Below are 104,508 nucleotides of genomic sequence, written 5' to 3' on the forward strand. Positions count from 1 at the left end.
TTGATGGCTTCATTAATATTCCGCGGACGTATCATTAAGCTTTACGTAATCATTATTGCAAATTACACAAAATATGTTTTTGTATTCAGCTATATTTAATTTGCTTTTAAAGCTTAAAGCTCTTTTTACAACTATTCCTTGACTGTCATTCGCTACGCGCGTCTCGTCTTAACACGCCCGAAACCCACATCAAGCAGCAAGATGTGTCGGGAGGCAAGTCTCGACCGACCCCCACATCTCGAGGTTCAGCTCACGGCTCTCTCCTTGCTTGTGAATTTAATTCCAGGTTCAGGCCTCAGTTACACGCGCCTCGCGCTTCGGCCGCGAACTCCTTTGACAATGTTTTTAAAAAACGTTCGATTTCTCAACAGGAGCACTATCACAAGACGAGTTCGTAATCGTTACACTGGAATCCCGCCTCACGGCTCTGGTCGCCGCGCGTTTGTAAATCCGGTATAAGAATATTCAGTAGGCAACTCTAAGTACTTAGGTAAACAGATCTCCGGAGTGTTTGAATACTCTGAATTTAATGTTCATGATAAAAGTTTAGAAATTAGGTTGAAGTTAATAAGATTTTCAACGAGAAAGTTTGCGCCATTAGAGTACCTAATAACAGAAAATCATGTTATTCAAATTAATGTTTTTGAGTAAATGTTACTTTAATTAGAGTATTTTATAACATTTTTCGTTTTATGTAAGGATCCACTTACCTAAGTGTGCAGTTTGAGAGGTTATTAAAATAGGTTATTGTCTAATAACATTTCTCGTTAAATAGGTCATGGTAGCAAGCATGTATTTCAATACCAATACCGTTTGTAACTCATAAAACGTAATAGGTACGTCGTTTTTCCTCTTACTTTTTGATAAAGGGCAAATACTTGTGAATCCCATCAGATCAAAGGTAAACAAAAGGCACTTCGGCAAAGCGGACGTGCCGCCGAAAACACTCAAGTCAATTTTGTTTTATAGAGTCCGCTAATAGACTTATATCTGAGAAAATAAATTTCATTCGTTTTTAGGAGCATTTCTTCGTTGGGTAGGTTTTTATTGTAAGTTTCACTTGGTATTTTTAGGTTTAAAATTAAGAAAGAGTATCACGGCGCGGTGTTATGAATAGCCACGCCTACGTTTTCAGGTTTTTGTACAAAAAGGCTAAAAACGGAACCCTATTACTGAGGCTCTGCTACGCTGTCCGTCTGTCTATCAGTCTCTCTTTTTGTCACTATGCTCATGGTACGGTATCACATATGAACTTCTCATGAAAAAAAAAATACTGTCAAAAAATTGCTGACATGGGAGGGTAGAAATTGGATAGGCACAAGTTTATAATTCACCCAACCGATTCGCACTTGACCGGTCTTATTACTTACAGTTTTGGAACTTGGACAGTAACAAAGGCTACGTCTCTGAATTTCCATCATTCATCAAACGGGAATCATAATGATAATCTGTATTGCCTCTACACCCGTAAATACCTAGCGTCTTTTGTTTTACATTTATTCAATGTTAAGAAAGAGATTTTCCTATTAATAAAAGAATTGAGTCATACTTTATAAATAACAACGTTATTTTCGATTCAGTATAACAGCATGTTTCTAAACAATCGATATCGGTGAATATATAAGGCATTCCATAAGGTATAGGCTCGTTAATATGTTTATACTTGCAGAATCGCTTACGTGGAAGCCTATATAATGAAATATTGGTCTCGCGAGACCCGCGGAATGAAGTATGAAAGCAGTAATTCGGATGATTTACCACACGTTAACAAGAATTATAGGTGTAGCATGTAACAACGGATATTCGATAATATGAGTTTTGTAGCTGCAAAGAAAAAAAAAAAGTAAGGTGACAGCCATGTCACATGAGATTACATAATTAGATTCGAATTTCGAATAGCACGTTAAGATGTTTTTCTGACCTGACATTTATGATCAATGAAGTTCATACATGGCGTTAAATATATTATGGTATTGACTGAATTCCAAAAGACAAAGCCAAGCTTAATTCGTATCGGTATAGGGTAGGTACGTAGGAACTTCATACTAAATAATATACTGTTATAATGCTGTTAAGATCGTCATCATACATTCAAGTTCTTCTTTAATATCTTATGTTTAATTCTCTTTATGTTCGTTAAATGGGAACTTTATGGTAAACAAATTACCCACATAGAAAATTACTTCGTTTCGTACGTTCTGGATTCTCTCAGGGGCCATTTGAGCTCTCGAAGCACTCAAGGGGGTATAACAATGAAGATAACATCAAAATCTGCCAGTAATCGTATCCTCGCACTGTTTACGTACAATCTCAGGCTATTTTATCCGATAGTCTTTCACTTTTAGCTTAATGTGCAAAGATTATGTTAGCAAGATAGTGAAACTTGAAGAAATAATAAAATGAAAGTGGGTGAAGAAAGCGAAAGCAAAAGCGAGGTATTATAGTGATCCTGTAAAATTCGGTTATTTTGTGCGGTAAGTATCTTGGTAATTATGATTAGTTTCTATAGGAAATAGACAAATCGAAGTTAAAGGTATGTATATTATGTATATAAGCATGACTAGGCAAGTACCTACTTACTGAAAGCCAGTATCAAGTCATTATCAACAATGAAATATCTCTGACATCAATCAAATAATAATCCATCCTACAACCTCGTTACCAACACAAAAAATGAATTTATCAACGGACTGATCTAGTAAATGCAAGTCCGAACTTTGCGGAGATACAGGCCGCGCAGTCACTCGACAAAAATGTAATTTATGTCGTAACGAACCGAGGCTGACGTAGTTAATACTCCCGTGCGGCTACAAACGAATACAAAACGAGGCCCCGTTTAATCTGTGATAGGATTCTGTCGTATTCATCTACAATCAAGATGTCAGTCTAGCAACGTTATTACATGTAATGATTATGAGTAGTTCATGACAAATATTATAATAATTGAGTGCGCCTGACGACCTTTACACAGGTAACAGTTTCACTATGCTTTTACTCTAAATACTTTATTCAGTTTTTTTTGAGAATTGAGGACTTTAGTGTTCAAGAAGTATTAATTCCGCAGAGCCTCTTATCATGATCTTTACTATAACAAAGTAGCATTAGGTAAATCTGTCTCTCTCTAGATTGAAAGAGTTATAGTACCTATACTGTATAGCTAATATTAATACGTATCTTGTGGGGTAGATTTTCTTGTGATACCATTATTATTAAAAAGAGTCCAAAAGAAATTATTGTAAGAGAGCCTCATTTAATACTTATTCTTTTAGTATTTGTTGTAGTAGGAACAATAATAAATAACCTGTTAAGGGTTTACGAGAAAGTGTATGGTTGAACGAAAACGGCGAGGTGTTAGCAATAAGGTCCCTATTTTCCTTTTATACGAAACCCAAAAAATTATAAGTAAGTGTGCACAATACATAGAAATGAGTTATGCTAAGCAGGCTGCGAAGCTGTTTTAATCAGGAAATCGAGGACTTAAAGGATTGTATACAATCTCAAAGCGTGTGCGGCAACGAATAAGACAAAAATCCCAGTGAATGAAATCGTTGAACCTTCTCGGAGATATGGAATCTGAAAAACTCGACTCAAAAAAGTGGTATAGGTATGTTCCTAATGAGCAATAGTTGCCATCAAAAAGGACTGCAAAAGGATGTTTTTAAATGATGATATATGTATACCTAATTATCTACGTAATTAAAAAACAGAAACTAAGCTTATCTCATTAAAAAAAATGTACAAAACCTTGGTAGTTACAATTTTGTCACTGTTGAGCGAAGACAACTTTTGGTATAAATATAATTCAGAAATATTATGTCTCATTAGCGCTATCCATGGGAAACAACAGTCTTCGATACAAAACCTAGAAAATCAAACTTAGAAAAGGCGCATTTGTAATTGTTTTTTTAGACTAGCAATACAATTAAACTTCTTTATTCTGGAAAGTTTTCTTTGCACGTATCGTACTAAAACAAAGGATCTTGCATACAAATTCAAACGTGATTCTCATCATTTGTTGCTAAGAATCTAAGAACTGCTACGAGATTATTTAGTATTCTTGGCCCGAAGAGCAAAGCAAACCTTGTAGACTTTATCACTTGTACAACCCAATAAGAGCTTTAGCTGATTCTTGTAGACACGACTTTAGAATAAAGGTTTATTTTTCATTACGTGACACTCGAAGATGGTGAAAATAGTGTAGTTTAGGTGTGATGAAATTTAGATCAAGAATTACTAAGATGATCCTGTGTCGCGGGGTATTTTACAAACATTCAAGTCGCATGCACAAAGAAACCCAGGGATCGATCCCGCGACATGTCGCGAACAGGGGGTTTGGCAAGCCCTCAACCATTCGGTATCCAACCTTAAATTAAGAAGAGATTTCCACGAAGATATTTCGATCATTCGAAATCGTGCCACCTCGTGCCCTAGAGATTTTAATCAACGGAATATAAGTGATTACAATTCTGGCAAGCATGAAAAAAACGTTTTTAAAATGTGTTTATTGAAAATGTATCGATATAGGTACTAGGTAGGTAGGTTCCAGTGGATAAGCCTTTTTTTGCCGCAATTTTTTCTAAATACAATTCTTATGCAACGAATGCAATGTGGATTAAAAAACATAATTCGCTCTACTTACGAACAAAAATGTAACCCAGCCTTTTGTGCTACAATCTCACTTGAGCTGCGGGTTCAAACAAATCCTGTTTTACATATGAGCGCCTATTTAGTTACGCTTGTGGGTGCAATAACAGAGGCACTCTATCACTAGAGTTTGTCGAGAAAGGTCGTATGCCCGACATATGTAGCCGGCGATGTATCTTCCGCTCCAACGCCACTGTAGACCCATTACACACCGTATGAAAAGTGAACTGTAATACCGTTATACAAACCTTGACGGTCGTTTTTCCGTGGGGAAGCGACATAACTAACTTTGAACCAGTGTCGGAACTTTTTATATTGCTTTAAGTCCCCGTGCTTCGTCAGAATTGATTTATTGAGCTTTCAGGCTTAAGGTAGAGTTACGAGCGACGTGATTCGCGGCTTTTTGTGTTGATCAGTTTTACGACTTTTCCAATCCACCAATAAAATGCTAGGGCTAACGTTGTAAAGTTTAATTTTTACTAACTTTTATTTAGTTTCGCCTGTCTTGTTGTCTGTTTTTCTGTAGGTCTGTAATTAAATATTGCAAGTTAATTTGATCAAATTCCCTGATTTCAGTTTTTTTTAACAAAAAAATTGTCAGCTTATGTTTATTACATGGTAATGCAGTATTATGGCATGACAGAGCTGGCGTTGGAGCTGGAAGATGGCCATAAAACCGCCGCAAAAAAACATCATCCAGTTAAGATTAATTTGAATTTTATTTTCTAATCGTTTTTTTATATTAGCTTGTAAAAGGTTTTTAAGAAGGTCTTAATAGCTTATTTGTCTTAAATTCCGATAAAACAGCAGCTGGTAACTAAGCATAGGACCTATATATTTCTAGGCATCGGTAGGTAGTGTAGGTACTATTTCATCCCGTAACAATGTTCACACTAGACCTAACTTGGCAAGAGAATTAAAAGTTGTGTGGTGGTGTGCTAAAGTTAAATTGCTTTCACTTTCATTTCGCGGTTGCAGCTCATTACTTGTCATGGCTATGTTGACATTGTTAGTTTAATACCGAAGTGAGTCCAAATAAGATAGCTGAAGGGTAAAAATATATCCACGGAACCACAGAAAACGAGCTTATGCAGCGAAGTCGTATATCCCTCGAGTAACCCCGCTCGTCGCCTGGTAAGTCCATTATTACCCTACATCCCACACTTATTGCAAATAGAAGATGTACCCACAATAAAAATAACTCATCTGGCCTCGATACACAATCTACCTACTCTATTCCCACCCTTACTATCTTTTTTTAAACTCTACGTGTAATAAACAGGAGGTTTTATTTTTATTGAGCAACGGAATTTTCCTACTCAGTGAATATATTGCAAAATTTATCTGAACACCCAACGGCTGCCTAATCAATGGAATGTAGTGAGCCGGGAAAATCCAGGGGTTTTGTTTTACTGGAATACCCAATGGTGTTAGGGAATAGAATATCTAATGCATAGAAATGTATGGAAATAAATTCTATTCTATACCGAACATGGAAAGAAAATTTAATTTTCATTATGGTCACCTGAATTTGACTGGAATTTAGAATACAGAGATTTTTGCTAGTAGTTTAAAGAGAGAATAATTTTATTACTTTCCTACTAAAAGTATTAAAGATGATGTAACGACACCTATCAAGGCAAAGAGGAAACTGATATCCACATTATTTTTTATCCACAAACGCGACAATTCTTTTATCCAAAAAGAAAAACCCGTTAGGTGTCTCGTACAAATAGGCTAAAAAAAATGTATTATTTGTATATTTGTACAGAACAATTTCTACTAGTGTTCAATGACAGTATACTCGTCAGTAGTACTTCGTGACATAATTTTGTTATTCGCAATCGTTGCCCGCTTAATAAAATGCAAGAAAAAGTAAATGACCCTTGGTAATTTTAACTAGACAAGCTTAAAATTAAAATGTTTTGTTTGGAAATCTTTTTCATATCGTATTCCGTTGGGAACTACAGCTACAGACTTCTAGAATTGGATTTACTTTTACTATGTAGTATTATTTTCATAGTACAATAACAGCTTTTTAAAGTTTCATATTTCACTCGGAATTAATTATGGAGTAGATAGCGGATAAGAGATAGGTAGAAAATGTGTTTTCTACTGCCTAATTCTAAAGTCGTCATTACATTACAAGCAAGTAAATTTTTAATGATTACTAAATAGTACGAAAACCTCTTTACGATACTGCCCTTTCCAACTTAATGTACTTGCAGCTTCTTGTTCGTAAAAAACGTGATAAAACAGTCCCATTCATTTTCTAAGATAGTTTAGACAGAAACGCTGTAATTTATACCCCAAAGTTCGGGTCTTGATATTATCATGAGATCGAATGGAATGATTGCATTTTAAACTCCAGAAAAGGAATCCGAAGGGATGTTTGAGTAACAGTACAGAAGATATTTTTGCGAAAGACAATTCAAGCCACACACAATTCATACATGAAGAGAACAGTAGATGATTCTTCACAGAATAGAAGACTATCCTAGACGTTACTCAATATTGGGTACGTTTAGTAACATTCGATAAAAGAAGGAAGATATCTCCGTTAAAGATAGTTTGTGATCTGTTATCATAAAAGGTAGAGCTGAAAACAGTTCAGGTCACATACAAAATCAAGAATGTTTCACGTAGGTGCTTAAGTGTAAGTACCTTTTTACTGACGTGCAGGAAACGGCTAACGGGAATTCAGGTCTTTCAAATGTGGCGGAGGTATAATTAGCATCTTACACTGAAGCGTGACTACAAAAGGTAACGTTCGTAGAGTGCTTTTGTCACCCTTTTTGCATTGTTTCGACCGATTAACGTAAGGGGGCTCTTGAGGCTCGCGAGGTTTAATCCGAGAAGTAGAGAGCAGCATTAGCTGTTCTTCTTCATTTCCAGACACCTCTAACTAAAGTATTCAGTGTCTAGATAGTTAGTGCTAAAATAACGTCGGTTAAGATAAGGAAATGGGTAATGTCCGACTAAACCTGAATTCATTACAAACCGAACACGGCATGTGTTAGGTACATAGGTACCTATTACCTGTTTCATCTTAATAAAAAACTTCCAAACCAAACTGTAGATAAACACTGAATTAAAAACTTACAGATGCTAAAAATACAGTGAGTATCATAATCTAAAGGCTTACAATTAAAAAAATACACAATAGTCTATCTTCCCAAGGTTTGTTTATAGGTTTAACAGAGCTTCTCATAAACAATGTTGTACCTACGTCTTGCTCTCGTCATAACGATGTTACAACGTAATGGCGGCTTTAAATCACTTTCTAACAGTCCGACCGTTACAAAGGACTGGCAGCTTTATTAAAGAAACTTAGATCATAAAGATGGGTTTAAGATGTTTCAAAAGCAACTTATTAAGTTTTTGACCCTTTTTAACTTACATTGTGTGAGCGCGCTGGAAGTGACACGGTTCTTGTGACCTTATATAAGGTCTTATAAATTTTCTCTCTAAATTCCTTTTCTTTGTAAATAGTACATTGTTCCTTATTGTTTCTTTTCTTACTTTTATGTTTAGGTACAATTCTTTGTACATGGGTAGGTGCGTAATAAAAAAATAATTTTAAACTTAAGTTTTTATACTAACCAGTACCTATTGTATTCCTACATTTTCTTTTAATCCTGTCAAACCTTTTTCGCTCTTGCCTCCCTGAAATGCGTTTCCAGTGAGGCAGGAGAAACGATACATTGTCAATAGCGGTACGAACCAAACTTACCCCTAGATCTAATACAGATTAAGTTATTCGCTACCGTACTTTGCGATAGCTCGGGTAGATTGCGGGATATATGGGGCCAGATAAATGTTCGTACTTCAATTGCCTTTACTGTTTAATCGACAGTAACTCAAGGAATGTTTATCGTTTAGGCACTTACAGCTATGCTTAATACCCTTTGAACTAATGCGTAATTAAACTAACTTATGTTCATTACTTTAGTTGCTCACTTCAAAGCTCTCAATCTATACTAATATTATAAAGAGGAAAGATTTGTTTGTTTGTTTGACACGAATAGGCTTCGAAACTACTGGACCGATGTGAGAAATTATTTCACTGTTGAGAAGCTGTGATATCCCCGCTGAACATAGGCTATAATTTATTTTGAAAAATATTTGGGTTCCGTAAAATCCTAACTTTACTTATCTTTTTATCACGCAGACGAAATCGCGGGTAACTCCTAGCATCTAATAAAAAAAAAAAATCCCCAACACTCTTTCTATGGTTTAGTGTCATTATTTTGAGGAATTAGATACATGTCAACTGTTATTTGTTCTTTTGTGAATATCGATGAACCTCTATCATAACAACAACAACTTGCACAGCAACTTTTTTATTCTACTCATCCCAAGTACTTAAAAGGTACGAAAAATAAACTCCGATTTAATGATTATAAATATCTATATTTGTAAATTAAACTGTTAAATAAAAAAATATAAGTAAATAATTTAGTTGTCATTTGCCTAATGACATTGCTCAGATCCAAGTTGAATAATTACTATTAGTTATGATCTAAACAAAATCAATGTTAACATAAATTAATAGGTAAGTGGTTCAAAAATATTCTCTAATTTAGAGAAGATATTTCAACAGTTAAGTACTCTTTAAAATAGTGGTTATACAATACAAAATTGCGTTTACATTTTCACTATATAGTTATAATTGCACGATTTGCTTCGACATATCCGAGTCCCGGCTCTGTCTCTTAGAACTCCACTTTATCATATTTCAAAGTCAGGTTAGGTCTAGAAAAAAAAGTTCGTATGAACCATGACATAAAAAAAACACTTTGTTCAAAAATGGAGCGTATTAAAATTTACTTACAGTGTCAACTCCACAGTCTGTTGTTGCCTTAGATTATATACCTATAGATGTAACCATTAAAATGACTTTCCTTGATAGAGCGAGATCGTTAATTGTCAAACTTATGCAAAGAAACAGGACACAATATATATTTTTTGTCTTTGTCAACATGGCCGGTCTTGTTGTTTGGCAAGATCTGAGTTTGACAGATTGTGACAAACAAACTTGGCGTCTTGCGGATTTTTCTGTGATTGTGCGAATTTACAGTGTTTAGTGCGTATAAAAATTGGATGATAAAGAATATTTAGTGTAAGTGCGATGGTGGGTTGCAGTGTTTTGGGCTGTAAAAGCCGGAGTGAGCGAAAAATTGAAGGAATAACATTTCACACGTAAGTAGGCGAAATTATCATTTCTTTCGTTAATACAACGCCCTACAAGGCCAGATGATCATTGATTATGATGTTTTGTAATGAATTCAGTGACGTGAGCCAAGAATATTGAGTTGTGATACGTGTTTTCAATATCACAAAATAAAATAACCTAAAACTATGAACGGTTCAGGGTTGCCATAATAGCTACTTGAATTTACCCAAATAAATCATATTTCATTTTTGTCAGTACATACGATTGTTGGGTTGGCTCAGGTACTCATCGTAGTTATGTTATAAATTCGAGGGTTTGTATTGTTGAATGTTTGTTTGTTACTCAATCACGCAATAACGTCTGGATGGATTTCAATGATATTTTGCACACGAGTAGTTTATTACCTAGATTAACACATAGGATACTTTTCACGCGGATGAAGTCGCGGGTAAAAGCTAGTAGTTTAATATTTTTATTGAGAGGAAATTAATTCTTCTGTATGTAAATTTACATTTACTTAGATTTATTTAAGTACTTTATTGTAGTTTATTTAACTTATTACTCAATAAAGATAAACTTTCGTAGCATGTGAATAAAATGTTCTTTAAATTTCAGGTTTCCATCCAATCTTTATAAAAAGAAATGGCTGGATGCCACTGGACGAGAAAATTGGCAGCCAACAAAGTATTCAAAAATTTGTTCGATTCATTTTGATGATGATTCATTACTATATAAAAATAAACGAGTACAAGTAAAACCTCACTCAGTACCAACGAAATATATACATGTTAGTATTTAGTATTTATTATTCTATAAGTATTTAGTATTCATTCTAATAATGCAATATTGAGTCTTTCTTTTAATCATTATTTGCTTGTTTACGTATTTATTTTTAAATGTTACAGAGTCCAGCCTCAACGTATCCGTGTCCACAACAGGATAATACTCCATTACCATCTACGAGCCAGGAGAGCAAAGAGAATTTTAATTCATCTTTATCACCTCCTAATAAACGAAGAAAGTTGGTTATTTTACGAGAAGTGCAAAATATTCAACCAGAGAAGTTAACTGTGGTAAGCATACCTGCGCAAAATGAAACAATATTTACCTGACGTACTGATTCTCTGTAAAACTTACAAATATTTGATAGAAGAACTATAAAATCTACTTAATTTCATTTTAGGCCGGTCCCAGCTATGAAGTTGATGTAGAACCTGTTGTCCAGCCAGCGACTCTTAAGAAGGAAAAACGACTAGAAAATCTGCTGCAGAAAGAGAAGACAAAATCTAATAATTGTCGCAAAAAATTGCGTGCTGTACGTGAATCTAAACGACGATTAGTTAAAAAGACAGCACATTTACAAGATATTATAACAGAATTAAAATGCAAACTACAAATGCAATCTGAAGAATTAGATTTACTGTCAAATGTTGAATCTGAAAATGCAGATTTTCTTAAAAGATACCTCGATAAAACGAACTGTCCGCGAAAATATTCGCCATCGTTACGAAAATTTGCATTGTGTTTGCATTTTTTAAGCCCTGAGGCCTATGCATTTGTGAGAAAGCAATTTAACACATGCTTGCCCCATCCTAAAACATTATATAGGTGGTATAAATGTGTGGATTGTGAACCTGGATTCACAAGTGAAGCTTTTGAAGCTATCAAATTATTAGTTAGTAAGTCTAATGAAAAAATATTATGCTGCGTTAGTCTTGACGAAATGTCAATCCGACAACACCTACAGTGGGATGGCAAACGCACCGTCGGATACGTGAATGTAGGACATAATCTAGACACCGATAGTATGCCGCTAGCTAAGGATGCTTTGGTCTTTATGGTTACGGCGTTAAACTCCAGTTGGAAAATACCAGTTGGGTACTTTCTGACAAATGGTGTCAACGGGGACCAACGTAGTGAATTATTAAAAAATTGTGTACATTTGTTAATAGAATGTGGGGTACAAATAGTATCGGTGACATTTGACGGATGTCCTGCAAATTTCGCCATGACAAAAAATCTAGGCGCTCAATTTAATGACATTAACAATATCAATCCAACAATAACTATTGAAGGTCAAATCATAGTAATAATACCAGATGCATGTCACATGTTAAAACTTGTTAGAAATACACTAGCCGACAAAAAAGAGATTTTGAATGCTAATGGCGAAATAATATCCTGGAATTATATTGAAAAATTGCATAATTTACAAAAACTGGAAGAACTGCATTTAGGGAATAAGCTCAGAGCTGCTCATATTAATTACAAGAAACAAATAATGAAAGTTAGACTCGCTGCGCAAACTTTCAGCAAATCTGTCGCCGAGGCTCTTATATTATGCAAGGGTTATCTAGCCATAGAAGACTTTGTACATTCAGGAGCTACTATTGAATTTATCACAAACTTTAATGATTTGTTTGATATTCTAAATAGCCGAAGTTTATATTCATATGGTTTTAAAAAACCTATCAGTAAAGAAAATATGATGAATGCAAAATTAGAAGAGTTAGAAACTTATCTCAAAACGCTCAGGTTCATTGAAGGTGATTTAGTCATTAATTCGGGAAGAAAAACAGGGTTTCTGGGGTTTTTAATTTCTATTAAGGCGCTAAGAATTATTTTTTACAAGTACATACATATTGGAAATGCTCCTCTTCGATATTTATGTACTTATAAAATGAGCCAAGACCATTTGGAGGTTTTCTTTAGTGCCATTCGCTCTAAAGGTGGGTTTAACAATAACCCTACTGCTCTGCAGTTCGTATCGGCGTATAAGCGACTGCTGATCCATGGTGAATTAAAAAATATTACCACAGGTAATTGCATACCATTAGATAATATTAATATTTTGACGTGCAATTCAAATTCCATTTGTCGTAAAATAAACAGTAGAAGAGAAAGAATATTGGCTATGAATGACGAAAGTCTCGATGAAGATTCAATTGTTGATTTGCCCGAGGGTCATGACTATATAGGAAACTTAGAATTATCAGAATTTTCAAAGGAAGCCATAACTTATATTTCTGGATATGTAGTGCGCAATTTGAAAAAAAAAATAAAATGTGATGAATGTTTAGGAGCAATATTTGCAATTGAAAAGTTTCCGAGTTTTATTGCTGTAAAGGATGTTGGCGGATTACATTATCCATCACAAGATGTTATCAAAATTTGTGTGTTTGCCGAAAAAATTCTAAGACAAACCACATCAATACACGGGAATTCCTATTTTTCACAAAAAGGCACTTTACCAAAAATGACTTGCAGTGTTTTGAAAAAAATTATTGGTACAGAAGTCTTTGCAGAAATAAAGAATCATATTAATGAACAAAGTCCTTTTGAAAATCATTTTGTATTATTAATTAAAGCTATCGCTTTTAGATATTTTGAAGTCAGGATTCATTATATAATGACGTCATTATCTCATCGAGATGAAAGAATCAGAAATATGCACACTAAGTTAATATTGTTTAAGGGTCAATAATTATGAATGTAGGTATTTCCTTATGGTTTGTAATAAATATTTTTATGATAAAGACTGGTTTTATTTCATCATTGAACGTGTCGTGTGTGTTTTATGTCGTGTCGGTCGATGGATGTCCATACGATTCTCCTTACCGCCCTTGTAAAAACGAAATATTAGACCAAGGAGGTTTTATTAAAGTATTTCGTACGACTACGACATAAGAGTTACATTATTGAAGCTAGCATATAAAATGTGCTAATTCAGAATTTTTAGTTTGCGAAGTACTTACAGGTACTTATAATGTCTGTTCGCGATCAAGTAGAATTCATAATATTTTTTACCTAATATGTGGGAATTGCCAACTTATTAGGCAACACCATAAAAATCTATTTCTGTTTCAAGTGCGGTCACGCCATGGTTACATCTATAGGTATATAATCTAAGGTTGTTGCACTGAAAAAAAGACAATACAAGGTTGAAACGTAAATGAGTTCGCATTTCGCAAGGAATTTTTTTTCTGCTAAATTGGTTTTCCAATAATGTTCCTACTAGGTGCTACCTAGTGGACGAACTATTGTGAATACTAAGGAGTCCGACATTGGCCTTATTTAATAAGAGGTCTGACATAAATAAATGGGAACTAGTTGCTTTGGTAGGTATTAACAGATACGGTCAATCTTATTATAATTAGTAAAATAAAAATACAATTGAAATATTAGATGAGGTTTATGATAAAAAGACACGATTTAGGCCCGATTTTTCAATCGTCAGATAACTTTTATCTGAGGAATAAATGTGGTCGTTTGACATTTTGCTATACAAAAGCTGTCAAAACGTCAAAGATATATGTCGAATAAAAGTTATCTGGCGATTGAAAAATTGGCCCTTAATGTATTAATTTCGTCCATAACTCATAAAACAGTGTTTTATTCAGATCCGTCTTCAAAACTCCACTTCAGAATAACATTAAACAAAAATAGTTTATAAAGCTTCAGTTTGGAAGAAAACTAGGAAATAAATCAATTAAATTCTCTAAATCGTGGTAAACGAATTTCATAATTATATTACTGAGTTATGATAGAAAATAATGAAAATAAATTCGAAGATACTGGTTAACTCACCTCAGGGGGTACCGTGATGTTCATTAAAATTCATATATAGTAGTTTAACGTCGTTAGTAGCGGGCTCTTTGGGGTGGTCTAAAGAGGTTGGTGTAACGGGCACGGCCTCCGTGGTCGTCAGCTCCTGATCGCGCCATTTATCTATTGCCTCCTTTTCCTGTATTTTTTTTCTTTCCAAAAGCTTGTAAGTTGGTTCGCAGCCTATAGAGTCACGTTTCACCCGATTGTGGTTCCGCCTTTCGTGTTTGCGTAGGTCCGACCTAAGTACATAGTTACATTATTAGTTTTTTTTTGTTCTTATAGCTTTTGATATACGTGACAAAGTTTGTTCATATAATTTCCTTACTTGTCTAATATTCTGAACATCTGACATATTTTATAATTGCTGAATTACTATCTACAACATTTTTAGGAATATCAGTGCAACTTTTAGCTAAAAATTCGCTATTGATATATATTATGGGTCCTATAGGACAGCACGTCAATTTCCACTTATCGCAAATTGTTGCGAATGCCGAATACTCCAATACTCAAAAAAATAAGCGATTTGACATATCGACCTCGCGTGCTACTAGCGCCTCAAGCGGCAAATTTATACGCGTCAGACAAGAAGTTTATTCCGAAACTGGTGAACAAATTAAACAAGTATCTTACTTGTAACAGAATTCACGTCCGCAGTGGTTACACGTGTGCTTGATGTTCATGTGAGCTGCCTCGTGGTGTTCCCGTAAGGCCGTGTTCGTTCGGAACGTTTTCTCACACAACATGCACTGGGGACATAAAAGGTGTCTTACATCTAATAAATACATCACATACATCCTTATAAAATAACTAGCTGTACCAACAAATTTAGTTTTGCCATACACATTAGTTCAAGGTATTAAAAAAAAATGGTTATGAAAAATAGATTATGTCCGATTCTCAGACCTACTGAATGTGTAGTTTTTCACTACACATTCGGTTCTTTCACAAAGTTTCATAAGAATCGGTCGAGACGTTTCGGAGGAGTTCAATTACGTTCACCGTGTCGAGAATTTTATATATTAGATTTCGTATAGAAACACCTTTGAGTGAAAAATACACAAACTTTAAGGAAAAGTCTCTTGGTAAATTTTCCAGTTAGAGTATAAAAACGAATTATACTGATGTTGGTTGACCATCTAAACACTTACTTTGAACTGTTTTTCCTGATGAGTGAGCTTGTGTTTGTTCAAGTTTGACAAGTTGACAAAGGTAGCTGGGCACTGAGCACACATATAAGGTTTCTCGCCTGTGTGTGTGCGCATATGTAAGACTAGGTAGTTCTTGTGTTTACACTTGTAAGGGCACAGATCACAGAAGAAGTTAAACGTGTCTGTATGAACCAGCCTGTAAATAAACAGATTCTGTATACTACGTAAGTCCTTGTTCAAGCTAGCTTACATTTCAAACACATGAAGCTTGTGCAACAGACTGTGACGTTTACGAATTAGGTGTGATCCCAGAATACTCAACTCACATATGATTTTTAAGCCTGGCTATGACTGGGAACTCTTTACCGCAGGTGGGACACTTGTGTGGCATGACCTCTTTGTGTACATGTCGCATATGCTGTGCGATGCTGAGCACCAGCTGGCCGCAGATGTCACACGCACGCCGCACACACCGGCGCTCGCGGCGATGAGACATGAGCTTCTCCTAAACAAACATTTTTATCTTATAAACATATAAGGCTTTTACCCCGTAGCCGAAGCTAGAACTGGCCTTCAATGCAGAAAGAAACGAAAAATATTCATCATTTATTATTTGGGAAGAAAAAAAACCTTTTTTCTCTCGCATTAAGGAGATAGTCCTTGCGACGCGGGGTGTTTCACAAACATTCAATTCACGTGCACAAATACACCAAAACGCAGGACAAGCATTTGTAGATCACATAAATGCGTATCCAACACGGGGATCGAACCCAGCACTCATCACGATGTAGGTGTGGCGAGGTTCCCTCAACCACTTGGCTATCCATGCAATCAAGATAGATATATATAAGAATAACATTAACCTGATTTGTGAATGTAAGATCACAAGGTGGACATTTAAACTGTTTTGTTTTTGGTGTTTTCTTTTGCAGCGGTTTTTCTTCTTTCTCTATATGTTTGACTTTCTTCTGTTCTGCTTTCTCTTCTTGTTTTATCCTCTTCTGTTTGATTATGTTCAGTATATGTTGCATATCATGTTTGGAATTTGGATATGATGATGTAGAATTGCCTGTTGGAAGGATATACTTACACATTCATTTAAAACCCAAAAAGGACTTATTTTAATGGGCTTTACATAAAATTTAGCTATTTTTATACCATTATGACTTTGTTTCTGTAGCATATGTGTGTATAATGTTTATATCTTAATTAAGTAAATGTTACAAATATCTACAACATGTAATGAGTACATATGTGTGTATATAAATAATGGCCTGCTTTTATACTCTTGTAAGGAAATATATTTTAGAGTTTATAGTCACCTGCAGGGAGCAATATCTTCCTAAACTTTTTATCAGATGCTTCACATGTCCTTTTAAATTTCAATATTAATTCAAGAGTCTCCACACAATTGGTGCATATATATTTGGGTAAGAAATCATTATCTTCTATCTGAAAAATTCAAAGCTTAAATAACAACCCTGGTCCTTTTATTTCACTCTCTGTTGAAACTGGCTGACTGATTGTTTTGGTCAGGTATACTCCAAGTTATAAAATCTTAGAACTGATCTTTGTGCAAAATGTTAGTTTTTTAATAAATTCAATTTTTCTGTTGACTGTGTGCAGGATCTATCTGCTGTTTAGGAAAACTAGATAATTAATAGAACACTTCAAAGTAACATCCTTTCAAATTACTTATAATCTGATTGAAGATCTCTACACTCAACTTTGCACTTATATACTTTTGATCCTTAACAATGAACTTAGTTTAAACAATACGTACAGATATATTTGTTAGGCTCCGAATAGTGGTCATAATCTCATAGCCCTCAATTTTATTACTGAGAGGAATACACCCGCTTCTGGCACACACTCTGCATATCAGATCTTTACCTAGCTGAACCAGTTTCTTTCTGTAAATTAAACATTCTATGAACAAGATATTTAGTAATGTATTTTTGATGATTACTTGTGCTACATACTTTGTTTCAGACATCAACTTTTGCCAGTGATCATTTTGATCACCACTACTGCCCTCCTCATCTTCAATAGGCACATTATACGGATATTTTAAAATATTCATCTTTGAGAGCACTTTCTTTGTTAAATACACTGTCATAGTTTTGGTATAAAAGTAACGGGTATTATCAAACTATTTTATTTCCTTTGTTTATCTTATAAACAATTCAAAAACCATTTACACCACTATAAAAACGAGTTTATTGTATATTTTTAAGCATACCAAACATTATGTACTAAAGTGACATAATGTATGACATGTTATTATTATGTCAATGTCTTCGTCGTTATTTGTTCGGCTTATTGATCGGCTACAAGTCTTTTGAGATTAACGGTCGTTAATTCGAATGTTTTAATGTATTTATACTGGAAAAACAATTAAACTATTGTTAAAGCAGAAAATTCAAAAGGCAAATGATGTCATGTGATCTGCCATTGGAAGGCAATATGGACCAAGTTTCATACTTTATTGGTATTTGTCCTTTCTCCAGAAAGCGATAAATGCAAGAGTAAAACATGTAATAACTGCTCTGTTGGCAACCGGGAGCATATATGTATATGTTTAAGTAACGTGTCGGGGCCTGACCATATTGGAGCCGGAAAACAATACCCACCTACGATTCTGCGTCACGTCCACGTAGTACACGGCCGAGCCACGGTCAGGAATATATCACTTCGTACAAAATGTATTATAATATTTGAACGACCCAATTGCAATACAGTGTCTCAATCATCCTTAATTAAGCCGATTATGTCAATTTTACCAGTGGTACCGTACAACTACAAAGCTACAAGCGTACAAAGCAAAAACGACTGCACGGATAGCTGAGTGGTTGAGGTCACCACGCCAAATCCACTGAGCGCGACATGTCACGGGTTCGATCCCCACGTAGGACAAGCATTTGTGTGTTTCACGAACGCTTGTCCCGAGTCTGGGTGATTTGTGCATGTGATTTGAATGTTTGTGAAACCCCCCGCGACACAAGTATTAAATTACTTAGTCCGGAGGTCGGTTTAAAAAAAAAAAAAAAAGCTACGTCTTTTGAGAGCGTCATATTTAGGTCTAGGTAATATGAAATAAAACTCATGTATGGAGATAATCAATATCTATATTTACCTTATTATTTACTTAATGGGTACATTAAACTACACTGGATTAAAATACCTAAGTAAGTATTTAGCTTAATTGTCATTAATTGGGTGTGCATTGTCCTAACGGAAAAAGTTCGAATTTCATCATTTGAGTAAATTAAAAATTGGAACATTTTACGGGAGGACAAAGCACAAATTGTTGCGTAAATAATATAGTTCGATCTAAGGTTACGTTGAATAATATTTCATATCTTATTGATATTACCTAAAAAAATGCATACAGTTATAATTGCTCAGTTTGCCTTAAAAATATCCGATTCCCGGCTGGGATTTGTATAACTCCACTTCATCTTTCTTCAGAGCCAGTTCGGGTCTAGAAAAGAAAAAACAAGGTTAAAACCACGGCACAAAACATCGAGTTATTAATGGGTACGGGCTTAGGTACGTGCGTACAACAAAAAAAAACTTGCGGAAGAATATCGCAATTCCGTCAACTACATACATGAACTTAAATCCGCGCACTTAAAATAATCTGAAGGTTTACGTTTTAAATTTTATTAAATTTCGTAGCGCGCACATAGCTGATTGTTTTGACAATACGTCGTAGAAAAATGAACTTACAGATTCAACTCCACAGTCTGCTGCTGAACTGAAAAAACACAAAATGAAATCATGAATACGATATATACTCTTTCTTTTTTTAAATACATTGTAGCAGAAAATTAAATTAAATAATTTAAAAGCTAAGTTAATTCAATAACATTACTCTATAGCATAATCACACTGTTTTTTTTTATTTTGCATGCAGTTTTGGAGTCTGTCTTCACTTAGAAACTAGATACTGATTGGGTTAATACACACTTAACTTACCCATTTGTTGCTGCTGCTGTATCATGCTAACATCAGGGAAGTACAGGGCGTGGTTGGTTATAAACTCCTTCGGCTGATCTATGTAAGTGGGTTGAACGACAGGCACAGACTGCGTAACCGTCATCTCTTGAGAGCGCCATTTGTCAATCGCCTCAGTTTCCTGTATTTTCTGCAGTCTCTCCACTTGTTTGTAAGTCGGCTCGCCGCCGACGTAATCGCGTTTCACTCTGTTATGGCTCCGTATTTCGTGTTTACGTAGGTCCGACCTAAACACATTGTAACATTTACATTTTAAATCTTTATACACTCCTTAGCAAAGACTCCTTTAAAAACAGAGTGAACACATGCTACAGATGAATACATGTGCATCTATCTGCTTCATGTAAAACTTACTTGTAGCAGAATTCACGGCCGCAATAGTTACAGGTGTGCTTAATGTTCATGTGAGCCGCTTCCTGATGTTCTCGTAATGCGGTGTTCGTACGGAACGCTTTATCGCATAGCATACACTGAGGACAATAGCATCGCGTTGTTAAAACTCGTACTGCTCCAAGTTTTCACATTGAAGATGCATGCAAACATATGACTTACAAGTTTATATTAATTTAAAAATCAATCCTTAGCAATACTGACAAAGAAGCCGTTTTTTTTTCGAGTGTGTGGGCAAACAAGCTGTCTCTGATGTTAAGCGATTACCGCCGACCATAGACACCCGCATCACCAGAGGAGTAACAAGTATGTTGCCGGCCTTTAAAATAGAATACACTTTTTTCTTGAAGGGTTTATTTGTTTGTTTTGATTAAAACACTCACCTTGAATTGTTTGGCTTGATGAGTGAGCTTGTGTTTGTTCAAGTTAGAAGGGTTGACAAAGGTCGCAGGGCACTGAGCACACTTGTAAGGCTTCTCGCCTGTGTGTGTACGCATGTGCATCACCAGATAGTACTTGTGTTTGCACTTGTAAGGACACAAATCACAGAAGAAGTTGAAAGTGTTTGTGTGAACAAGCCTGTAAAAAAGCATATATAAAACCTGAGAATAACCTAACATAATAGTATACATTTAATAGTATAAGTTACATTTTCAGGAGCACTATGCATACATAAACAAAACTTACATATGGTTTTTGAGTCTGGCAATGAGGGGGAACTCTTTGCCACAGGTAAGACATTTGTGTGGGGAGCTCTGCTTGTGAATGTGTCGCATGTGCTGGGTGATGCTGAGCACCAGTTGGCCGCAGATGTCGCATGCCCGCCGCATACACTGGCGCTCACGACGATGAGACATGAGCTTCTCCTGAACATTTCATATTACTGATATTTAAAATATAAGGACAGGGAATTATATTGAGTACCATAATTTCCAAACTTCTTTTATTTTTCAATACTTATTTATGGCACCCTGTCTAATTATGAAAATTTTGATTGTGTGTGATTGAAAACAGCTCTAGCGATTGTTCAGCTTACAACTGATTGGGCTAACACTGGGAGTCAGTGTAACACACAACTTGGTGAAACAGGGAAGCAGATAAATATTTAGGTATGTTTTCTTATAAGGTGAATATGGTAATATATCTTAAGTGTTCTTGATGGTTGATGGAAACAATGAGAATGTTAAAAGATGTAAAGTCATATAAAATTGATCTAAATGTAACCTTATTCGGGAATATCAAGTCACAAGGTGAACATTTGAACTGTTTGATTCTTGGTGATTTCTTCTCAAGCATCCTTTCAATCCTCATTTGTTCCTTAGCTTCTCTCTCCTCTCGTCTCATCCTCTTTTGCTTGATCTGGTGCAGGATAAGTTGGAAGTCATGTTTGGAATACGGATATGATGGTTCAGGCACACCTGGATTCAGAAATTTGATGTTTATGTATTAATTTTGAAACTGTTACCTGTAAAAGGTGTTATAATAAAAGTGTTTTGTTTCATTACCAATATGAGAAGAAAAGTTTTAGTGCTTAATAAAGATTTTTTTCATTTAAATACATATTTGGAACATACATGTTAACAACATGTCGATTGCTTGCACTGTCATAGGAATTAATTAAAACATCAGAAGTTCACCTGTAGGATGTAATATCTTCCTAAACTTCTTATCAGAGGCTTCACATGTTTTTTTAAAGTTCATTGCAAATTTAAGTGATTCCAAACAATTGGTGCATATATATTTGGGCAAAGAATCATCAGCCTCAATCTGAAAATTACAAACATTGGCATAACAACTTTGATATCTTATGTAAGAAGTCTGTAGGTCAAGTAAAAGTAATCTGGTATTCATATGGCTTACCTCAATTGTTTTTCTTGAATTTATTATTATGTTAGTATTACTATAAAGGTACTTAGAAGAAAGTAAACACACTTTACAACTTGCAAATAATATTTACTGATTGATGAATGATTTTTTTAATATTTATTGTTTTATTATTTCCATAATGAAATTTATTTAATTAATATTTAGTTAGCTGAAGCCACAAAACACAGCAGCAACTAAATTATACTTACAGATACATTAGTCAGACTCCGAATTGTGCACATAATTTCGCAGCCATCAATTTTATCACTGAGTGGAGTACACCCACTTCGAGCACACACCCTGCATATCATATCTTTGGCTAACTGAACCGTTTTCTTACTGTAAATAACACAAATCATAAATATACAGGAGTTTAAACTACGTAAAATTGCATATATACAAACATCATGAAACAAGTCGAACAATGCAACAAAGTAGGTTTAAGAATCGTTAGTTGCACGTAATACATACTTGGTCTCAGACATCAACTTTTGCCAATGATCAGCACTACTACTGCTGCTGCTTCCTTCATCTACCGCCTCGATGGGCACATTATAGGGATACTTCAATCTATTCATCTTCGAGAGCATTTTCTTTGTTAAATAGACTGCCATATTGTCGGTTTTAAGTAACACAGTTTGTGGTGAATAATTTTATTTCTTTTATTTAGCAAAACACTAAAAGCTTTTTAAGCCACTAAAAATGTTTTTTGCATGTTTTGATTTTTCAATATTTCAAAGATTCGGCGATAAAATGACATGATAAACTGTCTAATTTCATGTAAAGTTGTTGACAGTCAAGAACCAGAACCACTGAACTGGCTAGCGAGCTAGCTAGCGCCTTTCCTTTTGAGTCTATCAATGATATTCTCAAAAGAGTATAGATATATGGCCATTTCACGCTACCACAGATTATAAGTAAAATCTAAGTAAACTGTTAAACGCTTTAAATATTTATAATGCATCCAAAACCAGTATTATAGAACAATTGAAGATCATCAAGCATCATCATCATTTTAGCTTCATAATATTCTAACTTTTTTTATCCGTACTCGTAATCCAGTTAAACACAACTGTCTAGTCTGTCAGATGTTCTGTCGATCAATGTCACTGTCAAATACAAGCGCTGTCATAATTGTGTCCTATGAATCGCTAATCGCTTAAGCTCGACGAATAGCCTCGATTGCCCAAACTCTAACTGGTTTGAATGAAACAATTATCAGTACTACTTATTTCAATACGCATGTGTGTAATTAGGCATAAGTTCAATCAACGTAATACATTTATGCAGGAAGTGTAACACAATCAGGATTCTTGGTACCGTTTGTTACTCAACACTAACTATCAACAGAAACAATAATATATCACAACATAATATTGTTGTTGCCAACAACTGGAGATTTAGAACTATTTGATATATACACAAAATGACTTCTCTTCTGTTGCTCAAATCAATGTTATTTGCTAATGCACTGCAGAAAACAAAAAAGAAGAAGAAAACCAAAAATAAAAATATGTAAGTATTGAATCAAACCAATTGTGTTAACATACCTAGTTTGAATGACCTGTACATCATTTTATAGTATATTTGCAGTGTTTTACATAACTATCTCCATTTCAGGAGTAAAATAAAGAAAGGAACATTTACTATGTGCAGAATATGCAATGATGAAAAAGGAAACATTCCAATATTTAACAACATTGTAACTCCTGACTTGCCTGAGGAAATAAAGAATTTTTCTGGTGTGATAGTAAGTTAATTTATTAAATATTTTAAAATAGATTTTCTTTCCTCATAAAAGCCATAAGTAATTCGTCCTTAAGTTCGTATTATCTAAGATCACATCACACATGTAAATGTGGCTGTTCCTTTGTCCTACCCCTATACTCCGTCAGTAGACATCCTAGCAGATCTTATGCTTCCAAAATGTATTCAAAAACCTAGTAGTATTAACCTGGAATATTGTAAAATGCTATGAAACCACATTATTTACTTTCTAACTGTTGATCATTCCAGGTCAGTAAAACAGACAATCTTTCAAAAACTATGTGCCAGAACTGTTTGGACTTGCTGAATGGATGCATCATGTTCAGAGATATTTGTAGAAGCACTAATGAGAAACTAATACAACTATCAATACAAAAAGGTATGAAAAAACAATTGTACATTTTCAGTTTTTAATTGTAATGAGATTTAAACAGACCAAAACAAATATATTTAAAAAAGTATTGAATTGTAATGGGCAGATATACACCATGATTTTTTGTCTTACAAAAGCAGCCCAGTTTATGTATCCAATGACTAGAAGAAAAAAATAGGTATTTATGATTTGAATACATTTAAAATGCAATTTTTATTCAATATTATGATGCAATTCGCAGTATTTTAGAAACACAGCTCTGTTGCGAGCGCGGTCCGAGCCTTGTAACAATGAGGGGCGCGGGCGGCGGCGTTTTTATCATTTTTAAGAGTATATTTCAGATTTCTCTTGTTTAATTTTTCTTCGTACTATTATCTTAGTTGATGATAAAATAATAATCAACGCGCCTAGGAGTATTTTACGTCGGATACATGAACTGGGCCACTTTTGTAAGACGACAAAAAAGTCACCGTGTATATATAATATATATTTTAAATAAAGTTCATTATAAAATTGAGCTAAAAGAATCAAATGCTTTAAGTGTATGGATTGATTACACCAATTAATCAATTTTTTCATGAACATATTCTATAGTTTCAGAAATCAGTATCAAGCCTAAAAACTGCAAAACAGCTGAGTGTGCTGAAGGATCCGAAACTGTTTGGGTAGGGCCTCCCAAGGGTAGGTTGTGAACACTTCGCTACTATACTACTTAAGTCGGCTTCAAATAAGACACCCAGACTCAGAACAAGCATTAGTGGATCACACAAACGCTTGTCCTACGCGGGGATCGAACCCGAGATACGTCGCGCGCAGTGGGTTCGGCGTGATGACCTCAGCCACTCGGCTATCCGTGCAGTAACAGTGGCGAAAGGAACCGCTTCAGTGTCGCCGTAACACAGCCTTGTTTTACGCAGCGCTCTTGACGTGACAGTGGCGCAAATGGAGCTCTTCTAAAATGAATGAAAACAACATAGGCTCCGCAAACGCACCACTAAGGTGACGCTGCAGCGCTTCTTTCCATCACTAATTTGAAGGCGTATTTTGAAGTAGGTTAAACAGTAATGCACAAAGAAACACCAGGACAGGGGCTCAAAAAATTTACTCTCTAAATTGTTGAATACGTATTCAAATGCTGTTAGATTTTTTACACGGATAACCTACTCTAGTATAGTCAAAAGTACTATGCAAAAATTCGCAGAGCTAAAAATTGGCGGTTGAGAGAAAAGAGGTTATTAAATAATTATTAACGAAATATCACAACCGCACAGATCCGACTTATATAGAAAAATATATTCAAGATAGAATATCGATATCATCGGCTATTGGATTTTTTTTTTGTAAATGGTAAAATGGTAATGATGTTATCCCAAAATTAGAGTAAACAAAGTTGTAATTATATATTTTTTTACATGTATATATCGCGAGTTTGTCCGTGTATTAGTTTGTACGTTGGAACTTTTTGACGCTCAAACGAACAACTCAAAACATTACATACACATTTATTATTATTTAGATTTAGATACCGTTTAAAAATTTGCATAACAATTTCACACAAAGCGATCGATTTCCATGATGCTCCCTATTCGATATTATTATTTTTTTTTACCTACATTTAGTTACTTTTCTTTTGAGACCAGCCTGTGTATTTTTCATACAAGCATTGTCCTATACCAACTTATTTATTCACTTTAAGTTGAGCCGACGAAAGACTTGGACACTACTGAGGGTGACTCCAGCTACTTAGCACCCCCTGAGCCTCCTGATCCACCAAATGCTGAAAGTGAAGACGACTACAACATTCCATCACCAGTATTCTCTGAAGATACAGACCAATCTATCTGGACCTGTATGGCTTGCCATCAGGGATTTAATGACATGGTTAGTGTGTAGTGTAAGGTCTAACTCTAATTTGTAGCGACATTCGACAGGTCTATTATTTTCTGGTTATGTTTTTAACAAGTTTAGCCTGCTACGGATTCTCCGCATTGCAGCTTTATAAGCCGGAATCTAGAATGAAAACAAAGATAAAACCCGCAACGAAATTAAACCCACTTTACTATAATAAATCCACTGCCTTGCAAGTAGGAGACAAAAAAAATATATTGCAGTAGCACGTACGAAACTTTGAATGAACTTGTTGCAACTACATGCCAAAACGAAAATGTTACTAATACTTAAAAAATACATTTTCTTTTAGGAGTCATACAGCCATCACCTGAAAATATGTAATTCACAAACAGCAGAAGAGCGCAAGCCACCTGAGGAAGTCACTAAACGGAAGTTCCTGTGTGATATTTGTGGGAAGACAACTTCAGCCAATGCTAGTCTGCAAATTCATATGTAAGTATGTTAAGAAAATCAGCCAATATAAAGGGATAAAACGCGTGACTTCATGCTTTGCATATAATATTTAACTTAATTGCACTTATGATCGTTCTTATACTATTACTTATACATTTTTTTCAGGGGTACTCACGAAAATGTTTTCCCTTTCAAATGCGATGTTTGTCCATATCAAGGCCGAACTGTAGATCTTCTGAGGGTTCATAAGAGATCGCATTTAGCCGAGAAACCGTATAAATGTCCGCAATGCCCTAAGGCAACAACCACAGCTAGCAATCTCGCTAAACATACGCGGCAGGTTCACAGCTCTGCTCGGCCATATAAGGTAAAGTGTAATTTACATTGTACAAGTACTTAAAATTTTGAAGATTTTTATTATGATAAAAGTGACGCACTTATTCACTTTCCCAGAATATAAATGAGAATAGGGTATTTGACTAAATATGTCTGTTATGTCTATGTAATATATCTGTTTAGTCCACGTCAGACAATTTTTCTAAAAATACATTTTTTTTTTAATATTATTACGTCGTTAAAAAAGAAGGAAGACTTCTTCTTATTCTTCATTAGGAGTAGTCCGCAGTAAGGAATTAAATCTTTGTGTCACGGGGGGTTTGACAAACGTACAGATCACATGCACGAAGACACCCAGACGTAGCATTCGTGGATCGCACAAATGCTTGTCCTACGCGGGAATCGAATCCGCGACGCGACGCGCACTGTGGGTTTGGCGTGGGGACCACAACCACTTTAATTACATTTTATGTTTATTTTGTTTCAGTGTACTTATTGTGATAAGGCATTCTCCTATCAACATGACATGAAAAGGCATGTCAAGGATATACACCTGCGACAAGGCACAGTAGAATGCGAAATCTGTTATAAGAAGTTTAACACTAAGTAAGTAAACCAAGAACAATTCATAGCAGTGGAATATATTTCAGAAAAAAAAGGATATTAAGAAATAATGAAACCCTGGCCTCTGTGAACCATTTACTGGGATAAATGGAAGGGCTATAGTGGCCAATAACAATAATAATTATCTTTGTGTTTTAGGAAAATATTACAAGGACATAGATGGAAAGTCCATAAGATCAAAGGAATAAGACAGGGCCGTCTCCCGTCGTACTTGCAGTATCAAATGGTCGAACAAGAAAATGAAAATAATGAGGTCATCAACGACGGTAGCAATGAGTGTGAAGCTGAAGTAGAAAGATGTCAGAAATATGATAATGAGGAAAAACAATAGCCAAACTTTATTTTGTAAACAGCATATTATGCTGGCCATGTGGCCTAAGTATTATTTACTTTATAAAGGTGTAGGTTTCATAACGTTGCCCAAGTTGCACCCGTATTCATGAACAGTATTATAACGTCATGCTGTTATTTTCATTCTGCTGGACACTGACAGACAACATGATGTGATATCAAAGTGTCGTTTTTGTAAACTTGTTTCACACAGATTTCGATTCACACAATTATTTCTTTCTTAGATATTTATGTACTTAACGGGGTTTTATATTATTTATGGAATGTGTGAAGAGGCTACCTACCTACTTTTGTGTTGGTACTTTTTTAGCTAAAAATCCATAATGTTAGAAGATTTATGTAATACTTAGATCACTCCCTTGCTTTACCTTGAAAACAGATAGTTTTTTCTAGTTATACCTGTTGTCGATATAGATATACACCGTGATTTTTTAGTCGTCTTACAAAAGCAGCTCAGTTTATGTATCCAATGACTAGAACACGTTCATGAAAAAAAAAATAGGTATTTATGAGATTTGAATAAATTAAAAATGTAATTTTTATTTAATATTATGATGCAATTCGTAGTTTTTTTAGAAACACAACTCTGTTGCGAGCGCGGTCCGAGCCTTGTAACAATGAGGGGCGCGGGCGGCGGCGTTTTTATCATTTTTAAGAGTATATTTCAGATTTCTCTTGTTTAATATTTCTTCGTACGTAATTATCTTAGTTGATGATAAAAAAATAATAATCTCGCCTAGGGGTATTTTACGTCGGATACATGAACTGGGCTACTTTTGTAAGACGACTAAAAAATCACCGTGTATATCTCCGCAATTCCTTATAAAAAAATGATAATAAACGAACCAACCGTTTTTCCTTTAAATATTCTTTATTATTACAGATTAAATAAAAGAGAAAGATGGTGAATTATTAATAAGAAATAATGATGACTGATATATTTGTATATTGCTAGAGTGTTCTATGGAAAAATCTTCTAATCTATTGATTGAGATTATTGTTGCTTATCTTCGGAATAGTAGTAGTACTTAATATTTTTTGTAACATAAAAATAGAATATAAAAAACAATAAGTCTTATATAGATTGCCAATATATATTTGACACTTAACAAAAAAATACACTAGGCCAATGCGTTTCATCGTATGTACCTAAAGAGTTGGAGGCTAGCAAAATAGCCTTTGAATAATGCACCTATCTGACGTCATACGAGAATTGAACTCAATATATTATTATCATGTATTGTTTTTACTCCAAAAAGGAAATTGTATCAAATTTGTTTTGAAAATATATCTGACGGAGTAGTTAGATTTAATTAGACAGACACCCTGATCTTTTCTAGACGCAATTATTGATTATTAAATTGTTGAAGTAGATACTACACACTGTAGCTAATGTAATAAATTATGATAAAACAGTTTTATTTATGAACATAATTATTTCTTTAAAAAATAATATATTCCTTCTTTATCACCACCTATTTTATTTTATTTGTGCCATTGTACCTTATTACTGATAATTAAATGCTTCTCATAGGACATTAATACAATCAAACCGATTCTGAATAAAAATGTTTTGTTCTGAATCCTTATAATTGACACAGCCAGCAAAAGAAACAGACCTGTTTCAAATTCCAAGCAAAGATATTACTTTCATAAAAAATGTATACTTGTGGACTTTTAGCAGCATTATTTTGTTTAAATCAGAGTTTTGCTTTCGATCTGCCCAGAGATTTGTGTAGTTCAGAGTTGAAAATTAGTAATAATCATTATAATGTGAGTGATATTTACGACGTCGGTGACGCCTACCCTACCCATGCTCACTACGACGTCTACGGCAACTTGTTCTATGTGGAGTCGGGACGTAATGAGAAAGGTTTTTATTTTAATGCCAACGTTATCAAGTTTAAAACAACCACGCCCACGAAAATACCAGGTACGAGTTTTCCAAGTTATACCATTATATTTCTCAGATTTGTATATTTTTGCTAGGTAAATGTAATTTTTATTGAGTTCCTATACCAAGATGTAAAAGTAAAAACCAGTCAAATGCCAAAAATTAATGCTTAACTGTAACAAACGTTGCCTAACCTTGATCTTTACTTTGTAGTATTTGTTGTTATCGCGGATACAGAAATACATAATTTGTGAATTTTTTAACATCTAGATATCACCGTTCATGAGACACAGCCTGGTGACGGACGGATGAACAGACAGCGGACCGTCAAAATTGGCGTTCCGTTTTTGCCTTTTCTAGTTTTTATGATACCATGTTAATTTTAGAACCTATGGTTTTCTAGGTCTACCTGCGGACATCACTTATTCAGTTGCCGTCGACAAAAATGAGAAGAGCGTATATTTTGGTACAGGAAAGGGTATTTTCAAATACAATTACGAAAGTCATCATGCAACGCCCATTACTAGCAGTACTTTGAAGCTGGATATGATATTTGTGGACAAAGACAGTAATAAATATGTTACACAAAGCAACGACGGAGTAGAAGAGTTGTACCTATTGGATAGAGAAATGATGACAAAAGTTCGTTTCAGCACCCTCGAAGCACTCAACGAACTGGCTATTGATGACAAAAACAACTTCTATTACATAAAAGGTGATAGATTGTTCGTGTTGAAGCAAACTTTGTCATCGCCCATATGTATTGGAAACGTCACTTATGACGGTATGGCGCAAATTGCTACACACGAAAGCAACATATTCATCGCCAGTGACGACTTCATGTATTTCCACGAAAATGATACTGGAAATATAAAATTAGTGGACGAAGCTCCAGAAAACGTAAAAGCCGTTGCTTTTGAGTCTACTGGAGACTTTGTTCTAGGAGTTCATGGCAAACTCATTAAATATAAGAAAAACAAATGTCCCTTCAGGAACTCACAAGTTATTGTAGGAAATGATGATGATGATACACAGTAATTTTTTGCAACAATAAAGAACAGATATTTTAATTATCTTTTTTATTATTCAAAATAAATTACATACCTAATATCTTACATCCCACAATAGCCAAACTGATAATATAATTACCCATTGTTACATTTATAACAACTCAATTCTCTTTATAGACTGTTGAAATTGTTTTCATACCAACTAAAATTATACATTATTAAAATGTAGGCACAATACACCAAAAAATTCTGGTATCGTTCATGAAAGCCATGATACAGACCAAGAAAATGTGAATATTTCAATTAAATTCTAACTATCTTTCTATCATGTAAAAATGTGTGTGAATCAAGTACAATTAAATATATTAATATAAAACAGAGCATTTAACTTAGCACAATGCATATCTGAAAAGCTTTAACACTGTCTAACCACAATGTTATTATTGCTCTGTTTTCTTTCATTTGTTAATTATCTTTTCAAATGAATTATGTCATACTTCTTGATTTATATTAATTACAAAAGAGGTGCACAGGTGGGTATCATACATGTTCATTTGGGATGTGGTTGCTAATCACAACTACAATAATTATATCATAAAATACTGCTTGGAGCTTCAAAGCTTTACAAGTCATTCTTAAAGTGTATTAGTTTATCAGTTAACAGTATTTCAAAATCAAAGTAATGCTTGAAACTATTTTAACTAGATTTGCCTACATTATTGCTCACTTACATTTATAAAAACTTACCTTCCTAGCATAATGAGTAAAAGATGATCACAAAACCAGACTAATTAAAATAGTACCTTCATAAAGTATGACTTATGTCAATGTGGTAGTATACTTTGAGATATCATAGGGAATGTAATAGGCTGAGCCTGTGAGTTAGGCAATGCCATGGGTTGACTAGTGCTGGAGATTGTTATCTGCTGAGTGGATGTTTGATGCACAAGTTGTTGGGCAGATGGCACTAACTGCTGCTGGGCTGATTGTTGGGCAGCTAGTTGCTGAGCTGACTGTTGTGCTACCATCTGTTGAGCAGACTGCTGGGCCGCAGCAGCCAATTGTTGCGCTGACTGCTGTGCAGCAGCTGCTAAATGTTGGGCGGATTGTTGCGCTGCTAGATGTTGTGCAGATTGCTGGGCAGCCAAGTGCTGTGCTGACTGTTGAGCTGCCAAATGTTGAGCAGATTGTTGTGCAGCTAGATGCTGTGCAGATTGCTGTGCTGCTAAGTGTTGTGCTGACTGTTGAGCAGCCATATGCTGTGCTGACTGTTGGGCAGCTAAATGTTGAGCAGTTTGTTGTACTGCTAAATGCTGGGCAGATTGTTGGGCGGCTAAACGTTGAGCTGAATGTTGAGCAAGGTGCTGGGCTGACTGTTGAGCAGCAGCTAGATGCTGTACGGACTGCTGGGTGGCATACTGCGTGGCTTGATGTTGAGGTGCCAGTTGAGGTTGCAGTGCTGATTGTTGTACAAGCTGCTGGACCGCTGTTTGTGAGGCATTGCTCATCAATTGTTGAGCAGGCTGTGCTATAGTTAACTGAGCTGGGACTGCTACAACGGTTTGTCCTCCGCCCATAAGCGTTCCGGAATCACTAACTTGCATAAGTTGCTGAGCTCCAGCACTAGTTACTATTAGAGCCCCAGAGTTACCCATCAGCTGTTGAGTTGTGCTCACTGTTAGGATTTGTGGGGCAGGAGTCAATAATTGTGCTCGAGAAGCAGCTGGGGCTAAAGCTAGATTTGGTGTTGCTGTTGCTGGAACTAATGCTGGCAGAGCTCCGGCAAGACTCACCACAGGAGTCACACTCACAGTTGCCAGAGACACCGGTGCTGAAGTGCCATGGCGTGAAGTTATGACACAGGGTTGACCAGACCTTACTGCAGCAGTTTGTTCTAATAAAAATTCATTCATAGATGTCAACTGAACATTCTTCTCTGTCAGGTCTCCAACTTTCTTTAGTAACACACTTATATTATCATGAAGTAATTTTATTTTATGGTCTAAGGTTTCACAATTGGGGCAGAAATTTGATTGAGCTAATACCTGTTTCTCTATCCCATTATCTTCAAAGGCAAATCTTCTTAGCTTAGCTTCTGGAGGAGAGTCATCATCTCTGATAGGTGGAGGTGGCCGATTATATTGTGGTGGAGGAATGTTGAGCACTGAAACAACTTCACTGGCAGCTACATCAGGTGGATGAATAAATTTACAGTCTTGATTAGAACAGGCTCCATGTATGTAAGCTTGGCAAAATGGTGAGTTTCGAGTGTTCCGTGGGAACGTGCCAGTAATGTAAAAATTATCTTCCTCTTCTACAGTGCTGTGTATGAATTTACAGTTTACTCTGTAACAACCTTTGTTTTGAAAGTCATGACAAAACCGAAACAGTTCCTTTAAATAGGCTTTGGGAGGTATCTCATGAATGAATCTGCAGTTTTCTCGGGTACAACAACCGCGTATATAATCTCTGCAGTAACAATTCGCAGCTGGAACTGACTTATCACCAGTATCTGAGGCGCTCATTGCACCTTCTGAATTCAAAGTTATGACCATCATTGATGCAGTTTCCCGCTAATATCAAGATCACCACATTGTTGTGGTTAAAATTCGGATCTTTGTGTACCACAGGCAGGTATGGCTTGCTGTTATTCGTGAGAACTATTGTTAATTACATAAACATTCCTTAAGCTATTCCAGTATCGTTCTTGGAAACGTTACTAAAACGTTAATTCATGTTTTCACTATTATTTCATTTACAACACAGCACTTATCTCATGACAATTTATTATTTGACCTCATCCCATTGAAACACCAACGTTGTAAAAGAGAATAATTCAATGGACGGTTTGTTTTGACAAAACTAGTAGAAGTACATGAGAAGTACCATAATCTGTTTGTTGACTCCAGTCTGCAAAATGCTTTAATCGAGATATCACGCCGAGTATCCAAGACAACATCGTAGGCGAAAATTTTAGGCGATTTCTTTTATCCTATGAGATTTGATTTTTATCACAGTCTGTGGTCAGTAATAAACACGAAATACAAAACATGGCGGCGTCAATCCGTGATAAACACTGTATTCGTCTTGTGTGTATTGTAAATTAAATTAGTTTGTTTTTAACATATTATGAATGTTTAACGTGTTTGAAATTAAGTGAAACTACTTTATATGATAGAAAAGTAAGCTTTCAATACATAATGAGGTAAGATTCTGTATAACAAACATTATGCTAAAAAAAATATTCCATTATTTCCATCCCACGTTGTATTATTGTTTGCTTATTTTCTGACTGGACTATTTTATTTTTAGGTAACAGTAAAAATAAATATGTTTAAGCAACAATTATCACCTCGTACGGTGCATCCATACCAAACTACGGTGGTGCCTAGGAGTGAACAGCAATTTGCATCTGCTGCGCAACAAAGGGCGAAGTACCCGTGGGCGGACGATATTAACACTCCGGTTTATCAGGTTACAGGCACAGACAGCTCCGCATCAGACAATGCGTACCATGTATGTTTAAAATAATTGTTATAATTTCTAATTTCTGTTTACTTTTTGGTCATCTACACATAGGTAGATGGTCTCTCTCATTTTTAGTTATGTTTTGGGTTTTACTATCAATCAATATATACTGTAGACTTTTTTTTATACAGTATCATTTATATTTCTAGTAGTAGTTTCTAGTACCTTTAACAAAAGACGTTTTACTTGCAATTCTTTATAGATGCCTCATTATTACAATGGCACGGTGAGAGAATATGGGCCACCCTCTCCAGTGTATCAGTCACCTTATGGTGCTGGCACTTGGCGCAACTATAAGAAGATTGAAAAAATTCCTACTCATCATGCACCGCCAACAGATACTTACACATTTCCACAATGTGCCTCAGCATTTTCCCTCCCATTGTGTGATGTGGAGACACATCCACAAGCTGTAAACCGGTCCCCTGTACCACCCATACCCTCCGTGAGTCCTGAAGTACCTATCATAGGTGCTTGTGGGGGACATTGCCCAGGATTTGAATATGTTTGCTATTACATTTTACAGGTAAGAAATATGTTGCATATATTCAGCAGAACACCCATCTGATAATCTTATTTGTTTTAATGTAAAATTGTACAAAGCGTGCTTGACTTGTGTAAGATGGTTCCTAAATAAATCTGACTAATGTATAGAAAAGAAGCCTGTTACAGGATAAACCTTTGTGTCCTAGAAATAGTTAATAATGCACTTTTCAAGGCAGGCAAGCAAAAATAAAGGTTTGCGTAGAATATTTAATTTCACTTAGCATTCAAAAGCTGCAGCATTGAGTCATCTGATCTTAATTTAACATTGCTCTGCAGCATGATTCACATACTTTACTGCATGTTTATCTCAGTAGGTACTATGATTAATATGAATTATTGTTCTTATATTTCAGGTTATTTTTGTAGTAGGTATACTAACTGGTATATCTTTATGTATTGCTGGCATTGTATTAAGGCGCACAAATCGTAATGGAGATCTGGGCGTATTAGTGTATATAGGTAAGATTATCAATGTTCAGTTTATTATACCAGCCATATATTAACACTTATTGTAAGGAGTATTTTATCAATTTTGAATGCAATCCAATTTAAATAAATGGTTATTATTCCTTTATTATTGCAGGGTGCTTATCGTCATGCGTTTGCGGCGTATTGCTTGGTGTTCAGTGCTGCGTCCGTCGCGAGATTAGACAGAGAAAACAGCGTGCCAACATGCATATACCTATGCAATCTATTCAGGTACACTCAATTAACTGTGTTACAATTACCTTAAAGTTTATAATCACTTAAAATTGATTACACAAGTGCAGAGCAAAAGATCAGCTGTCTGTTTTGATTAATTTCAGGAGCCTCCTGCCCAAGCTTGCCCATTACTGACGTCTACATTACCTCATAGTCAAGTATATAGGTAAGTTTTCGCGCATTGATACGAGATATTTTGTTAATATCCACTTGATGAAAAAAAATATCGAGAAGTTTGGACTATTAATTTCATAATTTCATATAATTGTAGCTGAAAGTTGCAAATAATCTAGTATTATTATTGTTATATATATATTTTGTGTTTCAGACCGACAGTGAATATTTGTGCAGAAGAAGACGTAACTGGAGTTCCTTGGTGGCGTCGGAATAACAGAGACTGATTAGTTATAAGTTTATATACACTTGTATGTAATTGTAATATTGTTGTGTAAGGATACAAATAATACCATAATCTTGTTATTTTTACATAAAAATTATGGATTGATATACGATTTCTTTCGTTTTATTGACTACTTTTGTTGGGCGAGATGAGAAACCTTGACCGATTTGAAGTGAATGAAGTATGTCGGCTCATTTATGTATTAATTTGTGTTCCTATAACGATTGCAGCTAAGTACATACAAGTATGTCACAATTAAACAACCATTTTCAATTATAACTTTATTATCTGCATCATTCAATCAAACATTTGACATTGAAAAGAACATCATTAAAAATATAAAATATGATATAAGTACGAAAACCTCTGCAAATTAACGCCTGCGCAAGCTAAATCTTATATCAATTGATATTTAAATTATAAAACATTTAAATGATTAATTTACTGAATACTAGGAGCAGAGCGCTAATTAAAATCCTCTATAAACAGGAATAACCTATACCATCTGGGTAAATAATATACTATTTGCACCTTTTAATTAAAAAAAAACAATACCGGTAAATAAAATCATGTCCAAAATATAAGTAACAAAATACATCAAATCACCAATATAATTAAAGAATCTCTGAAACATGAATGTAAATAATAGCAAACCAAATAAATAGGTGGGGTGTCTTTCACTATCCATTTGCGATATATTTCAATTTGGATTAACTTTACTTGCAGTTGTATCAAAATAAACTTGGAAAATAGATAGTGAAAGACGACAAAATTAGTCTTAATACTAAGTACTTAACATACTAACTTCAATACATTTTATACATAAATATAGCGAAAATGTGAAGTTATACATTGCAATGTTATTGATTTTTTTTTCTCAATTAGAGAGAGAGCTCAAAATAAATTAATATATTTTGTAAAAGAAAGACAAATTAAATGCTATGCATTTCGTCCTTTCCGACAATGCATTCTAGGATAATCTTAAACCTATCTCAGGATGGCCCACACGCTTATATCTAAAAAGGACGGTTAAAAAAATAAACTATGGCGGATTGGCCTGTGATGATATTATAGTAGTTATGTGGTGGTACGGAGTCAGTGTACAATACGAACTAAACGATTTTCTGGCCTACGACCAGCTCGTTGAGAGTGACACATGATTACTACCAATCAAGACATTGCTTACCACTTACCCATGCACTAGACATCTTGCACAGATATTTACTAATCAAAACAAAAAAGTACTAAAGAAAATCAACGTACGCTCTAGTACGCTTTAAAACACACTGAAAAAATAAAAGTGAATCGTTTTACGCCATGGATATTGTATTGTGCAACTATTTTCCTACGCATTTAATATTATGTAAACATGTCATGGAAGAAAACATGTTAGTCAAATAAATTGCATGTTACATAGTGAATCTAATTAATTTAATCGTGGCAGGACTTGAAATCAATTCATATTACATTAGAAAACTAACTTCGAATAACTTTAAGGTTCGTAAGTTCTAATGTTCCTAAAAAAAGAGATTCATAGACTGCAATTGAAATTGGAATCGAAAAAGTAGAATTTTACACAAACTTGCGGTAAACACAGATAAGTGTCTTGCGGATAAGATATATTTAGACTTAAATTAATATAGCATAGATCTGGCACCTTAACATTATAAAACTCAATCGTAAGCGGCCATTATCGTTCATCTTTCATTAAAGCAAGTTAAGTACATAAAGATATTACAAAATGTAATTATTATACCAAAAAACTGAAAAACGAATTTCATAAATAGTTGCCTACCTTAAAAAACAAATGGTACTTAGCAAGTGTCGTAACTATTTATCCTAAAAGAGCTCCATGCAACAAAAACATTTCGATCCAATTACTACAAATTAGCATAAAACTAAGTGTCTTTTTGAAGTTACACTATGTATAAGGAATTTATTAAATTTAAAATTTATTTCGAATGTTTTAATACTTGAGACTAAGTCGAATGAGATTAAGATATCTTAAATGTTACAAATACATATTCCATATTACACTACATTATAACCTGGACAATAATTTGGCCGCTTGTCTTTTACTAATTAGTCGTAACAGTTAGGTCAACTTTTACCAAAGTCATACAATATTGCAAACCAGTGTCACACACCTTTATACGAATAAACTTGTCTCGAGATTGAACTAAATTATTGTTTAATGTCGATAAATGCATAATGATAATGTGAGTTTATAATGAACACTTTAAAAAATACTTTAAACATATCTTAAGTATTCAAAAGATTATATAAATAAGGGTTAATATTCACATACATTGTATATAACTATTGCTAATAGTATTTACTTGTAATGCTTGTCTTGATGCAGCTCTTGTGGTCATGGCTGTTACTCTATGTGATTAGTCGTATTCGTGTTAGTTGCACAGGGGTCATATGAAAACTATCAAACATTACAAGTAAATGTTTGGACAAACACACTCACAGTAATAGAATGAAGATAATACTTCAATTACTTGAAAATATAATAATTCTTGTCATGGGTTTCTGACAATATTTTCAAATGTAAAAAATATGTCTAAGTGTCGAAGTTCAGTGCACCATAATTATAAAACAGAGATATCACAAAAACAAACACACATTATTTGCGAATAACAGATAAGTACTATTCGCGCAAGTGTTTTATTGTAAAGTACTTGTTTACTTTGTACCAAAATGCAACCTTAACATACGGACACGAGACACAAATTAAGTGGAGCGGCGTTGAAGATACATTACTGTATTTATGGTTACAAGCCTTAAAATGCGATGAAATATCATAAAAATAAATTCTATGTTACTTATGCTTAGCTACGTATTTTGTATTGTATCTCTAACACCGATCATTACATAAGTAGGGGGACATTAGGACTAGCCTAAGCTCGTACGAACAATCTCGTTTCATGAAAAAAAATCGTATTTACGCAACTGACGGCCTGCCATCCAGCATCTTATCGCTTTCCTCTGCACTGCTGAGACTGAAAATATATACCATGTTAGATAACAATCAAGCGGAAAGTTCTACTTATCGTTTGGATACGCATAAGTTAGTATGTTCTAGATACTAGGTACAAGCATTGTTGGTGTGATCACAGACTCGGCCTAGGAATCGTGAGGTAAACAAGCGGAGACAATGGCGCGAACTTTAACATCGTACCGTCAACGCGTACCGGTAACAATAGACACGTGAGGCGCTGATATTATTTTAGTAAACATTTATAATGTTCTGTAGGAAAATGTAGCAGAACCCCAGACGAGATTTCAACCCATTGTTACTGCTTAGAAGTGATTTAGATGAAAAATGTAAATGACCCGTAATGAGTCACAATTTTAAAATACAAAGGATACTGATTTAACGCGAAATACAGACAAAAGAAGTTCGGTGTCGTTGTTTCAATAGTGGCCATTATTGTTGCATTAGCATCGCGACCCCAACAGCGAGCAGTGAAGGGATGACTCACTCAATGCTTTGTGTACTGTGTGTTCACCATAGGATGAAGTACTTTCAAGAGTTGCACAACACTTGATTGTTTAATGAAAATGCTACTACATTTCGCGGTTAAGAAAACATAGTTTTAAATCTTAATCAATCCTGACTATATTAGTCCTGTGCTTAATTACGTGCCTACGTTTATGTCTGCCACCAAATACCTTTACTTGTCGCCTGTTCTAAGAAGTCCTACTCTACACTGCGAAATTCATGTTTTCTAAGTTACAACATACAATCTCTCCCTATCTTGGCCAGGTTGTCCAATAGTGAGCAAATTCAAAAGCCTTGGTGTCACATAGTTGCCCGCGGTACTGGGGTTGGATAACCTTGGCCTAAGCTGTTTTCTTAAGGAGCCAAGGTATAGCTTACCAATCCTTATTGTCCATGAGGTTGCGCATCTCGTCGTCGGGAGCAGGCGGGGCGTCGCGCACGGGCGCGTATTGCGCGGCCACCAGCGGGTCGGTCGAGGGGTTGAGCGCGGTGAGTGCGGCCGCACCGCTCGCCGGCGCTTCCTTGCCGTTGCTCCACCGAGATGCCCAAGACGAAATGCCTAGCACTGAGACAAACGAGTTAGTTATCTTTGACTTTCATGTATTTTTAACGTAAATATAGAAATTAGAAACCCACCCGACAAAACAAATAGTGAGTTATTTCGCTGAATAACCAGGTTTAAACAGTTGAAGTTTTACATCAATAATACAGGCACTTGAGAATTATACCAGCTCATGCTTATTTAAAGTGACTAAAATGTGTGATAAGACATTAAATATTCAGACAAAGGAAAACCTCTTTGTAAGATATTCATTGAAGCGAGTGTTGTGAAAAATATTCTAGGTTCATCAGTGTCACACAACACAAAAAGGATCTCACTTTAGCAACACAATGCTTAGTTTGAGCGTCTACGGAAACTTATCGTTATTATGTAAATTGCCATTTTCACATTAATCTATTTAGTCGTTTTGTGTGCTTAATATGAATGTTCCTTTCGCGGTATCAGAAACAATAGATTGACAGTTAAATAACAAAGATAAATAATATTTACATGCCGATATTTACAGCTCCAAAAATAAAGTCATATTTTAAAATCCCTGATCAATCTGTAGTTCCCTACAGACATTGAAAGAAGACTTCATAAAGGCGAGTTTAGCACATACAATATACATAGTCGATGTAATCGACTTGACCATCTTTTAATGGATCTTATCTGTTCTACGGTAAACGGTAAAGGTCAGGTCAGGCATGGCAGCTTTGTGGATATTGCGACTTACGGCGGATGTCGATAGCTCACTGGCTATTACGGCATTTGTAAATAAAAAACACAAGGACAGGGCTAGTGGATATTAAAATTAAGACACAAAAATAACTTCGATTTTTCAGGACAAATAAGAATGTATAGGTTTCTTTTCCCGTGGCATAACAAAAAGACGTCTGACTACCCAAAAATTAACAGAGAATGGCATATTAAGTCAACAACAGGTATTTACGGGAATGCATTACTGTACTTTCCCCTCGTTGGCATTATGTGAAATAGCAAGTCAAGAGGAGGACCATAGCAGAAAAGTCCCTTAATAAGATTTCTGACTTACTCGTAAAAACCAATTCTGATAAGTATAGAATTAAATAAAAAAACATTATACTTACGGCCCAAAAGCATTCCTATGGTTAGCAACACGCTGCCTGCGACGAGTTCGCCTAAACCATTCTCAATGCGTTGTGTGTCTGGATTAGGCGTATTTCCGAATCTGACTGCGCCCACAATTACCAGCACCGTACCTGAAAATAAAGAAAAAAACATTTAGCCATGAGATGTTCTCAAATCATTTATCAAATTAAGTTATTACATAATATGTTACGAATTATCCGCGTAGCATGATAAGTCCCGCAAATAGCGCCTGTCTGACGGTAATAAAAATGTTGTACCACTTTTTTTAAATTGAACGCTGCCCGCCCAATTTATTGCCTTTACTTCAGCAGACAATGAATTACAGAAAAGTTGGTAGCAAAGCTAAATAGGACAATTTAAGAACCTAGAGCAAAGCAAAGGGCGCCGTTGGCCGAATTTGCAACAGTCTCCGCGCTGGCTTAATCCGGCGCCGATCTTGGGAATCCTCGTTAATTATCTCTTCGAAGAGATCAATAATTAGCCATTCAGTTTTAAAATAACAAGTTTATATCGTACTTAATACACTTTGATATATGCATTCATCAGTAATGTATTTAATCCAATTCAGATTAACCACAAAGTAAACCGCAGTTCTTGGGTTACTACCTGCTTCGATTACACCGAGAATTGGTTGAAAAAGAGATATTGAATATTATTCCAATAGAATAATATATGTCGGCCCGTAACTGGGCCAAACCACTTACGCAGGGCAAAGGCCTCTTCTCGAACAGAGAAGGAAGGAATATTGATTAACATGTTTTAAAACAAACCTACGCTCGAGGTAATGCCCATTTTGCACTTTAAAAATTCCATAGCAGAATTTGTAGTAAGTTACGTAGAATTTCGTTCATATATTCATACCAAAACAAACGCTATATTATTCACTAAGCTTTGCGTGTCTTGTGGTAGACATAACAAAGCGGCATGGAATATTAAAGTTTAGGCCGTGGCGCCGCCGAAAAAACATAATTTTGTGTGTAACGCATAAAGCTGTGTAATTTTAGGGGTGAAGCAAAAAAAATGTTGGACCTAGAATAGCAGTTGTTCGCACACAATGTTTATTAACGGAAAAACGAGATAAATGGAGTTTCAAGGGATGTATGGAGGAAAGGATTATTTTTTGTGGCGTCGCGTTGCCTGTCGTTAAAACTGCTTTAATATGATTATTTTATTATATTACATGCTTGAGAATCTCCATATAATTATATTTGCAAATCTTTCACCCCCGTTTTACTATGTTTTCTACAAGTTGTTTAAGATCATATATTGTTTTTAGAGAAACACACCTAGAAGTATTTCTAGTAGTGTGTGTAGATCATCGTAAGGCACTCGTTTTATGGAATATAATAGGATTGGATTTGATGAGATGGCATTGTCCTCCAAAAGGATCATTAATGATCTGTGTGGGTGGTCTCCCTTCACAATTGACGTACGTCATAAGCACAATACTCATAAGTCGCCAAGCTATTTTAAGACCAAAAAGTAGAGATTTTCTTTATTAATCTAGAGATACACACAAGATATACAGTTTCCCGTATCCACGAGAATCGATCTTTAGGTCAATGTACTGATATATAACAATGCAAAAATATGAATCACTGTAGTCTATATTCATAGAATACTGGAGGCCAGAGGCAACCCGTTATTTGATCGGTGGCTAATTGTTTTATCGGTTAACAGATGTCTTATATGAACGAGCATTTGTATGTAAATCGTACAATCGTTAAGTTAGTCACGTAAAGGCCGATTTTATTGCGATTTACATACTACAGATGTCCAATGTAGTGGGTTTATGTAATTCATTCAATGGCACTTTGGCACGTTCCTACTTCAGTCCAAAAAAAGGGACAAAATGAATTTGAGTTGAAGTCGGTATATGCATATTCATACCTACTATCTTTTATAGAACTAATACAGTCATACGTATGAACATGATACGAGTTACGACCGCATCTCGTGGCTGCAATTGCACCTGAGCACGGTAATACTATGAGTCTTGCGCAAAACGAGAAACACGATTCCACAAAACTAGATGTAATTGCAACATTACACAAGATTTGTTCGCATATCAAAGGAATATCATCAACGACCAAACATGGCTAATATTTTAAGTAGAAGACTTTATGTTAGCATACGTAGAAATACCTATGAAATATATTTTAATTAACTTTTTTTTCTATTGTTAATATTGTTGCTATCAGTTTTTATCTTATCAACGACGCAAATAACTGTTTTCAATACAATAAATGTACATAAATATGAATGTAGGACGTGGAATATGTTTTAACTGAAATAAACAAGCTCTTCCTAAGCTAACATTTACTCATATCAATTAGTACCAGGTTTTTAACACACTTTTAATAATACATTGAATTTTACATCGGTTTTTTATAACCTACAGTTAGAAGTCAAATTAAACTTAAGACATTATAACAAGGAACAGGTGGCTTTATGACATAACTAAGCCACGTCAAATAATTGAATCATGTATAAAACATTATGCCAATAAATTGTGTTTAATTCAGCTGTGTTAAAAGTATAATGATATTATAATATATTTCATAAAGAACCGACTTGCCTTGACGACATGGTTCACCGGACGCGAAACATTTACTTGTATCAATATAATCATAGACCTGACAGAACCTAGTTCCAAACTCAACTAGTTTTGAGCAATGTATCTCAATATCATTAACATGAGTCTAGAGTTACAGCGTTTTATGATGTCATAACTATTAAGAACCACTTATTTCTGATGTGTGGGACTTGTCTTAAACTTTGATTTTAACACTCAGTTTCCTGTGAATCTGACTATTCGATTTCACCCCATTTCCTAGCTTTTTATTGAAAGCAAAGGCCGCGTATCTCGTACATAACGTACGTAATAACTTATTGGAATCTACGAAGACTGCACCCCATTTTAGTTAGTTTTGTTCTAATAAATTGAGAGGAAAGTTTTTATGTTAGTAAAGCATTTATTTTCACTTCAAGGTAAATTAATGAATATCTTGGAACGTGACTATACTTTGTAAAGTATCAATAGTCACGCATGATCGAAATTAGTCGTAAACTAAAAAAATATCAAGATTAATATATTTCAAACGAGTATGTGATGTTCGTACGAGTTTTTATATGTTTACGTTATTGTTAATAGGCAAAAACTGCAAGTGTTCAGCATAGTTTTTTTAATTAAGTTATTGACACAAATGCCTTGTTATAATAACAATGCATGCATAATTTATTTTCTTTTATAACGAAGTTTCATTTTGATACTTATATTATACTAATTTTAGTTAACCAACAGTCCTCATGTCATTTGTCCCCACATTCATTATTAAAATTAAAAAAAAATGCTTGTTTTAATTACCAGAATAGTTAATTAAATAGAGATAACGATCGTTTACGATGCAGAATTAATCTTTAATGATATAATATTGTAATATCTAAGATAATCTTAGAGTCAGCTGAATCAGATTAAAGATGATTAACACGCGGTAGGTCAAGGTTGCTACACTCTAGATAACTTAGTCTAGCCAGGTTAAGCGAAGCAGCAATTAATAATATATTATTTAATTTAATAAAAGTCTTAGATAGCAGGGAGAAAGAGTTTTTTCTCAAGAACTCAATTTCGGGAGGGTCGTATTAATCCTCGATTTTTAATTAAAAGAAAAGTACTAAAAGAATGGTAAACACAAGACAGACTAAGTTGTAGATACATGCTAATGTATGCCACAAAGTCTACGCACGTAATTTGCAATACAACGTAAATATTAACAATCAATTAGGTTTCATTTCCTTAGTTAATAATACGTTTCCTGTAATTATAGTAATTGGAATCATTATCTTAAATGGTTATAAGGCTCGTCTCCTAAACTCCTATCAATAATTGACACAAAAGCATATTTTAAGTATGACCACAAGTGTTCATTCAACTTTAAAGCGGTTCAGAAATGTTTCGTTTCGAAGGATCTTTTTGTTGCTCGAGACTGGGTCGATGACATTTACTTTTACAGTTTTCTGAAAACGTCAGCTACCTTGACCAAAGGTTATCTCGGCCTGGTAAACGCAGTTAGCGAGCGAACCTTCAACACTTCCGTAGAATAATCGTTCTTTAACTACTACTTGGTATAATGTGGAGATCGTGGGTGCGAGCCAATTGCTTTAGCAACGGCTGTCAATTGCTATCAGAATACAGGATTGACCAATCAAATTGAGCACTGAGTGACTTTTAAAACTACTACGGACGTACTAAAATAGAAGATATCAAAACTTGTAAAAATACGTTCATTCACATTAATAAATGCAAATCCAAGATTAATAATAATTTAAATTATATACGATTATAATATGAATGTCGTAATAGATTAGATTACATAGTTATATTACACTTAATTAAAATAAATTTTAATATTAGAATTAACTTTATTATTGTAAATGTTATGACCGACTTGTTGAATAATTATGTGGGAGTAGTTAGGAGATTAGTAATGTGGGCCGACTGCCCACGGTGTAAAACAGATGGGCAATCCATTCGAATTTGTATGGGAACATATAAATAAGGGCAACGGAGGCGGTGGACAGCCGGTAAATTTGTTGATAAACATTGCATCTAAATAAATGTCTATATATGGACTGAAGACGTTGGTCCTCTACATAATAGATACACGAAGAAACGTGTGATTTTCGTGTAAAAAAAATGCAAAGAACGTGTTTGGTGACATTTGGTTGCGTCCTCGCTTGCTTGTGTGACTATTATTTCAGAGTAAGTTATGTCGTTTCTTGGAGTTAATTTCACACGATTTATTTCCAATATCTGCATGTTGGCCTTACATAGCCGACAGAACTTAAAAGGGACTGATTCGATTAATAGTGAATATCGAATCTATTCTGGAACATTTTTAATCGACTAAGGGCCGATTTTTCAATCACCAGATAACTTTTATTCGACGACTATGTTTGACGTTTTGACAGCTTTTGTATAGAAAATATGTCAAACGGCCATATTTATTCCTCAAATAAAAGTTATCTGACGATTGAAAAATCGGGCCTAAGTCAAAATTCGTATTTTTTTAACATTATTAGTTTAAATTGTATTTTTTTGGAGTAGTATGGACATCTGTCAAAATGTTAATTTACTGCAGACAGAGTTTAAGACTTCTGTCGGCTATCAGGGTTCTTAGAAGATTCTCATCGTAGTTATGTCATGATACGGATCAATATAAGCAACATAGCATTTATTTGGTAGAAAATAGTTCTTTGAAGCAGCACACAACCAGTTTCCATCGAGACGTTCTTACGTCGACGTCGGGAGTTGCGAAAACAGGTCACTGCAGCGGAAACAGTAGGTTAAGGCAGTGGGCAGCAAACGCATTAGTGATTCATTAGAACACGGCTTTCACCCGCTAAGGAGGAGTGGAACTAGAACAATATCACTAATCTATACCTACTTACAGGCTATTTCATATTCCATTTGCATTAGGTATGTACCCACTGACACAGTCCAGTTTACGATGGATGGCAACGGTTTATAACAATCCTTTATAGAGGTGTGTACACATTTTTATTAGCATTTGGTTTTACTGTTAACTATATTACGCCTTTTTTTTAAGAATTTGTCATTGGCTAGTGGATGACTCATACACGTGAATAGAAATAAAAGCAGGTTTTTACCTCAGAAAATCAGAATATCGTATTTCAAAGGTCATCACCTTATACCCAAGGTAGAAGATTTAATTTTAGTTATTAATTTTTACTATCTATAATTTATTTTAACACACTCTTTATGGAAATATTGTCTACACTAGGAAGAGGTTGATCCGATTTTGACACGATAAATAACCCTTAAGCTAAAATTGTATTTTTTCATAAATTCTACTTCTGCTCTAATCAATACTCAAATAAACATCTTATAGACTTGGATCATTTAAAAGGTACAACGGTAGATCTTATGTAGTAGTACTTTTATTCTGCAGTACAAATGGCCACCTCTACTCTGTAGTCTACTCTCCTGTTACCTGTTAACAATAAAGCTTGAAACGAGGCTATTAAAAAGTTTTATTGCCAGATCTTCGATGTCGAGGTATAACAACGGCGATCAGTCTCGTGTTCGCCCACGGGCGAGGAAAGCAATAACTTTCCTCGGTTTAACTTACGAATGTTGCAGCACTCGTTGCTCAAACCTTTTTATTCGACAATATTGAAACTTTTTGTTGGAATACTTTACGCAACGACCACTTTCTTTTGAGGCCTCGGTGCACAGTACTTTTATATATTAAAAAGTTAAGTGAGATTTACTGAAGACATCAAAGACATGGCAATGATAGAAATCCGTTTTTGTCTTCAGATGCTCAAGAATCCGAAAGAAGAAATCCTGCATTAAATGAAATATATAAATAATAAACCATTGGTAAACCAACCTAGCTAGAGCATTTTATAAAGTGTCAAATTCGTTTCGTTTTCGAGAAGGCCAACGACACGGAATCTTTGACTTTATAGTTAAACGAAAGCTTCCATGCAAGTAGTAACCTATGTACTTGGATGTATTGACCATATTCGGTGTGGCGTGCTCAAGGACTAAAGTGGAAGTGAATAAAGCACCTATTACGGAAACGTCATGGCGTTCAAGCCTCGGTGGAGTTTGTCGACCTTCGTTCGCAATGCCTGTTCCATTAAACAGCTCAGACAACTGATTCTATTAGACCCGGAGGGCCGGAACTGTTTGTAGTATACGCTTTTTTGAATTGACGGTAGATTAATATTGACATTAGAATGTTAATTGATTTTAAATTGCGTTTGATTTAATGATGACAATGATGATATATTAGCAAAAAGTTCGGATGACTGGCATGATTTCGAAGTGGTATAATGTAGGATTTACACGTAAATTGTTGCACGTTGTACAATCAACCGCCACTTCACTATTCTCAATCGTAAATTGTAAGCACTTGTATTTTTGTTTCTTTTTTAACGAGCTTACATAAATAAATAAATGTATCGTCATCGTTTGATTCGGAAGTCATTGCCCCGAGAGAGCAGACAAAATAAATAATTCAAAGTGCTGTCTGTAAGATTTCGCTTTCTATGGTCGGTCGTGATCTGATCACAGCGCACGCAGCCACCGGATGAGTCACCGCGAGCGGCAAGCGCCGCACACCGGACATTCGATACCTTTTACGACTACCACCGCTCATTGTGTACGAGTACGTAATCGACGACAGCTTATCGATGCTACTGAACGCGCCACCAGAATTATAAAAACTCTGCCTCACACGATGTTCAATCACATTTTGGAACGCGTAGAGCTCTTTCAAGCCCAGTGTCGCGATCTATCAAGGAGTTTGAGCTGTTGGGATACTCTTCAATAGTTACTGGCACTGCCTTTTGAATATGTTTGAGAATCTATAATAAGATATTTGAATAGAATTTTATACTATAACAGTGTAGATTACTTTTATTGAAATTGCCAATAGGAAGATTGAACATTTCAAGAAAACTGACCAAACTGAGAAATGACCTGCGATTAACTTGGCTGGCGAACAGGTTCCTGGCGTGTTCACCTGAACTTGTTCACACGACATCCTGTTTGTAAGGACGAGTGAGGGAAGCCTGGGAAAGCTATATAGGCGACTACTGTTTTGTACATGCGATTAAAAAAATAATTCAGACAGCAAAAAAATAATATTTGCAAAATGGTAAACGAAACGCGAAAGAAATAAGAAGTGCCAGACAGATTGCTGACCTAAAACTAATTACGAGTAAAAAGAAACTGGCTTAGAAGTCAGGTTATTCTAGAAAACTAGCTAGAGCTCTATGACGTCATCCTTTACTTCGGTAAAGGCTATCCTACCTACTAGTCGTGAGCACTCGTGACACACAATAGCAGTTTGCGGTAATCAAGAAGTAAAAATGTAAATTATACGTAAGCTTTCATGCCTCATAAAAAGTTTATCGTTTGTCTAAGCTCGAGGAAAAGAATATACAATACAAATACATGTTTACCGTCTAGCAAGCATCTCCCAGTAACATTATCGGGAAAAATAAAAATTCAAAATACTGATGATGCCATTCAGCGTGTATTAATAAATATTTGATGATAACGTTATAGCTCCGATACCGAACAAAATTAAATTAACTAGCCACGTAATAAACAAAACAATGCAATTTAAAAAGCATTGTAAATATACGTATTACGAGGTAACAATTCATTGTACCGTTTACGTACAATGCAGTACAATAACTGTAATAATATACGGAAATTGTCTGTCACTCATAATAGTAGAGAGGAAATAAAAGCTGTTGGAGTAATAGCGAACGTGACAATACATAATAATTGGGTACCAACTACGAAATACAAACTACATACAGAGAAACAGTTATAGCTATCTAAGCGCGCTCGGGCTAAAGGAAGTCGATATTACGTATGGTACTCAATTAACTAGCTACGGAATGAGAAGGGCATCGTATTTTCTATGAGTTATGATGTGCTAAAGAAACAATAGTAATTTTCGTCGTAATTATTTACGAAGATAATGTATTTATAATACATTGTCTGTCGGTTAAATAAATTACATTATAGAATGATTCACTAGCAACATTATGTCAAGCAATAGAAAACATTACATTACATTATAATTTGGTAATGTGATGATTAAGTAATTGTTCTTCCATGGAACAATTTGTGGATAATTATGTGAATCCTAGAATAGAGTACAATTATGGAGTGATTAAAAATCATTGTTTGTAGCTGTGTCTTCATGTTATAGAATAATTTGAATTATCAGGAAAAGCAGTTTACCTAAGTATATTTAATATAAAATACGAAATTGTTTTCTAATATATAGTATACTCCGAGTATGAGTGTTCAATTAAGATAATTATGGAAACAAATCCCAATGCAACAGATAAATGTCAAGTTTAGGACAGAATTTTTAACTTTAAATTAAAATTAGCCATGTATGTTAGACTCATGCATGAAGGCATTCCACTAGGTATCTATAAAATCGGCTAAGATATTACATAGGTCACGTATCTCTACATCAAATATTTATATTTTTCAGTATTTGATGTTTTAAAAGCAGTAGTAATGTGTCAACTCTCTGTCAAACATATTGAATGAAATGCTACTGACTGGTGGACTAACAAAGTCCTCGTAATAGCATCCTGTTTAGGTCCATGCCATATCTATGGCACCCTAAAAATGTTTGTTCTTTTTTGTTTTTGAAATAATAGGATTTTACTATATTTTGCATTTAAATATTAGGTATAATAGATTTTAAATTTATGATTTAAATAAATGGTATGGCAAAATGGTCTATTAATTAAATGAAGTGTGACAATCTTGAGTCATGCAACATATCATGACAATCAACTAAAGCAATTGTAACAAATTCTATAATTATATAGGTTTCTAGACTAACTCTAAGCAATGAAAATCTACATTAAAATCATTTTTTAATCTCTAATGGAACTGTTAAACACGAATAAAACAATTTCTTATAAGTTGTCAACCTGTGATATGTCTTAATAGAATGAGATAGACATTATGGGGTATTAAATTATTTATACATATAGTAATTAGTATTTCATTTCCAATTAGGCTCTATAATACTACATTTTTAAAAGGTAGAAAGTAAACATAGAAGAGGCATTTAGTATTAGTCATTTGCAAAAAGAATATCTTATCAATTTCATCCCAAAAAAAAGTTGTTTTTTAACTTTCTTCATAGCTTGTAAACCAAAAAAATGTAGCCATTGTCTTCAATATCTTGTATTTTGAATCGACCTAAAAGCTCTACCTTACAAGATCATGAACACTAGAGATTGGATAAATAAACCATCATTTTATTTTAATAATTATAGGTCAGCAGCTTTGTCATAATATTAACTGAATAAAATAATATTTTATTGGATTCTAACTGGACCAATATATACAAAAAGGTGTTGCTTTTTAAAGTTCATGATCAAATCTTGAATGAGTAAATCATAACAGATTGATAATATAGCACAAAGTCAATGAAACATTTTACTCTCAATGTTGCATTCATAACATTATAATATTGTGACAAATGTTTTGGAACATATGAACATTGCAATAATTGTTTTATTTTATGCAATCTGATTCACATTGCTTACGTTTAGTTCATCAACAAGTATATAAAAATACTACTTCTTTACGCAGGAGTCACTAATTGATTTTAATCTTACCGATTATAAAGAAGATGCTGCCCACCAAACACATTGATACTCTAGTGCAAACAGTGCGGTTCCAGCTGCTGGCCATGCGTCGAGAGAAGTAGCTGATGGGGCAGTTCCATCGTTGATCTGTAGGCTGTTGTTCGTAGGTCACTGTTGTGGGTTGATACACCGCACTCGTAGGCATTTTGAACGGTAAAGTTACAACGCGAACAAAGACTTCGTTACTATAATAACTATAGAAGCACTTCACTGTTCACAGGCCGTTACGCAGATCTGCTGCAGGTAAACACAACCGAACACAACAGCACAGAAGAAGCGTGATGCATGCGTGAGCAACGATTTATTTATGTGGATTAGTGTTGTAGCCTATCTGTATTCTGTAGGTAGCTGATGCATAATGGCGTCCAAGTGAAGTTGTTAATCGATTAGTCGATTTTAGTACAAAATTAATAAATTAAATTGTCTTAATTACTTAATTTTTAGGTTCAGCATAAATAAATAAATATGGTTATTAGAAATAAAAGTTTTGAATAGGAAGTTAAAGGTTTCATACTTTCACCCTCGTTGGTGAAAAATAACTATTAAAAAAGCAATTCAATTACTGGCTTATACACATGGTTTATTGAGACGTTGGATGGATAAAAAAAGAGCGATATTTATTTTATTCATGCAGTTTATAAATCACTTTACCTTATTTTTCACAATTACATGATGATTTGATTTCCTAGCCTCAAAAATAATTCACATGCCCTTTGAACCCTTGAACCTAGCCTATGACCTTTCTGAGGCTCTTGACTAACTTAGTACTAAATTTTTCACAATCCGTTCAGTAGTTTTGGCGAGAAAGCGACAGACAGAGATTTGCATTTCTAATAATATCAAGTATAAATTAAGAATGAACGGATTGAAATTTATTGCGATTTAGAAAGTTTACATTGACCGGCGGTGCTTAAAGTAAAATTATTTAGGGAGATATACATAGAGGCAAGTAGCTAATAGCATTGTAGCATTGTTGTAAAGTTCACTTTTCGTAATTTAATTAACAAATACACAAGAGAAGTGTCGTTTATGGGCAGTGTGAAATAGTACCATATTATGATTCTACTACTTCCTTTGGTACTTAAGTGGGGAGCGATTTCAGATAGGTGCTGTAAAAAAAGACTAGTAAGGATGATAGATTAAATAATTGAAACAACATAGTATTTTGCAAAAATAATGTAATAGTTATAATTTTAAATATTCATTATCACTAATAAATAGTTTTATATCACTAGACAGTCGCTGCTTTATAATTAGTCATTTATTTTAACAGGTAAAGGCACTGATCCTCTTTATAAACACTATAATATTAAATCTAAGTATCATTGAGCAGCAGTCAATTGATTTGCGACCGCATACTCAATAATACTGTTTTAAAATATAATAATTATGGAATTGAGTGTCTATTTTCAGCAAAAGACTTCAATAGTGGAGATATGACTCCCACTCGTAATATCATATTTGATCGAAACAATAAACACAATGTAAATGTTTGTTAAAACATAAATAATACACGATTACAATAATTACTTTTTTGAGTTATTATCCTTACAACTTAAATTATTATCATAAATCGGAAGTAACATTGTTTTAAATCGAGTAAACGGAATATTAAGTCATAAATAATAAAATCACCCCTATATTTGTTATATCGAAAATACAATTCTTATGTTTATATAACATAATAAGGCACCAAAGCGTGAGCGTTTGCCTTAAACATAATTTCGAATAATGAGAGAAATCACAATGCTTAAATACATATGTAAAATCTCAGCATACTTTCCATTTGTACTGAATTATTTTAAATTATATACAAATATATTCTACAAAAATATTTCAAATACCTAATTCATTATTATCTATTTTGTACATGCAAAATAGACCTTATGTTATTATGCCATTATATTTATATTTCGACTTAGATACAAAAAATAATGTTGTAACTTTGCTATTGATTTATTTAACTTGAATTAAAGGAAGCCCAATATTGCTTCGCTGGAAATTACGTAACTAAATTAGAAAAAGTATAAACAAGAAGTTTTTGAGCGTTACTATAGCAAGCCACTAAGCAATTATGTGTGCATATTACTTTTCTGTGCAAACCTTACAAGGTCCATACTTTCGTTAATATTCGTTTCGTAGAATTATATAGTAGAATAGATTAATAAATGTACAAAAAAAACATGTTGGAGGCATTTTTCAATATTGATCCGTCTGTAGCCTGGATATAAAATATTTGATATCACCTTAATAATTTCGTTAGTATACACATTCAATTGTCATCATTGAATGCTATACTCTAGGCAAATCAAATTTGTCATGAATTTGTATCTGTTATCAGAAATTGCTCAGTCTCATTAAAGCTGTCTTTCTTTCCAATCAACCCAGACTTACCCTACTACACACAATCTTTAGCAATATTTACATTTGTATAAACACGATCGCTCAAATTATTTTTTTCTGAATTGCGACATTTTTGTTATGAACACATTTAAAATTGTTTTTTCCTTACCAGTAATTTTAGATTTTATATTTAGCAAGACCCAACTTTATCGAGTCATTCGACAGCAAAGCCGGCTGTTTCGAGAACCGCTTGTTTGAGTTTATCGTGGAGTTTCTCCTTATTTGGGTAAGGAGGTAGATCGAGACGATTGAAACAAGTGTGCGCTTTAGGAAGCGAGTCAGGAGAGGCGTCGGCCACGAGGTGCAGCGTGAAGAGGCGCGGCGCGGCGGCGCCCGTGGAGCCCTGCAGCGCGCGGAAGCCCGCCAGCGGCACGCGCCGCGACCCCGTCACGAACTGCAGCAGGCGCGCGCGCATCTCCGCGTCGAAGGCCTCCACGATCTCCCAGAACCAGGCCACGAGCGGCGCGTCGGGCGCCACGTGCTTCAGGCGCGTGTGGCGGCGCCAGTCCGCCGGGTCCAGGTCGGCGCGGCCCGCCAGCAGCGGCTGCAGGTCGCGCGGCGACAGCGGCCGCAGCAGCTGCGGCGGGATGATGTCGGCCAGGCCGCGCTGCAGCGCCAGCCACTGGCGCTCGGCGCCGCGCGTGAAGCGGTGCGCCACGTACAGACGCACGTACTCGCGCTTGTTGGCGTCGGTCACGGTCTCGGCGGCGCCGCCCGCGCGCAGCTCCACGCTGCGCACGGCGCCGAACGACGAGCACTCCACTGAGAATGTCGTGTCTATTACGCCCGCGATGCTGTTCTCTCTACAAATAAAGACATCAGTTATAGCCAATGTATATATAAATAGAAATTCTATTGCGATTATTATTGTATCAGTAAACATACAGCATCCAGGATAGTGATCGATGCAGTTCCGGGTCCACATCACGAATGTCACGGAGCGTTATCGGCCTTCCGAGAAGTTGCTTGTAGAAGGGAGCAGTAAAAGCTGCATCAAGCTGGTGTCCGTGGAATAGTGCAACTCCGAGGATACGACCAGCAAAGTGAAAATACGAAAGGTGTTCTGGGTTGACCTAAAGGAAAACAACATGTAGTGATTAGTTAATCACAGCCATAAGTGATCAATAAAATTTTTAGATACACCAGAATTATGGATTAAGAATGCGTACCCCAGAATCAGCGTTAATCTGCAACGCATATCGATCATCACCAGCGTTTGCGTATTGGAATAGACCATAGTGTGGATTGAATAGTTCTCTTCCTAACAAGTGGAGCCACTCTCGCGCCACTCCACCATAGTCTAAACCCTCTTCACCGCGGAATTTCACTAACAGACGTTTGCGCAGTTCCTTTCCGCGTAACTTCATAACCAGTCGATAAGATTCCTCTAAAATTTCGTTACGTGATACCTGGAAATTTAAGAAAAACCTTTTAATGTTTCCCATACGTTTTGAGACTGCCAGAATCAATCAGTGTTAGTCAACCCTTTAAGTTTAAGTACTTGGCATGTTTGAGTTTTAACTAAAACACCTTGAAGGAATAGTTTAGACCATAACATTCATGGTTACCTCTATCCTGCAGTGTCCAGTTTGTGGCTGCAGTGCTTGCAGTTCAGCTCGCAGTACTCTGGCCTTGGCTGCCAAGTCTCGTTTGTATTTAGGTAGCGCATCAGAGTCCAGCGGCTCGGGCCCGGGCGGCGCGGCGGGCGCGGCGGCCGGCGGCGGGGAGCTCGGGTCGCCTTGTGGCTGTGGGGGACGACAATCATTAATACGATGCCTTCACAACATACATTTTTTTTCATAGTGTATCTAACATATAGTCACCAAACTAAGGAAGCTATCGGAATAAAGTTCGGAATACACAATTTAATCATTCACTGTACGGAATAATTCTTATTCAAACACATTCTTGTTCACAGATCAACGCTTTTTCGGATCGAATCAGAAATAGTATTGTAAGTTGATGAATTGTGGTAGACTCACGAGCCTGGCGGAGAGCGCGAGGCGGGGGTCGGTGAACTGCGTGGTGCGGTTGTTGTGGTCGACGAAGTAGGGGCGGCCGGAGGGCGCGTGGCGCATCTCCCAGCCGGGCGGCAGCGGGCCCGCCGCCGCCGCGCAGTGGCGCAGGTGCTGCGGCACGCGCGGGTCGTGCCACGTGGACGCGCCCGTGCCAGAGTTGTAGAAGTACACCTGGCCTTGCGCCGTCGTGCGCATCTCTGGAACACATGACACATCATATTGTTAAATGGGAGAAAATATTATAAAAACAATTGTCGACCGGAATGCCTAATGCTCATAGATTACAGTTTAGATTTGAAGAAATCTGTTCTATCTTGTATGCTTAGCTGCACAATATAAATCTTCGTCACAAGCAACACATACATACAAATTAATATTTATCTTGTTCATAAAGTTTTATACCTATTGTTAAACCTTACAATAAGGACATACAATAGCAGAAACAGGAACTTCGGTGTACACATTTTCTGTTGGATAAGGTACGGTAAACCTAAACATTCTTTACGTTCAAATATTTTCTGGGTATGTATCATGTAACCACTTCAAGGTACTAACAATTACAGTGAAACCAATCTAAGAATGGACTCCAGCACATACCGAGTTCCAAGTATTGTCGCGGCGTAGTGTCTATTAGATTAATAAAGTGACAACAATGTGTCGTTACTCTATTAATGTTTGGAGGTCGTCTTATACGCTGCATATAAAACAGTCTTAGTATGTATACAGATAGTATTACAAAATGTGAGAACAAAAAGACTCGATGTAACCTAAGAAAAGAAAATTGCTGCTTTTAGTTAAAGTTTTTAATGCTAAATATACTTAGATGATTGTGAGGCTATAAGAATAGAAAGATGAAATAAATACCAATAAATGCAAAATTTTAATTCTGAATATAATAATAATTGAATAATATAGTCAAAGGCACCTTGTTTGTGGTGTTTGTTAAGATAACAGCATGTCAGTTGGTTACTCAATACAATAACATCTACTGAATCATGCAAAAAGAATGTAAAAACAGAGTCTGTATTTATGAACTAGTCTGATCATTACAAATAACAATGATGTATGGTAGTTCTACTGAATGGCAGAATTTATTATGCTATAATCTCAATTCTGTATTTAAGTAAGATTTTGTTGCTTATCATAGTAAATAATATTGCCACTTTATGTTTGGCAAAGACAGCCCTGGAATTTTCTTGGAGCCTACCGAATGTACTTTTTACTTATTGCCAGTTAGATGGTGCAAAATTTTACGTATCACAAAAAATGCTTGTTACTTCGTAAATCTGACGTGGTACATCATAAAACTTCATGACGTCACTTCAGAGCCAGTAAAATTTTCAGTGCTTTTTAAATTAAATTTTTAATCTACATAAAACACTATCTTAGACTTTAATTAACTAAAATGGATATATTTTAGCAAGAAATACTCAACTTTTGGGCCTAATTTGGTTCGATTCAAGTTGCTATTGTAATTTTTCGACAGTCCATCATTTGTTCATCGACTTTCTTAGCTAAACATAGAAAAACAAATAACTATTTACCATATCCAGGCGGCAGGTCAGTGGCAGCTATAGGTGTGGTGGGTGTTGTTGGTGTGGCAGGGTTGCAGGCTGACGAGCTTGTTGGCGACGCAGTGGGATTGCGCGATCGCACGGCGGTCTGAGGCTGTGGTTCAGGTCTAAAACAATTATTGTAAGTCAATTTTGTTACTTTTATTTCTATCAGATATACATAATTACGAGCTCTATAGAAGTGAAAAGCTAAATTTTTCCTTCTTCTTTGTGAAATGAAATAATATTTATGAGCTTCTGAATCTCGTTATGTTTGTAAGAATACGATAAAGACGTTTTGTATCCGTTGATAAATACGCACATGAATCAATATAGATTAGGCTTTAATTGCTTCACTCATTATAATCAAGGGAAAACATCTATTATCTGCGTATTAACCTGACGAATCTGGGGTACTAATTTGTTGAATGCCTAATATTATCATAAAATATTAACTATCAGTTAACACAGGATTTCTCAATCGATTGCTGTTATAAGATCTTGGACATCCAATGACGTTTAATGTCAATTTGCTAGATTGAACAGCTTGCGCAAACAGAAGGTATGGTTGCCATAATACATACCGAAGAGATATGGAAGTAGCATGATTAACATCGGTATCGGAAGCCGGCGAGCCTGGGGAGCTGGGTGAGACCGGTGTGGCGGGTGAGGCGGGTGAGGCGGGGCATGAGGACGCGGGCGGAGAAGCGGGCGCGGCGCCGGGAGGGGGGGACGCGCCCCCCACCCCGCCCGCGCCCTCACCCGCCGGCCTCTCCCACTGAGTGCGCCGCGACAGGTGGTTCACGTAGTAGGGCCTGTGACGTAAGGTTTGAATTAACGTAACATTGCTAAAGTATGACCTACAGGCGGATAATTTACGTGAACGTATTTAATTTTACGTACCTTAACGTAAATAAAGCTGTTGGGTTTCAGTTACAATTAATTGAAATAATACTTTATTTCAAATAAAATGATAATCATAAAATCATTCAATAGAATTTACAATGTACAATTTACATTAAGATTAGTCTATAAAATTCAATGTCATTCACAATGCGGTGTTTAAATAATGTTAAGTTGCACTGACCGTCCATTAGATGTAACTCGTTCCTCCCAGTGTTGCGGAAGTGGGTTCCTGGCCGCGTGGTGCTGGGCTGGCGGGTCTCTCGGGGCTCTGACGTCACCAGCAGGGCCCACGACTGCCAGCGGCGACCCTTCACCCGCAGCTGTCGCCGGCTCGCCTCTTGCTGCATCTCGAGACACGAGTGACACTATCACTTGTCCTCGCACCCCGCATGTCTCGCCTGACCCTTCTTCACATAGCTCCAGACATTGGTCTATCAATAACATCATCATTGAAATACCTAAATATGCATCCTTTTTAGAGGCCAAACATTCTTATCTCCCACAATCTAATCAGTTAAGTTAAATCGAGAATTTAAAAAATTGTTTTTCAAGGTTTTAAGTAGGAGGTATTTTTGCAAATAAGTTGGATAGTTTTCTATACATTTGTAAAATAAAACCTTGATGATTCCAGTTTTTTTTTGTTGTAGAATGTAATAATTTGATTCTTTTTTATATACTTACAACCCGTATCTTTCAATTTATTTACAGTGGATGGCTGTATGCGAACACATCCCAAGAATCCGGAACCCTGTCTTTTATGAACTTTTCTTTGATTCCACACACTGAAAAATTAAATATCATTACATATACATAGATATATTTTCTTATCCTTGAGACACAAAGCCGACCTTACGCTATTTTTAAATCGTTTATGTTCTTTGTGTTGTTGAACAGATAATAAATGTTCTTCAACAAAAATTCTGAAGAACTAGTTCTTAGCAGCTTAATTTCATCAGATCCGGTACCAGAAATGATTCATACTCTAAAGCACTAAAAATATGTTTAAAATTATCTGATACACAATAATCAATTGGTTGCCGTTTCTTATATGAATACTACACGGAGTTTCCATTGGATTTTCCTTACATTAAAAAGAATCAGTGTGACGGGCATTAGACTTGTTTACTAGTAATTTGTAAATACTGGTGCGTTATTAATCCTCATTAACCATTATTTCAGCTTCTTGCGTACAAAGAGAAATATCCTTAAATTTATTGACGTCAAGTTATTTCTGTACCTAGAATCACTCGTAATGTAATAAACAAAATTAAAATCACTTAAGAATTAAGCGGCAGTAGTCTCCAAGGGCGTGTGACTCACAACGACCTTCATTAAATTTCTGCAGTTTAAAACTGCGCAGATGATTAACATTTAGGAATAGAACATGCGCTGACCGGTTAAGGGTTATGCCATTTAGACTCCGAGAATATGCAAATCATTCAACAAGTATTGAATAATATTTGTAAATGACTGCTATTTTTTTGGTGGCTTTCTTTCAAAGCAATACTTTCCTCGTAAAGCGATTTGAAAAAGGTATAGTTCTTTTTTGTAAGAATTATCAGGAAAATTATGCATAACTTTTATTGACACGTTATCAAAAATATACGATGATAGATTTTTGGAGTACCTACCTAAACAAATAGAGTATAGAAAGTTTAGTATACCATAATTTCTATCCTTTCAAATGCAAAGTTTTGTATACGTGCATATGTAGGCTAAGGTATACTTTTTACACTCATAATATTGGTCGAACGGGCAACGTCCGTCAGCAGGGTACTTCACAACAGACTCACGATCGCGTTATGTTAAGTAATAGGCTAGATCAAAAGGCTAATAGCATTCTGTGCATGCTCCTTTTAATAGGAATGTTGGCTAATAATAGCGGTGGTATGTATGCTGCGCCCTTGTTGAAATAATTTACTAACGGTGCTTATTTAGAACATTTGTAAACATGTGGGGGTTGCTTAACCGATCGCGTTTTCAGTTCGAAAGTACATTTTGACGAACCGAAAGGGCTCCCAATACTTATAATAAGCCTGACTACTGAAATGTTAACATGTTTGCTTAGTCACCAACGCTTTTCCCTTCTTTGACTGAGGCTTTTGCTCGATGGTAAAACAATTTACATTATTATAAATCGTCACGGCAATAATGCAATCTACGGCAGCGATAGCTATAACAATTATATCAGCGCGGCAAAGCGTGCGTTAAGTTCTGGTTGTAAACTTTTAGTGTTATCGCGGAGTTCGAATCACCACGTGGAGATTAGTTCTGATATTCATTATTGAATTTTAATTACACGGCGAAGACTACTGTCTCAAGGTGTCGCGAAGACCTATTAGTACCTATCTAATAGTAATATGAACCTGATCCTTGTTTATCTAGAAGCCTACAATTTTGCTGCTAATAAAATATTGTCTAACATTTGAAAACCCTAATTTTTTCTTCTTCACTAAGGTATTAGACAATTTAATGAACTACATATCCAACAAGGCATGGAAAGGCAAGTGTACCCAAATACAGACTATATACTCAATAGGCAGATGGCAGAACATTTTGCCCAGAAATGTGTATTAACAAGTATATAAGAGGACACTACCCTACATTTTAATACTGAAAGTGACAGTAAAAAAATTGGTTTTAGGCCATTTATGAACCCCATTGAAGGACCCCATGAAATGTATAATATGTAAATTGTAGAAAGGTATGTTGTGTATATCGGACCATACAAATGCATCTACTTCTTGTCATCTCTACATCACTCTATGGTTACTGGTAGAAAAATGAAGCCCCCTAAGTGTATATTTTCATTTATTAAAATTATAAATAAATAAAGGCACAAATACTTGAATATTAAATAATTACATCTACTTGCAAGAGCTGAGTAGTGTTATGATAATTATGAAAGTTGTTTTATTTTAAATACCTGAAGGCCAGCTAGTGTTTTTTTATAACATATTTGTTTAACTAACAAAACAACCTACCCTTGAACTTAGTCTATGCTAATTTAGAAGATTCAGTAATTAAATACATACATTAGTTCACAAATTACAATCTTTACTAATTCATTTTCAAATACAAAACCAAAATTGATTTCATGTATAAAGAAATACCTAGTTACAATTACGGACACTAGAATTTCTAATACACAAATTTAAGTGCTTTAGAAACATTAAGATAACCAGTTTTCAAATTAAAGTAATAAATATATTCTTTTACTTATATACTTGTTAATTAATTAACACATTAATTCCAACTTTTTCAGCCTAGTACAATAAATTTTAGAATGCCCGCTCACTTCCTCAATACCGATGTTAATGACTGCTGAAGTCAATAAAGTGGTGAAAGTATGATTTAGCATGAAAATTATAATACGCTTGTCATTTGTTTCTGCATTCTTGTAAACTGAGATTCACTGTGGCAGTTTGCATTGATACTTTCACTAGGCTTACATTATCTGACATGCAATGTTAGTTGTTCAATGTTCACAGATAAGAATCAGTCAAGATAGGCAAGAGATATATAGGTCAAATTAAATCTTGTGGGTTTTATGTGTATGAATAAGAGATAGATACTTCTGAATGCAATAAAGTATTATTTGATTAATTGATGATATTTGATGATATTTAATGATATAGGATGTATTTATAATACTCACAAACCAAAAATACTAAGCAAGGAATGTGTGTCAATTTAACACCAGCTAAAGAAGCTAAATAAAGACACATTTCATGCCTAATAATTAAGGACAGCACGAAGCTCTTAATTGCTTGGAGACATGTGCAAAGATACAATAATTATTACAGTCTGACTACATGGGAACAAAAATCTTACCTAATTGTTATGCCATCTCCCTTGGTTAGGTACAGGTCGTAGTGTGTAGTCCATTTGGGATCGAGGGTAGCTTTGACAGTGTTTGTTGAATACACCTGTCCACTTCCATCTACGGAGATTTTAGCAAAAGGGTCTGGTAAACCTGCAACAAACCGATTATCACTGATATTGTGTTTCAATTGACAACAACATACTTTTACAAAAAGGTCGTGCATCCGAACGTTGATTTGTTTTATATTTCCGAAGCAAGTCGCGTATTCTCTCATCTCAAGGTGAGTTTTATTGGATGCGTTATATTCCGAAAATGAACCAACGATTTTGTATCAAATATATACTTACGGAATAGATCCCTCCTGACCAAATTCCTTGCGCACAAAACTAAAAACAAAATAATAAGTTAATTACAAAGAATGTCATACATTACATTCGAAGCAAAATAGTCACACCAAGTAGCGGAAATGATTGAATAACATGGCACTCACTAGTTAAACGTATTTTTTGGGCTCCATATTTTCTGTTGGACACTGGAGTGGACATCTTTTACTACTACGGAATAACCATCGGGATGAAGTAGTTTTTAAAATGATTTCATAGGATTTTCACATAAACTTATAACCACCATTTTTATTTCATTGAAATGAGTTTTTTTTAAGATTATTTTTGGTTTGGATACCAGACTGGTTTGAGTTGCATGACAAAAGACAGATTAAAAAATATGTTGTAAGGATAGTCATCTATTGACAAAAATATATTAGAAATCTAGATAAACGTTTGATTATTTGTAAATTTTAATTACCATTACACATCTATCGTCATTACCATGGTATAAATCCGAGTCAAGTTGTTGTGGCAATTGGCACTGTTCTCAAGCCAGAAACTATTCGAGGAAAAAAAACAAAACTGTTTGTACCGTGTCTATGCCGTCTGACAAAATAACAACAACAAAATAATTTTGACAAAGTCAACAAACAAAGTTTTTGTAAGTACTTTTTATGATGAACTTAAAATTGTAATAACTATATTTAAAAAAAAATGGCTTTAAATCGCATGGGTTCTTCACATCCTATTTATAAATTCGCTCTTAAATTGAAGTTAATTGCAAATAAAAATACACTTCCGCAAGTTCCTTTCTACATTCCCTGGAGAGCAATAACCTTGCGCGGCAATTTCAAAGCGCTATATTTTAATTTTATTTCATTAATGTAAGTAAAATGTGAGAAGTTCAATAAGTTTATTGGGCTATAGGAAGACGCCAAATAAATAACAAATCTCAAACTCAAACCTCAACACCTGTTCATTTTTCCATCAGTCCGTCACCACACCGTATCTCATGAACCGTCTTAGGTAATGTTGGAATATTCACAGGTGATGTATTTATGTTGCCGTTATAAAAACAAAGAAACTAAGTTGAGGTTGATATTTTCATGTATTTGATGAAAGACCATAATTCGGTTACTGTCGGTTAATAGGTTACTGAAATTTGATTTTCGTTACCCTATTTGTACGGTACATTTTCAATTATTATTCGTTTTCGTAAATCAATATTACGCTTTTGGCTACATACTCCGTAATCGGTAAATTTATTGTGTACCTAATCGGTTATCTTGCCAAATTAAATATCAATACAGTTACCTAATAAATAAAATAACAACTGAATAGTCCATAATAAGCCCATCCTCAATCAATTGTTATGCATGTTATTTTATATTATATTAGCTCAAGTACATACACTGAACCTATTTCAAATAGATAATGTTGGTTGATTGTAGCAAGTAGGTGCAGTAACAACTTAACGTGTTCCATTTTAGTGTTTATCAAGCAAACGTAACGGACGCACGCTCTTCCTGCAACTCGACGAGTAAATATCAGGATAATCAGTGTTCGAAAATGCAGCCCATTATCATCGTGCATGGTGGCGCCGGCGACATTCCTCAAAGTCGGGTTAAGGGCAAGTTGGACGGGGTTAAGGCGGCCGTGACGGCGGGACACGAGTGCCTTATGAGCGGGGGAAGTGCCTTGGATGCTGTTGAGGCAGCCGTCGTTTATATGGAGAAAGACGAGAACTTTAACGCTGGTAACTTCTTAAGAATCTATCTTCTTTTAAAATTCTTGATCATGAAATTCATCCAACTATCGAGATATAGATCGTAATACATTTTTATAGCAGATGCTGTGCAGATAAGCATCGGTATGCACAATGCATGTTTATAATGTACATTGTTCTAAATATATCTACATATTATTATGTTTATCTAAATGTAAATATAACCGATAATGTCACCTACTTTGATATTTATTCTATGTAGCAGCCGTAAGTTTAGTAATTGGATAAAGGTCTTATTTTGATAAAAATTGCGTTTTGAAGATGGTGCATATTAACTCCTTTCACGAACCTGTAATAGAGCACAACCTACGATGCGCTATTCATTGGTTTTCAGGTTACGGATCAGTTTTAAACCTCCGGGGTGAAGTGGCGATGGAAGCCAGTATAATGCGTGGAGAGGATCTGAACGCGGGAGCTGTCACGCTGATCAAGGAATTCCTGCACCCCATCAGCATTGCCTACAAAGTTCTCACCGACTCGCCGCATTCCTTCTTAGGAGGCGAAGGCGCTAAACTTTTTGCATTAGAAAAGGTAATTCAATTAAAATATAACAATAAAAAAGCCCCAACATAAACGCCCCACCACCAATTTTCTTATCAAATATTGCTTCGAACTCCTTGATTAAGTCATCAAATCCTATTTTCTCTTCTCAACCGATATTTATGGAACATAGTCAAGAACACTCGCACATAATTCTTCTTTAAATACGAAACAAACTAAATTGATATCGCTCAATTCGTTCAAAAGCTATGATGTCACAGCGTTTAGATGGATTGACGGACACTTGAAACGTAAAACCCCCTTCTTTCGTCGGGTTTGATAAACCTCTTGACAATAATCTTTCTAGAAAAGTTTGGTATATCGAATATTCATATTAGATATAAGTGTTTTTTTGCAGGGTTTTAAAACGGTACCGCCTGAATCCTTAATCAGCGAAAATGCAAAAAAAGCTTTAGAAAATTTCTTAAAACATGGAGATTTCGGTAGAACCGAAATTGGACCACAAGAGGTATTTTTTCCTATTACATATGTAAACATTATTTACATTTATTTTATTTAAAAAAATCTAGACATAAATTTAGACATATAGCAATAAAATTTATTTTCAGGGTGGAGTGGGAACTGTAGGTGCTGTGGCAATAGATTCTAAAGGTCATGTGGCAGTAGCCACCAGCACTGGGGGCATGAGTGGAAAGGCAGTGGGTAGGATAGGCGACACTCCTCAAATCGGCAGCGGCACCTATGCCGACGACAACGTTGGAGGCGTTTCTACCACGGGTACGACCAAAACTTAGTTTATTACCTTGAGGGGCCGTTTGCGCGGTGATAAGTATTGAATGGAAAGTTTCATAATGATACTCGGTGTTGTTACAGGGCATGGAGAGTCCATTCTTAAGTACTGTTTGGCTCATAGTATTATAAAGCTTATGGAAGGTGGGATGGATGCGAACAAGGCTACAACTGATGCCGTAAATGGTAATTACAATTTTGAAGAATGTTTACACTAAATTAATGGTATTAAATTGTTAGTTACGATACTGCTCTGAAACGGATTGAACGATATGATGAAATGATTTTTTTAGTTTTAAGAATAGACTACTTTCTCTTTTTGATTAGTACTATGTTTATTTTATTTAAAGTTTTTAAACATCAAAAATCCCTAGAAATGGCAAAAAAAAACACTTTTCGGGTCAGCTAGTATGATAAAAATATTATGTGTTCATGTATTCATTTCATATTTCTAGGAATGACTGCTCGGCTTCTGAACACCGCTGGTGCGATTACTCTATCAAAAGATGGCGATGTGGGTATTCATTTCAGTTCGAAAAGAATGTCTTGGGCGTACGTAAAGGATGATCAAATTTATTACGGCATCGAACAAGGGGAGACGCTTAAAGAACCGTACTGTCCTAAGAATAATTAATACGGTCATGTTTAAGCAGAGGCGCTCGTACACGTATCAAACATCGCATAATTACTTAAGATATATATAGACATGTACTATCAAATGTATGTCAAATATGGGATCAATTATGATTGATTTTGGATTTGTGAAGCATTTTGTATAGATATTTAAAGTTATGAGATTTCTTGGTATTGAGATAAAATGTAAAAATTAGGGAATTATTTATTTCTATACAGTGTTGATAATTGTTAAGGTGCTTAATTAAAAAAAAATACTACCTTGTCTCGTTTTATTTTATCTAAAAAGCCTTTATATACGAGCCCGATATTAAAAGTATGGCCTTTTTGTAAGAATGTCAGAATGACACCTGTCACATGCCAATTGTGAGAATCCAAAAACTCGAATTCGCATGTAGTCTTCGTTCGATCTTCAGTTTGTAATAGATGACTGTGATTTTGAAATAGTAAACATAAATTAAAATGTTGTTTAATGGTAATATACCGATTAGATTTAAGCCGTCTGAGTTAAATTGTTTTAACTGGTTGTACAGTGTTGCACCGTGTTTCCCTGTACATGCTTCTACAGTAAACATAATAAATGATCCCAAAAAATTCTATGATACATTATGTGAAAGGTTTCGGAATGCTAACCGTCGAATATCCGTCGCTAGCTTGTACTTGGGTACTGGTCCCATGGAAAGAACACTTGTGGACATTACTAGTAGGAATTTAGAGAAACATAAAGATTTAACATTCAAGATACTTCTAGACCATCAACGAGGCACTCGAGGGGAAAAGAACTCTGTGACCATGTTACAAGAGATAATCAATGACTATCATAACACAAAGTGCTCGGTCAACTTGTACCAAACTCCTAGACTTCATGGTTCGTGGTCCAAGGCTTTACCAGCTCGTTACAATGAGCTTATAGGGCTACAACACATGAAGATCTACATAGCAGATGACTCTGTCTTACTGAGTGGGGCTAATTGTTCTAATGACTACTTTGAACAGAGACAGGATCGATATGTGGAAATTTTGGATGCAGACCTGGCCAATTTTTATAGTGAACTCATAGGTATGATGACTGTAAGTTCTAGTTATTTGTTTTTTATTTTGCTTTTGATAAGGAAGCATTTTAATCTAAAGCCTAATAATATTTGAGTTTCATTGCAAGCTAGGAGTTAAGTAGTATTTAATTAAGAGTACTTCCATCAAAATCTTGATTTTTAATTTTTCTATTTTTACATTACAGATGAGGTAAGTAACTACAGCAAGTGCTGTGGACCAAATGGTGTTGAAGAAAGAAAAAAGTATGGCTCAAAAGAGTTAATACTTCATGAAATGAGACACAAAATAAATGAACTTATTTCAAGATGGAAGGAAAAACAGTTGGAGAAACTTGGATCCATACATGATACTAATGGTATAATTCAGTTTAGTATTCTTATACAATATTCATTAGACATAATATTATAAACTCAATTGGCTAATAGAACAATACAATCATAAAGTACTGAAGAATTATGTTTTCCTCTTTCTGGTTTAAATTTTCTTAATGTTAATAACGAAATATTTTTTTTAATGTATTTTATTTCTCTTTTATATCTTGACAGAAGAAAAAAAAGACACATGGATCTTTCCTCTAATACAAATGGGTGAATTTGGGATCACTCAAGACGAAGAAGTTACCAGCAGGATACTTGCTTCAGTGCCTCAAGACTCCCATTTACAGTTAGCCACTGGTTATTTTAACCTAACAGATAATTATGCTGAAACTTTGTTAAAAGAGTGCAAGGCAAATATCAGTTTACTGATGGCTCATCCTAATGTAAGTATTGCAAAAATAAAGTATGTTTTTATAAACTCAGTTTTTAAAGTGCAAATTGAAGTTACTTATAAAATACACCATTTGTTTTCAGGCCAATGGATTTTTAGGGGCATCAGGACCAGCAGGTGGAATTCCGCATGCTTATTCTTTGATTGCCAGAAAGTAAGTTATTTTTCAGAATAAATATATCCTGCAAAGCAACTATTCTTTGTACTAATATAGATTAATTTGCTTTACAGATTTTGGCAGAGAGTCCAAGATTACAAGCAGACAAATAGGGTGGAAATGCTTGAGTATGAACGACCAGGATGGACATTTCATGCAAAAGGATTATGGTAAAAAACCGCATATAATTAATTGTAGAGTATAAATTATCAAGAGTCAAGTAATAAAGGGTTGATTGATTTTCATTCTACAGGTACTACCCACCGGGGTCGGGACTGCCGTGGGCGACTATAGTAGGCTCGGCGAACTTAGGAGAGCGATCTGTTAAACGCGATCTCGAAGCTCAGGCTGCTATTTTTACTGTGTCTTCCGATTTGCAGGTTAGTTAGTTTGTCTGTAACATTTAATAAAGCTCCACTAGATACCATACTAGGATTCTCTTTTATCTATTTATCTATTTCTATGTGTCTATTTTACGTGAATTACTTAAAATTACAGAAAAAGTTACGTGAGGAATCGCAGCTGTTGCATCACTATGCAACAGAGTGTAGTATGGAGCTGCAGAAGAGAGACACGCCGCTATGGGTGCGAGCGACGGTCGGCCTGTTTAGAACATATTTTTAAGTAATGCTGAACTAATTTTAAGGGGAGTACACTGTGCTTAACTACTATAATTATGATATTGCCTTATTATTCTTAGCCTGTTCTGCGGAATTGCAGTGCAAATATCACGACTACAGCTAAACTAGTTCAAGTGAGGGGCGATTTCATTAGTTATTTAAAACTGGACGAAGCATGTTATGTAGTAAGCCTGAATTTAACTAAAAACTTTAATTTGCATGTCTATATTGGCCCTATAGTGTTCGGCTACTGAAGGTTAAAAATTTACAATTTCTTATTCATTTCTAATCAGAAGTAAAATATTTAACATAACATAATAAGTATCTGCTAAACCTATAAAAGCAATTGTCATAAGTACAGTTGCACAACTCTTGGTTATCTTGGGTGGTTTTCCAGATTGTTCAGCCAAAGTAGTGATAACAGTGATATTATATTTTAATGGTACGGTCGAGTTTCTATACAACTTGTAAACATAAAAGTTTAAAATTTAATTTTGCTGTAAATTTTCAACTAATTTATTTTCATAGTTTTACATGTGTGCAGATTTATTTTCATTTTTCATAGTGTGGGGCAATAGCGTTTCTATTGCTTTGTCATTTAATCAGTATTATTTTCTATCAGCCAATGTAGGCCTTCCCTTAATATGTTGTTTAAATTAATAGTTTAGTTATATAGTGTGGGTCTGTGAATTCGTTTTTATGTATGTAGTTGTATTGTATGAGGAAATTAAGCTTGACAGAATTTATTAAAACTTGTTACCATGTGAATGTTACATAGGTTAGTTAATATGTTATTGTTTTTTGTAAATGTATGACAGTGTTCGGGAAATAAAACCAAAAACTTTTAATAATTCTCAATTATATTCACTCTTATTTTCATTTATATAATCACATAATCATAATTATTCCGATTCACACTTAAAATAATTTTATAATAAATTAAACGAGAAAATATTCCGCAATAATTAATACAAAACTCAGTCGTTTCCTGACATTATTTGATTAGAAATAAAGTATACGATCAAATTTACAATAATAGGAATCAGGCACATTATTAATAATAAAACTAATAACTAGTGAGTAGCAAGACTTGTTCAATGTTGGATCATAAATAGGAAACAGGACGAATGCGAGTTACAAATGGAAATGGACGAAATCACACGAAACAATATTTGTTACAATATCAGCAAATAATTGATCCGATAAAATAAAAAAAAATAAACTCACTTTTGAGCATATAATCATTTCTGATTAAAATAATCATTGCAATTGAGCAATTTACACAAATACTTATATAACAATAATTATAATTCACGTTAGAATCAGTTACTGAGGCATACTTATAGTATTCGTTTAACAGTGAGCAATTGAATTAAATATCTATATGAATTAATATTCAATGAATTTGAAACAAGAAGAGTAAGGAAACCTCCACTACTCGAGCATGGATGCTGTTTATCCTAATCTTTGGTGTGCTGGACATAACTACGCTGAGTGGCTTTACTAAATGTAGCGTGCATTGACGAACAAGCGATTACTATTGTAAATAAATAACGAGACGCTTCATTCAGCAAAGTCGGTCAGTCCACACGGGAACATTTACTGTTGTGTCGCGGTAACGCCTTCAATCTATAATACACTACGGACGCTGATAGTAGGTACAAAAATAGTTCACCTATTCAATATAATTAAGACTACTTAACAATTAAGTATCGCGAGGAGGCCATCGTAAAAATAAATTATAAAAAATCGACGAAATTAATATCAACAAACATAAGAAATGACTCGATAGGCACAATACGAAACGTATAGATACTGACATTCAGGCACCGGGACCTCCTCGAATTATAATACTACTTATAGCAAATCACACTAAGGTAAATTGACTAGGCGTGTTGTGAGTGGGTGGCGCTAGTGGCGCTAGAGGGCGCTGGAGGCGCTAGGCCGGTCAGAAGCCGGCGTCGGGCGGCGGGTCCGGCGGCAGGTAGTGCAGCTCGTCCACGGGCGCGCTGAACACGTTGTACAGCACCGCGAACAGCGTGCAGGCCGCGTACGCGCCCAGCGCCGCCCACCACAGCAGCCGCTCCCACAGCCGCTGCTGCGCGTGCTTCAGCACCAGCAGCCCGATGGTCAGCCCCGCCAGCGCGCCCGCCACGTGCGCCGCGTACGACACCGGCGGCGCCTCCTGCACCAACATCATACACTTCATTATTTGTCGGTTTGGATTGGCCTATGCGGCTGAATTTAAGTAAAACGGATTGACTTAAAAGAAAAAACAGACAAAATATAATCACCTTAGTGTATCGAGCATGCACGGCAAAGCCGACGTCACATGAAGCGACTGCGAGCGCGGCGACGAGCCTGACGGCGCCGTAGCGCATGGTGTGGAAGTTGAGCAGAGCGTTGGCGAGGTGCGCGGCCAGCAGCGCGTACACACCGCCCGACGCGCCCGCCAGGCACACGTCCGGGTCCAGCACGGACGCGGCCAGCGACCCGCCCAGCACACCTGCCAGGTACACCGCCGCGCAACGGACCGCGCCGTGCACCATCTCCAGCGGGAGACCCACCTGCATACAAACACACACGTTAATACATTAGGATCAATGAATCAGGTAACTATTCTAGTCTGAGAATAGCTCACGGACTCAATAGTTGGTATACAATATTATAGGTACTGACCGCAAGTTGGACTAGCAGGTTGAAGGCGAGGTGCAGCCAGCCGGCGTGCACGACGCTGTAGGTGAGGAAGCGCCACAGCTCGCGGCGGCGGTCGGAGCGGTACACGAGCGGCGAGTCCACCGGCACGGGCCCCGCGGCCGCCGCCATGCCGCCCGCGCCCCACGCGTACCACGCGAACACGCCCAGCTGCGGACACAAACATTGTTATTTCTTTTTCTTAGCGTTTCGGCTTTTTCAGATCTTCTGGTGTGATATTTTCGGCGGGCTAGCGAGTGGTCAATTGTTTAGCAATGATTGCAAATATACTTGTTCGTGTTTCCTAAGTCAAGGAACATGCAAACGTAGAATTCCTGCTGCTATAAAATGGAATTATCGATAATTATTTAGCTATGTGTTTTGATGTGGTTTATTTTGTTATTATCTACAATACCATTATCCAGTCAATTAGCGGAGGAGGAGGATTAAATTAAGCTATTTATACCCAACAAAAACCATTTTGTCTTATTGCAGGTGCCAGAAATTTCTGATGAAATAAATTCAGCTTGCTTTTCCTTTACAGATGAACGTTTTGTTTTACAGTAATTATAGTAATTAATTGGCATATAACGTATTTATCGGCAAACCGAAATGAGGATAAATTAATTTATTGGGTTTAAATAAAAAGTAATTAGCTCTATTTAGTGACGTGTGTAGCGTTATTCATAGAGGGGAAAACCGTTAGCAAGAAAACAGCGTGCGCTATAGCGGAGCTCGGGCACTTGAAGCGTGCGCGGCGAGCGCGTGCGGGCCGCGGTGAATCAACGTGTGACGGCGGCGCGGCCGCCGGGCGCACCGCTGCAGCGGTGCCGACTGATTGTTATGATTCACGTAAATCGCTTGTTTGCACGGATGTGAAATCCGCTATTATAATTTTTAATTAACCGAAGTAACTAGAGCGGGGATTGAAGCGGCACTCGGTACGTAGAAAGTGATGACTTCGTGTGCCTCTGTTATATGAAAGATTTATATCCAATAGCAATTGCATCGAGCAAATTTTTCACTATCATAGATAATATCCGTTACGCGATAAAATTATTTTTACTTTCTGTATAATATTTGGTGAGCTACCTCTAATAGCGTGACGCAGATGATGAAGAAGGGCGGCGGGCAGCAAGTATACCTCTCCTGGTAGTACTTGCGGTCCCGCTCTTCTGGGAGCATTTCCATCGCTACTAAGTGCACCATCCTGGAAAAGAGTTAAACAATACTTTAAAGAGAAATCGTTTATGTTCCTGCACATTTACTTCTAGTCTCTACATTTATTTTGGCTCTGATTGGCAGTTTGGCGTAGGACGTTATTGACACACCTAAGTACAAGGTATCATTAAACAGACTGTTATTTTTGCGTTCTCATAAAGCTAGAATAAATAAAACAGTAACTGAGAATGTAAATGTATTCCTAGACCTAGCCGGTAGAGCCATATTGTATGATAGTAAGCGATTTACCTGTATTTCAATGATGAAATAAATTTTACATTCCTATTTCAAAACGGTATTGGAAGCAATCAATCAATTCGCTTTCACTGTATTCTCGATCTATATAAAAGCAATTTATTAACGGTTTTATTGTATGAACGCACACCACATGTCAACGTGACACGACAAGTGAACATAAAAATATTTTTAGCTACGGCAATCGATACACGGACTATTATTACAATGGAATAAAGAAAAATATTACACTACATAATTTAGTTTTACTGAAATTTTGATTTGTCTAACATAAGTTACATTTTACTGGTAATTTACAAGTTGAACATCGATAAAGGATTTATGTTTTCTAGAAGATGACAGACGAGTCACGGCATACTCGATTTATTTGAAAATTGTTTTGAAATAGTTACACGAGGCAATCGGTTAATAGAGGGTAGTAAATATGTCAGTACGCTTTATGTAATGAATGGTGCTAGGTGTATTTGTTTTAAAATGTTACTTTGGATTTGCTTTCCTGTTCCTATCATCGTTTGTATGTTTTACATAAATAATGGTTGTTATATTGGTGTATGTTTACCTGGCAAATAACGTGGGATCCTCTAGCAGAAGATGGAAGTCGTTTTCTGAGCTGACTTCTCGATCGCGGTGGTGTACCGCGCAGTTATAGCTGCGAGTGCGTTTGCCGCTCATCTGAAACAAACAGATATACATAAATTTTAATTATTCAATAGTAATAAATATTGGGTAATAATAGATACCGCTGGAATGATGAACAAAAAAGCTATGATATCGAAAATTATATAGAAAACGTTGAAAACACGATTCAAATTGCTAGAAAGCGTTCATGAATAAGTTAGATTTGATTTCATGCTACTGGTGTTGATTCCTTTTTAGCTGTCTGAAAGAATCTTCAACAGCTATTGTGACCTACATAGTCTAAGTAAGTCGCATGAAAAACAAAATATTAAAGCAATTTCGTGAAAACTCCCTAAATAGATATATCAATAAAGTGAGTTTGTTTAAATTAACCCCTATTTAAAATTTAATCCGTTCCCAGAAAGTCAATAAAATATAACGCGTGTTTCCTTTGCACAGTCACAGTTAATTCCCTAACGTGGTCATTTTGTTAAGGCCAAGATCACTGCCTTACACTAATAAACAGGGTGAAAAAAGTCTAGAATTTAAAGCGGTAAAGACTTGCAGACCTGATTTCTATTGATCTAAGCAAAAATCGATATGGTGTGATGTTTAAAGATTTTACTTAAATGAAAACAATAATCTCGCTAACAATTTAATGTGCCTATGTTATGGCCTCTCTTAAGAAATGTGATGAATATTTATTTAATCATGTAAAGTAAACAAATTTTTCATAACAACAATGTGATCCAAAGACGCTTGTTCAAAAGGGCTGTTAATTTGTAACAGAAATTTGCGAATTGAAGTATCCAAAAAGATAAGAATAAAAGAAATTGGATTATCTTAACTGAAGATTAACATCAAAAAATTATAAAAACAAGTTTCCAGGCTGTTTTCAATTTTCTATAATGAGTTATGCGTTGCGTATGCGATGTGTATTAAAGACTGAAGCTTAGTTAGAAAGACGCATAGTTTGTCATTTAGTATAATTTACGGTGAGAACTTCCACTTTAGAGTGGCGAGGGTGTATTTATGTGTCGCGGCACTGGCGGCTGGCTCGCGGCCAGCGCTTATCGACCCCGCGAACCCCCGCTACCCAGCACCCGCCCTTGAGACGACACGTGCTTTTACATTCAAATGCACTAACTTAGCTGGAGAAATGCTCTGAATGTGAACAAAAATGAATCCTAATTAGGGACAACTAGCGTGCCAGTTGAACCTGCTTAGCTTAATCTGGGTCAAATAAAAATAAGATACTTTAATTATGTTGTTTGTTCCTCTTGAATCATTTAGCTATTTAAATAGACAATATAAGGTAAATTAAAAATAGAATCTACAAAGCTAATATACTGGGTGGTTAACTAAACTTTATGAAATCCTCCAAATACGGATAACTTTCAATCAAATAACACAATTTCAATGCCTGTATTTATTTATCTTTTCCATATTTATAAGTAGGAATTTGAATTCTATTGAAACTTGCAATCTAGTCAAAACTGTAGAAAACAGTAAGCAAGGTAAGTAGATACTTTCATTGACATTTTATATTCCCACGTTGGCTTTCTTGCTTGGTTGGAATATTAAAGCTATGAGAATAAATCAAGTATGGTGTTTTAATAGAAGATGGCTGAAGATGTTATGCGAGACGTGAGGTGCAGCAGCGGGCGCCCGATGCTCGCCGCTGCCGCACGGGTGGGCGGTGGTCCGGTGAACGACTGGTCGCGATACCAGACAGCCGCATTGTCTCCGCAGTCGTTCAACTCAGTTTCCCACGAGACTGCGAAATATCCAATGCCAAAATCCAAATACAAATAGCCTAGACGCGTCGCAGACACAACTAAATCCGTCTCGGCAACAGCGTCCGCATTCGTTTAGAAGACAGTGCGTATAAGATTGTCCGCAGTCATTTTCATGATGGCGCTATTGGTTGTAAACTCGTCAAGCTGATTTAATGCTAACCATAAAACGTCTTACTTTGAAGAAATCAACGTAAAACAGTTGAACACACCGTTAAACTATCTAGATAATTAAATACGCTTAGTAAATTTTATCACCTACATCATAGATGTTATTATTACGTAGTAGTTTTAAACACTCACGTTCATTCAAAACAGGCGTCCACGAAAAGGTTCCAGTTGAAAAATATCGAATAGAATTAGTATAGTGTGCGTAAAACATTTTGATCCTTGATTTTAGCCTGCATTAATTATTCGTCATGACTGTCGTTTAGTTCACATGATTCGGTAGAAAAAAATCTGTATATAATAGTTTTCGCTTTGCAACTTGGGCGCCAGTGGGCGCAGTGGCAGAGCGGCGTGGGCGCCGCGTGACTCACGCCGACATCCGACACGTCCGATCCGTATCCGGAACCACTAACTAGGCACCTATTGCCGTTGCCAGTCAAACGAGCGCACGAGCCTACGCGACACAACAGTCATTTCAATAACCCACATTATCATACATACGACTAATAATTATATTATAATACTCATGACAAAGGATACAAACATTTCATTTACTTATTTGAACAGAAACTCAGATTAGGTGACGTCTATATTTTCATGATCTAAGAATTTAACCTGCACGCTTAATTATCTGGTAAGGCTGCTCATATTATCTTAAGCGTAACTTGCCAACACAAACATAACTGCAAATTTATTAGACGGTGACTTATGGACACCTACGCTGCATAGAATTATTACAGCTTTATGAATGGAAGTATAATTGATTTTCTTGTGTAGTTCATTCACTTGTATAATTCATATACGCTTTATAAATATTTATAATTTGTGCTGTAATAATAAATTAATGGCTAAGTGGTTTCCTTAAATATTTGGTGGTAATGTGAACATTTTTGAGATAAATTGGTCGCGGTAGCTTTTCTTACTATGTTTCTAGCAATAAAAAACATATAAAAATATTGTATAGTGTAATTATCAGCTTAAGTTATTTATTGCCTGAAATATTTCAACTTACTGCGATGTATCTATTCTGCACTTTATTTATGATACAAAATCCTCGAGATGATAAAATAATAGCGTATCGAGGGTTCAAATTGTGCTTTCTGTGCAAATAATTGTTCTGTAAAGAATCTGGGCTATCAAAAGTTGGCTTTTTATCTAAATCTAGCATATTAATGTAAGATTTGGTATGGTAGAGCGATGTGCCGGGCACGTGAACTCTGGGAGCGTTCCCACGCACCCACCTCCGCACCATTATGTTCTAATCTCTTGTAGTCTCTTTCCATTATTACGAAGCCGTGAAAGTACGCTATTCGTTTTGCAAGTGGGAAGGGTAATAAATACACATTGCGGAATTCACCTTCATATAGACATTTATATGGTTAAAAATATCCACACATGTTAGGCGAAATCTCGACCAATTTTAAAGGCAATATTCTGATCTGTTCTACTTGTACTAAATGTTATTGGTATGCAGTATATGAGTTAAAGTATATCGGTTCTAGCGGTGACTGGCACCATGCCCGCCCGGTGCGTACCCGCGATTTCCTGTCGGAACTTCCGGTGGTCTCTACCGCTGTGCTTAGCACTTTTTGGTATGATTTTACGGGATCACTCGATTTAACAACACCATAGATAAAAATATAATCATATGTATATTGGCATATAACCGAAATATTTCAGTACAAAACCATTGAGAGCTGTATTTATGTGGTTTGCGCCCTTGAACACGGTGCGACGCTCTCACTTATCCTGGTCGTAACATGTTCATACACGTCACTGCTGACATACTCTTGGGTATTTACTATTATTAAATTAAATGTTACAATACGAGGTTGATCGAACTTTAATAATTGTCATTACTGTTTCAGTTTAGCCTTATTTTAAAGATGCATGTTCTATGGTGGAGGTGAGTTTGTACAGCACACATGACAATTAGTTACGTAATCATTATGCTTCACATAATGCAAATCTGGTATTTCAACTATGTAAATCAATGTGATGAAATCGAATTGACAATGAGTCAGAAGTCTATAATGTGTATCATGGCTTTAATACTTGAGAAAAATACTAAGGTAAAAAAACAAAGTAAGAAAGTATAAATCTGCCTATTTTTAACACGATAAAACAACAGTTCAGTAAAAACAAATCTAGGTCCCGCTATTACTTCATTATCAAAGTTTCACAATTGTGATCGTTCAAATTATTATTGATTTCGCGCTATTTATTTTACACTATTACTACCATGCACATAAAAGACTTGTTACTATACGATAAAATAGACAAATCCTAGCTAGCCGCGGTTTGTGTTAGCAGGCTTATTAATGTCTGGACATCCAAGGAAATCTTAATAAAAAATGAGGCAAAAAGTATCGAAATTGTTTTTAAAAATGGAAACTACTCCTACCTAGGTGTAGATTTTTTTGTAATACCTAAATCGTATTAAACAGTATAAGATCATTTTGAACAAACAAATGGAGATTGAAATTTCTCATTACGTATAATATCTCGTTAAGTTGAGATGTTTATTACGTCGCAGTTATTTACAAAAAGGTTTCTTGAAAAAGTGCCGTTTTTATTCCACAGTTAGTTTATTTATTTAGAAGTTTAATTTACAATACGACAAAAAGACACAAACCGGTTTCAATCGGTATGTAGTTCAATAAAATATTATGAAACTTATGGCAAAAGAAATTTTAGACCTGAACCGAGGTTATGAAAGTCTTATCAGGAAACAAAATACTTTATCTGTGAAATCACGTCGGTTGCTATAAAAGACAACACACATTAGATTCGACTAATTTAACATCTTTTCAGATTATAGGTATTAATAATTCAGAGCTTTACAGCTAACCCAGTCAGTAGGTCTCCGTAGTAGGTTTGAAATAAAATCGTAGCGTTAATAGACGACTGTAAGACATGTTAATTATATTATGGAAAAACGTAATAAAGTACCACATTTAAAAAGTATCATGGTAATCAAACCATTTTATTGCAAAAGTCGCGCCCACGATGCGTAGGTAGATTACCACTACCTACGATGTCTACTGCCAAATTTATGTCTAATACAAAATAATAGCCATTTCATAAAATATTACGTATAGATGTTTGTTTCAGAGTTTGAATTTTTATCTATAAATTAATTTGCAAAGAGCAAAATTAGCCTGCTGCAGGATCTCGCACAAAATGAACGGTATGATTTAAAATTAGACAATTTTTCTTAAGACCATGATTAAGAAAAAAAGTATAATTTTATTACCTTAATATCGCAATAAAGTAGTTTGAAAAAAATCGTAGATTGTATGTAAAAAAATACAAAGTATCAAAACTGGTCACTCGACAAAAAAATAAACGAGTTTCAATATTGTTTTTTAATTAAAAAGTTAAAAACATTGACTTTGTCAAAAATTACAATTGTTTTTTTCATACATCATAATATAAAAAAAACTGCAGCCATAAATTCTTTGGATATTAGTTTTCGTTAATGTAAACATAACCTATTTTTGACATTGGTTTGTGTCAAAAACTAATCAATGCATTATTTTATTCAAGTTTTTATGTATATGGTTACTAGTTTAATTAAATACCGTTTATTTTTTATTAGAGTAAGCTATATCTACTGACTTACCCATGATTTTCATGATTAGTGTGTATTCCCACATAAAACAAATGGTTTCTTCTTTTGATAAATAAATTAAAGCGTACACGACACAAAATTCACAAAGTTTATACGCGTGAGGTAGGTAATTGTTTATTTGTTGAGTTATTGTTCACGTTTATAAAGACGCGTGCGGAATCAGCTGAGCTGAGAGCGCAGAGCAACACAAACTACTCTCATCAGCGCTCCCTACAGACTGACGTTTCGGTCCGAACTTGCGTTTCGTTTTCGTCCGGTTGTCGAATGCATGGATGTTTTTTTTTGCCGTTTGAGTAGAGTGGTGGCTAGGCTATAGCATTGTTATGTTTTTTAAAGGGTGGTTTTATTTCCGACTGGGATTCCTTTTGGTATTTTTAGTTAACATACAATTAACTATTGTTGATGAACAAATCTTTGTTATTTTGATGGTATTTGTTAATTATTTTCAAAAACAGTATTTATCTACTTATTTGTTTAGTTATTTATTATGAGCTTAGTTATATCATCTCTTATTTGGAAACAATATTACAAACCCGAATGTAGGCAAGACCTTCATTTGGAAAATACCTATGTACCTACTTTTCGGCTCACAAGTCACAACAGTCAAAGTAGATGAAGTTAAGCACTTGATACATAGCTTTTGTCGCCTACCTACCCACTCTGTTAAAAACATATCGATTTAGTATTAGTCTTAATCTTCTTCCAGGATAAAATTCACAGTTAACTTTAGTTTTCTTTTGTTTAACTTACTTTAGTCACCTGTTGACCAGATGTCAGAAATTATCACAATACTGGCATAGTGGGTGCCTATTACCTAAGTACGTAATCTGTTTCAGGTGGGCGCGTTTCCATTCAGATTGAACGTTATTGTTAAGTTTGTGAATAAGAATATAAAATAGAATAACTTAACTTTATTTACCAAATGTTTCTGAAAAATCTTTAATGGACTCGTGTTATTTATAATGTTTTTGTAAGTCAAGGAAAGCGCCAAATGCTATTGCTAGTGCTAGGGTGTATTGAAGGGACTTTCTGAGTTTAATAAGAACACGAGATTTAGCCTCAACAAAGATTAAATTAGCAAAAAAATCACATTCAAGTTAACTGTTAAGGCCTGACCAAACTGAACTGTACACATAAAAAAGCTAAGCAGATGGTAGGAACAGTCCCGAGTGGTCCCGACATAATGACATTTTACGCTTACTGGGTTTGACTGAAAGTTTACGGTCTTGATACGTCAACACATGGAGAGCCGGCGATACGTACAACAATGACAGGTGGACGTCAGACGGATCTGCTAATTTGCCCAATATTTATTTGCAAGATACCGCCGACACAAATTGTGGGTCATTATTGGACCATTTGGCCTCGAGCGGTGCCTTTTATGTTTACTAGGATAGTATTTATTTACTTTCAAATGTTTTACTAGTCTTTGTTGTTGATATGACAAGTGGTTAGGGTAAGTTTCCTATATTGCTAATAAATAAAATAATCTTCAAAGCATTAATTTAATTATTACTCAGAAAGAGAACAAACAGTTCATAGTATTGTCGCAGTTATTTAAATTAGGTCATATTACCACATTGTGACATAACATTGCAGGAAATCTCATATTAATAATTAATGATATAATTAAACGTAAAAACATATTTTGAACACTTAAGTTATTGAAATTAGTTACCTATAACGAACATAGACTAATTTTGCAGTAACTGTTTACTGGTCTACTCATATAAAATCGAAATAAGTGCCTTTTTGTGAGTGTAAAGTTTTTAAGTTGGTAGATATCAAATCATTAACGACCTCAACATATGGTGTGCCAGGCAAACCGCGGCTGTCGTGTTATCAAAAATTTGTTAATTTCACTCAAATCAGCCAGTCATCCCGGCTGCTACCAACCTACAATACTTTACTAATAACGTGCCCTTCCCCCACAAGCTGGAACCAGGCGCTACGCATTGTGCCTTTGCGTAATTGGTAGATTAAAAAACAAACGTTTCAAAACTTCTATCCAAATTTAAATTTTCACAAATGTGTGCCGTGCTAAAAGAAAAATAAACTTTAGTATGTGAGAAGTGAATGATAGAATTGATGCAACCGGTTTTCGTTTCCTATATTTGAAATGTTCCTTTTTGGTTTGTTGGCTTTGATAATATATTATGTACGTTCAACAATGAGCAAGAGGAAAGTTTGTTTTTTAATATTAATGCGAAGTGTTAAAAGTGCAAGATCTTTAATAAAATATTAGGCAATTACCGTTTAGTCAGTATCCATAGTGATCACTTATTTCTTAATATTGCGAAACTTTTTTTATGAGCAAAATTTTCCAGAACCGGTTTGATGTACAATAAGAATAATTGGTCTCTTATGTACGCGTACATATTGTGTATTTATAAAAGTAGGGAGTAGCGAATTATTGAGGGCTGGACAAATTCTAGGGGACATCTGCATTTAGAGGGGGTGGGTCTAAGTGGACAACCAAAACCGATGCGGTTGGCGAAAGCGCAGGTGTTGTAAGCGCGGCTAATATTTAAAGAGGATATCTGTAGAACAGCCACACCGATCATATTACCTCCCGTCTCATAATTTGGACAAATCGATTTAGATCGGGCGGCGCGTTTGTTCCATGATTTAGTAGCACAGACAAATTGGGGCTTCCACATCGATCCATGATCGATACACTGCGTATGCTCACGTAATGTGGATGTTAAAGCGGTTACCAATTACAAGGACTTGAAAGTAAACGATCCGTAATTTTGTTCATTCAATCTGGCGCAGCCAATTATTAAAGTCATCTGAGAGCGCACTCATGCAATGAATGCTCCACATACTTTTAAACTTTTAGGATAAAACTGTCGACTTCAAATAATTGTTGGATATGATGTTAGTCTATTAAAAAATAATGCCATCATTCGTGACCTTTATTTTGTCGAAATGAGTTACTTAGAAAACATCATGATTTCATGATGTGGAAACTATGTTTAGAAATTAAACAAGCAACGTGACGGTCTACAGTCTATAAATGAATAAAAACTTATAATCTGAAAGTTGTCGTCTAGTTTCACTACCATTAACGAAAAACCCTTTGGAAACTCTTAAAAACTTCTACTTATCTTGTAGCAGTCGCTCACATTCACCTTTGCTCTTACAAACGATGTTTCATCTAACACGTAACACAGATACGTATGTTTCGGCGTCTCGCACACCGTGATTCACTTACGCAGATGATTCATTAATATTACACGGTGTACCCCGATCGCGTAATATTGTAGTGAGTCAAAAATGCATGTAGTCTATTATTGCGCTACTGATTAAACTGGTATGTGGTGTGAGTGACCGGTCTTGTAAACATCGCGGAAATGTTCTGTCAATTTATTTTTTAACAGCTGTTTTTCGGCGTGTGCATGGTATGGTCGTTTGTATCGTTTTTCGCATCAGCTGTTATCTCTATGAATTGACGTCCTATTATGTTCACCTTATGTCATAAGGTGTGTGACCAGAGTTTTTTTTTATTTGATCTGAGCATGTGATATACATATTTAGGAAAATGTTTTTGTAACAGTAGCTTGCGTGACCTACCCTACTTAAAAAATGTTTCATAACTGTAGATATATTTATTTTCAGTTAGGACGTCTATTCACGCAGGGCCGCCTAAGGCCCTATTAGCCTACTTAGCTGATAATGCGAATACCTAAAAAGAGGGTGATATGGCAATTAACCTGTGAATTAATCTTATGTTTGTAAACTTAAAACAACTGAAATTTTCACCACAAATTACGTAAACCTTATTCTTGATTTTGGAATGCAATCGCGCTCACAACTCATCTTTCACCGCTAAAGGGAAATCCAATAACAATATGTTGCAGGAACATCAAAGTGCAACGTTCTCGACATGCAACCGGTCAAAATCCTGGCACGATATGAATATGAGTGGTCATAACGCCATCGTTCTGTTTTCCAATAACAAAATTTGCATTCGAAATTGGAACGCGAATGGCACGAGCGCCTCGGGCGGCGCGCTACCGAACGCACAGTAGAGCGCACAATGCACGCGCTCACTCTGTTCTTGCAATTTTCATAATTTCGCGTTACCTTCATTTAGGTAGTTAATTTAGTTCTTTAAGGTAAAAAAAGAAACTAGGGCTGCATGCAACGCTACAATCAAAGGAAATGGGCATTTATTTAAAACAGTTATTGTACCGTTTCGGTAGAGCTCTTAACATATTGTATAGCAGCAAAATACACTTATAAATTTTTATGATCAAGTAATTGATTTTTTAGATTTTATGAAGGGAAATTCCTTTCTTTATCGGTGAGTTAAATAATAAGTGTGTATAAACACACCTACTTATATCTGAGTCGATTGTCCCCCGAGGGTAGGTCGTCATTGGGCTGGCATTATCAAAGCTTGCATGCGGCCGCTTCGAGCAATGCGATGTCAACGGCTAATATTGAATTTATTGTGTAAGTAGGTACATATTATGTATAGTAAAATAATTGTTGAAAATATTGTCATATGCATTAATTATATGTATACTTTTATGAAATATTCAAGTATTGAAACATAAATTCTAATAACGGAAGAATGGACAAACATCAAAGTAGTCCTAATTTAGATGAGTCCACTACTAGGCGGACATTTTAAGACATTTATGTGCTTATGAGTATTAAAACCTTAGGCTGTCTCATATCTGTCTTTGTTATTCGCGTGACATCACGAGATTTACGAGAAGGCGTAACACAAACACAGGATGAATTCGTGGCTATATCTGAAAACATCAAAGACCTAACAGTAATGCGTAAATAAAAATAAATTCAGTACTGCTTGACACTCATTCGAAAGATATCAATAGATAAGTGCGTGTTATTTATTTAATGGACATTAACTTAACATTACAAGGTAAATACGTTCAGGAGCGCAACTTTTACGCTTCAGAGTGTGGATGTTGGTAGCCGATGGCCGGGTATGTATAACGAGGCAATTTGTATCAATGCGCAGATCAGCGGTCATAAGAGATTTCAAAGCCGCCGCCGCACCTGCTTATCCGTAAATATCACTTAATAGCACTTCCATTCAATTGTCGCTACATGAAATTAAGACTCTACTGCGTAATTTTAGAGTGGATTATTGATTAAACGGATTTGCGGAATAAAAGCTGTTTCATAATAAAATTGGTAATTTTCAGCGGCAAACCGCGGAATGTGTGGCGCGCGTGGTTGTTACAATGCAGCTTAAGAAAACAATTTTTTTATAAGTTACGTATCGTAACGTGTAGGGTGCAGTGTACGTGCTGGTCAATAGCCACCATTCTAAAAGCAGCTTTATTGAAACAAATTGTCGTGTTTTTCCACAATGGCATCAATGAGACAAGTGATATTCTGGAAAATTCTTTGGCACTTGAAATATTATTGACTATGGTTTATAGAGAACATGATAAACAACAGAAATATGCCATCGTAGACGTACTAGACGTCTATCGGTACTTATAAGCTCTAGAAATGAGTACTACACATTCTACGTAATTCTAAACATGTAAACAATATATTAATCTAGTTCTGTGGGCCGTTTAGTCAGCACCGGGGCATCCATAACACGGAATTGTTAGCGGCCACAATAGGCGAGACGCGACCGTTTACATTAACCACTGACAACCCGATGATTGGATGCTTTCAAAAGACAATGACATGTGTCTCAGTATTCATAAACACGATTGTTACCAAAAGAGTTTCAGAACTTTGTTTTTCCATTTATTTTTTTCTTGTTTAGAGGATTTCTAATGCAATGAGTGAGTCATTGGCGGCCAGTGATCAGACTAAAGCTGTGAGCTGTTAATATACCTAATGAGGTTTTATTTTATTGTTATCAGTACTTTAGATACCCTAATAGTAAGTTATACTAAGAAGAATTGAGACCATAACACAGTTTTGGAATTGTATGTTCTTGTGCTTTTTATTCTTTAAAGATTTGATCAGATCCATTAACCATGTTTTTCTTTAGCATCATAATAAGATTTTGTAAATAAATAAAATGGAAAGTGATATAACAAAGGAGCTTTTTATTTCGTAAGAAGATTTTATCGCAAAGTGAGTTTCGGATACAAGCACCCTGCAACAAAAGGTCTTTTATAAGAATATTGTTTGAAAAATGTGTCGTCAAATTGTTATTAGGTTGAGATCATGTTGTCCGATGTTAGCTGCAAAACTTTATGATATATTTATTTATTTATTTATGTACGCACAACAGACACAGAGTAAAACACGTATAAAAAGAAAAACACCGAAGGTACAAAGGTACTGCTTATTTCTCAAGAAATTTCTTCCAGCAGACCTGCGACAGGAGATGACAAAAAGAAACATAAACACAGTGTGTAGACAAATATAGGACAATAAAAAGAACAAATACACAACATAAAACAATATTTATAAAATATATACTTATATAAATATATAATATAACATAAGACAATGACGTTAAGCTATCTTAGTGATGCAAGATAGTGTTCTTTTATAAATTTTATAAATTTTATTACGTAAGTAAAACGTATTAATATTAATGAATAGTGTTGTCTCCATTTTCTTCTAATAACGTTTTTAAATTATTTTTCACTTCGCTGAAACTGAAATATAATATGACCGGTCGTCACTATTTTACTTGACAAACAAATCGCTAGTCATGTTCATGTAGTCGCAGCCTTAGAAATAGGTTTCTCTATGCAAATGTGTATCTCGTGCCCGCGACAGGTGACGTGCGGCACCCTTAATTGTTTTTTTTTTAATAATATTCAAATATTATGACGTTTTTTCTTTGAGTTTTTGTGTTAGGCGATGGCGCGGGTGGCGTACCAGGTGGTCCAGAAAAAAAGAACGATTTCTTTCGCCGTAACAGCCGTTGCTGAACTTAGGCATGCACATTTATTGCGTTAAATGTTCTTGATTGTAATTTAAAGTAATGTTGCTTTCTGCTTTACGTTCAAATTCAAGATCTGAAAAAATCTATCCAATTGTAGAAAGATGCACAAAGACAAAATCCGCAAATAAGACTTTTTTAACGTAAATATAAAAAGTCGCGATATTCAATAATTCGTACTGGAGAGATTTTTTTTGGAGTGCAACCTAATACGTACATAGTATTCATATATGGTATTTAAAATATAAGTATAGGCTCTAATAAAAAATGTCTCGACGACTTGCAAACAGCTGTTACGTGTTCCTAACTCAAAACTTACAAGTGTTCGTGTAAAAAGTACAGCTTTACGTTGAACAAAGTTTAATTGGATAATCACTTGATATTTATGCGCAAAAAATAACGATATTTTTAATATTAAACTTCGTCACTAATTAATTAACGGTTTTCCTTTCTATCAATATTCCTTGCAAGTTAAGTGGAAAAAGAAAAAAAAAGATCAACAAAAGTTTGTTGAAATTTAAAAAAAAAAACAAAAAAGAGTTTTATTAATATTCTAGCTTCACAGTTTTAACAAGCTATTTAATGACATGACAAACGTTATAAATTAACAAAAATAGAAATGTATAATTCCAGCAACGGAAGCAAAGCATTAATTTATTCAAATCTGTTTGATTAGGAGCCAGCTATCTGGTTTATTCATACGTTTTTACTGTTGAAAAAAATTATAAGGCTTCGGGAGGCGTTTGGCGCTTGGCGTGTGCGCTTAGCGTGCAGCCCTCGGCGCTTGCGCACCTGCCACACAATTATCCGGTCATTAGTCGGCACGGAACCCGCGAGCCCCGAAATTACTGTGAGTAATTCTAAAAGTCCCTATATTGTGTTAAGGTTCGAGAGGGATGATAATTGTCACGTGGAACATGCGGTGCTAGACGGATTTCTAGCCGTTTCTCTCCATATTTTGAAGCCCAAGAAACTATCAAATCAATGTATGTCTAGCTGCGCTCGATTGGACTAATTACCAAACGGTTGTGGGGACGTTCCATAAACCAAGAAAATGTCACCTCAAAGCAACATAAACACATATTAATAAGAACTTTAGATTGCGGGCACTTATTTGGGGTACAAAAATAGATTTTTATCTGGTAATTGCAGGCTTGGTGTTGAATCCTTCGTTAGGGGCGTGCGCGGGGTGGGGAGGGGGTACGTATGGTGTGGGGACACAATGGCCGCCCCCCGCGGTATTGTGCGCTAATGTATGCGCGCGCGGTGTCGCCGACAGCGGCCGCGGACGGCGGAGCCACAACACAAACATTTCAACGCATCTAATTTATCGTCTTGTCGCACCGAGCCGCACGCAAAAAATAACGTGTTAAGGTGCAATGCTACAATCACTGAGACCTTTTGATTATATTGACTGAATGTTGTAATTTACTATTCATTTAGTTTGAGATTTTTAATTCCCTTGTCCATTTTATTTTTTTACTGATTAAGTTATAAATGTACAACATTTAATTTTCGAGTGCTAATGAAATGAATGTATTACTGAATTTAAGCAAAAATCTAGATGAAATGCCATTGATTTTATTCAACGGTTTGCAAGTTAGTAAACGTTATAATAATATGTTCTTCTTGCTATAACGTTTATGATACTTGTTCACAAGGAAACACCCAAATCGGTATTAACTTAAAAACTCAGAGAAATAAAATTATTTAAAACACAAATAAGCCGTTTGTGTTCACAACGAACCGAGGTCTTAAACAAAATTGAATATAAAATCCCGACGAAGGATGACTCAGTTGTTGAGAGCAATTTTGAATATTATAATAAATGTTAACTAGCTGTTCTGTGGAGTTGTCTCTTCTGTCTCTACGCTGTAATACTGCCCAATAGAAGTTTTTGAACCTCCGATTATTAAAATAAGGCGTTATTGCTGTCCTACATCACTTGTCGCATCGTATAGTTATCGATAAAAGTTTGAAGGTAAGTACTGATAATTAACTGCACTGCCCGAATCGATAGTCATGTGTCCAACAGAAACGTTACGAGTGATGTGGAGAGCTCATTCGCAGACACATTCCTACAAGTTTATATTGAGATGAGACAGTACGTATTAAAAGAATTTAGACTGTTAGTTTGCATTGAATACTTTTGAGTACTCTCTATTTACATCACTATATAAATTATTATAATTCACTGTATAAATATACGTTAGAGTTATTTTATCATCATATCGCACTTGATCAGTCAGTTTATCGATGTAATTGAGCCGTGTCCCGTCACTACGCGAAGCATACGTAGCTTGTCTTTAAAAGTACATCACATCTTTCGTTGTAGTGACATGACATTAGTACAAATATTGTCAATGGGAGGGGAGGCATCACACGACAAACAGTGAATGATTCGTGCATCTCCTAAGATAGAAACAACAAGGCATATATTACAATTAATTAGAGTTACCTGCGTCTTTTTCTATGGGTATTTTGGTACCTTTTCTTCGATTGCCTCAGATTTTTTCCGTCCATTTTCCAACGTTCTGAATTCAAGTTATTTTTTTAGTTTTTATTCCATGTTTTAGTATGTTTTTTTAAAGATCTGCTATCGACTTAGTGATCATACAATAATATATTGTTTAAAATTAATTCAATCGAGTGTTTTTTACATTGTTGCATTTTCTATGTCCATTTAGTAGACAACAATGACACATTTCTGCAAACAGTTACTGGCAATTGCATTATTCTTGGATTCGTGTTGAGTAAACGTTCGGCCACCCAGTACTGGGAGATGCACCTTCGACTGTGCTCTTCAATTGGTAGCTGGCAAAAACTGCATTTGCATAGTGCTCGATGCTTGCCGCGATAGTGGCCACCGCGAGTCCTACCTCGCGACACACAGTAACGAATCAATGGATGAGGCAATGGGATAATAGAGGCATTTAACTGAATATGTGACGTAAGTACGAATGATAGGTACTACAAATACTAGTAATTATAAGGTCAACTATCTATTGCGTATTGACAGGTGTTATTATGACACCTGTTATCTTAGCTGTGTGTTAAGAAGACAAATCCAAATGAAAGTTTCAATATTAACTTTTAATTAAGTATTGTAGGTAGCTATTTTAAGTTATGATCTTTTATTTTAGTTTATGAAATAAAAATATAAAGCAGGTTGCTCTTGCGATACAATGAGATATCCTTATACTGTACCATGATATTTGTTCTCAATTCAATTGATCTATTTTCTATGTTAAATTATGTCGATAAAAGTAACAAATGTTAGGTTTTCGAGCTCAATATTCAGTGGGTACGCTCAGTGGGATGGTAGTTTGTGGTGTACGGTGACAAATGTCGATGCCACCCACTGCACGCACGATTCCGTCCGTACCGAGACGATCCAATAAATACAACACATACAAATATATCGGTGGCGTTTATTTCATTTCATGATATTTTACTTTTGTACGCTTTCTACGATTTTTCCAAAAAGAGTTTCGATAAGATCCTTAGCATATCGTGATCATAAACATGCATGGATTTTGTGATAGGTAAACATGAACTTTACCTACGAATTACGATTGCCTTTTAGAACTTGGGTCACTTCAAAACAAGAGCCATCGAAACTTAATAAGACAGTAATTTACGTCTGAACAAGATAATAAAATACTTCGGATTAGAAAATCGGCGGATAATGATTTGATGTTTAATGACATCCAAAAGCAAAGTTGTGTATCGTAAAAGTAATCAGCTCGATGAAACCCAAACAAGAGGATCGATTAAATCAAGCTTACGTATTATCTGACCCACTTAAAATTCTTGGTATAAATGTTAAGCAAATTCCGATATAATGCTTTTTATTGCGATACTTAATTGGCCGGCACGTGTAAATTAGAGGATAATATAAAAATGTTAGAGGTTCAGAGGACGTCCGAGGATCTTGACTTTAATCTTTATAAGGATTAAGGTCGCTTCGGCAAAAACTTTAGATAATAGAGCGGACTGATTCTGTGTAGGTTTTAATTTGTAGCACTCACCATAATGTTGTCTCTATGTGTGTTTTGGAGTTCTGTCTAGTGGGATTTTTCATTATGTTATGTTTGGAAGGACTTCTTTTATTTTAAGTCTATTGGATAAGATAGTGTGTACCAGAAACTTTTTGTTGTGGTGTAAGTATTTCTCCATACTGACGCATGTACCTATCTAGACGTATACATAGGCTATAAGGTATACGACATAAGAGTCCATACGTGCAGTAAGATCAAACATCTCAACGCAGAGGTCCATTATCTGGCCACATTCCTCGAGTCAAATTATTTATTTTGTGCGGGGCGTGAGTTACCGGCCGGCCCGCCCCTTCGTTACTATGTTAATTCCTGCTACCTACAAGGATTCTACTTTTCTTTCTAATGTTTTATCAAAAGAATCCTTTGGAATGCTATTTGAGATAAATCTACTTTTTTTTGGAATACACTTTTTACTGCTTTCTTTAATAGCGTGTAGTTAGACGAGGTGCGTAGTGGATGGAATTGTCCCTTTAAGGAGGTAGTTTAGTTTTCGATTAATATAGAATGCTGTCCAGTTGAAGAAGCGTTTATTAGTAGATTATTGAATTTGTCATGTAAAAAGCCACTGACGTAATTTAATAACTAAAAAGAAATTGAATAGAAACATAACATTTGAAATAAAAGGTTTGAGTGGACAATGTAATTGGTTATTAAAAAGAGCATATATCACGGTGGCGAGGGCGCGCGGCCGCGTCTCGTCGCGGTCGCGTGGGAGACACACGACGTGATTTGTGTGGAACCGCCGCGCGCCCGGCCACGCCCCTTCATTAACATGCTAATGCCGATTCTGGAGCAGGATCGGGACCAGCCGCACTGGGTCACACGAACCTCTGAATGGACACCGGCAACACGTCACACAATCTTGTGGAAAGTACAACAAGGCAAAGCCAACATAATTTTCTAGAATAGAGCAAACAATATATCATACTATTGTACGCAGGTCATAAATCCAACAATACTGTTTACTAATTTATTGACATAGAGCTGCGTCGTCTTTTGTTCATTGTGATATATTGTACTGTATGGATAATGGAAAGTAAATAAAAATAAGCAAATTCGTTTGATTGTGGTATTCGTTAGTAAGAGTGCAGGTGAATATATCGAGTGAATGGTGCGGCTCGCTGCGCATGCGTGTGGCCGGCATGAGGCGGGCGGCGCGGCGCGGGCGCAACGACGACAATGCGTGGTGTGGTAATGTATGCGCGCCAGGGAGGTCCCTCGCTGTGTCGTGGGAAGACGTTATCGTCGCGATCTGCCTCTCCTACATATACTTTTAAACCCTTATATGTACAAAATGTAAGTACCGACCTACCTACAAGCCCTCGCCATATTTAACAATCGCCTTGATTGGAATAAATTCACGGATATTTGTTTTATTCAGGGCAATTAATGAAATGTTTTATGTTTCATTCCTAAAAGTATGGGTAAGCTAAACACCGGAATTTGAAAATATTGTGGCAATTTTTGTGACATACCATTCATGTTTATAATTAAATATATTTCCGAAGTCTACGAGCTACGCAGTCGTAGCGAGGGATCTCGTAGCGCGCGAGTTGCGTGGCCCCGACGAATGCCAACTCGAAGAATTTGCATAAGTTTTTTGTATTCGGTAATAATGTGGTGCGTATTTTAATTGGGCGCGATTAAATCTTAATAAATCGGTCGGTGTTCCCACAAGCGTCCGTCGGGCTGAGTCGACCGCTCGCAATTACGCTGGCGGCGTGTGTTGTAATTTGGCGACGGCCGCAGGCGAAACTCAGAAATTGCGCTCAGTTTCAGCAGTGAAGCTTTGGAGGGTAAAACACCAGGCATCGCGTGCGGCTCGCGTCAGACAAGCGCCGCCGCGCCGACCGCAAGCCGCGGCCACTTGCCGCATTCAAGTCCCCAATTACCAATCGTAAACGCGACTAAATGAATGATACCCGTGTGCGATTTTTACTGCCTTATTTTCACTCGACGCTTACTAAGACCTACCTTTGTTTGCTGGACGAATTTTGATAGCATGATTAGCACTCTCTATATGATTTCAGTCGGTGTTTATGCGATCTAAGTCTAAGATTTAGTATTTAAGAACAGCATAGTGGAAACATTTGTTGACTTTGACTTTATTAAAAATAAAAAATACAGGTGTAACTTAGTGCTAGACCTAAATGGTAACATTCGATTCAATTCGTCTAATGGTACATTTCAACTGTCTCTATTAATTTATTTATATTTTCATGTCGAAAGCTGTTACGTTAAGCACCGGCTAATTATCTGGGTTACCCAACAAGCTTATTTCGGCACATAAACCAGCGTCCGTCCAAAACTAATTTATATTGGAATGTGATATATGTGCGGGCGGCGAGTGGCCCGGGGGCACGCGCGCTCGGGCGGTTTTAATCACCTTAACCCTAACTTAACTGCTGTTAAAACACTACCGAAACGAAGAAGGCGAAGCGATGCCGCCGACGCAGGCGCCACGAGCGCCGAGCGCCGCATCCGATCCCATTATATCCACTCGCGATCGATCGACCGAGCCTCGGCTCGTCTTCAACTTTACCGCCGGATATTACGCGTTTGATACTTTTTGTTCTTATATTGCATATCTAATTCTTATCATCAAACCGATTGAACAAAATCGATTAAAAAAAGTTCTAATCGATAAGAGTCGTCATTGGTATCGATGAGAATCGATTTGGTGATTCCCGTGACAGTTGTTTTTGCGCGATATCCCGCGGGTGTCGAGTCGGTCACGGCTGACGAGTCAATGAGTCCGATTCTCACAATAGCGGCGCCAACCGGCGCTATTAGATCAGTTACGATTACGAATTTGCTCAGGAAGCGGATCTTTACTGTTTTAGTCATGTTTTCTCAAGAAAACACTAAAAATTTTATGCGTATTGCCAGTGACCTATCTAGTGTAAATGAAATCACTCAAATGATGATAAACCTATTCTACTCATGCGTTAAGATGATTCAATAACGATAAAACGAGGTGAATAGGACAGGGGATGGGTAAATAGTAAATTTTTTTTAAGAATCTAAATTTGGGTTTACTGGAAATCAAAACATGAAATCACTCAATATTTAGTATAAAAAGTTCTCATCTAGTAAACGTAATAGCGTCGAAGTATTTCGCAAGGTATCGCAAGGTATGCATATTATATTTAAGCACTTGCGATTGGTAGCAAGTGGCAGTAAACCACAGGTGGAAGTAATGGCGCGGTGTAGACGCGGCCTGTTCGTGAGAATGCTTGCGGTTTCCAAGTCGGAAGCACAATGAACAAGACCGATTATACGCTCGGCTGCTATGGTCGCCATCATCGCCGGCGTTTCATGTCACTACACAAAATGTCACAGACCTTTACCATGTACTTACATAAAGTACGCCACAATATCAGCTGTAACAACCGTCTGACTACTACATACATAATGTAATATGTATTGTGCCGGACGAATAGGATTGGTATGGTTATTTTTCAATAACTTATTAACTTACTGGGAACGACTTTTGCACAAAAACAAAAATTACTTACCTTAAAAACGAAACAAACAGAAATTGTAGAGTTAAAAGAAATAGTCGTAACTAAAAAACCAGTTATATATCGGAAAGAACTATAGAACACATAGAGGCACATAGAAATATGAATTAAAAAAGTAACAAAATTAAAAATGCAAACAAAATGAATCGATATAAATACCAAAGATTATATTTTTATATCCCTTTCGCATCTCAAATCAGTGGGATTAAAATACCAGAGCTTATTTATTACTCTCAAACGAGGATAAAAGTGTGAGCGGCACGTTTATTGGCTACAAGATAATATCTACTATACATAATAAAAGATTTGATCGGTGGGCAAACATACGCATAAATGTTTAGTACGCATTATTGTTAAAATGTCTAGCGATCTACTTCAATATAATTCATTACCAACACAAATGCATCGTATCTTCATTTGACCCTTTGCTTTATCAGAGTAAAACTTTCTCTTCATTAAAATCATTCCATCTTTCGTACCGTATAAGAAAATATCAAATATCATCAAACCACTAATGTCCTATTGTGTATTTATTTAATATAATACATTAGATACACAATAGAGTCTAGAAAAGTACTTTTACTTAGGCGTCGACACATACTGTCTCAAAATGTTTACTATATAATGACGTCAGACATTATTTGTTCTATCAGATATGACAAGAAACCATTTTAATGGAGCATTATACATGTGTACATAAATGCATGTATTGGTGATGTATAGAGAAGTTATCGCACAAAACAACGTATAATTTACTGTAACACTGACGATTATTGACAGCACGAGCGGCGTGATCGTTCTACTGGTTCTAAAACGTATATAATACGGTTTGATTCGACGGCGATCGTATTATTTGTCGTTTGGCAATTATGTTTTCATTAAGTGATGTGTTGTGTTATTAATAGTATCTACTATTTTTAAGCCGCTCAGGCGTAAAACTTACGTTAATCTGAAAAAAAAAACACGTTTTTCCTTATACCGTACTTACTTTCTTTTCGTATACCATGTATAATTTGTGCTTTCTCGTACATACAAGGATATTTCATTACGCTAGAATAAGTTTTGTTATTCTCCGACCCCGATATAACCACTAGAGGCACAATCAAATCACATAGGACTGTCTAGGTCATCAAGCGTCGCTCGGTCAACACTCAAGCATCGTATATGGGTCGGCGGAGTTTGCACGCCCCCGCCGTAACGGGCCGTCATATCCGTAATCTTTAACGCGATCTGTGTATTGTTTTTATATGATTGGCGTTTTATTTGTGCACCGTGTCAATGACCTCACCACATAGATTTTCGGAGCTTACTTAAACCTAATCTTTGGCCGTCACGACTAATTAGAAGCTTAAGGATATGTGAAACGTGTGAATATTTGTTCTGTTTGGGTTTTACCTTACGTCAGATAATAAGAAAATTGTTGGTGATTTAGGTATAGACTGTTCATGCGCATGTTATAAGTAAATGTAGGAATTCAGCATAAGGTAGCTAATTAATAAATATTTAAAGTAAAACATAAGTAATTGAAAATTATTGGATTTACATATTAGTACCCTTATTTTTAGAACATAATATGTCGTCGAGGATTTAAATTATAAAATAAACACTACAAATATAGATATAAGAATAGAGGACTCTCAGAGCAATAGAAAACGACGATCTAATTGTACGACTTACATGGAAACAATTAAATAAATGGAATTCAAATATAATATCTTTTGTTCGTCGCGAATACGAACAAAAGGGATAAAATAACATTTATTTATAGCGTCTGCCTGTATTAGTGACGGGCAGGACGGGCGTCCCTTTGCGAATCGTATGAATGGGACTCGTCTCCAGAAATAACGGGGCTCTTGTAGGTGACACTTTATACTTTTATACGGTAAAGTAACCACGCGGCACGTTGCTAAGCGTACTCCAGTTCAGTGAGGTCACAAACCAGTATAATCAGGGAGTCTACCTCGTCAAATACCTGCCCGGTTAACTTTTGTTTACTAGCCATAAAAGTCTCTTCTCAAAAGCACTTTGTTTATCTCTCGAAATCTCTAGAACGCAATATCAATCGGATGGAACTATTAAGACGTTAGATTGACTTCTGATTAGACAACATTAAACGATATTTAAACATCTGTCAGATTTAATTTAATTTTTATTTAAATTAGACTCTCGAATATCAAAACACTGTATTAGTAACTATGGGTCAATATATTGTAAGGATGACGGCTGTGGGCGCGGGCCTGATGTCATCAACGAATTTTCTGCTTTCGTATTTCGTAAGACTCGGGAACATTCGCAAATATTATTTGACCTTAATTGTAAATATTTTTAACAGAGAGAGACAGAAAAAGCAACGGTTTATGGTAGTATACTAATGTGAAAATAATGATGTTTTAACATTGTATTAAGTTGCATATCTTAGGTTAATATATTATAATGATGTTGATATTATCGTTCCCTTATCGTGTATCGATATCTAGTGTAGTCGCGAATTGTCACTGCGAGCGGCGTGCAGCGAGCGCTCGGCGGCCGGCATGGCGGCGCGGGCAGGTGTGCTGCGTGCACCTGTGCCCGATTGTTACATTCCTCGCTCCGGCCTCCGCACGACTGATCACTCCTGATTGCCTACTCGGATTCTTCTTCAATCAACAAACACTTAGTTTATAGGTAATGCGTATGCTCTTGACAGTAAGCCCTGTTTCAGAATGTGCAATGGTAGCGGACAACACTATTTATGTTTTGATATTGTATTAATTGAGTTTCTTTCGGAGAAATGTACTATAATTTTATAGATAGTAGTTTATACAGATTAATTTGTGTGGTTATCAATAAATCTACTATTATAAGCGTTACACCAAGTAAATTATTTCTTAATCTACATTATCCCTGCTCCTTTCTCACACTTATGTTGATTGTTGTATCAATGTATTATCATTCCGGTCCATAATTTGCCATGTATATTATAATCAAAGGACCTGTCCGTTCTGAATGGAGATCGCAAATATAGAAATCGTCGGCATAGTAAAGTGGTACGTCACAGATCCTTGGCGCCGACGGACGGACGGACGTGCCGCCGCTCCATGAATACCGAGTGCCGTTGTTCCGACACTCGTCAAATTAATTCCACAACCGGTGCTCCACGTACACATTAAATTGTCATTCAAAAATTCTCCCTTTCCATTTTTATTTCTATGAATATAGACAGGACATAAAATTATTGCAGTGTTCGGGCCGCGGCCAACACAAGTACTACTGTTCGTTCCGGCTCGTAAATTTTGAGCTATTTATGCAATACATAAATGCCGGTCGTGTTCCCTTTCGGATAGAACAAAGATATCATCGCGGAGAGAGATTCGCACGGTAGAGTTCTGGTGCAGTGATTTCACGCATAATAAACCCAATTCAGCTATAAATGTAATTACATCTGGGTTTTGATTAACGAACTAATTAGTTTTTTAATGTTAAATCTAGTGGAAACTTCTATTAAAGTTTAGTTCCCATATTTGACTAATAGCTGAAATTGTGCTTGCTATTAGCTAAATCAATTATAAACAGCACATAAAACAATAAAAAACCGCTGAGTAATAAGAAATACTAAAAAGTTCTACTGAAATAAGCCTGTCACAGATAACACTAATTTACGGTTCTATTATTCGTACATGTTGAACATTAGCATAAATACATTAGTTAAATCCTGGTACTCAGGTAGGGTTCCTCGGTACAGTAAATCTGTTGTGCAAGTCTCGGGAGGCAGTGGCACGCGGGACAGGCCCGCCTGTTTGACGTTCCCAGGCGATACCAGCTATCTCTTGCAAACACCTCTTGTTTGAGCCACGGCCGACACTGCTTTACCACGATAAATTTGCATACACATCAAATAACAAACAACCTTATTTTCATCACTTTAAAGATCTAAATTCTTTTTCATACAGGAATTATATGTTTGTGAAGTCAAACTAAGTATATCTTAGGCTACAGCCTTCTTCGGCCAGACACGCGACTTATCTATTGAAATTTTCAAGTGAAGTCGCGCGTCACTCACTGTTTGTGTTTGTATATCGACAAGTGTCACTGTTGTGTTTCGATATCTTTTTGTAACTAGTTTCAATATGTTGATAGTGATAAGAATATCATAAAATCGACTACAAGCGTTCTGTTGTTTTTGTGCAAAAGAAAAAAATATTCGGTTTTTTACGGAAGATCCGATCACTTCTGTTCAGAAAAAAAAACTTACGTTTAACGATAAGGTTGACTACTAATTAAACTTTTTTTGTTGTACGGTACAAAGTATAAACATCTACATTAAGTAAAAATCAAGTTTTGCAAATTAAAGTCATTCAACATACTAGCATAGCTGAGCGTCCCAGCTCAACGTCACATTCCATAGCCGTAGGTCTAGTTTCTCTTACTACTGACACACGGAATGTCTGGAAGAAATTCTGTAATTATTTAGTAGGCACCTGCTTGTAGGCATCTGCAAGGCCGCGGAATAGGTCAGGAGGCCGGCCCGCTAGCGCACGCGCCTTCAAGGCCTAATACTTCAGCTGCACACTACTCGTTTTAGATTGCTTTATTTGTCATTTTTGCATCAGGTGTGGACAAATACAGCCCCCAATAACATCATTACTGCATCGTTGATACTCGCAATGCAACATAAAGTTACAGAATGTCTATTGAAATAACAAGTTAGTAATAGTAACTGCACTGAGCAGCGTGCATGCTCGACGTTTCACGAATTGTTTGAACTACTATGTACCGACTGTGTAAAGCGCATACGTTACACAGTTTAGTGAGGGAGGTAACTTACGAATGTTCTCAAACACATCCGCCCAGTTACCCTTAAGGTGAAAATTTATGCACCTATTATGTAGACATTAAAGCCAGAATTAGTTCAAACAATTCGCAACGCGAGGGGCATGCTCGGAGCTCCGCGCTGCGGCTAGGGATACCGTTTATTGTTCCTGCTATGTCTGACAGTCACAGGCTGCTGCTAAATGCTTCATTTAGATTTAAATACGTTTCGCGAAATGAATCGCTGTTTATTCTCAGATTTTAGGGCCAGGCCCGATCTAACCGACCATTTTAGTAAGGCAAATCGGGAAATGTTTCAATGTCCAAAAGTGAACCTTGATATCTTTTGTAGTTATTGTAGGATTTTCTGGGCATTCGCTCAACTTGCCAAGTAAATTGATGTAGCATCTATATATTATTCGACCAAACTGGGGAGATGGGAAATAATGGGCTCACTAACAAAGGAATTTGCTGTAATTTTAACTTTCTTAACATCTAGTACAGTGTTCCAAGAACTCATTTTCATATATGTATTCAGGATAAAGCATAAGAGATATGGTAACCCTTTCCGTAAATCCTTTACGACGAGTTGGTTGATTCTAAATCTGTCGACATCCGCGTCGCTGGACGGCCGCGTCGCGTTTCTCTCTTTGCCGGCGTCGGCGTCGCGACGCTTAGCCGAGCGCACTTGGGAACATTAGGACGTCGTCGAGTAATGATAGACATGAGCTTGGAACATATTACGTCGCGTCGACTTTGAAATCAAACTGTTTTGTACTTGTAGAGGAAGTAGTGATTGGTGAATCAGTTCTAGGAAATGTACAAATTTGTCTCGAGACTTTATTATTATCCCTGTTTTCGTTTACAGTACATAAACCTTGACGTAAATAAATTCTGTCACAAATATCTGATACTTTGTAAAATAAGAATAATTTACGCCGTGACGAGACTGAAGTAGAATCTGAAAATTTATTTCTGGCTGGCAGATTGATGTTGTCTTAAACATTCGATATGTTTAACATTAAAACATTATCATTGCGTTTAAATGTGAATTGTTGTTTGTTATTCATTCGAGTGTTTGTTTGGGTCGCGATTTTATAGCCTCACGTGCCATTGGAGGCCATGGGCGAATAATTATAAACGATTCAGTCGCTGCATTAAAAATAAACTTTATTCGTTTATCCGTTGGAGTGTTTGGTAATAAAGAGAAGCGTCGGCTCTTTAGCACCGTTAAGTCGAATCGCATTATCGATATCACAGCACTAACACCTTTTGACCAGTTAAGTGGTGCCATATTTATGGGAGCTCGATGTTGCGCTAATTAATAATTGACAAATATTTATATTTTTACATTTTATTCGATTAAATTATAACAGACGGTGTGTGGGCATCGCGTGTCTGACCTTTTCGACTTTTAATTTTTGATGTGCAGTAATTAAATTAAATAAGTTATGTTATAGATAACATACACAAAAAAGCCAGTAGTAATCAGAGTTTATCAGCACGTACAAACCTGCTGAAATAAATTAAATAGCTTTATCATAGCTCCCTCAATATAATAGTAGCTTACTGTCAGTTCGTGTCTCAGACATTTTAAAGCAAATTCATTTTCATACGTAATCGATTTGACTAACGTTGCACTGAAGGTTGGCGTGTTTCACGGCATGCGGCGGCTTTGGCTTGTCAAATTACTTGAGGGCGCGACCAGTGGCCATTGCACTTTGGTGACAACCCTACTAATGACTTTAAATACATAATCTAAGAATAAAAGCATAGGGTTGTCTCACCTGATACAAAAATATCATATTAACATTAAGTATTTTTGCCTGCGGTTGTGGCAGTGCGTCCTTTAATTTATAGAACAAGCTACATTTTTTTTGATAGTATCCAATCTTATTTTAAATAAGGTTAATTAATTTTGCTCCGCAATAAAACCCTTATAGCGGAACATTTAAACAAACTCTTTCTCTTTCATTAAGTTTTTTAGATTGGACCAAATCGTGCTTATTTATTATGCCTTCAGCTGCAATAAATATGTCAGCAATTTCTTATAATTTTTAATTGTCTTAAAGGTCAATAATAAATAATTGTTTATAATAATACCTGAAAGTGTTTGTCTACACATATGAAATTATTCCTCGCTCGAGGTAGCATGATATAAAAAGTCTCAATATACCGGCAAAGATTGATGCGTATATTGATAGAAGGTACAGACGTCCACCATTCAAAAGTGTTGTCCTACTTAAAAGGAAAGCTCTTCAAGGCTACCGAGCGACTTCTTTCAGGAAGTTCCAAGCGTGCCTCCCGCGTGTGGCGTGTGATTGTGAAACCTGTCCTATTACAACGCCATAAAGCTTCATATACTTATTACGTCACCATCGTTAGGATACAGACAGATTTGATTTATTGACCCGTAGAGCGGTAGATATGTATCAAAGTCATATAGGCATTGATAGTATAGTTGACCACAGGTTGAGGTTAACACATTAATAACATCTTGTTGTCATGGCCGTAAGGTTATTTTTCGTAATTTTGACAAGCATTGCGGGGTTCACTGTACGTCGTAGGTGTACGTACAATGGCTGAGATTATTCTTTCTTCTCTTAAAGTCACTTTTGCGAAATATTGCGTATACAGCTTGATTATTGTTACGTAAAATCAAATTTAGGTTTTGTATTGTACGTACAGCCTACATTATTATATTACACATTGTGTCACAAATAATTGGGAAGACAAAGAAACTTGAGTTTTATTATTTTCACCTAATTTAGTACGTATATATAGTAAACAGTGTATTTTTTGTTAAATATCTGTTGTATATTTTCAAACATGGTACTTCCAAACCCACTAGCTAATTAAGCATCGTCTATTGACGTAAAAGAGTTTTCGCAAAAAATAAGGTTTTATGCAACATTAACCTAATACTGATTTGGAGAGTCATTATTTTTGCCATAATATGGCAGCTCTCCATATAGAAGACCATTGATGCCCACGTATCTAATGGCCTTTTACGACGAATTTAAGATGTATTTATAGTTTTATATGAGGAACATTTCTGTTGGAAGTGTGATTAGTGTAGTTAGGTTTATTTGAATGGGAGAGGAGCTATTGTATCAAAAAGGTCGGGATAGCCTTTGATTGGTGGTACGCATCGGTTAGAGGTCGAAGTTCCCATGCGTCCTACGCAATAGGCATGTAATTATCGTAAGATTGCGCCACACCGATCCGGCATTGTTCGACGTAATGTCTCCTCTAAATCAGAGCTCCTCAGTGCATCATGTGTGTACTCGGTCTATTGTCGCGTTTAGTTCACACGCACTCACTAAAATGCTCCCACGGATCCGTTTGACACTACGTTTAGTTTCTTCGCCTGTCCGTTCTCTAGGTTCATTTCCTTGTTGCATAAATATTGCAATTGTACAAGTTGTTAACCTGGTCATTTTCCAAAGAAGGGTTTGAACTGTTTGAGCAAAATGCGTATTAAACAACAGTAGTGGCATTTATCAGACTAATTTAGTTTTATGTGTATGTGTAGTGAAACAAATTAGGAGAGCTTAAGTAAAACTGTAAATAATATCAGTATACTTTCTTCTTTACTAATATGGTCAGTCGGGTAGGTGTGTTTTGACGTACGCTTTTTGGGAAATCTCTCATTTCTACAGATAAGGTATACTGAACTGTTACGAAAGTTCTTTCTGTCTAATATCTATTAAAGTAAAAGCAATAATACTCTCGTATTTTTGAACTATACAAACGCTTTTACGTAATTAAAATGCATGCCTAGTAATCACTTTAATAAAACATTTCATTATGATCATTAAAATTACAACAATATGAGCGTAACAGACACAAAATAATATTTAGAAAGCGTAACGAGTAAGCGTCACGTGGAGCAGAGCAGAACTGTTATTACTACCGTCCTACATGTCTTACTTCACTTAGTAGAGTTAAATATGATGTGTTATTAGGGCCCTAACTCCACTAACATGTACAATTGTCGATGAAAATTTGATTAAAATGACACTATTCGTATTCTCTTACCAACACAATAATACCAGGCAGAAAAACTCACTGCCAATACAGTGATTTTCCAATTATTGTGCTGGAAATTGCTTAGGAGAATGGGCATAGCGTCAAATTTAGTCCTCACGTCATTCCCATTCAGTAATCGGCAACTGTAAATAGCGGAATAGGGGCTATGATATTTAAAGAGGTAGATAAACATAGATTCTGCATCGAATAGTAAAACTCGTTGAACTCGATTTTCCCATATGGCATAAATGGAAAAAGAAAAGCCTGGAAGAGAAAAAAGGGCGTTGATGTCGTTCAAGAGGTAAATAAAAATATTTATTGATTGAATAATATTGTCGGAAAAGCTAAAAATGAACAAAATCGCTTCCATGTTTTGAAATGAAATATTGATAAAAATTGCGAATATACAATGCCATGAATTTCTATTTCGATTCCGTAACAAATATTTAAAATTGAAATTGCTATTTGTAACTTATTGGGCAAAGAGTCATGGCACATTTATGATCATAAATTATGTACTTTTTGGAAACTTCGATTTATTCCTAAAGGTAATATTATTTAGTATTTCAATAGATCACGTTCTGAATTCAACGACTTTTGTATGGAACCAGTCAATTCTCAAACATTTTTTGGCTGGTCCAAATTACATTTTTTTTACACACAGGTTAGATTTAGCGGAGGTTTTCACTTTTTTACAGACCAAAAATAGCAAAACTACCTTCTTAATTCATGTTTATGATTGCACGGATATCCTAGTGGTTGAGGTCACCACGAAAAACCCATTGTGCGAGACATGTCACAGGTTCGATATCCACGTTGGACAGGCGTTTGAGTGAGACACAAATGCTTGTCCTGAGCCTTGCCCACGTGACTTGAATGTAAAATATGTAAAACCCGGCAACCCCAGGTTTAATTTCGGGCGGTAGTTTTTTTTTGTATAAAAACCAGGTATCAATTGTTCGTTTTCATTTACCAGTGCCAGTAATGATATGAAAAATATAATCAGCGTCGTTGCAAAGACATTGTACCCGTATGAAAAGGACTGTCCATCAGAAATTTCTATTATTTTTTAAGCCAGCCTCATGTATCGGTACTTCATACACAGCAGTCGAACTCTGAAGCAATGTGAATAAAAACTGGCTCAGGACCAAGAGGACACCGGAGGCGAGCTGGTGCGGACCACTTCTTGTCGCATTTCAGTTATTAATGTGCCCGTTCATACAAGTTGCGAGCGTCCGTGCTTCCTTTATGACAAGAATCTTATGTTTTTTAGAATGGTTAATAAGTTAATACCTTTTTGTAGTCTTGTTATATTGTTGCATAAGAAATCTTTTGAAAAACGTAGGAGTTTTTTAATTCAGAATGCTCCTGATTTTCGTTATTTACCGTTTTACGTTTTAACCGTTTGTCGTTATTGAAATAGTTATTACGATTTTACATTACCAAAACTAGTCCAATAGGCTATGTTACAATTACAATATTTTAGGCAAATGAAAATTGTTTGTCGCGCTGACATAATTGAGCAAAGAACGAGATCGTATCTTGAATAATTCATCGATAACTTGCGAAGATGTGGTTGGTTTTGTAACATTAGTGGGCGCACGCGTCCGTCCGGTCCGCGGCCGACGCGCATGCGCAGGTGGACTGTAATGCCCATCCACATTCAGTGCGCGCTACACATCGCGCATTCTGATACCTTTTTTATGAAGTTTCAATAAATAATTATGGATGTACCGGATTTACAGCATTGTTAAATGTCAACGGTACCCGAAATACCAAAGTCTGGACATGAGGAATAAGAAGATCAGATATTATTATGTTTATTGTGTGCATTTAAGTTTTGCAACACTTACGAAAAAAATGTTTTCTCTTTGACACAATAAGTAGATTCACAATGCTGATAATAACTGAAACGAAAAGAGATTGATATCACAATGTGACGATATTTGTTTCTTTCAATCCTCGTCCAATTGTGCTGAACTAATTACGTCAAAAAACAATATAGCACTAGAAACGTGGCATATAATTGAATCGCAGTATTGTAATGGCGTCGTTTTGTGAAAATACTTTCTGTAGCAGACTCCCACGTTTTCTTTTATCGGAAGCTTTCTCTGTCAGATAAGAACGAATTGACAATAATAGCGCATAATCGAAGAAAGTTTACGTTTTAGGTAGTATGCGTGCAGTGTAAAAGGAGATGCGACGTTTTCCTTATCTTTGTCAGTAATTGTACTTTTATTTGCGACAACTTGCGACGGTAATCTTGATACTTTGTTTTTATGTTTTTATTTGAAGGGAATTTTTGTATTAGACTTTTAGTAGTCTCATGACGAAACTAAATCACTGTAACTGAAATGAATGGCTTATT

At 35.8% G+C, this 104,508-nt stretch overlaps 11 protein-coding genes across 19 annotated transcripts; 5 read left to right on the forward strand and 6 right to left on the reverse strand.

Moving 5' to 3' along the window:
* Window positions 1-9,036: 9,036 nt before the first annotated feature.
* Window positions 9,037-17,888, reverse strand: LOC113491884 (zinc finger protein 2-like). 3 transcript variants are annotated; one of them, XM_026869082.1, is made up of 10 exons: window positions 17,562-17,886; window positions 17,363-17,492; window positions 16,902-17,031; window positions 16,443-16,648; window positions 15,906-16,084; window positions 15,580-15,775; window positions 15,062-15,177; window positions 14,408-14,667; window positions 9,479-9,505; window positions 9,037-9,399 (listed from the first exon to the last, which is right to left on the reverse strand). In XM_026869082.1, exons 1-8 carry the CDS (start codon window positions 17,696-17,698, stop codon window positions 14,409-14,411), a joined length of 1,353 nt encoding a protein of 450 aa, XP_026724883.1. In that variant the 5' UTR covers window positions 17,699-17,886; the 3' UTR covers window positions 9,037-9,399; window positions 9,479-9,505; window position 14,408. The 3 variants fall into 3 exon arrangements, with proteins under 3 accessions (XP_026724883.1, XP_026724885.1, XP_026724884.1); XM_026869084.1 differs by having other exon boundaries at window positions 17,363-17,508; window positions 17,562-17,883; XM_026869083.1 differs by lacking the exon at window positions 9,479-9,505 and having other exon boundaries at window positions 17,562-17,888.
* An 801-nt stretch (window positions 17,889-18,689) lies between these two features.
* Window positions 18,690-22,723, reverse strand: LOC113491885 (zinc finger protein 273-like). The gene is made up of 10 exons (XM_026869085.1): window positions 22,327-22,723; window positions 22,065-22,194; window positions 21,627-21,756; window positions 21,214-21,407; window positions 20,677-20,855; window positions 20,373-20,568; window positions 19,954-20,069; window positions 19,561-19,826; window positions 19,312-19,339; window positions 18,690-19,063 (listed from the first exon to the last, which is right to left on the reverse strand). Exons 1-10 carry the CDS (start codon window positions 22,467-22,469, stop codon window positions 18,994-18,996), a joined length of 1,452 nt encoding a protein of 483 aa, XP_026724886.1. The 5' UTR covers window positions 22,470-22,723; the 3' UTR covers window positions 18,690-18,993.
* A 208-nt stretch (window positions 22,724-22,931) lies between these two features.
* Window positions 22,932-28,096, forward strand: LOC113491886 (zinc finger protein 816-like). Its single transcript, XM_026869086.1, has 9 exons — window positions 22,932-23,370; window positions 23,476-23,605; window positions 23,872-24,001; window positions 24,590-24,676; window positions 25,692-25,876; window positions 26,196-26,338; window positions 26,465-26,666; window positions 27,123-27,241; window positions 27,398-28,096. Exons 1-9 carry the CDS (start codon window positions 23,282-23,284, stop codon window positions 27,588-27,590), a joined length of 1,278 nt encoding a protein of 425 aa, XP_026724887.1. The 5' UTR covers window positions 22,932-23,281; the 3' UTR covers window positions 27,591-28,096.
* A 396-nt stretch (window positions 28,097-28,492) lies between these two features.
* LOC113491889 lies at window positions 28,493-30,574 on the forward strand. The gene is made up of 2 exons (XM_026869090.1): window positions 28,493-29,543; window positions 29,908-30,574. Exons 1-2 carry the CDS (start codon window positions 29,270-29,272, stop codon window positions 30,540-30,542), a joined length of 909 nt encoding a protein of 302 aa, XP_026724891.1. The 5' UTR covers window positions 28,493-29,269; the 3' UTR covers window positions 30,543-30,574.
* LOC113491888 lies at window positions 30,569-33,400 on the reverse strand. The gene has a single exon (XM_026869088.1). The coding sequence runs from the start codon at window positions 33,070-33,072 to the stop codon at window positions 31,339-31,341; it is 1,734 nt and encodes a 577-aa protein (XP_026724889.1). The 5' UTR covers window positions 33,073-33,400; the 3' UTR covers window positions 30,569-31,338.
* A 115-nt stretch (window positions 33,401-33,515) lies between these two features.
* Window positions 33,516-35,802, forward strand: LOC113491890. The gene is made up of 7 exons (XM_026869091.1): window positions 33,516-33,719; window positions 33,827-34,030; window positions 34,245-34,568; window positions 34,942-35,047; window positions 35,172-35,287; window positions 35,395-35,456; window positions 35,619-35,802. Exons 2-7 carry the CDS (start codon window positions 33,845-33,847, stop codon window positions 35,689-35,691), a joined length of 867 nt encoding a protein of 288 aa, XP_026724892.1. The 5' UTR covers window positions 33,516-33,719; window positions 33,827-33,844; the 3' UTR covers window positions 35,692-35,802.
* Window positions 35,803-35,884: 82 nt separating this feature from the next.
* Window positions 35,885-51,461, reverse strand: LOC113491891. The gene is made up of 4 exons (XM_026869092.1): window positions 51,077-51,461; window positions 40,852-40,983; window positions 39,580-39,766; window positions 35,885-38,698 (listed from the first exon to the last, which is right to left on the reverse strand). The coding sequence occupies exons 1-4, from the start codon at window positions 51,249-51,251 to the stop codon at window positions 38,641-38,643; spliced, it is 552 nt and encodes a 183-aa protein (XP_026724893.1). The 5' UTR covers window positions 51,252-51,461; the 3' UTR covers window positions 35,885-38,640.
* Window positions 51,462-52,665: 1,204 nt separating this feature from the next.
* Window positions 52,666-62,490, reverse strand: LOC113491887 (E3 ubiquitin-protein ligase SMURF2). The gene is made up of 12 exons (XM_026869087.1): window positions 62,303-62,490; window positions 62,160-62,198; window positions 61,821-61,962; window positions 58,668-58,768; window positions 58,168-58,417; window positions 57,665-57,895; window positions 57,072-57,208; window positions 55,492-55,724; window positions 55,078-55,254; window positions 54,679-54,918; window positions 54,395-54,582; window positions 52,666-54,312 (listed from the first exon to the last, which is right to left on the reverse strand). The coding sequence occupies exons 1-12, from the start codon at window positions 62,355-62,357 to the stop codon at window positions 53,664-53,666; spliced, it is 2,442 nt and encodes an 813-aa protein (XP_026724888.1). The 5' UTR covers window positions 62,358-62,490; the 3' UTR covers window positions 52,666-53,663.
* Window positions 62,491-62,717: 227 nt separating this feature from the next.
* On the forward strand, window positions 62,718-66,112 carry LOC113491893 (probable isoaspartyl peptidase/L-asparaginase GA20639). 3 transcript variants are annotated; one of them, XM_026869096.1, is made up of 7 exons: window positions 62,718-62,799; window positions 63,629-63,894; window positions 64,259-64,455; window positions 64,823-64,933; window positions 65,034-65,202; window positions 65,299-65,400; window positions 65,670-66,112. In XM_026869096.1, exons 2-7 carry the CDS (start codon window positions 63,708-63,710, stop codon window positions 65,846-65,848), a joined length of 945 nt encoding a protein of 314 aa, XP_026724897.1. In that variant the 5' UTR covers window positions 62,718-62,799; window positions 63,629-63,707; the 3' UTR covers window positions 65,849-66,112. The 3 variants fall into 3 exon arrangements, with proteins under 3 accessions (XP_026724897.1, XP_026724895.1, XP_026724896.1); XM_026869094.1 differs by having other exon boundaries at window positions 62,780-63,022; XM_026869095.1 differs by lacking the exon at window positions 62,718-62,799 and adding an exon at window positions 63,136-63,164.
* A 111-nt stretch (window positions 66,113-66,223) lies between these two features.
* LOC113491892 (CDP-diacylglycerol--glycerol-3-phosphate 3-phosphatidyltransferase, mitochondrial) lies at window positions 66,224-69,303 on the forward strand. Its single transcript, XM_026869093.1, has 7 exons — window positions 66,224-66,907; window positions 67,085-67,255; window positions 67,446-67,660; window positions 67,752-67,822; window positions 67,900-67,995; window positions 68,079-68,205; window positions 68,324-69,303. The coding sequence occupies exons 1-7, from the start codon at window positions 66,310-66,312 to the stop codon at window positions 68,447-68,449; spliced, it is 1,404 nt and encodes a 467-aa protein (XP_026724894.1). The 5' UTR covers window positions 66,224-66,309; the 3' UTR covers window positions 68,450-69,303.
* A 64-nt stretch (window positions 69,304-69,367) lies between these two features.
* Window positions 69,368-79,075, reverse strand: LOC113491894 (protein rhomboid). 5 transcript variants are annotated; one of them, XM_026869100.1, is made up of 6 exons: window positions 78,823-79,075; window positions 73,175-73,287; window positions 72,232-72,349; window positions 71,125-71,310; window positions 70,740-71,012; window positions 69,368-70,630 (listed from the first exon to the last, which is right to left on the reverse strand). In XM_026869100.1, exons 2-6 carry the CDS (start codon window positions 73,285-73,287, stop codon window positions 70,394-70,396), a joined length of 927 nt encoding a protein of 308 aa, XP_026724901.1. In that variant the 5' UTR covers window positions 78,823-79,075; the 3' UTR covers window positions 69,368-70,393. The 5 variants fall into 5 exon arrangements, with proteins under 5 accessions (XP_026724901.1, XP_026724900.1, XP_026724899.1 ...); XM_026869099.1 differs by lacking the exon at window positions 78,823-79,075 and adding an exon at window positions 75,333-77,550; XM_026869098.1 differs by lacking the exon at window positions 78,823-79,075 and adding an exon at window positions 75,333-77,550 and having other exon boundaries at window positions 73,175-75,010.
* Between the last annotated feature and the right edge of the window lie 25,433 nt (window positions 79,076-104,508).

The sequence above is a fragment of the Trichoplusia ni genome, chromosome 3, assembly GCF_003590095.1.
Source record: "Trichoplusia ni isolate ovarian cell line Hi5 chromosome 3, tn1, whole genome shotgun sequence".
In the NCBI taxonomy this organism is placed as follows: Eukaryota; Metazoa; Arthropoda; class Insecta; order Lepidoptera; family Noctuidae; genus Trichoplusia; species Trichoplusia ni.

Excerpts from the sequence above, each read along its gene's own strand:
- LOC113491884 (XM_026869083.1), bottom strand. The coding sequence starts at position 17,698 with ATGACAGTGTATTTAACAAAGAAAGTGCTCTCAAAGATGAATATTTTA. Across the intron at positions 15,776-15,905 it reads GCCAGGCTTAAAAATCATAT|GCTGGTTCATACAGACACGT; the intron begins GTGAGTTGAGTA and ends GTTTATTTACAG. Across the intron at positions 15,178-15,579 it reads ATCAGGAAAAACAGTTCAAA|TGCATGTTGTGTGAGAAAAC; the intron begins GTAAGTGTTTAG and ends TTATGTCCCCAG.
- LOC113491885 (XM_026869085.1), bottom strand. The coding sequence starts at position 22,469 with ATGGCAGTCTATTTAACAAAGAAAATGCTCTCGAAGATGAATAGATTG. Across the intron at positions 21,757-22,064 it reads GGAGTCTGACTAATGTATCT|ATTGAGGCTGATGATTCTTT; the intron begins GTAAGTATAATT and ends TGTAATTTTCAG. Across the intron at positions 20,856-21,213 it reads ACTTGATATTCCCGAATAAG|GAGAAGCTCATGTCTCATCG; the intron begins GTTACATTTAGA and ends TGAAATGTTCAG.
- LOC113491886 (XM_026869086.1), top strand. The coding sequence starts at position 23,282 with ATGACTTCTCTTCTGTTGCTCAAATCAATGTTATTTGCTAATGCACTG. Across the intron at positions 23,371-23,475 it reads AAAACCAAAAATAAAAATAT|GAGTAAAATAAAGAAAGGAA; the intron begins GTAAGTATTGAA and ends TCTCCATTTCAG. Across the intron at positions 27,242-27,397 it reads TATAAGAAGTTTAACACTAA|GAAAATATTACAAGGACATA; the intron begins GTAAGTAAACCA and ends TTTGTGTTTTAG.
- LOC113491889 (XM_026869090.1), top strand. The coding sequence starts at position 29,270 with ATGTATACTTGTGGACTTTTAGCAGCATTATTTTGTTTAAATCAGAGT. Across the intron at positions 29,544-29,907 it reads CACGCCCACGAAAATACCAG|GTCTACCTGCGGACATCACT; the intron begins GTACGAGTTTTC and ends ATGGTTTTCTAG.
- LOC113491888 (XM_026869088.1), bottom strand. The coding sequence starts at position 33,072 with ATGATGGTCATAACTTTGAATTCAGAAGGTGCAATGAGCGCCTCAGAT.
- LOC113491890 (XM_026869091.1), top strand. The coding sequence starts at position 33,845 with ATGTTTAAGCAACAATTATCACCTCGTACGGTGCATCCATACCAAACT. Across the intron at positions 34,569-34,941 it reads TTTGCTATTACATTTTACAG|GTTATTTTTGTAGTAGGTAT; the intron begins GTAAGAAATATG and ends CTTATATTTCAG. Across the intron at positions 35,457-35,618 it reads CCTCATAGTCAAGTATATAG|ACCGACAGTGAATATTTGTG; the intron begins GTAAGTTTTCGC and ends TTTGTGTTTCAG.
- LOC113491891 (XM_026869092.1), bottom strand. The coding sequence starts at position 51,251 with ATGCCTACGAGTGCGGTGTATCAACCCACAACAGTGACCTACGAACAA. Across the intron at positions 40,984-51,076 it reads CAGCATCTTCTTTATAATCG|GTACGGTGCTGGTAATTGTG; the intron begins GTAAGATTAAAA and ends CTTTATTTTCAG. Across the intron at positions 38,699-39,579 it reads CTCATGGACAATAAGGATTG|TCTCAGCAGTGCAGAGGAAA; the intron begins GTAAGCTATACC and ends ATATATTTTCAG.
- LOC113491887 (XM_026869087.1), bottom strand. The coding sequence starts at position 62,357 with ATGTCCACTCCAGTGTCCAACAGAAAATATGGAGCCCAAAAAATACGT. Across the intron at positions 57,209-57,664 it reads GCTACTTCCATATCTCTTCG|ACCTGAACCACAGCCTCAGA; the intron begins GTATGTATTATG and ends TAATTGTTTTAG. Across the intron at positions 54,313-54,394 it reads CGATCACTATCCTGGATGCT|AGAGAACAGCATCGCGGGCG; the intron begins GTATGTTTACTG and ends CTTTATTTGTAG.
- LOC113491893 (XM_026869094.1), top strand. The coding sequence starts at position 62,853 with ATGGCTTTAAATCGCATGGGTTCTTCACATCCTATTTATAAATTCGCT. Across the intron at positions 65,203-65,298 it reads TGGAGGCGTTTCTACCACGG|GGCATGGAGAGTCCATTCTT; the intron begins GTACGACCAAAA and ends GTGTTGTTACAG. Across the intron at positions 65,401-65,669 it reads TACAACTGATGCCGTAAATG|GAATGACTGCTCGGCTTCTG; the intron begins GTAATTACAATT and ends TCATATTTCTAG.
- LOC113491892 (XM_026869093.1), top strand. The coding sequence starts at position 66,310 with ATGTTGTTTAATGGTAATATACCGATTAGATTTAAGCCGTCTGAGTTA. Across the intron at positions 67,661-67,751 it reads TACTGATGGCTCATCCTAAT|GCCAATGGATTTTTAGGGGC; the intron begins GTAAGTATTGCA and ends ATTTGTTTTCAG. Across the intron at positions 68,206-68,323 it reads CTGTGTCTTCCGATTTGCAG|AAAAAGTTACGTGAGGAATC; the intron begins GTTAGTTAGTTT and ends TTAAAATTACAG.
- LOC113491894 (XM_026869098.1), bottom strand. The coding sequence starts at position 73,308 with ATGTATATCTGTTTGTTTCAGATGAGCGGCAAACGCACTCGCAGCTAT. Across the intron at positions 72,350-73,174 it reads GATCCCACGTTATTTGCCAG|GATGGTGCACTTAGTAGCGA; the intron begins GTAAACATACAC and ends ACTCTTTTCCAG. Across the intron at positions 71,013-71,124 it reads ACCTGCTAGTCCAACTTGCG|GTGGGTCTCCCGCTGGAGAT; the intron begins GTCAGTACCTAT and ends GTTTGTATGCAG.